Source organism: Schistocerca cancellata, chromosome 2 (assembly GCF_023864275.1).
Source record: "Schistocerca cancellata isolate TAMUIC-IGC-003103 chromosome 2, iqSchCanc2.1, whole genome shotgun sequence".
Lineage (NCBI taxonomy): Eukaryota > Metazoa > Arthropoda > Insecta > Orthoptera > Acrididae > Schistocerca > Schistocerca cancellata.
The window spans coordinates 1,074,973,457-1,075,082,775 of NC_064627.1; the positions used below are offsets into that span (position 1 = coordinate 1,074,973,457).

Here is a 109,319-nt window from a genome sequence, read left to right on the forward strand (position 1 = left end):
AAAGTGTGTTCAAAAATGGTTCCAAAGTGTCTCACAATTGAACAGAAGGAACGCCGAAGAATGATTTGTTCTGACATCCTGGAAAACATTGAAAGTGATCCCACCTTCTTACAAAATGTTATTACTTGCGATGAATCGTGGTTTTTTACTTACGATCCCGAAACTAAACGCCAATCGATGCATTGGAAAACTCCTGGTTCTCCATGACAAAAAAAAGCACGAATGTCAAAATCGAAATTCAAGGCAATGATGATGGTTTTTTTTGACATCAAAGGGATTGTGCACATTGATTGGGTACCAGAGGGACAAACAGTGAATCAGCATTACTACATTAGCGGCCTGGCTACCCTACGTGAGCGAGTGCGGAGAAAACGGAACGATTTGTGGAGAAAAAAGTCACGGATCCTTCACCAAGACAATGCCCCAGCTCACAGTGCGTTGTCAGTGAAGACGTTTTTGGCAAAACACAACATTCCCATCTTAGATCATCCACCCTACTCACCTGATTTGGCCCCCTGTGACTTTTTTCTTTTCCATAAAGTCAAGTCAGCTTTGAAAGGAACTATATTTGAGACTGTTGAAGCAGTAAAAGAAAAAGCGACGGAAGTAATGTATGGACTTACCGAAAATGATCTGCAGCATTGCTATGAACACTGGAAAATTCGTATGGAGCGGTGTAGAGACCGAGGAGGAGAGTGCATTGAAGGAGATAACATGAAACTGTAAATAATTGTAAATAAATGTTTTTTCCAGCATCAGTCCGGTTTTTTTCTAGCCGCACCTCGTACAGGAATTCCTTGAAAACAACCTGCTTTAAGGAACTGCTATAAGGAACTGCTCAACCACAACATCAGATAATGGACCCCAAACTACTGACCTTGTAACACAACTGAATGTAAGTTTTATTGGTATAAATGCTAAATTGTGGTACAGAGTAAATGTAAGACCTAAGTACATTACACAAATATGTAATCATTTTGTAGATTCATTGACATGTACCTCTTCTTATAAATGCCTAATATGTAGCAAATGACCTGTCCTGTATCATGATGTGCATTTCTGTACAATGTGTGATTCAATGGATCAAAATAAATAAATAAATAACACAATATGGAAGACAAATTGGCAGAACATTTGATATCCAGTACATAAAACATATCTGAGCATCGAAATATGGGATACTCCATTCAACTTTTGGAGAATATTTAAGAAAAAATTATCACAAACCTACTACAAAAGAGAAAGATATGAAAACAGAATAAATAATGAAAGTCGCCACCTAACCTTACAAAAAATTATCTCATACACAGAAAGTGTGGAAAGAACCTACCACTAAATGACCAAATAAGAACTAAGGACAATTAGTAATTTCATGACTATTTTAAATCATATAAAAATCAACATGGTTGTCTAAGCCTGGCAAGTGTGCAATTGGCAGTTTGTATTCTGCTCTAGGAGTAAATATAAGCCATTGTTGGGAGTTGCAATGATAAAACATGGCGCATTGCGATTCTGAATTTTACCAAAGAATTGTATTCTGCAAATTTAAGATGGAAACAACACATATTAAGAAATAACGTGAAGCCTAGAGTAGGTACCAGAGAGCGCTGAAACATGTCTTGTGATCGAAAAACATTATGTTTCACAGAGGGCAGATTTTTAAAATTCTGCTAAAGCTGTCAATATATTTGAAACAAAACATTTTACTTAACATTACTGACCAAATTTGCCTGCTTTGCCATCTTCAAGTGAACATTTACATACATTTGTACTTACATAGCTTTAAGAGATATTACATTACATCATAAAAGGAACAGGACTTCAGAGAATACTCCAAGGTCATCAGGATTTCGTAAACCATACAAAATGCATAACTGAACTTAAAGTGCATAGTCGCATATCCAGATTCACAGTGAAGTACCTGGTATTAAACTTTTCAGTGTGGTTTTCGATATGTCAGTTTCCTTGGAGTATTGGGACTGAGTTACCTCTTGTCTGGTTCTTTACTATGACATAATGCCATATATGCCAGAAAATGAAGATGTGCACTTGATACTGAGTGAACAATTCAAACTAGCCAATCATGTGGAATGAAACATGTCATTTCAAATAAAGTGACTGCTTCTATGGGAAACATTAATTAAAACCAAATTTCTTTAATAAACCGAGAAAGTAACATCATTCATGCAAGATGCTTGATTACTAATAATGTGAAAATAAAATCAAACCAGGAAACTGAAACTAGTAACCTATTTTAGTGCTCCGTGATTATGTGAATTTGATTTAATTCCCTTGATAGCTGCAGCCACAGTAATCCATTTAGTTTTCATTTGATGTGAGAGCTAGAAAGGAAGAAAAAACAGCAAAATGACGAAGTGTAAACATGTGTCATGTAGAGACTACGCTCACTACAGCCACAGCTTACTACAACTCAGACTGCTTTGTGCCTGTGCAAATATGGCACCTTGGGTGCGCCAGAAAAATTTTGCCTGATAGCATCTGGCTGCTTGCTACTATTGCTCATACAGCTGACAGCCAGAAGCTGGAGAAGGCGCTATTGATAAGCAATTTCAGCTCTGCACTTGAGCGTGAGCCCTCTGGCAACTACTCAAGGAAACACATACAGAAATGTATGACACTATAGACACAGGAAATGGCAGTCCAGTGCTATATTTCGCAATCAGAGTGACCACAAGTAAAACTATAAGTCTTTAACCAGTTTACCAAATGAGACAAACCTGTCTAACTTACAAATATTCAATTAGACGCTCATCTGTTGGTACCTTTCCATTTTATTATAAAAAACTTCAACTAATTGTTTTAAACCTATAACCTTAAGCCGCGTACACACTGAGCCTGAAACATGTTTTCAAAACATGTTTCCAGCTACTATTTGGATTCATGTTTGTAAACATGTTTCGAAACACAGAAACATCTATCTGTAGCAGTGTCGGTACAGATCAAAGGAAACATGTTTCAGGCTAGCTACCACTTGTCACCGCTGCACGGCGCTAGCGTGTGTGTAGGTGTCGAATAGAGGTGGGCCAAACGGTTATTCTGGATTAACCGTTATCACAGTTCCAGTTATTCTTTGATAACCGTTATCGTTAACCGTTATTAATAACTGCCAAGTTATTTTTCGCTAGCGAATACCGATAACTCCGACAGTTAAATAACGACACAGTTGGAATCCATCAGTTTAGTCATCAGTATAACTGCGAGTAGTGTGAAATAGCAGGAATGTCGTATGAATCGTGTCATAACCTTAGCTTATTAACTCTGGGTACATTTTGGTTGATGTTAGAACGATTATTAGTGTTTCATATTATATGTTTGTAGGTTATCGGTCGCTATTAGAAATATTATCTTCGCAACTGCGACAGAAAGTACGCGGAACTTCGCCAAAGCACTGTTTAAGTAAAATGTTAACAACGTGCATTTTTAAGTATGAAGTAATATGTAAACTGAGTACTGTAGGTTGAATTCGAAGCTTAATTTCTTGTGCTGCTCACATAATAGAATAAAGTGTACAGCCTTATAATACAACAAAAAATATACGTAATGTGACAGATTCGTTTACTCCTGTGCTGTAAAAGCTAGTCCTATTGGGGAAAGTGTGAGTACGCTAATCCAAGTTTTATGTCAGATTTGCAAACTGCTCTATTTCTCCAGCGACAGCATGTTTATAACATATGAAGACATGCAGATCGAAAAGGTTGACAGTGTTACATTTCTGGGACTACAACTCGATAATAAATTCAGTTGGGAAGGGCATACCACATTTTTTCATTCTGTTATTTCATATGGGAGCATATTCTGTGGGAACTTATCAAACGTAGCAAAAGTTTTTCGCATGTAAAAGCGTGTAATAAAAATCGTTTGTGGTATCAATTCAAGAACATCATGTAGGAACCTGTTCAGGGAACTTTGTATTCTAACCACTGCTTCCTAATATATTTATTCCTTTATGAAATTTGTTACAAGTATTTCCAACCAATAGCTTAATACATAATATCAGTACTAGAAATGGAAACAGCAATCTACATAAAGACCTAAAATTACTTACCTTGGTCCAAAAGGGGTCCAATATTCAGGAACATGCATTTTCAATAAACTGCCAGCAAGTCAGCAACCATTAAAAACTTGGTTTCAGATAAGGCACGGTTTACAGTGTGTTTGAAAGACTATTTGATACAGAAGTGTCTGATTCCACCCGTCATCAATATGCCGGAAATGGCTATTTTAAGTGTGTCTATGACGTCACTACATACACATGGCAACAAACACGAAGATACATATAAATAATACAATAACATTTCCCACCAAAAATACAATCAAACCAATGGGACAACTGCGGGAAGTTGGGGATTTTAGGGTGAGGACAAGCTAGTAAAAAAAAACACACCTTGATCCCAAAACACAAAATGAAGAACAAAAAGAAAAAAAATTACAGCATTCTGCTACATCAGCAAAAATCTGCAGGAATCAGACACTTCCCTTGAACAATATAGGTCAACTATAGGTGACCATACCAAAACACCAATACCCACAACTAAAAGTACGAAAATTGGAATCAGACATTTCCCTTGACCTATATAGGTCAACCTCAGATGACGATACTAAAACATCAACACACAACTATGAAAATGGGAATAGGTCATTTCCGGTGACCTATATAGGTCCACCACAGCTACTGCTGCCAAAAAACCAACACCTACAACTACGAAAAATAAAACCACAATCCCAAAAGTCCACAAATCAATCATCCCTACATAAATTAAATCACATTCAATACATCATAAATACACAAAACATCACAGCTAGAAAAAAGAAAAAAATTTAATTACCACCAGCAAATTCCGACACTGCAACCTAGATCGACAGCCCCCCCCCCCCACACACACACACAAACCAACTCATAAACACCGTGCTGTAATGACATTCACACACCACAACACCTTTACGTCGAAGCAGACGGGTGGAATCAGACGCTTCCATCGACCCCTCCTTCTACTCTGTAGATGAATATCGTAACAGAGACTGATAGACCAGCTTAGGTAAAAATTCTGCTATATTTCAGTTTTGACAGCACTTGGTTGCAACAGTCAAGATCGGGTATTCTGTGTACGATAAATTTATTAAAAGTACGTAACTGTGTTTTATTCTGTCAGTGTACCAATTCTGTAAATATTAGCAGTTACTGAGATATATTCACATATTTTGACAATCTCCTGACAAATGATGAGGATAATAATTATTATATTCCACTGTATTATGTTATACTTTCTGACATGTTATTTGTCATTCGCGATGGCCAGCGGCTATTTCCGTAGCAGTACGAAAATATTTGTTCGCTCCAGTTACTATCCTCTCTGGAAATATCACCTGGAACTACGACCTTTAACTGGAGTCACCGAGTCAGGAACGTCTAGACACACAGTTATTCCGTTACCAGCTTCCAGGTTATCTGTGCTGGTAGCCCGATAACTACCAGAGAACTAGAACTACGAGCCAATAACGATAACTGCCAGAGGAGAATACCGGTCTCTGTCAGTTATTTCCATGTTGTTGTTGTTGTTGTGGTCTTCAGTCCTGAGACTGGTTTGATGCAGGTCTCCATGCTACTCTATCCTGTGCAAGCTTCTTCATCTCCCAGTACCTACTGCAACCTACATCCTTCTGAATCTGCTTAGTGTATTGATCTCTTGGTCTCCCTCTACGATTTTTACCCTCCACGCTGCCCTCCAATGCTAAATTTGTGATCCCTCGATGCCTCAGAACATGTCCTACCAACCGATCCCTTCTTCTAGTCAAGTTGTGCCACAAACTTCTCTTCTCCCCAATCCTATTCAATACCTCCTCATTAGTTACGTGATCTACCCACCTTATCTTCAGCATTCTTCTGTAGCACCACATTTCGAAAGCTTCTATTCTCTTCTTGTCCAAACTAGTTATCGTCCATGTCTCACTTCCATACATGGCTACACTCCATACAAATACTTTCAGAAACGACTTCCTGACACCTAAATCTATATTCGATGTTAACAAATTTCTCTTCTTCAGAAACGCTTTCCTTGCCATTGCCAGTCTACATTTTATATCCTCTCTACTTCGACCATCATCAGTTATTTTGCTCCCCAAATAGCAAAACTCCTTTACTACTTTAAGTGTCTCATTTCCTAATCTAATTCCCTCAGCATCACCCGACTTAATTTGACTACATTCCATTATCCTCGTTTTGCTTTTGTTGATGTTCATCTTATATCCTCCTTTCAAGACACTGTCCATTCCGTTCAACTGCTCTTCCAAGTCCTTTGCTGTCTCTGACAGAATTACAATGTCATCGGCGAACCTCAAAGTTTTTACTTCTTCTCCATGAATTTTAATACCTACTCCGAATTTTTCTTTTGTTTCCTTTACTGCTTGCTCAATATACAGATTGAATAACATCGGGGAGAGGCTACAACCCTGTCTCACTCCTTTCCCAACCACTGCTTCCCTTTCATGCCCCTCGACTCTTATAACTGCCATCTGGTTTCTGTACAAATTGTAAATAGCCTTTCGCTCCCTGTATTTTACCCCTGCCACCTTCAGAATTTGAAAGAGAGTATTCCAGTCAACATTGTCAAAAGCTTTCTCTAAGTCTACAAATGCTAGAAACGTAGGTTTGCCTTTTCTTAATCTTTCTTCCAAGATAAGTCGTAAGGTCAGTATTGCCTCACGTGTTCCAACATTTCTACGGAATCCAAACTGATCTTCCCCGAGGTCGGCTTCTACCAGTTTTTCCATTCGTCTGTAAAGAATTCGCGTTAGTATTTTGCAGCTGTGACTTATTAAACTGATAGTTCGGTAACTTTCACATCTGTCAACACCTGCTTTCTTTGGGATTGGAATTATTATATTCTTCTTAAAGTCTGAGGGTATTTCGCCTGTCTCATACATCGTGCTCACCAGATGGTAGAGTTTTGTCATGACTGGCTCTCCTGAGGCCATCAGCAGTTCTAATGGAATGTTGTCTACTCCCGGGGCCTTGTTTTGACTCAGGTTTTTCAGTGCTCTGTCAAACTCTTCACGCAGTATCGTATCTCCCATTTCATCTTCATCTACATCCTCTTCCATTTCCATAATATTGTCCTCCAGTACATCGCCCTTGTATAAACCCTCTATATACTCCTTCCACCTTTCTGCTTTCCCTTCTTTGCTTAGAACTGGGTTGCCATCTGAGCTCTTGATATTCATACAAGTGGTTCTCTTCTCTCCAAAGGTCTCTTTAATTTTCCTGTAGGCAGTATCTATCTTACCCCTAGTGAGACAAGCCTCTACATCCTTACATTTGTCCTCTAGCCATCCCTGCTTAGCCATTTTGCACTTCCTGTCGATTTCATTTTTGAGACGTTTATATTCCTTTTTGCCTGCTTCATTTACTGCATTTTTATATTTTCTCCTTTCATCAATTAAATTCAATATTTCTTCTGTTACCCAAGGATTTCTATTAGCCCGCGTCTTTTTACCTACTTGATCGTCTGCTGCCTTCACCACTTCATCCCTCAGAGTTACCCATTCTTCTTCTACTGTATTTCTTTCCCCCATTCCTGTCAATTGTTCCCTAATGCTCTCCCTGAAACTCTCTACAACCTCTGGTTCTTTCAGTTTATCCAGGTCCCATCTCCTTAAATTCCCACCTTTTTGCAGTTTCTTCAGTTTCAATCTGCAGTTCAAAACCAATAGATTGTGGTCAGAATCTACATCTGCCCCAGGAAATGTCTTACAATTTAATACCTGGTTCCTAAATCTCTGTCTTACCATTATATAATCTATCTGAAACCTGTCAGTATCTCCAGGCTTCTTCCATGTATACAGCCTCCTTTCATGATTCTTGAACCAAGTGTTAGCTATGATTAAGTTATGCTCTGTGCAAAATTCTACAAGGCGGCTTCCTCTTTCATTCCTTCGCCCCAATCCATATTCACCTACTATGTTTCCTTCTCTCCCTTTTCCTACTGACGAATTCCAGTCACCCATCACTATTAAATTTTCGTCTCCCTTCACTACCTGAATAATTTCTTTTATCTCGTCATACATTTCATCTATTTCTTCATCATCTGCAGAGCTAGTTGGCATATAAACTTGTACTACTGTAGTAGGCATGGGCTTTGTGTCTATCTTGGCCACAATAATGCGTTCACTATGCTGTTTGTAGTAGCTAACCCGCACTCCTATTTTTTTATTCATTATTAAACCTACTCCTGCATTACCCCTATTTGATTTTGTATTTATAACCCTGTAATCACCTGACCAAAAGTCTTGTTCCTCCTGCCACCGAACTTCACTAATTCCCACTATATCTAACTTTAACCTATCCATCTCCCTTTTTAAATTTTCTAACCTACCTGCCCGATTAAGGGATCTGACATTCCACGCTCCGATCCGTAGAACGCCAGTTTTCTTTCTCCTGATAACGACGTCCTCTTGAGTAGTCCCCGCCCGGAGATCCGAATGGGGGACTATTTTACCTCCGGAATATTTTACCCAAGAGGACGCCATCATCATTTAATCATACAGTAGAGCTGCATGTCCTCGGGAAAAATTACGGCTGTAGTTTCCCCTTGCTTTCAGCTGTTCGCAGTACCAGCACAGCAAGGCCGTTTTGGTTAATGTTACAAGGCCAGATCAGTCAATCATCCAGACTGTTGCCCCTGCAACTACTGAAAAGGCTGCTGCCCCTCTTCAGGAACCACATGTTTGTCTGGCCTCTCAACAGATACCCCTCCGTTGTGGTTGCACCTACGGTACGGCCATCTGTATCGCTGAGGCACGCAAGCCTCCCCACCAACGGCAAGGTCCATGGTTCATGGGGGGGTTATTTCCATAGTCGCTCGAATTCCTAAGTAACTTTCCTTCTACTACACGTCCAAGCTAAATTAACACGTAAGGCGGTGGCTTAAGGGAACGACCGTACTTGTTAATGCCTGTACTGCAGCTCCTATCAGCCACGGCTCGGACATTAACTTTATTTAATTGTTTATGCTAAAAGTAACGAAGGCCCACGAAATAGTACACAGTTCTTATCAACAGATGGCGCGCAGTCTCACAATTATTCCCATGGTCTATAGAACGCCTTCCAAATGCGCAGTACGATCTTCGGTCAACAGATGGCGCGAGGCACTGTTGACACTAAACAGTTATTGAAATAACTGCCAGAATCAGAGGAACGGTTATCGCAGTAACCGTTACTTCTCAGTAACCGGTTCGAAAAAGAAGATGGCGGTGAAAAAAGGTACGCGAAATTCGAATTCCGTGAAAATCATGAAACAAAATGAGTTTCTATGCAACCAGTGCAGAAAAACTAGTTTAATCCAACCAGGGAAATGTTATTGCTGTAAGTTAAAAGTAAAAAACGTACATGAAATCATCACAAGATCGAAAGCAAGTGAAAAGACGGAAGCAAGTTCAGTGCACAACAAGTGTAAACATTGTGACGACTTTCGTATTGTGATATCCGCAAGAAATAGTGAAATAGAAGAACTAAAAAGGACTGTAATCCAACTAGAGAAACAGTTGGAAAATCGGGACTGTAATAATCAAGAAGAACATTATCAACACAAGCTCCAAACAACATCGGACACCAGTGACGTAAACGAAAAAAGTTCAGCAGCCACAAGCACAAAACTTGGACATATCAAAGTAACTGCTTCAAACAAAACTCCAAACGAGTCTGGAAACAGTGTAGCTGAAATACAAGTGACTCCAGAAACTATTAAAAAACAGCAGGAGCCACGTTCCGTGAAATCTACTAGTGTTTCAAAACATGACCAACGCAAAAAAGACAAAAAAGTACTAATTTTTGCCGATAGTCACGGTCGTCAACTGGCGGAAAAAGTGACAGACAAACAGTCAAACCTAAGCGTACAAGCCTTTATAAAGCCAGGGGCAGGAATGGAAGAAGTTACGAAGTCTCTTGCAAAATCATGTGAAAACCTTGACTTCAATGACTGTGTCGTGATTTGTGCAGGCGCATACGACGTTGGCAGAGATAAAGGTAAAATACTCATCACAGTTCTCGACAGTGTACTGCCCCAATTAAACAAAACAAACGTAACTGTGGTAAATCAACCCGATAGGTATGACTTACCGCCCTGGTCATGTGTAAACAAACTGATAGAAAGAGTGAACATTGAGATAAATGAACTGTGCAAAAAATATCCTTATGTGAATCTAATAGATGTCAGTACATTAAACAGAGACATGCGTACCAGTCACGGCCTACATTTGAATTACTATGGTAAACAGTTCTTGGCTGAAGAAATCTGCTGTCTTGTAAACAAGAGTGACAAGAAGCACAAAAAGATTGCAGGTCAGAGTACCTTGGAGAAATGGATCACTAGGGAAGCCTCATCTCGCCCAACTAGAAGAAACATCAGGCAGCCTCCTCACCTGAATGATTTTTTACTGCCAAAAGCAGTAGCTACAAATTGCACAAACAAGAAACATTTAAACTAAAGGTCGGTGGTACTGTAGATTTTCCCACAAATTCTGTAATAAAGATCTTTCACCAAAATGTTCAGTCCCTAAGCAATAAAGTAGAAGAACTAAATATTTTATTAATGCACGAACTAGAGGATATTTCCGTAATGTGTCTTTCAGAACACTGGCTTGACGAGAACTTAATTAAATCTGTCTGCCTACGCAATTTCACTCTGGCTGAGTACTATTGTAGACCTAGTGGTCACTATGGAGGTGTAGCCATATATGTAAAAGATAATATAGAGTTTACTAAAATAGATAATATCACCTCCCTAAGTTGTGAAAAAGACTTTGAGATGACAGTGATAAAAATTCCGAAATTAGGTTTGATAATAACTACAGTGTACCGCTCTCCAACAGAAAAGTTTGAGGTATTTTTAGAAAAAATGGAAATTTTCTTAAATAAGCTGCATAAAACAAGGTGTGATGTTGTAGTATGTGAAGACTTTAACATAGATTTTCTTAGTAAATGTAAACAGAAACCCGCCCTTGGCAATCTCATTAAAACACATAACCTTACAGCCACAGTTAAAGTTGCAATGAGAATTACACCAACCAGTCAGACAGGTTTAGATCAAATCCTGATTGATAAAGAGAAATTGGAGTGGTCAGTAAAAGTGTTTAACACAGGATACAGTGACCACAAAGCTCAAATACTTACCACCACAAAGGAAGGAAGACCAGTTAAGAATAACTTACTAAAGGTCAAGAGAAGGATCTACAGGCAGAAAAGCATTGACCACTTTAACTCACTATTGCATACTGAAGACTGGTCTGATGTCTATGAAAAGCAAAATCTGAATTCGAATTTCAATATTTTTCTAGAAAAAATGGTAAAGCATTTTGATACAGCCTTCCCTCAAAAAATGGTAAATATAAGACAGAAGACAAGAGGAAAGGATTGGATTACTAAGGGAATCAGAACTTCTTGCCAGAAAAAAAGGGAGCTCCACATAATGTGCAAAGAAAATAATGCCACTGAGGAAATGCATACTCACTACAAAACATACACTAAAATCTTACAAAAGGTCACTAAACAGGTAAAAAGAATGTACAATGATAACTACATAAATAATTCTACAAATAAAGTGAAAGCTATGTGGGACATCATTAAAAAAGAAACTGGCAAAAATAAGAGAACTGAGGAGAACATTGTCTTGATACACAAAAATAAAAAGATTTTACAGCCTACAGAAACAGCAAACATATTCAACAAATACTTCATTGGGATAGCTGAAAATTTAATAAAAACTAATTTTAGTTCAATCAGCATCAAGTGGTAAACAAGTACAACAGTAATAAATTTTCAATGTTTGTGGACAAAGTAAGCAGGGAGGAGACATTGAAGGCTGTCAGAGAACTAAAGACAACATACTCAGCAGGAATTGATGGTATACCGAACAGAATCCTAAAACTCTGTATACAAAATATAATTGACCCCCTTACTCACTTATGAAACTGTTCCCTAGAGTCAGGCATCTTTCCAGATCAACTAAAAACATCAAAAGTCATCCCTATTTTCAAAGCTGGTGACAAAGATGAAGTAATAAACTATCGTCCCATTACATTAACATCCTGTTTGTCAAAAGTAATAGAAAAAATTATGTGTAGTAAGTTGTTTAAATTTATAAACAAAAATAGTGTGCTATCTAATACTCAACATGGCTTTAGAAGCAAGTAATCAACGGAGACAGCAATCTATGAATGCATATCTACTGTATTAAAAACAATAGATGAAAAACAACAAACAACAGGTATATTTTTGGACCTAACCAAAGCCTTTGATATGGTAAACCACAAAACCCTATTGAAGAAGCTAGAGCACTATGGAATTAGGGGGTTGGCAAATGATTGGATGCATTCATTTCTCAGCAACCATAAACAAAAGTATTCATCAGACATATAGATGATAAAGCACGAATAATCACAGAATATGTATCATCAGAAAGCCCAATCACTTACGGGGTACCACAATGGTCGGTAATGGGACCCCTACTTTTCTTGTTATATATCAATGATTTGGATATACATATTGATTCCCACAAAGTAATACTGTTTGCTGATGACACAACAATACTGGTAAAAGCAGCAAAAAATGAAGATATACAAGAAGAAGTAAACACAGTTACAAAACATCTAAGTAACTGGACAGCAGAAAATCAGTTGATAATAAACTACAACAAAACAGTAGCCTTAAATTTCCATAACCACCAAAACACCACATTGATATATCCAGAAATAAAAATCAATCAACACCCTATTGCAAATGATGAAGCTACAAAATTTCTCGGCATCTGGATACAAAGAGACTTAAAATGGGACAAACACCTAGAACAAATTAATGCCAAGCTGAGCACGGGCCGTTATCTTCTTAGGGTTCTCAAACAATGCATAAATGAACAGGCAATATTGTGTGCTTATTATGCGTACTTCAATGCCCATATCAAGTATGGACTCATATTCTGGGGAAATTCCCCAGCAGCTCAAGGGACTTTCAGAATACAAAAAAGGGCCATTAGGATTATGACAGGGAGTGGTGCTCGACAGTCCTGCAAACCAATATTTAAAGCACTGAATATACTACCTCTACCGTGTATGTTTATTGTTGACACACTAATGTATGTAAAAAAGTATATGATTGGAAATGATGATAATACTTTAAAAAACAAAGATATACATGATTATAATACTCAAATAAAATATAACTTGCATGTACCCCCAGCCAATACCGGTTTGTATCAGAAAGGTACATGCTATCTGGGTATTAAACTCTGCAATAGACTATCAAATAGTATAAAATGCTTACAAAATATTAATGCTTTTGAAAGATCTGTCAGAGAATATCTACAGTACCACTGTTTCTACTCAGTAAAGGAATACTTGGACCAGAATAACTGTTAAGAACTAAAGCTACTGTAATTTTTAACATTGTATCATTGTAAGAACTACAACTACTGAAATTGGTAGCATGTTAAAAATGATTATTTAAATATGTATCATTTTGCACTTAGTAATAAGTCCAATATCATCCTGTACACTGTACTACATATGATCAAAGGACTCAATAAATAAATAAAGAAATAAATAAACTGATAAGTGGTGTTGTGTTTACTATAGTGTCGTTTTCGCTTTATTTTTCTAAAATAATGTCGTGGTCAAGGCAGCAAATTGTTGATTTAATTGCCATGTACCAGGGGAAGGACTGCTTATGGAATGTTCCGGAGCAAGGAATACAAAAACACTGTTAAAAAACACAGTGTACTTGCAAAAATTGCAGCAGCTTTCGGCACGGACAAGGGAAGTATAGAGAGAAAAAAAAAATACGATCGCTCGTGGTTGCTTACAGGCGTGAGAAAAGAAAAATTATTTGCAGCAGACCATCTTGTAGTGGTGCAGACACTGCATATGACTCCAACTGGTTCGGCTATCGGCTGCTGCAGTTCTACGATGTTCATGAGCCGAAGGAGAAAACAGATACTGTGGAAAACGAGGTACTAATATTATGCTTGTTTGTCTTTATTTGTATCTTATGGTATACAGTGACAATCACCCATAGTTATTTTGCCATGGTACACTTCCTCGTGCGCTTAAAAAATAGTTAGCAAACTTGTCTCGGATTTGTTTATCCGTGGAAGCAGCTTTCCTTGGTATATTCTGTGCTGCAGTGAAAACTGATTCTGATGCACTGTCATCTCGTCTCCAGATGCCTGGAATCATCTCACCTGTTTGTAAATCGTAGAAATCGAAGCTTCCATGTGGGGTGTACTGGTTCCTTGCCTCAGCATTTCGCCTTAAAAAATTGTGGAGACACACAGCTGTAAGTGTGACAGTTTTTGCCTTTTCCGGCTGTGGCAACATAGCTTTTTGTAAACATACGAAAAACTGAAGCCATACTTACTGCCGAATGTGTTCTCAACAACCATTCAGGCCCTAGAAAGTCTGTAATTAAAAACTCTCTCTTTTGAACCTTTAACATGTTTTCCCAGGTAGGGTTTCATGTTTTCCTGTAAGGGAAAAGCATCGTCTGCTACAAAAACATATGGTAGGTCCTTGTGCCACCTGATAATCATTCAGCTTGTGGCAAGTTAAGTTTCTTCTTGTTATTAACTCGCTTATGCTCGCGTTTTTGAACACACCACCATCTGATATTCTGCCTTGGCAACCGATATCTGCGTACAAAAAGTTGTAGCTGGCATCAACGACAGCAAGCAGCACAATGCTGAATGAACCTTTATAATTATAATATTCACTTCCACTAGCAACAGGGCACTGTCGCACGATATGTTTCCCATCAATTGCCGCGACACAGTGGGGGAAGTGAAGAATCTGTGAGAAAAAACATGCCAGTTTCATGCCAGTCGCAGGTATCTGAAAGAAAGAAATTTGATTTCAGGTTTTCGTACATTCGCCAGAGGGCATAAATGAAGATGAAGAGGTTGCGGCTGGACCTTCCAGTCCTCCACCACGAAAAATTGGAAGGATGGGAGAAAAAAAAATGCAACAACCCTACAAGATTGCATCTCAAGTATTAACTAAAGTGCTGCAAAAACAAGAAGAGAACAAGAACGATGAATGTAGTACATATGGGCGGTATGTGGCATCAGTGTCACGGAAATTACCAGGGTTAGAAAGAGCAAAAACAATGCCTTTGCTTAATGAAGTGTTAATGAAACAGCATGTAGCATATTTGGAAGGTTAGGAGTCGAAAGTGGTTATGAATGTTGCAGGGACATCATTACCAAGTAATAATTCCCCTGTTACATTTACGAGTTATGAGACAGTGATAACATAATTGAAGAAGTTGTGTTTGATGAGATATGTAATGTAATTGACAAATAATAACATTTCGAAAAGATGCTTATTTAACGATGTTTTTCATTTACTTACCTTGAAAAGCATCAAACTTTTCGTGTTTATAATTAAAGAAGATAATTGCTTTCAAAATCAGTCATTAGTTTATTGCAATATATGAAGTGTGATGGAGGTGAATTATTGTGCCATTAAGCGTCGGTAAAGGGCTATGATTCTTCTCTTTGCAAACTTGGTTCAATTTGTGCATGAAAGGAATTCTTCTGATGCGTTCCTAGCCGGGAAGCCCGGCGACCGGTGGACACAGGTAGTGCCTACGGGAGAGCGCCGGTCGCGCTCCTATGTCGGCACGCTGCACAGAGGGCAGGCCCCCAGAGGATTAGCGACAGGTGAAGACTCTGCATACATCAACATGCTGCAAAGTGAAGCCATGGACATTTGCACGTGTCCTCAAGGCATCGGAAACTATAAACTTAGAGCGAAAAACAGCTTTGCCACGATTCTAAGTAACGCGGACAGAGCGACGAGTTGAATAGCAACAGCACGACTTGGGTGTCCAAGAATCTCAAGTGGACGGGGAATTTTGGCCGTTTCCCGCGAGCAGAACACCTGGGAACGTAGCGGCAATACTCAAAGGGAGAAGTCTTGGTATATTTGTACAATCTGTCTCACACAGAGTATCACTCCCTTTTCCTCGCGGAATGCGACGGCAAGGAGGGAGGAAATTTTGTAAGGGACTTCTTCATTGGCAAGGATCTAATATTCGCTTTGAAAAATAGTACGAGCTACGTAATTTGCGGAAGGGCGGGACAAGACGCTAGGGGGGGGGGGGGGGGTGCGGCTCTCTCTCTCTCTCCAGGTGCGAGGAGCGCACTGGTATTGGGCATTCCGTATATTGCTTCTGAGGCAGGAGTTCACTCTTGACTGCTTCCGATAAGTCGCAAGGATCCTCTTATCGCTTGTCATGAGACGATGCACTTTGCATTCGTCGCAAACAGCGTAGAGAGCAAAGTTTGTTAGATCCAAGTAGGCGAGCTTCACTCACTGTGCGCGTTATCAAGAGGATCACATTTTGATTAACTACATGTCCGATGACGGTAGTACTGTTAGAACAGTTTTGAGCTTTGTTTAATGCAGTTTCGCGTAGGTTTGCACTTGCAGATGGACGCATACCGTCGTCCAGTAATGATAACTTCCAGTAGCAGGTTTCGGTCACTATTTTCAGCGTAGGACATGCTAGACGCTGTCAACTACGTCGCCGGAAGAGTCTTGATGCAGCCGCACGCAATCAGCCGACTCCACCGCAACGCCGACCACGCTATGAACATGGTAATACAGAAAACGCCCGATTTCCTAGCTGCGCATTCTTCTTTCGCTTTCTTCAATTCCTATGCAATGTGTTAGATGCTCATAAAGACGCAAGGCACAATACTCACCGTTTGCCGGTTAAGAAGTCATATATTCACCTTTTTTTGTTTTTTAATTCCTTCCTCATTTATTACACCAGGTCAACCCGTCTCGTGTAATTTATTTATATGTTAAATTAGAATGAAGTCATACAGTGCTTATGTTAAAAGGCAAATAAATACCAGGGCAGGCACCTTATATAATTCACTTGTTGTGAGCTCTTGGTGTCAATTCAATTCTGTCTGTCGTTTTTTTTATACTTTCTACAGTATCTGGCGAACCAAATTTTTTTATTTTTGTTTATCATTATTTGAATAATTTGTGAGTGAATGTTTAATGAATTTGATAAAATTTCAATAATTATTGCATATACAGTTTTATGCAGTTTCACTGAATAAACCACTTATATGTTGAACAACACTCCTTGCATTTCATTTATAGAATCTAAATAAAATTCACATCTCTTTCTCCCTCCTACGCGTGGTATCTTGCAACCTTTACATAATCCTTCAGTATTTCCACCAGAGCTCCACATACTTCAGATACTATTTGAAATATTGCTTGCTTCGAAAAGTGAAATAAATACGCAAGGCTCTGAAATGAATCTCCTGTTGCCAGAAATCAATTTTTGAAACATATGGTGATATCATATTTGCCATATATTCAAAATCGGTATATGACATTCGAGTGAAGTTACGGAAGCCAGAGCCTTCTTCCATACTCAGCTCACGTAGCAAGTTATTTCCGCCAGTTTCTCTATAGAATGTTTTTCTTCACCAACGACGAAGACGCCTTTATTTTGCTTGTGTAAACCTTCCGGCATTAATAATGCAACACCACATATCATTATTGTTTCTTCGACACCAGACATAACGAACACAACAATACAAGGAGCACTGCAGACGGCGTGAACACGGTGAACATGCAACGAGATATGTTTGCCGCCAGTGTGGACGAAAACGGAGACAAGAAACAAAGTCGGAAACATTCGCGAAACATCGCAGAAAACAATGTTTCCAACAGAAACATGTTCCCAGTGGCAGTGTGTACGCGGCTTTACATGCAAATAAAAAATCGTGTAATGTTTCAGAACACCCACTAAAGATGACTTGGCGAAGGGTGTCTGGTTGCACAAGTTAAATAAAAAAACGTAATGTGGAGCATACAAAAGGTGTTTTTCTCTTAAGCTACTGCAGTCTATATACAGCTGCTGCGAAAATTCCGCGACGAGAAAATTCTTAAGCCGAAATTTGCACAGTGGGGGTGGCATGAATATTGTCTGACAATAATAGTAGACTTTGAGTGACCAATGTGTCAATGGTAAGCATAAATTCTAAATTGTCGTAACAAACGCCGTAAGTGTGAATGCTGGGATAGTTCCCTTGATTAGGCCACAGACGACTTTCTACCCTATCTTATTTTGTTAACGTTTTTCTGTAATGTTTCTGACATGTCCGATACCAATGTACTGAGTTAGGACTGCCCAGCCTTTTCGATTGCTTGGGTCTATTGAAAGAAGACAAATGTTCTTGGGCCTCAACAATGTATTTCACGCTAAAAAAAAAAAAAAGAAAGGTATAGAGAGAGAGAGAGAGAGAGAGAGAAGAAATACGAGATGGACCAATGATGGAATAATATGTGGTGGGAGTTTCATATCGAAGGTATTCAATTTATCATAACTTCACATTAACGGATTTTCCTTTTTCTGTTCGTGTAATAGTACACCCCTGTACTAGTGGTCTATGACTGCATAAACAAATAAAATAAATATGTGTCAAACGGAAGTTCCAGCATTTTGAACCACAGATCAGGCTGTTATATACGACGGTATTACGACCTTGCTACGCGGCGCGGAATTCTGATTCAGTCTTTCGAGTTTTTGTGCCAGAAGTATCGTATCCTCATTTTTACCGTCCGTTAACTGTGCCAAGAGAGGTGTCATTGTGTTGAGTTTGTCAGAACACACTTCCATTATCCTGGATGCACGTCCGAATGGTATATACTACACAGTGGAAAAACAGACAAATTTCCATTTGAAGGTGACGCTACTTTCAGCTCTGTTCCGATGACATTAAGTGTGAATCACCGTCTGTCAATATTATGTCACATTTGAATTACATGTGTCGTTATTTTAATGTTTCGCAGTTTTTATACATGAATTATGAAAGAGACGTGGTCAAGCTCAGTCAGGGTTGTTGAGAATATTTGAATTTTGGCATACAATTGGTTAAAAACCGCCGAAGATCATTAATAAAAAAAAAAAAAAAAAAAAAAAAAGAAAAAAGAAGAAGACGCCAAACGTGTGTCACAGCTTTGATAGCGCTCAAGACAAAAACACAATAGGGCTATGGCATTGTGTTACAGGTAAATATTGACTAACGCTTATTTTTTTATATATCCAGGTTATGTAGTGTTCCATCTGATTTGATATATGTGTCACAGATTACTGGGAGGCAGGCAATTGTGTCGGAGCCTGGCACGCAATTTATACTCGCAGCCGTAAGTATTTCCGTTGTAATGTTGACGCAACAATACTCACTTATGAAAATACGCGACGGAGAGAGAGAGATATTTACATGTACTGTACTTTATAGTAAAAGGATTTGTTTACTGATTAAAAGTAGTGTTTGTCAGGAATAACAGAAGTTTATGTGTAAAGGGATTTTTATTTCACTGCTATGAATAACTGGTAAGAAATATATAGTCTCCACCCTCCGTCACACACACACACACACACATACCCTGGCTACGTTTGGAGACTCGCAAAGTTTTGAAAGCCTTGTTTCATAAGCTTTCATATGGGAGCTTTTCCGCGCCTGTCTTCAACAATGTATTTTCAAGCTTAGGATTGTGTCACATTCCTGTGGAACTGTAGAAGAGTGGGTATTAAGGAATACAGAGACATTGAAGTATCTACTGCTCATACCACAGACAGCAGAAAATAACAGTCTGATCTGTATATCCGATTAAGAACAGGAACACTGGGGCATGCAACAGGTTAACTAAAGAAATACAGGTCATAGAACCTTAATATATGTGCTTTATTAACCATATACTGCCAGGGTGCTATTCATATTCACGACAGATAAATTTACTCAAGTAAATGGAAAGAAAGCTGCTACTTGGGAAACACTGGTTTATTCTTTGTTCAAGATAGCTTCAGCAACAATACATATTGGTGGTGGGTATGTGTCTGTTCTAAGGCACCATAATTGGCCTCATTTAAACTCATCTGTTGGGAGAATAAATTTAGAGTTGGAATGGATGCTTGGATCAGGTATGGGGTCTCATATTGGTGTGGTTCCAGTTGGTTCTTATCAGTAGGTGGAATGATACCAGGCATGGCCTTCATCTCAACAGGAAAGAGCAGGAAAAACTGTTTTGTCTAATAGAAAATATCTTAAGGAAGCCACTATCATATGTGGTAAAGTACCACTGGTTACAAGTGACAGAATGGCAGTGTTTTTAGAGTGGGGGGGGGGGGGGGGTCTGAAACAAAATATGTTCTGAGACAGATTGAAAATAACTTTCACTTTGCTAAAACAAGTAGCCAGAAAGCAAATCTTAGTATACAGGTGCCAAGCAAACAGTCCCCAATTGAAATTGGAGGTGTTCTGAAATTTACAGAAAAATTGGGTCTATAAGGTTGTAATTCAGCCACTTCACAAAGTAGGCTATCCTTGTTGCATTAGAATTTCTGTGGACTTTGCTTATTTGTGCTGATGAATTAGCGTTGAGGAAACCAGTTGATATAATCTACCTCTCTGGACATCAAGTGACCACTGTTACAGGTATATCAAATGTTACAGTATTTAAATTAGGTATACACTCGCACACACATCCATCTGCACATATATGTGCGGATGGATGTGTGTGTGTGTGCGAGTGTATACCTGTCCTTTTTTCCCCGTAAGGTAAGTCTTTCCGCTCCCAGGATTGGGATAACTCCTTACCCTCTCCCTTAAAACCCACATCCTTTCATCTTTCCCTCTCCTTCACTCTTTCCTGATGTTTGATAAGTTAAAGCATCTTTGTTTGTTATATATACAATACTATATTATATTAGAGTAGATTATAGTATAGCTTATTGCATTAACTTTTAGAAGCTATCCTGGTGTAATTTGGTACACTGCCATGCTTAAAATGTATTCTATAATGTACTGACACTAGTTTATTTTATTATTGTAAAGTGATCTATAGTGAATAAAATTCTTGATTATTGGCTATAATATTGCTGTCATCAGCAAAGATAATTTTGTCATCATAAGTAACACTACTGGGAAAGTCATTGAGGTATAGAAATAGTATTGGTCCTAATATGCTACCTTGCAGAACCCTTATAGTAATGTATGTTGGTTCTGATAAGTGTTTTACTAAATGTTTAGATCTATTTGAAGTATGTGTTATCTCTACTCTTTGTACCCTATCTGCCATGTTTGATCGAAACCAGTCAATAGCTACCCATCTTATCGCTAATGATTCTAATTTATTTAATAGAATCTTGTGGTTGACTGTATCAAAGGCCGTAGAAAGATCCAAAAATATGCCCGTGACACACTCATCTTTATCAAGAGCATCAAGTACAACTTTGTGGATTCTACTATGGCTGACTCTGTATTTTTGCCGTTTCGGAAACCAAAATGTGATCCACTTAAAAGTGTATTTATTCAGGTAATTCATTAATCTGTCTTTCACAATTGCTTCTATTATTTTCGAGAATTGTGACAGCAGGAAATGGGCCAGTAATTGTCTATGTCTTCTGCATTACCTTTCTTAAACAAAGGTACAACTCTTGCCTGTTTTAACTGCTCTGGAAATGTCCCTGATGTGAACAGTTTTATTGACTTCATTCTCTGTGGTTGGAAGTAACATCATTGTATTTAGTGCAACATTACTTACAAGTGTTATATTTGTTTTGGGGAATTTTTGCTGTAGCTTCTCTGCAATGCTTGAAAAATGCTCTTTTACATAGTTTGCTAAGTGTTGTGGATCATTTATTACCTTATCCCCCTCCCTTAGCAATATGTTATTCTGCATTTGTTTGCCTCTCCCCATTTCCTTTGCTATAACATCCCACACGGTTTTTCCGTTATTCTCTGATTATATATTATTTTGTCGTTAAATGACTTTTTCGCAGCAATCAGCATTTTCCTATAGCTAGATCTCTTTGTATCTGTGACAGAAATTTAAGAATTCTTGATCGTTGCGCATCTTTTTCATGGGACTGAGGTGTTTAAGTGTTTGGGAGAACTTCTTAATACTTGCTGTTATCCATCAGTTTTTGTGAGATGTTGATACAGACATGCATACTTTTGGAATTGCCTTTTCAAAGTTCAGTTTAAATAATGTGGAGAATTTAGAGAATTTCATATTCACATTTGTTTCCTTATACTTCATCCCAGCTTTGTTTTGCTAGTGCTTTTGAAAAATCTTTTATTTTGATTTCTGATAGATGTCGTTTGTAGGCTAGTAGTTTAGGAAATGATTTGATGCCTGATTTTACTGTTGTTATTTGACAGAGATGGTCTGATAGCCCGAGATCTTTTAGAGCTACATCACATTTTTCCCTGTCCATATTTGTGGCCACATGGTCAATTACTGATGCAATCATTGTAATAACCCTTGTTGCACTACTTACAAATAGGGACATGCCAAAACTTTGAAGGATATTTATGAAGGTGCTGCTGGATTCATTTATGATATTGGTGTTGATGTTAATGTCCCCATACCGAATTACGTTGACCTTTGTACTTGAGACTTTATCTAGAACTTCTGTTAATTTATTGAAAAAAGTGTCCACACTGCCACTGGGAGATATCTACACATACACAAAACGATTAATTTCTTCATGATATCAAGTTAATTCAATAGCTGATATTTCAAAGTGTTTGTCTTCACTTACTGTACTGAGGTCATATCTTGATTTGAACTGTGTTCCTTTTCTGATATAAATGCATGATCCTCCACCCCTTGAATCAGTTCTGCAGTAAGTGTTTGCCCTTTCATACAATGATGATACTAGATGTTGGATTTCTGTGTCTCTACAACAGTGTTCAGCAACACAAACTTCTGTGCAGTTCAAAGATTGGAGCTCAACTTCTGATAGTTGTATTTTGTTTTTTATTGATTGCATATTTTGATGGAGGATTGTTAGTCTGTGAAATGCCCAATGTTACTCTTTCCAATGGTTTGTTTTTCTTTGTGACATCTGGTATGTGTGATATTTGAAGTGTTAAAATCTGTCTTGTGAGTAATTGTTTCAGTATTTTTTTAAACTGCTGGAGATACTCTTTAGGAAGGGGAACCTGTTGTCAGGATTTATCCTACCTATGACAACAGGTATTTGAATATGTGTGGCCTGAGATCCACCCTCTATACTTTCATGAATCAGCTGTACCAATCTTCCCTTCCCAGCCCTGTTTAGGTGTAGGCCATGCCCAGTGAAACCCCATCTGTTGATAGTCCGTACGGGCACCAGAGAAACATGAGCAAAGTTGGCTGTCCTAGGAGCCATCCCTAACCCCACATTGATTCGCATCACAGCTCCATCGAGGTGTTGTCAATCATGATGCCGATCATAGCTGATTGATTTAGGGGAGGGGACCAAACAGTGAGGTTGTTGGTCCCATCGGATTAAGGGAGGAAGTCGGCTGTGCCCTCTCAAAGGAACCATCCCGGAATTTGCCTGAAGTTATTTAAGAACATCACGGAAAACTTAATCAGGATGGCTGGATGCAGATTTGAACTGTTGTCCTCCCTAATACAGGCCCAATGTGCTAACCACTGCACCACCTTGCTCAGTTTGTGATGAAGCAAGCTGGGGTAATTTTACTTCCCCTCTTGTTTTGCCATCTGCCTTTCATATAAGAGAAAGGTTGGCCCTCAGTTTTAAAGAATTTAACACCAGATCTAATTTTATGCTTAGTTTTGTGTATGTAATTAATTTTCTAATTTATTTTGACTATTCCTAGTTAATACTTTCATTATAGGGTGAAATCAGTAATTGTTTCGTAACTTAAATTCGATTGTTGATGCATAAACAAATATAAATTCTGTACTAATTATAAACATTTGGAAGATGAAATACTAGTAATCTTAAAGTATCTATTTGGCACTATTCGAAAACATGTTGGCAAAACCAGCCCATCATTCATTCCAAAGTAATTAACACTTTTGTCAAAAGTATTGTTTGCATAATGATATTTGTTAATTTCAAGTTTTAAACAAATAATTTAGCATAACTCTTGCAGTAGAAGAAACTGTTAAAAAGACACAATTTTTCGATGTATTCAGTTAATTTAATTAGTTAAGTTTGAATTGTAATTTCTGTAAATTAAACAGTGAACAATGTGTAATTTCAGAGCCTATTGTTGTGATGATATATAAGGGCCCAATTTTTGGTCACAAGACAGTCAGTCCACGTCCGAGTTTCAGACAAGGAATCTGTGTTGATTAGAACGATAACAATGCATCAACTTAAATGTGGAATAAGTGTTACACAATTAGGTCGTGTGTAAAAAAAAATGACAGTGTCTGCTCCATACGTACCTGATTATTCTTCAAGAACTGTGAACTTTGTGGTTAGGTTTTACTGCTCATAGATGTTCAACAGTAAACTATTGTGGATGTTCGACTGCAACCTATTAATGAGGCTTATCGAAAGTTATACAATAGTGCACTGCCCATATAACTGTGCATTATTAGGGGGTTGTGAACAGTGAAATTAAAGTACTGTGAAATGCAACTGTGCACATGTTGGCTACATTAATTACAGTAGTCAGTGTTGGAATCCAAACCCATTTTTCAGGCAGTGTAGAAACGCAGTACATCAACACCAAGGATAACAAACGAAGAAAGAAACAAAGCAGGTGGAACCGCTACAAGTGTACTGAGGTGAGGTGGTGGTGTGGGATGATGTGGGGTGAGGGACGGAGAGAGTCAGGAAGGGGGTTGGGGGGTAAGCGGCTCGTGGAAGAGTAGGGAGCCCTCTGTGAGCTAGCTAAGGAGGGGACAGGTGGCAGATAGGTGGACACGTGATTTCGTAGACTATGGCATGAGGTAACAAACAGCATGCAACTAACTGATGTGGGAACAGAATTTGTATGCCGCCTGCCCCCTCTAACTGCAACCCCAGTAGGCCACAAATGGCTCTCCACTCTCCCAAGAGCCGCTAGAAGCTTCCTCCCCTCCAATCCTCTCCCTGCCTCCCGCCTTTCTCCATCCCTCACCCTACTCCACACCCCCAACCTACCCCAGTACGCTCACTGTGGGCCATGAAACAGCTGACAACTTTAGTATGTAAATGCTCTGAGACTGCTGTTGATAATACCTTTGTAGACAAATCTAGAGAAAAAAGTCATATCACAAAACAAATAGTAAATGGGCTATCTGATCATGATATGCACCATCTTATGTTAAATGTTGGAGCATGTCAGGATATAAAATATATTAAATCTGAGTACAGGAGGGTAATAAGTCAGTCAACAACCGAAAATTTTAGGAGACTGCTCAAAGACATGAACTCGATAGATGTTTACAATACTTCTGACTCAAATGGGAAATTCAGAGCATTCATTAGTAATTTTACTTTCTCATTTAAAATTCCCCCCCCCCCCCCCCCCAATCCCCAACCCCAACACACACAGGTAACTCGAGTCAAACAGAAGTCTAAAAATATACCATGAATTATACAAGGCATAAAGTATCATGTTGGACAGAAAGGAAGCTGTATCTACTATCTAAGAACAGCTCTGGTGTTAGCAGTGTAGTGCAATACAAAGAATAGTGCAGAATATTGAAGCAAGTAACCCAGAAATCTAAGCAGCTTCATTATGAGAAAAAGATAATAATGAATGAGACATTGGTGCCAAGTGCACATAGTGTTGCAAACCTCTTATATAAGTATTTTGTTTCTGCTTCTTAAACCAGTACTTTGTTTCTGTTACTGGCAGCTTTTGGTTATCAGGTCCAGTAAACAGTGTAGTGGAATGACACTTCTCCCAAAGAAGTAGAATTTATCATAAAATCCTTAAAATCAAAATATTCTTGTGATTATGGTAACATATCAATGAAGTTAATCAAAGAATGTTCAAGTGAGTTAAGTTCTATCTTCAGTTATTTGTGTAATCAATGTCTTATCAGTGGAGCATTTGCAGACTGGCTAAAATATGCTGAAGTTAAGCCTCTATACAAGAAGGGCGATAAAGAAACACCATCAAACTATCGATCAATTTCACTTTTGCAAGCTTTCTCAAAAATATTTTAAAACATTGTGTTCAAGCGTCTTCTTAAGCATCTGATTGTGAATAATATAGTGTCGAAGTCACAGTTTGGGTTCCTTAAGGGTTCCAATAGAAAGAAGGCCATTTACACGTACAATGGGACTGTACTTAATTCATTGGATAACAAATGAGAGAGTACTAGAATTTCCTGTGACCTGTCAAAAGCCTCTGATTGTATGAACCACAGCATTCTCTTAAGTGGGTCCTTCCAGATCAAAGGGACCAATATTAAAAAAGAGTCCCCACTCATCCATCTCAAAATAAAATGAAATTTAGAGTGAAGGTTCTATACGGTCTTTCATAGTTATATAGCAAATTTCAGTCCAGTATCTTCAGTGGTTCAATTTCTAGGGGCTTTTTAAAGAGAGGTTACTAACCTTCACATCGCATTCAAAGGTACAAATGTGCCAAGTTTGCTAGGCGTTTTTAAAAGTTCTAGCACACATTTGGTCATTTGCTTTACCATACATAGACAACTTTTTATGCTGATTTGCACCATGGCAAAAATTTGTGATTTAGCCACACCTATATATAGATACAAGCTTCTAAAGTGGTTAAAAAATTCATCTGCTATTCTGTGAGCCAAGGTTTGACCAACCACTGGTACTTTTCATATGAACACTTCACACCAAAACTTCAGAGAGTTATTCCTACCTGTAATGTCTATATATGGATCAGATTTAATGAACATTGGATGCCTAGAAGGAAAGATATGCATCTGCAAAGTGAGCCAAAATTTTCTATGTGCACAGATGGAAAGAGCATGCTTTACACTTTCAAAGCTATATTGTTTAATTTCTGGATCTTGCATATTGATGAGTAAGAATACCTATTCAAAAGTAGGGGAAATGGATTATTGATAAATACAAAAAATTAATACAATTTGAAATTGTAAATAAAAAATGTGTAATTGTAATGTCTTTAAATATAGAATTTGCCTGTGGTTTAGGGAATGTGACTATGCTAATAAGAAGTGTTTTCACGTTATTTTACAGTATAGAATATAACATAATAAAACCTCAGAAAATGCTCGTAAGATTGTAAAATCTAGAAGATCATAATGGAATGCTATGTTGCTTTGGAATGTTTTAGCCCTACAAAGCATGGTGGTGCATATATGCCCTGTCATTTAGTTTCTATCAGCATTATAAAGCATCAATAGTTTTTAAGGTTCTATCCTTGCAGCAGTGATACATTGCTGAATCACCAATTTCACTTGTTGCTTTCATTATTGGCAGTTTTCACTGTGTCAGTCTTCTGTGTGGTGTAATCTTTGGCATTGACATTGTACAATCTGAGTGTTGATTATTGAGTGCTTGTTGCTGAAGGTAAGCACTAAAACAATATGTTTTGATGGCCCAAATTCTATATTTTCGCCCAGTTTCTAAATTTCATATACAAACAAGACTGAGTCTTCTATGCTTCAAACATGAATATTCATGAGCTTTAGAAATTGCTTGTTATAGCTTAATAAACTATTGTATAAAATGAACCAAGAGACCCCTTCACCCAACTACTTTGGTGGATCAGATGGAACTGATTGTTGTATGTCATCAGCATTCTATTACAACGAAAGTCAACTGCAATAAGTTAAGGAAATGTTACCAATGGACAAGTAGCTTCTGTGACTTAGGTCTGGGCTTGATTTAACTGAAGATGTCCAAATGTGTTCATATCATAACGCCTTGTTGATGACAAAATTTTAGTGCCTGCAGAAGACTTGCCGCAACCCATTTGGTAAAGAAAAACATGTAGCCAAGAAGGCTTTAACAGCAGTAACCATTGTACTGTCTGATAGGTTGAAGTTACTGACTAATTAAGTTTTTGAACCTGGTCAGAAAATTTGTACCAAGTGTAGAAATGAAGTGGCCCAAAAAGAATCATCCACCAGGGTAAGCAAGAATCACCATCCACTGAAGACATGGATGTTGTTGATGCTTGCTTTATTGCTAATACTTCATTATCATCACTTGGAGTGTCACCATTAAAGCTCCATTGGATCAGCAAAAGGGATTCAATGGGATACATAAAGCACAAAGTTCTGAAAGCCCAAGGCAGCATTACTAAGGTAATTGCCACAGCTGCTGCTGTGAGCCAAGCACATATTGCTCAAATACAAATGGAAGACTGCCAAAAATAAAAAGATATGGATATATTAATTGAAGAACTTAAGTTTAAGCTTCAGGCTTCAAGAAATTGCAATAAGTTCAAATTTTTGCCCTGGCCCCAAATAGCTGAACTATTGAAAAAATGGCTAAAGAATTTTCTGTTTCGACTAAAATGGAAAATAAGTGTAGGAAACTTAAGTTGGAAGATGGGATTTTAGCAACCCCCTCAAACCGAAAAGAGAAAAAGCTCAGTGATGAACTAAACCAAAATGTCCTCACTTTTTTTTTAGAGATGATGAGTTTTGAAACTTCCTGGCAGATTAAAACTGTGTGCCCGACCGAGACTCGAATTCGGGACCTTTGCCTTTCACGGGCAAGTGCTCTACTATCTGAGCTACCGACAACTCACGCCCGGTACTCACAGCTTTACTTCTGCTAGTTTTCTTGTTTACGCCCAGACTAAAAGGATTATGTTGCAGCAAGAGTAAATGGGAAAAAGATTCACAAGCAGAAACAGCTGCTCCTTTGTAACCTGAAAGAAATGTACAATGCTTATTGTAAGCAGTATGGAAATCAACTGAGCTGCTCAAAATTTTGTGTGCTCAGGCCAAAATGTTGCACTTCATTGGTGCTTCTAGATCACATTTAGTATGTATATGTGCTATTCATCAAAATGTCAAATCGATGTTGGCTTGAGAAACATCCCTCAAAGATGATTACAGGGTTTTGAGGAAAAAAATTGATGCAATTTGGAATCAAAAGATTGTATGCTGCAATGTTGTGAGGAGTGTCCAGGAAAAATACAACTAGAGGCTTTTCTTGAAGACACTTTTAAAGACTATGACCCTGAAGAAACAATGTAATATTAGCAATGGGTCCACATTTATTTATTTATTCCATGTGATTTGATGGTACACAGTGTGTTGCAGATGTTGGAAAATATCATTTAACATTGTTAACATATATTAACGTAGGCCTATAGTATCCTAATGTATTATATTCCTCAATGTTTTCAATTTAACACAAACAGCAAGATTACTGTTCTAAGTATTCATTTACAGAGTAAAAACAGTGACACAACAAATATGATTTCACGACTTTGCTAAATTTTATGTTGTCTTCGATGGACTTAATACTAGTGGGAAGATTGTTGAACAGTTGGAGGTTCATGTTGAAAACTCCCTTTTTACACAGTTGAGTGTTTGTACGTATAACATGCAGGTTTGCGTTTTTCCTGGTGTTGTGTTCATGTATTTCATTATTTTTTATGACTCTGGGATCAGTTGGCACTATGTGTTTTCTGAAAAATTTTAGAGTCTCAAGAATGTAGAGGCAAGGCAGTGTAAGGATTTCCAACTTTCTGAAGATGGGTTTGCAGGAGTCTCTGGGTTTGCTCCCAGTAATAATCCTCATTACTCTCTTCTGGATTCTGAATGTGCTCAGAGCAGTTGGAGAATTTCCCCAGAATATTACACCATATTTTAGGTGGGCTTGTATGTAAGCGTAGTATGCACTGGTTAATGTTTTCAGGCTAGCACATGTTTTCAGTACACTCAATGCATAACAGCCAGTACAAATCCTGGCATTTACCTTTCCTGTATGTGTATTCCATTTCAGGTTATCTTGAACCCACAGACCTAGGGATTTGAAAACAGTGTTGGTATCTATTGACTGGCTATTTATAGTGACAAATGGCTGAGAGGAATTTGCATTTTGTGTTGTGTGGAAGTTCATGGAAGCTGTCTTTTTGGTGTTGATAGTTAATCTGTTGATTTTTGTCCAGTTGCTGAGTTGATCAGTAGCCAAGTTCACAGCTTTTTGCACAGCCTCTGTATTCTCCCCTTTGAGGAGTACAGTTGTGTCATCAGCAAATATTATTGTTTTGTGTGCATCAACATTCAGGCTCAAGTCATTAATATACAGGAGGAAAAGTAGGGGTCCCAATACTGAGCCCTGTGGAACACCTTGCTTAACAGTTTTATTGCTTGATAGTATTTTGGTTATTGAGTTGTTTTGTCTATTAGTATATTTCATGCTGACTCATTGGTTAGGAATCCGATTGGTTAGGAATGTAGCAGTCCAGTTGTTTGCAATTACTCTGATACCGTAGTGTTCTAATTTTTCCAGTAAAATTTTGTGGTCAACAGTGTCAAAAGCCTTTGACAGATCCAGAAATATGCCTGTTATGGGTTGTTTTCTATCTAACAGTTCTGAAAGCGTATTTATGCAATCATATACTACAGTTTCAGTAGATTTGTTGCTTCTGAACCCATATTGAGCTAAACTTAGTAAATCTTTTTTTTTCAATGAAGTCCATCATTTTTTTGGTCATTATTTTTTCAAAAACATTAGAAAAGCAGGATGAGATTGAGATAGGCCTGTAGTTATTCATATCTTTATTATCACCTTTTTTGAAGACAGGAATTACTTTAGAAAGTTTCAGAGCTTCAGGGAAGACACCTGCCTGGAAAGAACAGTCGCGGAGGTGAGTTAATGGTTCAGCAATTGTGTGCTCACAATTTTTGATTACAGCTGCTGGGATACCATCAATTCCAGCTGAATATGAATTTTTTAACTCTCTGAGGGTTTTTGCAACATCATTTTCAGTGACTTTGGTAATGAAAATTGACTCTGCACATGTGTGATATTTTTGGTTTGCTGGTTGGTAATTTGTGTTAGGATTATTTTGGACCAGTTTTTCAGCTATGCTTGTAAAGAAATTGTTGGAAGAGTTCACCACAACTTCAAGATTAGATATAGATTCATTGTTGAGTTTGATTTCTATGTTCGTGTGTGAAGCTTTCATTTCCCCTCTTTCCCTTTTTATGATATTCCACATTGCTTTTACTTTATTGCTGGATTTGTCAATTTACTCATCATTCTGCATCCTTTTTGCTTGTCTTATCACTCTTTTTAGGATACGTGTGTAGTTTTTATAGTATTCTGTTAGTTGGGGGAGTCATTACTTTGTTTACATAACATGTGGAGTATTCTTTTATGTTTGCAAGATATTTTTATAGCTGGTGTAATCCAACTCTTGTTTCTATTATTATTATTTATTCTTACTGGTTTTTGCAGAAAGGCCTCTTCAAAGAGGTGGATCATTTTGTCAAGAAATATGTTGAATTTCATGTTGACATCATTGGCTGTGTACATCTCTGTCCACTTTTCTTTACTAAGGAGGGCATGTAGCTTGTTCAAGTTCTCCTGGGTGAAAAACCTTCGTAAAGTTTTAGGTGGGACTGGGTTTGAGGTATATTTGCTAACATCGACCTTTAGAATGACAGCTTGGTGGTCGCTGAATCCTGCATTGTATACTTCTAGAGTTTGGTTAAGTTTATTTCTATTTGCAAAAATTTGATCTAGAGCTGTCTTGGATGTAGGTGTTATTCTAGTGGGCTCGTTTACAAGGCCATGCAGATCATAAGTTTTTGCAATGTTAATCAATGTTTCCCTGTTTCTGTTGTGGGTGAGAAAGTCTATATTAAATTCACCACATGTAATCTCATCCTGTTTCCACTGACTTATTTTGGATAGAAACAAGTCCATTTGTGACAGAAAATCATTAATACTACTGGAGGTGGGATGGTAAATTGTAGCTACAGTTAGACGTAGATCAGTAAGCTTTATGGCTGCACATTCAAAGATCTTATCTGTTCCTGTTTCCTTTAGGGTAGGAAGTGGGCTATATTCCATGTGTTGTTTGATGAAGATGGCAACCCCACCATGTCCATCATTTGATCTGGAGTAGTGTTCACACAATTTGAAGTTGGGTAGTGAGATTAGCTTAACCACATCAGTACAGAGCCAGTGCTCTGCTAGGCATACTACTGAGATATCACTGAGTTCACTGGTCAGCAAAATGCTTAAGTCATGAGTTTTGTTGCTCAAGGATTGGACATTGTGATAATAGATTTTCAGGTCTGAGTGGGATTTACTCAGGGGGCTCGAAGTCATATTTACTGTGTCACTGACCTTTAGTTTAAATTGTGCTGTATTCCAGGTGTGTTGCCTTCTGAGCAGTTGTGCTGGTTCTGTTGGTCATCCTTGGCAGCCATCTCATCTTCCAGGTGGGCCTGAAAAGTATCCACATGTACTTCACACTGTTGAGGCATCACATTGACGTTTTGGAGGGATGTCTCGATAATGTTCACCATCACATTGGAGACATGTCAGAGAACTACTGAAGATTTCATTCAGGCAGTGATTTTTGAAATTACCGGGTTAAGAAACCATCGCTTTGTGACAAAACACTAAAATTCACACCTTAAGCAGTTAAAAAGAAATCTTGCAGAAAATGAATTAATTATATTGATGGCTTTTGCTGACAATTACTCATTTGTTGTTCAAGATGCTGCACAAGAATTTCATTGGGAGAATAGTCAGGCCACATTACGTCCATTTGTTATCTATTTTGGTGAAAAAGGATGTCAAGAGTATTAGCATCTGTATGATGAGCAACTGTCTCCATCATGATACCATTGCTATCCATGCCTTTCAAATAAAGTAAATAGCATATTCAAAGACAAAGATTGAAAGCATTGTGAACATTTATTACTGTAGTGATGGCTCAGTTGCTCAATATAACAATTTCAAAAATTTCACCAATTTATGTCTGCACAAAATGGATATTGGCATCACTGCTGAAGGGAATTTTTTTGGGACAAGCCAAAGCAAATCACCTTGTTATGACATTGGGGGAACAGCAAAAAGACTAGCAGTCTGTGCTAGTTTGCAGAGGCCCTTAGACAACCAGATATTGAATCCACATGATTTATTCAAATTCTGTGATGATAGTATTCCAGGCATAAAGTTTTTTATGTACCAAAAGAAGATGTTGAAAAAATTCAGCCTGATTAAGAAATAAGGTTTGTCATGGGACATACAATATCTGGAACAAGAGAAAAACACCAGTTTAAGCCAATTAATTGTAATCAGTTCAGAGTACATGGAGTTTCCAATGATGCTACAGCATTCACAGTTAATGCCTCTGAAGCAGATGAAGAAATTGCAGCAACCTCAATTACGAGTTTAAAACCAGGACATTATGTTGCATGTATGTACGACAATTTTTGGTGGGTTGGAAAAGTGTGTGAATTTTCACATGAACAACAAGATGTCCTTACCAGCTTTATGCACCCACATGGTTTGGCTCATTCCTTCCACTAGCCAACTGATGAAGACACCAGCGGGATTCCTGAGCATTGTATTTTTATGACTTCAAAAGCACCCCCACCACCACCACCACCACCACCACCACCACCACCATCAGGAAGACAATAGTTTCCCTCAATCTGTCCTTGTCAAAATTGTAGAAGTATTTAACCAAAAATGGAACTGACTCTTTAGTGTTTTTGTTTTGCAAGTTTGCTGTGTTGCGTATTATGCTTGTTTTATGGTATGTGTTAAAATAATGTTTGAAACTGATTTACATACTGAAAAAATTAACTGTTGGTTGTAATGAGCAAAATATTGCACCTTTCAATCTTCTTGAAGTGCTAAAATAATAACTTTTGAAATGTATTCTTACCCATCAATATGCGAGATCCGTAAATTAAACAATATAGCTTTGAAAGCTTAAAGCATGCTCTTTCCAGCTGTGGCAAGGAAAAGAGAATTGAACAAGACACAGTTGAGATATTGCCCCCCCCCCCGCAAAAAAAAAAAAAAAAAAAAAAAAAAAAAAAAAAAAAAAAAAAAAAAAAAAAAGCCCAAAAATTTGCACATAGAAGATTTTGGCCGACTTTGAATACACATATCTCTTCTTCTAGGTGTTCAATGTTAATTAAATTTGATCGATATATAGACATTATAGGTAGGAATAACCCTCTGAAGTTTTGTTGCGATTGGTTCATACAAAAAGCAGCAGTGGTCGGTCAAGCCTCGGCTCACAGAATAGCACGACAAATTTTTTAACGAGTTTAGAGGCTTTTATCTATATATAGTTGTGGCTGAATCACAAATTTTGGCCATAGTGTGATTCAGTATAAAAAGTTGTCTATGTATGGTAAAGCAAATGACCAAATGTGTGCTAGAACTTTTAAAAAAACCTAGCAAACTTGGCACATTTGCACCTTCGTATGTGATGCAAAAATGAGTAGCCTCTCTTGAAAAGCCCCTATAAATTCAACCATTGAAGATACTGAATTTAAATTTGGTATATGACCATCTAAGATCATACAGAACCTTCACACCAAATTTCATTAGATTTTGAAATGGTCGAGTGGATGGAACAACCCAAGCATTAATAGTGTATTATTAGTATATTATGATGTCTCTTCACTGACAATGCTGCAAAATGGTTGGAGTCTTACCTAACTTACAGGAAACAAAGGGTGTCATTGCAAAATACCTGTGGAGTAAGCAGTCATCTTCTTCTGATTTGGTATTAATTATGCATGGTATTCCTCAAGATTTAATCTTGGGTCCGTTGCTTTTCTGGTGTTCATTAATGACCTCTGTCTAAGTTTGACTGCAGATGTTACAAACATTGAAATAAATAGCAAGTCATGTAAAGATTTAGAAATTCCTGCTAATCAAATTTTCATTGACATTAATAAATAGTGTAAAGCTAAGTTGCTGCCATAAGACTTTGAAGAGACCCACTATATGCAATTCAGAACCTGTAAGAGATTTCCTTCCAGAATGTGTGCAACACTTAAGACATGCAAGTGGAAGAGGTTGACAGTGCTAAATTTATGGGATTACAGCTTGATAAAAAATTCAGATGGGAAGGGCATACCACAGAAATGCAGAAACACCTAAACATGTCTGTGTTTGCAATGTGAATGATGTCACATGTAGGAGATATAAATATGAAAAAACTTGCATACTTTGCTTACTTTTATTCAATTATGTCATACTGGTCCCCCCCCCCCCCCCCCCCCCTCATGAACCATGGACCTTGCCGTTGGTGGGGAGGCTTGCGTGCCTCAGCGATACAGATAGCCGTACCATAGGTGCAACCACGACGGAGGGGTATCTGTTGAGAGGCCAGACAAACGTGTGGTTCCTGAAGAGGGGCAGCAGCCTTTTCAGTAGTGTCAGGGGCAACAGTGTGCATGATTAACTATTCTGGCCTTGTAACACTAACCAAAATGGCCTTGCTGTGCTGGTACTGCGAAAGGCTGAAAGCAAGGAGAAACTACAGCCGTAATTTTTCCCGAGGGCATGCAGCTTTACTGTATGGTTAAATGAAGATGGTGTCCTCTTGGGTAAAATATTCCTGGAGGTAAAACAGTCCCCCATTCGGATCTCCGGGCAGGGACTACTCCAGAGGATGTCGTTATCAGGAGAAAGAAAACTGGCGTTCTACGGATTGGAGCGTGGAATGTCAGATCCCTTAATCGGGCAGGTAGGTTAGAAAATTTAAAAAAGGAAGTGGATAGGTTACAGTTAGATATAGTGGGAATTAGTGAAGTTTGGTGGCAGGAGGAACAAGTCTTTTGGTCAGGCGAATACAGGGTTATAAATACAAAATCAAATAGTGGTAATGCAGGAGTAGGTTTAATAATGAATAAAGAAATAGGAATGCGGGTATGCTACTACAAACAGCATAGTGAACACATAATTGTGGCCAAGATAGACACGAAGCCCACGCCTACTACAGTAATACAAGTTTATATGCCAACTAGCTCTGCATATGACAAAGAAATTGAAGAAATGTATGATATAATAAAAGAAATTATTCAGATAGTGAAGGGAGATGAAAATTTAATAGTCATGGGTGACTGGAATTTGGCAGTAGGAAAAGGGAGAGAAGGAAACATAGTAGGTGAATATTGATTGGGGCTAAGAAATGAAAGAGGAAGCCACCTGGTAGAATTTTGCACAGAGCACAACTTAATCATAGCTAACACTTGGTTCAAGAATCATAAAAGAAGGTTGTATGCATGGAAGAAGGCTGGAGATACTGACAGGTTTCAGACAGATTATATAATGGTAAGATAGAGATTTAGGAACCAGGTTTTAAATTGTAAGACATTTCCAGGGGCAGATGTGGATTCTGACCACAATCTATTGGTTATGAACTGTAAATTAAAACTGAAGAAACTTCAAAGAGGTGGGAATTTAAGGAGATGGGACCTGGATAAACTGACTAAACCAGAGGTTGTACAGGGTTTCAGGGAGAGCATAAGGGGACTATTGACAGGAATGGGGGAAAGAAATACAGTAGAAGAAGAATGGGTAGCTTTGAGGGATGAAGTAGTGAAGGCAGCAGAGGATCAAGTAGGTAAAAAGATGAGGGCTAGTAGCAATCCTTGGGTAACAGAAGAAATATTGAATTTAATTGATGAAAGGAGAAAATATAAAAATTCCATAAATGAAGCTGGCATAGAGGAATACAAACATCTCAAAAATGAGATCGACAGGAAGTGCAAAATGGCTAAGCAGGGATGGCTAGAGGACAAATGTAAGGATGGAGAGGCTTATCTCACTAGGGGTAAGATAGATACTGCCTACAGGAAAATTAAAGAGACCCCCATGAACTATGGACCTTGCCGTTGGTGGGGAGGCTTGCGTGCCTCAGCGATACAGATGGCCGTACTGTAGGTGCAACCACAACGGAGGGGTATCTGTTGAGAGGCCAGACAAACATGTGGTTCCTGAAGAGGGGCAGCAGCCTTTTCAGTAGTTGCAGGGGCAACAGTCTGGCTGATTGACTGATCTTGCCTTGTAACACTAACCAAAATGGCCTTGGTGTGCTGGTACTGTGAACGGCTGAAAACGAGGGGAAACTACAGCCGTAATTTTTCCCGAGGGCATGTAGCTTTACTGTATGATTAAATGATGATGGCGTCCTCTTGGGTAAAATATTTCGGAGGTAAAATAGTCCCCCATTTGGATCTCCGGGCGGGGAGTACTCAGGAGGACGTCGTTATCGGGAGAAAGAAAACTGGCGTTCTACGGATTGGAGCGTGGAATGTCAGATCCCTTAATCGGGCAGGTAGATTAGAAATTTTAAAAAGGGAAATGGATAGGTTGAAGTTAGATATAGTGGGAATTAGTGAAGTTCGGTGGCAGGAGGAACAAGACTTTTGGTCAGGTGAATACAGGGTTATAACTACAAAATCAAATAGGGGTAATGCAGTAGTAGGTTTAACAATGAATAAAAAAATAAGAGTGCGGGTAAGCTACTACAAACAGCATAGTGAACGCATTATTGTGGCCAAGATAGACACGAAGCCCATGCCTACTACTGTAGTATAAGTTTATATGCCAACTAGCTCTGCAGATGATGAAGAAATTGGTGAAATGTATGATGAGATAAAAGAAATTATTCAAGTAGTGAGAGGAGACGAAAATTTAATAGTCATGGGTGACTGGAATTCGAGAGTAGGAAAAGGGAGAGAAGGAAACATAGTGGGTGAATATGGATTGGGGGAGAGAAATGAAAGAGGAAGCCGCCTCGTAGAATTTTGCACAGAGCATAACTTAATCATAGCTAACACTTGGTTCAAGAATCATAAAAGAAGGTTGTATACATGGAAGAATCCTGGAGATACTAGAAGGTATCAGATAGATTATATAATGGTAAGACAGAGATTTAGGAACCAGGTTTTAAATTGTAAGACATTTCCAGGGGCAGATGTGGACTCTGACCACAATCTATTGGTTATGAACTGTAGATTAAAACTGAAGAAACTGCAAAATGGTGGGAATTTAAGGAGATGGGACCTGGATAAACTGACTAAACCAGAGGTTGTACAGAGTTTCAGGGAGAGCATAAGGGAACAATTGACTGGAATGGGGAAAAGAAATACAGTAGAAGAAGAATGGGTAGCTCTGAGGGATGAAGTAGTGAAGGCAGCAGAGGATCAAGTAGGTAAAAAGACCAGGGCTAGTAGAAATCCTTTGGTAACAGAAGAAATACTGAATTTAATTGATGAAAGGAGGAAATATAAAAATGCAGTAACTGAAGCAGGCAAAAAGGAATACAAACATCTCAAAAATGAGATCGACAGGAAGTGCAAAATGGCTAAGCAGGGATGGCTAGAGGACAAATGTAAGGCGAGGGAGACCAAGAGATGAATACACTAAGCAGATTCAGAAGGATGTAGGTTGCAGTAAGTACTGGGAGATGAAGAAGCTTGCACAGGATAGAGTAGCATGGAGAGCTTCATCAAACCAGTCTCAGGACTGAAGACAGCAACAACAACTGATTGATGAAGATTTCTCGGGTCTCCAGCCGGGTGGTAGCGTTGATATCTCACGATGTTTCGGGAAGTGTCATACTACCCATCTTCTGGCGAAGTGTCGAGATTCAGGGAAAGCGGGCTATTTATATGCGCGGTCACCCCCCTCCACTAGACCTCGGGTGGCTGCGGTGGACCAGCAGCGTGCGCGCGGTGGTGGGGATGGCGGTCGCCCCCGGCGGCGCATTTGGTTCTCAGTGTAAGCATTCTGTTTGCGTCCGCGGCGGACGACATTGATGGGCGTGCTCCTGACGGATTGCCGCTATCGCCAGATCCATGCTGCGCTGAGTTGGTATCCCTCATCTCTGTTGACCAGATTCTCGTGAAACCTTTTTTCTATGGATTCTTTGATCACGCTTTCCCAAAAGCCAGATGCTCGGCACAGTACCTTCGTGTTTTCGAAGTTGAAGGTGTGTTCTTCATTGATGCTGTGTTCCGCTATGGCTGATTTTTCTGTGTGGCCTAGTCGCACACATCTGATATGGTCTTTGCAGCGTTTAGATATGCAGCGCTGTGTTTGCCCAATGTATTGCTTTCCGCATTCGCATGGTATACTGTATACTCCTGGTGTGTTAAGGTTCAGTGCGTCTTTGGCAGAACCTAGGAGCTCCCTCGTCTTCGGTGGTGGTCAGAGAATGGTTTTGATCTCGTATTTTCCCAGAAGTCGTGCAATTTTGGCCAAGAGCGGACCCACGTACGGAAGGAAAGCCAGTCGTTTATCTTCTTCTTCTCCTTCATTATTTTCTTCTGGGGTTCTCACTGCTTCTTTCTTTCTTTTAAGCGCCCTGTTAATCTGCGTTCTACTGTAGCCATTTTGTTGGAAGACTTCTCTCAGGTGTTGCAGCTCGGATGGTAGGCTGTCACAGCATCAATGAGGAACTCACCTTCAACTTCGGAAACACTGTGCCAACCATCTGGCTTTTGGAAAAGCGTGATGAAAGAATCCATAGAAATAAGGATTCACGAGAATCTGGTCAACAGAGACGAGGGATACCAACTCAGCGCAGCAAGGAACCCGGCGATAGCGGCAATCCGTCGGGAGCACGCCCATCAATGTCCTCCACCACGGACGCAAACAGAATGCTTACACCGAGAACCGAACGCGGCCACCGGAGGCGACCGCTATCCCCACCACCGCGCGCACGCCGCTGGTCCACCGCAGCCACCCGAGGTCTAGTGGAGGGGGGGTGACCGTGCATATAAATAGCCCGCTCTCCGCGAATCTCGACACTTCGCCAGAAGATGGGTAGTATGACACTTCCCGAAACGTCGCGAGATATCAACCCTACCACCCGGCTGGAGACCCGAGAAACCTTCATTAATAGTTTACGCCGGGAAAGCCTACAGTCACATAAACAACAACAAAATTGGAGAAAAGAGAACCACTTGTATGAATATCAAGAGCTTTGATGGAAACCCAGTTCTAAGCAAAGAAGAGAAAGCAGAAAGGTGGAAGGAGTATGTAGAGGGCCTATACAGGGGCAATGTACTTGAGGACAGTATTATGGAAATGGAAGAGATGTAGATGAAGATGAAATGGGAGATATGATACTGCGTGAAGAGTTTGGCAGAGCACTGAAAAACCTAAGTCGAAACAAGGCCACGGGAGTAGACAACATTCCATTAGAACTACTGACAGGCTAGGGAGAGCCAGTCCTGACAAAACTATACTATTTGGTGAGCAAGTTGTATGAGACAGGCGAAATACCCTCAGACTTCAAGAGAACATTTTGCCTTAGCAACAGACTTCTGTTCAAAGATCAATGGTGTTATGCCATTCACTGTACAGAACTGTATATAGGGCCTACTGTTTTTTCTTGAAATTTGGTGAGAGTCTATTTGTAGAGAACCATTTAATAATTTTCTGGAAGACATTATTTACAATTTCCTCAGTTGATTCCCATTTGTTGAGTGTGATTAATATACTTGTATTGTAAGCAAAAAGAACTAGCTTTGCATCTTCATGAATATAGAGTGGCAAGTCATTAATATATATTAAAAACAATAAGGGACCCAAGACTGAACCCTGTGGAACATCATTCTTGATACCTCACCATTTATAGGCTTCTGCTGATTTTTGCAGACTATCTGTACTGTTAATTTCAACCTTCTTCATGCTTCCAGTTAAATATGAATTAAACCATTTGTGCACTGTCCTATTCGTACCACAATACTTAAGCTTATCTAGATGACTTTTATGATTCACAGACACAAAAGCTTTGGAGTGATCACAAAATACCCTAATGGGTGTTGTTCGGTTATTCAAAGCATTTAATATTTGATCAAGCAAAGCATATATAACATTTCCTGTTGAAAAGCATTTCTGAATACCAAACTGACATTTTGTTAGTACTTCATTTTTACAAATATGTGATGCTACTCTTGAATACATTACTTTTTCAAGAATTTTGGATAAAGCTGTCAGAAGTGAGATTGGGCGGTAGTTGTTATCATTTTATGCAATGATTTAACAAGAGTGTATTTCAGTCTGTCTGGAAAAATGCCCTATTTCAGTGAGCTACTACATATGTAGCTGAGAATCCTCCATATCTGTTAGGATCAAGCTTTTAGTACTCTGTTGGACATGGCATCAGTTCCATGTGAGCTCTTACTTTTGAGTGAAGTTATTATTTTCCTAATTTCAATAGGAGAGGTGGTTGAATTTCAATTTGATTTAACTGCATAGGTATTGCCTCTTCCATATACTGTCTGGCATTTTCTAATGAAACCCGGATCCTATTTTCCCTACAACATTTAAAAATGATTATTAAAAATGTTTTCTGCTTCTGACTTCATTGAGTTTGATAGAAATACAGCCCTCCTGTGCCCTTGGTTGCCCTGTTTCCCTTTGAACAATGTTCCAAATTGTTTTAATTTTATGATCAGATGTGCTAATCTCAGACATAAAGCACGTACTTTTGGACTTTACTTAATACAGTGCAGTAGTTTTTATAATGTTTCATTGTTTCTGGATCATTACTCCTTCTAGCTGTAAGATACCTTTCCCTTTCTTGTTTACAAGATTTTTTATTCTTTTAGTAAGCCATGGCTGTTTAGACAGTTTCTTACAATTAAGTCCTCACCAGTTTACTGGCGGACTTGAGTGAAATAAAATAGCTCTCGTGGACCAAACACACCCTCTGCAGTTAACAACCGTAGTTGTAAATCGGGGCTTGCTCCAACTAAGGTTGTCAACCTTTGAAAATAAAAAATGGAAAGGTCTTTTAGGGAAAAAATTCCACCATCCTTCTCAAAAAGGCAAGAGAAGGCTACATCGGATTCGGTGGGTAGTCAACTAGAAGACAGCAACGAATCGGAGTGTTTGCAACCATCAAAATGCACACTAAAACACAAAAAGAAGATTAAACATGAGCAAATAAATTATATGGCAACACACAACATAAACTCACTACTTCAGACCGGAAAACTCAAGGAGCTCACAGATGAACTAAATAAACAAAAAATTTTAATAACAGGGATCCAAGAAATGAGAAACACCGCAGAGGACCCATTTGAATCACAAGGATACAGAATTTATAATGGGAAACCAGGACTGAGGGCAATGAAACAATGTCCCCAGTTTGGAACAGGGTTTTTAGTAAACATAAAAATAATACACTCCTGGAAATTGAAATAAGAACACCGTGAATTCATTGTCCCAGGAAGGGGAAACTTTATTGACACATTCCTGGGGTCAGATACATCACATGATCACACTGACAGAACCACAGGCACATAGACACAGGCAACAGAGCATGCACAATGTCGGCACTAGTACAGTGTATATCCACCTTTCGCAGCAATGCAGGCTGCTATTCTCCCATGGAGACGATCGTAGAGATGCTGGATGTAGTCCTGTGGAACAGCTTGCCATGCCATTTCCACCTGGCGCCTCAGTTGGACCAGCGTTCGTGCTGGACGTGCAGACCGCATGAGACGACGCTTCATCCAGTCCCAAACATGCTCAATGGGGGACAGATCCGGAGATCTTGCTGGCCAGGGTAGTTGACTTACACCTTCTAGAGCACGTTGGGTGGCACGGGATACATGCGGACGTGCATTGTCCTGTTGGAACAGCAAGTTCCCTTGCCGGTCTAGGAATGGTAGAACGATGGGTTCGATGACGGTTTGGATGTACCGTGCACTATTCAGTGTCCCCTCGACGATCACCAGTGGTGTACGGCCAGTGTAGGAGATCGCTCCCCACACCATGATGCCGGGTGTTGGCCCTGTGTGCCTCGGTCGTATGCAGTCCTGATTGTGGCGCTCACCTGCACGGCGCCAAACACGCATACGACCATCATTGGCACCAAAGCAGAAGCGACTCTCATCGCTGAAGACGACACGTCTCCATTCGTCCCTCCATACACGCCTGTCGCGACACCACTGGAGGCGGGCTGCACGATGTTGGGGCGTGAGCGGAAGACGGCCTAACGGTGTGCGGGACTGTAGCCCAGCTTCATGGAGACGGTTGCGAATGGTCCTCGCCGATACCCCAGGAGCAACAGTGTCCCTAATTTGCTGGGAAGTGGCGGTGCGGTCCCCTACGGCACTGCGTAGGATCCTACGGTCTTGGCGTGCATCCGTGCGTTGCTGTGGTCCGGTCCCAGGTCGACGGGCACGTGCACCTTCCGCCGACCACTGGCAACAACATCGATGTACTGTGCAGACCTCACGCCCCACGTGTTGAGCAATTCGGCGGTACGTCCACCCGCTATACGCCCTCGCTCAAAGTTCGTCAACTGCACATACGGTTCACGTCCACACTGTCGCGGCATGCTACCAGTGTTAAAGACTGCGATGGAGCTCCGTATGCCACGGCAAACTGGCTGACACTGACGGCAGCGGTGCACAAATGCTGCGCAGCTAGCGCCATTCGACGGCCAACACCGCGGTTCCTGGTGTGTCCGCTGTGCCGTGCGTGTGATCATTGCTTGTACAGCCCTCTCGCAGTGTCCGGAGCAAGTATGGTGGGTCTGACACACTGGTGTCAATGTGTTCTTTTTTCCATTTCCAGGAGTGTAGATTCAGTAATGGATTTCCAAGCAGTATCACCACGAATTGCGACTCTAAGCTTTAAAACAATGAATAAAACTTATACAATAATAAATGTTCATCCCCAACAAATGAAAGAAATTGTCTAACAAAAACAAAGGAAGAGGTAGATAAATTTTGGGACCTTCTAGAACAAACTGTGAACAGAGTAAATAAAAAGAATGTAAAAATCTTATTGGGAGATTTCAATGCTCAGTTGGGAAAAGAAAGGAAATATAAAGATATAATTGGAAAATGGAGTCCACATAAATTTACGAACAGAAACGCTCAAAGACTTGTAGAACTCTGCAGAGAACACAACCTTATATCTAAATCAACATACTTTAGGAGGAAGCCAAGTAAACTTAAAACATGGAAACATCCAGATTGGAGGAAGGGGAAATGGAGGTAGACCATGTCTGTATGGACAAAAATTTTCATAAGGAGATCCACAATGTTAAAGTACTGAGAGGAGTAGACACAGGCTCAGACCATTATATAGTTAAAATTAAAATCAAATTCACTCCGTTAAAGAAGAGGATCGGAAAAGCTAATAAAATGAAAAGGAGGTTTGACCCACATCAGCTAATTAAAAATAATAAATACCAACAAATAACACAAACCATCAAATTAACAGATGATATAGAACAAGTAGTGCCTAATCTTAAAAAAGAAGCAGAGAATCTAGCTCCCTTGAACCCATGAAGGAAACATGCATGGTGGACATCAGAATGTGACAAATTCCATGAAGATAGATGCCAAGCATGGTTAAAGTTTCAAACACATAAAACGGAAGAAAATGCCATCAACCTAAAAAATGAAAGAAAAAAATTCACACAAAATATTAGAAGAATCAAGAGAGGATTCCATAAATATATTATAAACTATATAGAAGGTAATTATCATAAAACCGACTCCAGGAACTACTGTAAAATCTTCGGGAAACATCTACAACAATATGAGGCCCCTACACTAATACTGAAAGATGAAGATGGAAGAGTGACACACAGTAACAAGGAAAATGCAGAAATCGTGGGAAAAGCATTTAACAAACTTCTGAATTGTGAGGAACCCAAAGAACCTGTGGTAGAGTGGGAGGTCGTCTCAAGGTGTGGCAGGGGGCGAAAGACATTCCGGAGGGCTGAGCGGAAGGCCTCTCCAGTTTGTCTGACGAACCGGTTTCAGGCTCTGTCTCAGGCTGATACTGATCTTCGGCCTGACATGGCTGCTTGTCCTGTTCCAGAGGTTGCCCCTAAGTCTGCAAGATCCGGGCGGTCGCAGAGGGTGGGCTTACTGGTAGTTGGGAGCTCCAACGTCAGGCGCATAATGGGGCCCCTTAGGGATATGGCAGCAAGGGAGGGGAAGAAAACCAAAGTGCACTCCGTGTGCATACCGGGGGGAGTCATTCCAGATGTGGAAAGGGTCCTTCTGGATGCCATGAAGGGTACAGGGTGCACCCATCTGCAGGTGGTCGCTCATGTCGGCACCAATGATGTGTGTCACTATGGATCGGAGGAAATCCTCTCTGGCTTCCAGCGGCTATCTGATTTGGTGAAGACTGCCAGTCTCACTAGCGGGATGAAAGCAGAGCTCACCATCTGCAGCATCGTCGACAGGACTGACTGCGGACCTTTGGTACAGAGCCGAGTGGAGGGTCTGAATCAGAGGCTGAGACGGTTCTGCGACCGTGTGGGCTGCAGATTCCTTGACTTGCGCCATAGGGTGGTGGGGTTGTGTGGCGTGGGCTGGGCGGTTTTTTAGGTTAGATGGCCTCGGGCAAGTACAGAAAGGGCAACAGCCTCAACGGGTGCGGGGCAAAGTCAGGACTTGCGGGGACCAAGCAGCAATCGGTATTGTAATTGTAAACTGTCGAAGCTGCGTTGGTAAAGTACCGGAACTTCAAGCGCTGATAGAAAGCACCGAAGCTGAAATCGTTATAGGTACAGAAAGCTGGCTGAAGCCAGAGATAAATTCTGCCGAAATTTTTACAAACGTACAGACGGTGTTTAGAAAGGATAGATTGCATGCAACCAGTGGTGGAGTGTTCGTTGCTGTTAGTAGTAGTTTATTCTGTAGTGAAGTAGAAGTGGATAGTTCCTGTGAATTATTATGGGTGGAGGTTACACTCAACAACCGAGCTAGGTTAATAATTGGCTCCTTTTACCGACCCCCCGACTCAGCAGCATTAGTGGCAGAACAGCTGAGAAAAAATTTGGAATACATTTCACATAAATTTTCTCAGCATGTTATAGTCTTAGGTGCAGATTTCAATTTACCAGATATAGACTGGGACACTCAAATGTTTAGGATGGGTGGTAGGGACAGAGCATCGAGTGACATTATACTGAGTGCACTATCCGAAAATTACCTCAAGCAATTAAACAGAGAACCGACTCGTGGAGATAACATCTTGGACCTACTGATAACAAACAGACCCGAACTTTTCGACTCTGTAAGTGCAGAACAGGGAATCAGTGATCATAAGGCCGTTACAGCATCCCTGAATATGGAAGTTAATAGGAATATAAAAAAGGGAGGAAGGTTTATCTGTTTAGCAAGAGTAATAGAAGGCAGATTTCAGGCTACCTAACAGATCAAAACGAAAATTTCTGTTCCGACACTGACAATGTTGAGTGGTTATGGAAAAAGTTCAAGGCAATCGTAAAATGCGTTTTAGACAGGTACGTGCCGAGTAAAACTGTGAGGGACGGGAAAAACCCACCGTGGTACAACAACAAAGTTAGGAAATTACTGCGAAAGCAAAGAGAGCTTCACTCCAAATTTAAACGCAGCCAAAACCTCTCAGACAAACAGAAGGTAAACGATGTCAAAGTTAGCGTAAGGAGGGCTATGCGTGAAGCGTTTAGTGAATTCGAAAGTAAAATACTAGGTACCGACTTGACAGAAAATCCTAGGAAGTTCTGGTCTTACGTTAAATCAGTAAGTGGCTCGAAACAGCATGTCCAGACACTCCGGGATGATGATGGCATTGAAACAGAGGATGACAAGCGTAAAGCTGAAATACTAAACACCTTTTTCCAAAGCTGTTTCACAGAGGAAGACCGCACTGCAGTTCCTTCTCTAAATCCTCGCACAAACGAAAAAATGGCTGACATCGAAATAAGTGTCCAAGGAATAGAAAAGCAACTGGAACCACTCAACAGAGGAAAGTCCACTGGACCTGACGGGATACCAATTCGATTCTACACAGAGTATGCGAAAGAACTTGCCCCCCTTCTAACAGCCGTGTACCGCAAGTCTCTAGAGGAACGGAAGGTTCCAAATGATTGGAAAAGAGCACAGGTAGTCCCAGTCTTCAAGAAGGGTCGTCGAGCAGATGCGCAAAACTATAGACCTGTATCTCTGACTTCGATCTGTTGTAGAATTTTAGAACATGTTTTTTGCTCGAGTATCATGTCGTTTTTGGAAACTCAGAATCTACTATGTAGGAATCAACATGGACTCCGGAAACAGCGATCGTGTGAGACCCAACTCGCTCTATTTGTTCATGAGACCCAGAAAATATTCGATACAGGCTCCCAGGTAGATGCTATTTTTCTTGACTTCCGGAAGGCGTTCGATACAGTTCCGCACTGTCGCCTGATAAACAAAGTAAGAGCCTACGGAATATCAGACCAGCTGTGTGGCTGGATTGAAGAGTTTTTAGCAAACAGAACACAGCATGTTGTTATCAAACGGAGAGACGTCTACAGACGTTAAAGTAACCTCTGTCGTGCCACAGGGGAGTGTTATGGGACCATTGCTTTTCACAATATATATAAATGACCTAGTAGATAGTGTCGGAAGTTCCATGCGGCTTTTCGCGGATGATGCTGTAGTATACAGAGAAGTTGCAGCATTAGAAAATTGTAGCGAAATGCAGGAAGATCTGCAGCGGATAGGCACTTGGTGCAGGGAGTGGAAACTGACCCTTAACATAGACAAATGTAATGTATTGAGAATACATAGAAAGAAGGATCCTTTATTTTATGATTATATGATAGCGGAACAAACACTGGTAGCAGTTACTTCTGTGAAATATCTGGGAGTATGCGTGCGGAATGATTTGAAGTGGAATGATCATATAAAATTAATTGTTGGTAAGGCAGGTACCAGGTTGAGATTCATTGGGAGAGTCCTTAGAAAATGTAGTCCATCGACAAAGGAGGTGGCTTACAAAACACTCGTTCGACCTATACTTGAGTATTGCTCATCAGTGTGGGATCCGCACCAGATCGGGGTGACGGAGGAGATAGAGAAGATCCAAAGAAGAGCGGCGCGTTTCGTCACAGGGTTATTTGGTAACCGTGATAGTGTTACGGAGATGTTTAACAAACTCAAGTGGCAGACTCTGCAAGAGAGGCGCTCTGCATCGCGGTGTAGCTTGCTCGCCAGGTTTCGAGAGGGTGCGTTTCTGGATGAGGTATCGAATATATTGCTTCCCCCTACTTATACCTCCCGAGGAGATCACGAATGTAAAATTAGAGAGATTAGAGCGCGCAAAGAGGCTTTCAGACAGTCGTTCTTCCCGCGAACCATACCCGACTGGAACAGGAAAGGGAGGTAATGACAGTGGCACGTAAAGTGCCCTCCGCCACACACCGTTGGGTGGCTTGCGGAGTATAAATGTAGATGTAGATGTAGATGAACCCTTACAAATCAACATAAATACCCCAATAAAAACCAAACCTAACAAACTAGACCCTGCAACTTTCCAAGAAGTAGAAAAAATTCTTAAAGAATAAAAAAATTATAAGGCATGTGGGGAAGAGGTTTTTGTTGAAATGCGGAAATATGCAAGTGACACAGTCAAGACCTACTTACACATGACTCTAACAAAAATTTGGGTAACAGAACGATTCCCCGAACATTGGACCACAGCTATCATCCACCCACTACACGAAAAGGGAGATAAGAGCAACCCAGACAACTACAGAGGAATCTCTCTCCTAGATTGTACATACAAAATTCTATCAAAGATCCTATATGAAAGAATCAAGGAGCAATTAGAATAGGAGTTAGTGGAATATCAGGGAGGTTTCAGGCCATGTAGATGCTGTGCAGAGCAGATAATCAGTTTAAAATTGATTATGGCATACTACAAGAAATGGTACAAACCTCTGGCAATAACATTTGTAGATTTTAAGAAGGCATATGACTGTCTCCACAGACCTTCAGTATTAGAAATTTTAAGAAATTTAGGACACCATCCAAAACTAATTAAAATAATACAACTCACTCTAACCAACACCAAATCAAACGGGAAGCTTAGAGGAGAAATTTCGGAACCATTCCTCATAAAAACAGGCTTAAGACAAGGTGACTGCCTATCACCATTACTGTTCAACTGTGCACTGGAATACATAATGAGAGAATGGTACAAGGACAATCCAAAGATGATAAGAATTGGAAGTGCAAAAGATGATATTAGCTTAAACTGCTTGGGATTTGCTGATGATCTTGCTCTCCTAGCCAAAACCGTTCAAGAAGCCAGGCAACAAGTGAAATAACTACAAGAAATAGCAGAGAAAGTAGGCCTTAGAATATCATTGGAAAAAAACTGAGATTGTTCTAACTGATCCACCACTTGCAAACAAAATTACAATAGCAGAACAGGAAATCAAAATTGGTGATAAATTTAAATATTTAGGTGAACTAATAACATACAATCTAAATGAGAAACCATCATGGCAGAATAGAATAAAAAAAACTGAACTACGCAAATTACATTACCAAAACTACATACAACAAAAAAAGCCTATCTATAGATGCAAAATTAAAACATTATAAAACAGTTACACAACCAGAAATAACGTATGCAGTTGAAACTATCTTCAAAACAACTAATTCAGTAGAAATTGACAGAATACTAAAAATAGAAAGAAGAATAATTAGGGCATGTATAAATAAACAGTATAAAATAAATGGACATTGGAGAATAGCATCAAATGAAACAGTATATAAGAAAATAGAACCAGTCATGAGCACGATCAGGAAGAAACGCATCTCATTCTTTCGACAACTGGTGAGAACTCCAGAAAACAGAATTAGTAAAAAAATAATACAAAAATTGTGTAATAGCAAGAGCGACATTAAATGGATCACAGAAATTAAGGAAACTCCAAATTACAGTAGATGACCTAAAAAACAAGACAGAGAAAAGCAGAATACTGCAAGACCTGCAAACCACACTACAAATGAAAATCAATAAAAGGAGTACAGGAAGAGTGGTCTCAGTTCCCTACAGTCGTTTAATGAACAAAGTAAGAGCATATGGACTATCAGACCAATTGTGTGATTGGATTGAAGAGTTCCTAGATAACAGAACGCAGCATGTCATTCTCAATGGAGAGAAGTCTTCTGAAGTAAGAGTGATTTCAGGTGTGCCGCAGGGGAGTGTCATAGGACCATTGCTATTCACAATATACGTAAATGACCTTGCGGATGACATTGGAAGTTCACTGAGGTTTTTTGCAGATGATGCTGTGGTGTATCGAGAGGTTGTAACAATGGAAAATTGTACTGAAATGCAGGAGGATCTGCAGCGAATTGACGCATGGTGCAGGGAATGGCAATTGAATCTCAATGTAGACAAGTGTAATGTGCTGCGAATACATAGAAAGATAGATCCCTTATCATTTAGCTACAAAATAGCAGGTCAGCAACTGGAAGCAGTTAATTCCATAAATTATCTGGGAGTAGGCATTTGGAGTGATTTAAAATGGAATGATCATATAAAGTTGATTGTTGGTAAAGCAGATGCCAGACTTAGATTCATTGGAAGAATCCTAAGGAAATGCAATCCGAAAACAAAGGAAGTAGGTTACAGTACGCATGTTCGCCCACTGCTTGAATACTGCTCAGCAGTGTGGGATCCGTACCAGATAAGGTTGATAGAAGAGATAGAGAAGATCCAATGGAGAGCAGCGCTCTTCGTTACAGGATCATTTAGTAATCGCGAAAGCGTTACGGAGATGATAGATAAACTCCAGTGAAAGACTCTGCAGGAGAGACGCTCAGTAGCTCGATACGGGCTTTTGTTGAAATTTCGAGAAAATACCTGCACCGAAGAGTCAAGCAGTATATTGCTCCCTCCTACGTATATCTCGCGAAGAGATAATGAGGATAAAATCAGAGAGATTAGAGCCCACACAGAAGCATACCGACAATGCTTCTTTCCACGAACAATACGAGACTGGAATAGAAGGGAAAACCGATAGAGGTACTCAGGGTACCCTCCGCCACACACTGTCAGGTGGCTTGCGGAGTATGGATGTAGATGTAGATGAAGATGAAGAAAGAAAGAAAATATCTGAAAGAATGAAGAAATATTGGGCAGACAGAAGAGCAAAACACCTTTCATATAAGAATAGACTCTAATAATTATATTACCTAAGTATCATATTAAGTTATTTTTGAGCCAAATTGTATCCCTGTGTAACAACTTGTTTACAACTTTGTATTTTTGACTAGAGTGGTCCAATGAAGGCCATAAAAAATGATAATAATAATAATCACTGTTTTCTGAGGGAAACTGTTTTCAAATATACTCACAAAGGTATCATGAAATAGATTAAATTTTAAATTAGCATCAGGTTCTCTGTAGGCCCCATCCCAGCCTAACTGTTGCAAGCTTTCCCTAAAATTTTCAGTTGTTAAATCGTTAATTGAATGCACTACTTTGGAGTACTGTTTTTGCATTACTGTATGGAGCTATGTCATATACTGTAACTAGCTGTGCATCATGATCAGACAGACCATTCTTAACAGGAAAAGTAGTTATTTGATTAAAGTTATCTTGGTTTTTAAAAATATTTTCTATCAGTGTGCTTCTTTCCTGTACCACTTGAGTAGGAAAATCAATAACTAACGTCAAATTGGAAGAATCAAGTAATACTGCAAGGTCAAGCTTTCTATTGGACTCTTTCAGAAAATCTACTTTGAAATCCCCACAAACAATAATTTGCTTCCGTTTGTCCAACATATAGCACAACAAATAATACAAGTTTTTAAAAAATAGCTGAAACTTTCCCAATGGGGACCTATTTATGTCTACAGTTATGAAAGTACCATTATTTAGTTTAAGCTCACACGCAGGTGTTTCTACATGTTGCTCTACACAAAATTTTTTAGTTTCTAAATTTTTCGCACTATGACAGATCTTAACATATATGTAACTCCTCCTCTCTCCATAGTATCTCTACTTACATGTGCTGAAAGCTTATATCCACCTACATTTGCCTTTTCCATATCTGTGACCCTATGATGTTCAGACAGGCATAGTGCATCCATTTCACCCTCAGTAGAAAAATCTTCTTAACAAACCAGGTGTTCATTTGCTTTATTTTTTAATCCCGATATTCTGATGCAGTTTACTAACATTATTTTTCACTGTGCTTTTATGAAAATCTTGTGATATACTAACATTGTACAGGGTGCAGCAGCATTCATAATGTAATTTGACTTGCATAGTACAATGATGTACTGCAGGAATGCGCACCTGCTCATGCCTTATTCGTGCACTAATGAGGTGCCATTTCAAGTGTGACAGTGATATGGAGCGGTGGAGTGCACAGCATCGTGCCTTTGCTGTTGAAAGTTATTTCAAGAATAAATACTCTGTTATTGCTACCCAACATCTGTTTCGGCAACATTTCAACTTGGGATGTCAAGGAAAATTCCAGATGGATGGACAAGTATGAGGTGGGTACGTGCATTTTGAACAGCAGGTACTGTTTGCAGTGGCAAACTGGGAAGAAGTGAAAGAACTGTGTGGACACCAGAAGCCGTAGAAAATGTTCGTGCTGCACTATTGCGTAGCCCAAAAGATCTGCTCATCGTCATGCGCAAACTCTGCATATGTCCGATCACTCATTCAGGAGAATATTGCATGAAAATTTCTATTTTCACCCATATAAGCTGCAGATTGTTCAGGAAATTAGGCCTCACAATTGGGTTTCACGTGATCTCCTTCGCCAAAATCCATAAAATGTTGCACATTATCTTGATGTCAGATGAAGCTCATTTCAAGTTATGTGGTTCAGTGAAAAAAACAGAATATGCATTATTTGAGTGATGTAAACCCGCATGAACTGCACATCAAGCCCTTGCACAGTTCTCATGTCACAGTGTGGTGTGGAGTTGCTTCCTTTGGGATTATTGGCCCTTACTTCTTTGAGGATGACAGTGGTGTGGCTGTAACTGTCACCAGTGAACGCTACCTAAAGATGCTGCAAGACTTCATTCTTCCCCAATTAGGTATGGTTGACGTGGATGTGGAACAATTATGGTTTCAACAAGATGGAGCGACTTTGCATATGGTCAGAATTTGCATGGATTTCTTGCGACAGACATTACCCAATAGAGTAATTTCCTGTTTTGGTGACATTTCCTGGCTGCCTCGTTCGCCTGACCTTTCATGTGCAGACTTTTTCCTTTGGGCTACCTGAAGCAAGAAGTGTTCCGAACACATTGTGCCACCATTCCTGAGTTGAAGGATCGCATCAGAAGTGCCATTTGCAATGTCTCAAGGAATATATTATGCTGAGTTATGGAAAGCTTCCAACGCCGCCTAGATAAATGTGTTGTGCAGAGGGGGCATCATTTGACAGGAGTCATATTCAAAAAGTAATCCACGCAATGGACAATGACTTACACATTAGTAAATGGCATACCTTTAACTATTAATTGACATAAGAGGTTATAAGTAAATTACAGTTGGTGGCTGATAGTGTTTTTTTAATATCCTACTATGAACACTGCCGCACCCTTTATTTCACTGTGCTTTTATAAGAATCTTGTGATATTTTAACATCTGTAGTACCTGCCTGTCTGAGTTTCTCATTAAGCTTAATTTCATTCTATGTTGAATCACTGGACACTGATCTTAGCCTTAAAAAAAGGTACTCCCATGTGTTTCAATGCCATCCCCCTTAAAGACAGGCCATTTCTTGTGAAGTCCCACCTACCAACACCCTCAATAGGAACCAAACCTATGCTTGACAAAGTAGCGGACCAAAGCAGCTGATCTAGCTCCATATTGACCCTGTAATGTATTCACATATCTCGACAATCTCCTGACAAATGACCAGGGAAGCAAGTATTACATTCAAATTTTCTATGTTGTTTTTGAGAGGGATTTTTTTTCTTTTTTTCTTTTTTTTTCTTTTTTTTGGGGGGAGGGGGGGAGGAGGGCTGTATGTTATACTGTCTGATATGTTCCACGTCCGCCAGATTCATCTCATTTATCTCATTTTTGGGTCTGTGGAATACAATCTGAATCTAAACTAATCTGACAAAGTAGCTGCTGATTGTCTCATATTGGTAGCTTAATATTAATCTGATTACTTTAGTAGTGTTTTCCAAGGAAAGTAGCCACTTACATCTTTAAATATTGAGCCCTATTTGCAGTACATTAGTGCTTGTCATACAGCTGTGAACACTGGTACTTGCCATAAAGCTAGAATCTAGGTGTTCATGTATTCAGATAATTTGTAGAAAGAGTAGCTAATGAGGTGTGTCAATTTCTTTATTCAACTGGTTGCGATTCTCAGGTACTTGCTGTATGTTAAGTGGGACCTAGCCGAATAACGTTCCACCAGAGTACATATCCCCATTGTGAACCCCACAAAAGACAGTTCAACTAAAACTGAATTTTATTGTCAACTATTAAAACCAGTAAGGGGTAAATATATTGAGAAGTGAGTACAAAAGATTGTTAACAACACTTCTACAAGATGTTATCTACTTTATATGACATTCTTGCTGCACACTCCTACTGTATAAAAACTGTGTTTACTTTAGGTGCAGTGCTCCAGGAGACAATTCCATAAGACAACAAGGAATAAAAATATGAAAAATAAGCAGTCACTATTTTCTTTGGGTGTTTCAAAAAGAATGTACAGGTTTTAAAGAATATGTAGCATTTATTACATTCAGCTTACAATTATAAACACATAATACAGGGTTATTACAAATGATTGAAGTGATTTCACAGCTCTATAATAACTTTATTATTTGAGATATTTTCACAATGCTTTGCACACACACATACAAAAACTCAAAAAGTTTTTTGAGGCATTCACAAATGTTCGATATGTGCCCCTTTAGTGATTCGGCAGACATCAAGCCGATAATCAAGTTCCTCCCACACTCGGCACAGCATGTCCCCCTCAATGAGTTCGAAAGCTTCGTTGATGCGAGCTCGCAGTTCTGGCACGTTTCTTGGTAGAGGAGGTTTAAACACTGAATCTTTCACATAACCCCACAGAAAGAAATCGCATGGGGTTAAATTGGGAGAGCATGGAGGCCATGGCATGAATTGCTGATCATTATCTCCACCACGACTGATCCATCGGTTTTCCAATCTCCTGTTTAAGAAATGCCGAACATCATGATGGAAGTGCGGTGGAGCACCATCCTGTTGAAAGATGAAGTCGGCGCTGTCGGTCTCCAGTTGTGGCATGAGCCAATTTTCCGCGGGCTACACGTGAAACTTGCCCGCACACGTTCAACCGTTTCTTCGCTCACTGCAGGCCGACCCGTTGATTTCCCCTTACAGAGGCATCCAGAAGCTTTAAACTGTGCATACCATCGCCGAATGGAGTTAGCAGTTGGTGGATCTTTGTTGAACTTTGTCCTGAAGTGTCGTTGCACTGTTATGACTGACTGATGTGAGTGGATTTCAAGCACGACATACGCTTTCTTGGCTCCTGTCGCCATTTTGTCTCACTGCGCTCTCGAGCACTCTGACAGCAGAAACTTGAAGTGCGGCTTCAGCCGAACAAAACTTTATGAGTTTTTCTACGTATCTGTAGTGTGTCGTGACCATATGTCAATGAATGGAGCTACAGTGAATTTATGAAATCGCTTCAATCATTTGTAATAGCCCTGTACATCCAATAATTATAAAAACATAATACAACCAATAAAAGAGCAACTCATAAACGGTTTTGTGTAATTTTGTTGTGTGCAAAGGGAAGAGTATGGAATGACCAAGAGTGGCTGAAGAAGTGTTGACAAGTGAGAGTATTTCACCTGTAGACTCAGGAAATCAGTTTGGAAGGCTAGTTGTGAATTAGCATTTCCAGTGACATCTATGTGGAGAATTTTTAAGGAGACACTTACAGCTTCATCCTTATCGTTTCCAGTTGTTACAAGCTCTAAATCCTACAGATGATGACTGAAATGCCAACTTTGCAGACAAAATGTTGCTGCATGATGATGATTTTCTAGATCGTGTTGCCTTTCAGTGCTCTTAATGTCCAGAAATGTAAAATTTTGCACTTCACAAAGGAAAAAGGCAGTATCCTATGACTGTTAATATCAATGAGTCACTGTTGGAGACACCAACCTGGGTGTACCGCTTTGTAGGAATATGAAATGGAATGATCGCATAGGTTCAGTCGTGGCTAAAGCAGGTGATATACTTCATTTTATTGGTAGTATACTCGGGAAGTGCACTCAGTCTATGAAAGAGATTGCTTACAAATGATTTGTGCGACCAGTTGTACACTATTGCTCAAGTGCGTGGGACCTGTACCAGATAGGACTAACAGGGGATACTGAACATATACAGAGAAGGGCAGCATGAATGTTCAAAGTTTTGTGTAATCCAAGGGAGAGTGTCACAGATATTGAAGGAACTGAACTAGAGGACTCTTGAAGACAGATGTCAATTATCTCGATAAAGTCTATTAACAAAGTTTTAAAAACTGGCTTTAAATAATTAGTCTAAGGATGTATTACAACCCCCTGCACATTGCTCATGTAGGAATCATGAGCATAAGATTAGAATAATTACTACACACACAGAGGCATTCAAACAATCATTCTTCCTGTGCTCCATGTATGAATGGAACAGGAAGAAATCCTGATATCTGATATAATAGGCCTTCCCTCTGCCATGCACCTCGCAGTCATTTGCAGAATATAGATATAGAAGTAGAGATAAATGTAATGTAGACATAGACATAGCTGTAAATGTAGAATTGACATTTCATCTAAGTGTGTATGTGAATAAACATAATGCTTACATCAGGGGGTCAGAAAATGGCAGCTGGTGTTTCTTATCTTGATGCACTACAACTATGGCTTATTCCTCAGCTGGAAGAAGCTGGACCACAGATTTTTATTTGGCAAGTTGGTGTGCTGCCTCAGTGGCATAACACAGTAGATGATTGGTTGAATGACGTTGAACCCAGCTGTTGGACTGGTTGCTAGGGCTGAATGAGAGAGCTTGTTTCTCATGATCTGTACACATCTACATCAATACTCCACAATCTATCTTTACAGCATGTGGCAGAGGATATCCCATACTACTACTAGTCATTTCCTTTCCTGTTCCACTCCCAAATAGAATGAGGGAAAAACAACTGCCTAAATGCCTCTGTAAGAGCCCTAATTTCTCATATCTTATCTTCGTGGTCCTTAGGTGCAATGTATGTTGAAGGCAACAGAATGGTTGTGCATTCAGATTCAAATGACGGTTCTCTTAAATTTTTTCAATAGTGTTCTGCAAAAAGAATGTGCCTTCCTGCAAGTGATTCTAATTTGAGTTTCTGAAGCATCTGCGTAACACTTGCATGTTATTTGAACCTAGCAGCCTGCCTCTGAATTGCTTTGATGCCTTCCTTTAACCTGGCCTGGTATGGATCCCAAACATTCGAGCAGTACTCAAGAATAGATCACACTAGTGTCGTATATATGGTCTCCTTTACTGATGAACCACACATTCTCCCAGTAAACCAAAGTCAACCATTTGCCTTTCCTACCACAATCCTCACATGCTCATTCCATTTCATATTGCTTTGCAACATTATGCTGTGTCAAGCAGGACACTACTAATGCTGTATCCAAACATTACAGGTTTGTTTTCCCTACTCATCCACATTAACTTAAAATTTTCTAGATTTAGAGCCAGCTGCCATTTGTCTCACAACTAGAAATTTTGTCTAAATCACCTTGTATTGTCCTACAGTCACTGAACTTTGAGATCTTACTGTACACCACAGCATCATCAGCAAACAATTGCAGATTGCTGTCCACTCTTACCGCCAAATCATTTATTCGTATAGAGAATAATAGTGGCCCTATCACAATAATCATTTTTTTATGTGGAGAATAATAGTGGCCCTGTCACATTATTCTGGAGCACTCCTGACAATACCCTTGTCTCTGGTGAACACTCACCATCGGGGACAACATGCTGCATTCTATAACTCCACTCACTGCAATGAGAAAATATGTCAAATGCTTTCCAGAAATCTAGAAATATGGTGTTGCCTATTGCCCCTCATCCATAGTTCATAGCATATCATGTGAGAAAAGGCAAGATGAGTTTTGTATGTGCAATGCTTTCTAAAACCACGCTGATTTGTGGACACAAGCTTCTCGGTCTCAAGAAAATTTGTTATATTTGAACTGAGAATTTTCTTCAAGGATTCTGTAGCAAACTGATGTAAGGGATATTAGTCTGTAATTTTGCTGGCCCTTTCTTTTGCCCTTGTTATACACAGCAGTCACCTGCACTTAGTTTCCACTCACTTGTGCTGGGTGAGAGATTTGTGATCAATGCAAGCTAAGTAAGGGGCTGGTGCCTTTGAGTACTCTTTGAAAAACTGAATTGGGATTCCATCTGGGACTGCTGACTTATTTGTTTTCAACTGGTTCACTTGTTTCTCTATGCCAGGGATGCTTATTACTTTATCATCCATACGGAAGTCTGTTCAGTGGTCAAATGGTGGTATGTTTATACAATTCTCCTTCATGAACGATTCCTTGAACGTGAAATTTAAGACTTAGGCTTTCGTTGTGCTATCTTCAACTGCGCCAGACTGCATGGATGGAAGCCATGATCTGATGCCATGTGATTTTTGCCTTTGGGGGAGCATAAAGGATCATATGTATGTGCCTCCACTACCAGATGATCCATCTGGCTTCAGAAACAGCATTGTTACAACAATTTCTCTAGACACACTGGTCAAGGTTTGGGAAGAACTCGCCTGTCGAATTGTGTGACGAATGGCACGCACGTTGAACACCTGTAAGAAAAACTGTTGGAGCTGCTCTTTCATTTGAGGTATTATTTATAACTGCAAGTTGAATGTAACAAATGCTATGAAGCCTTAAAACACATATATTCATTTTGAAAAATCGTATATATTCGATTCCAAATCTGAGCTACAAATTGCCAAACATGATGGCTCCAAGTTCTGTACTCAGACTGACACTATTTATTCCCTACACTAATTTTTTTGCAGATGATATAAATGGCAAACTTGCTATTTGTGCTGATAACACAACAATTATCAGTGCAGTTCAGTTGGAGGAGAAACTTGAAAAGGAAGCAGTTGTGAATATTGTCTACTACAAAATAATCTTTTTAGATATCATAGTGGAAAAATTTTGGCAGAATGTACAGTAAATACTTTAACAGTAAAGGAGACTACTCACTGGAAAGCGGACACTTTGAGTTGTCGACAGGCGTGCATAAAAGTAAAAGAAAATTTCCTAGCTTTTGGAGTAAATCCTTTTTTATCTGTACCTTTTGATGACTCAACTCTTCTGCTTTTTATAAATCAGTGGAAAATGATCTATGTAATGTTTCAAATCAGATGAAATGTATAACAAGATATTAAAATAAATAGAGAGGCACTTAAAGAAGTATGCATCACAAAATTTATAGATAAGCATTTGACACAGGGAGAGCACACAGATTCATTGTGTGGAAATATAAGCACTCAATGACTGCCTCACTTCACTAGCCACCTGCCCCCTATCCACCCTACCCCAGGACTCAAACTTAACTTGTTCTGCACTCACACCATCTTCCCCACAGTCAACCTTCCCCCTATTCTATATCCTCCTCCCAATCCTCTCCTCCATATCATTGTGATTGTGCAATGCCAAACTCACCAGTTACCGTGTCCATACTGCATTGCTATACTTTCAGTTGGAAATTATCAGCTAGATTCCATGGGCAAAGAATAAATAAATAACTAAATGGAAAAACTTTTTATTCTTGTTTCACAGAGCTTTATTATTTTTGTACAATGTTGGTTTTGGATTGCAAGTGTATTTTACGTGATACAATTGAGTCCAAAGATGACAACCAGGCAGAAGTAAACAATTGTAATTTCTTACTTTATCACTTCTCTACTTAGACTATAATAGTTATCTCCTGTTGACTATTTCGACAGAGTTACAGATGTATTGTACAGTCTTATGAAACCCATTAGTATAACATTTATTGTATGACTAAACATACACTGGAATAAAGCTCTGTGCACGGGAATGGGTCTTTGTATGATTACTATTTATAAATGAATGCATTAAGTTCCACTGCTATGTAGAAGCTGGCTGAAAGGGGTGAATAACTGAATTGAGTCTGCTTGCTCAGTAGTAAATATGGGGATATGCCCATCTGTTTTTTAATTTGTAATATTTCTAATTCAATGAGCTTTACATCCTTACTCTCTATTTGATTTCGTTAGTTATTATAAAATAGAATGTTTCACCAAGACCTCAATAGTTGAATCAATTAAAATACATAAATTTTAACTTGTTGTCCCACTGAAACCCAAGGAATTTTATGTAGGATGTTTCATTTAGTGTATGACCATTTATGTCTACTTCCGGTGGTAGCAGATTACTTTTGCTTGTTTGAAATTGTGTATTATGAGTCTGTGAGTAAGAGCTTCAAGTACCTCATTTGTGAAATCTGTTATGCCCCAGAATGGGATTTTCACTCTGCAGTGGAATGTGCACTGATATGAAACTTCCTGGCAGATTAACACTGTGTGCCGATCGAAACTCGAACTTGGGAACTTTGCCTTTTGCGGGCAAGTGCTCCACCAACTGAGCTACCCAAACACAACTCACAACATGTCCTCAGAGCTTCAATTCTGCCAGTACCTCGTCTCCTACCTTCCAAACTTCACAGAAGCTCTTCTGTGAACCTTGCAGAACTAGCACTCCTGGCTGTGGCTAAGCCATGTCTCCACAATATCCTTTTTTCCAGGAGTGCTAGCTCTGCAAGGTTTGGGGAAGAGCTTCTGTGAAGTTTGGAAGGTAGGACACGAGATACTGACAGAACTGAAACTGTGAGGATGGGTCGTGAGTCATTTGGGTAGCTCAGTTGGTAGAGCATGTACCCCGGAAAGGCAAAGGTCCTGAGTTCGAATCTCGGTCCAGCACACAGTTTAAATCTGCCAGGAAGTTTCTGTTATGTCCGTTATTCTGTTTTTCTCACTTCAGAAACCAAACTGCACTTTGTTAAAATGGTTGTAGTTATTCATGTAAATATTAGCGTATCTGTCATGATTGATTCAATTCATTTTTGAGAATTTAGATGTAGTTTTCAATACTCCTCATGTTATTTACATCTTTTTAGTAAAGGTGTAACTTGGGCTTGACTTAGCTACTGTGGAAAAATATCTGAGGTTAAAGGTTCATTATGTCTGTTTAATGGGTCTCTATCTACATGTTCAGAACAGAGGATGGCACCTCACCTATACCTGCTGATTTATTGTTTTTTTAATTTTTGCATTATTCTCCTTAACTTGAAGCTCTTTTGTAGGAAAGAACATCATTGTTCTTGCTTTGTAGCTCATTGTTGGTGCTACGTGTGTTTTTTAAGTAAGATTTTGCTGCAACTTCTCTGCAATAACAGAGAAATAGTCATTCACAAAATTGCCAGTTCCTAAGGATTTTGTATTATACTACCCCCAGCTTTGATTTGTGTGCTATTGTATTTGTGTCTGTTTTTTCCAGTTTCTGGTTTTGTGTCATACAACACTACTATACTTCACCTTACTTTCAGCATTACATATGTTTTTTTTTTTTTTTTTTTTTTTTTTTTTTTTTTTTTTTTTTTCTGCAAGCAGTACCCTCATGTATATTTTTTATACCTGTGTTAGTAATCTAGGAACTGTGGATTAGAATAGTGCTTTGATAAAGAACTGAGAAATTTAAGTGTCTGGAAGGACTTTCTAATGCCTGCAGTTATCTATTTTCCTTAAATGATACTTTTGGAAATGTCTCCTCGGAAAGTAATTGAAACGATGTGCAGAACTTAGAGAATTTAGCACCTACATTGTTTTCCATATTCACTTCATCCTAGGTTTGATTTACCACTGCCTTAGAAAAAACATGTATTATGTTCTGAGAACATCCTTTTGTAGTCCTGCAGTTTTGCCAAGCCTGTCTTTAGCTTTATTATCTGACAGTAATGAGCAGAAAGGCCAATATCTCCGATAACTGCTTCACAGTTTTACCAGTTGATATCTGTAAGTACAGGATCTAAGTCTGATGCTGAACTTTTGGTACCCAGATAGCAGTGTTCACTATCTGAGCCATGCGAAAGGTACTCAACTTGTAGTCTTCAGGTTTACAATTGCGCATTTCTGCTCAAAAGTAAATTTTTTTGCTACAAACATTTAGGATGACAGGGTTGGATAATATACTTATGAGAAAATGGGTTTATTGAGCCTTTGTAAATTTAAATTGTTTGCTGGAGCAGCAATTGAAACTTGACATTTGTGTTTCATGGGGCAGCTTGTATTTGTTGACGATGTATACTTAAACAATTCAACAGGAAGGTGATAGATCCACATTTAAATCTCTTCTGGTGGACAGTTTTAATCTGCCATGAAAGTTCATGCCAGTGAACATTTCTTGTCAAAATGTTTTTGAAAGTTTCACATTGAATTCTTTGTAGATGAATCAGTACCGTCTTGAGATACCAAAGTTGGCAGACTCTAAGAGCAAATTTAGATAGCGTTTCCTACCATTATGTGGTCTCAAACATATCCTCTCATCCTGGCACCCACCTGGAGTTTAACCTCTGTTAACAAAGCTCACCCCTTTTTGTATGTTGTAGAATTTCACTATTTACTAGGTTATTTACTCTTTTAGGCTGCGGTCATAGTGGCAGTGACATATATTCAGCTGATGAGTGACATCGGTAGAAAACAGCTGATTTTTTCAAAAGAGTTTGCCACTATGTGCACAGTCTCAGTGCAGTGGAATCTCAATGCCTGACTACACAGACTTCAGATGACGGGCAGTGGAATTCAGATCAGTTTGTTTTCTTTGGTTGAATTGGGCACTGTTCCGAAACACAAAACACGGATTTTGAGAAACTTATCAGTTTAAAACAAGAAAGAAGGTGTTCATGGCATCCTGAGGTTGAGAAATATGACAAGCAATGGAAAATCCAGGATGGAATGTAACAATATTCTGAGAAGGAAAGTTGCCACTCATTATATAGCGGAGAGGCTGAGTTGCAGATAGGCACAAAAAAAGATTTCGGACTTAAAGCTTTCAGCCAATGGCCTTTGTCAACAACACACACACACAAACACACACACACACACACACACACACACACACACACACATGCGCGACTGCAGTCTCAGGCAACTGAAGCCACACTGCGAGCAGCAGCACCAGTGCATGATAGGAGTGGCGACTGGTTAGGGGAAAGGAGGAGGCTGGGGCGGGCAGGGGGAGGGATAGTATGGTGGGGATGGCAAACAGTGAAGTGCTACAGGTTGAGCGGCGGGCAGGAGAGAGGGGGAGGGGGGAGTAGTGGAAAAGGAGAGAAAAAGAGAGAAATAAATTTTAAAAATATAAAATAAAAAATAGTCTGGGTGTGGTGGTGGAATGACGGCTGTGTAGTGCTGGAATGGGAGCAGGGAAGGGGCCAGATGGGTGAGGACAGTGCCTAACGAAGGTTGAGGCCAGGAGGGTTACGGGAATGTAGGATGTATTGCAGGGAAAGTTCCCACCTGTGCAATTCAAAAAAACGCTGGTGTTAGTGGGAAGGATCCATATGGTACAGGCTGGAATTAATACAAAAATGATTCAAATATGCACTCGTAAATTAGCACCACAGTGAAAGTTAATGGATGTTAAGGGTGGTTTATGAAATGTTATGGACTTAAAATGTGACCAAAAACCAAGGTGTCTCAGAAAATGCCACAAGAGTATGAAGAGGAAATATTATCTTTCCATTGCTTCGTTATTCAGCATCGAAAGAAAACCAGTGTGGAAATAAGCCAAATAGCAAATATGCACAAAACTCCTCTGACATTTGATGTGGCGAGTAACAGAGCTGTTCCCATGAAATGTGCTGAAACTGAAACTATAAAAACAAGTGGACATGAAAAAATGCACTTCACTGTTGTCCTTTCAAGCTGTGCTGATGGTACTAAACTTAATCCAGTGATCATTTTCAAGAACAAAACAATGCCAAAATCTTCTGAAATACCGCCAGGTGTTGTTTACATACATGACAAGGGTTGAATGGATCAGGCTGTTATGAAATTACGGATTGACAGGGTGCAGGAGAGAAGGAAAGGTGCTTTATTGAAGAAGAGTTGCCTTCATGTGCTAGGTCAGTTTAGAAGTCATTTGAAAAATTCTGTGAAAGAGAAATTGAGTCAGGGAAATATAGAGCTTGCTGTTTTTCTGGGAGGACTTACTTCACAATGGCAACCTCTTGATGTCTCAATAAATAACCCATTTAAAGTGTATATGAGAGAGGAAAGGAACAAATGGATGATGGATGAAACTCAAAATGAATGCACACCGAAGGGAGCTATAATATGCCTACAATGAAACAAGTGTGTCGATGGATGAAAATTTGTGGTCTAGAGTCAGAGAAGAAGTGCAGTATAAGTAACACTTTCAGTGGCACTGAAGGACAATGATGAAGATGAAGAAAGCTCAGATGACAATTTTTAGGAATTTTAAAGGTCAGTTTGGTTTTATAAACTAAGTTTTTTGCAGTCTAATAACAAAAATCGTAAAAATGTTATTTTTTTAAAAAATTGCTTAAAAATAATTGAGCATCTTATATTCCATAAAATACGATTAATGTAGTGATGATGAAAGCGAATGAGTGACTGACTCAATAGGGAACTTACATTTCAATAGCTAACCATTAACTTACCTAAAGCAACTGTACATTTTAATAGCTAAACAAGAACTGACTCAATCATTGTCTTACACAATTACTAATAGATGAACATAATATAAAAAATCAATTTGGTATTTCATTTTAAATATAAGTTAGTAAAATTAGGGAGCACAAAATAATTTCAGCAAAAAACCAAATATATTTAAATATGAGCTGTATAATCCAGAATAAATGCCAAATTATAGGTACTTATTTTTCTTCTCTCAAAACATTTCTGCTTATGTAGGTTGTTCCCAAAACCTCTTCCAATCTTCTCTTTCCCACAGAGTATTGTTCAGCATTTCTCCTCACCCTTCTGATTTACATCATCTTTCACGTGGTCTCTTTGTCTTCTTGTGGTCTTCCAATTGGTTTTCTCCCAGATTCAGTCCATTTCAGCCTACTTCACTCCTTAGTTTCTTTTAGGGAATTGATGTGAAGTGTATTTTGTATTGTTTCATATCTTATCCTAGCCCTTCTCGTCTTACTCAGGACACCTCATAGTAAGTGCATCTCTGTCACTTACAAGTGACAAGTGTCACTTACAAGTGCCCTGCACAAGTTCTGTCCAGGTCCAACATTCTGATCCATAGGTAAAAATTGGTAGATAATACAGTTTGTACATCATGATCTTTGCTTTCACAGGTATTTTCCAATTTCTGGGCCTGCTTTATGGGGTAGAGAATTGTGAGACTTCCATCAGTAGGTCAGAGATGCTCTATATGTAGTAAGGAGCTACTTGGGTAGCAGAGTAAAAATTTTAACAGTTAGTTGCCGAAGTATTTGTAACAAAGTTCCCAAATTCATTGCTGTCCACTAAAGGTACAGTGCTCATGTTATTCCTGTAATCAAGTACTGTATGAAATCTGATGTAGAAAACTCTGTAATACTTAATGAGGCATGAAACCTTTATTGAAAATACAGATTAGACATTATAAGAAGATGAGTGTTCTTTGCAGTCAACAAAAATATTGTGCCTATCTAGATTGAAATTGAGTCTGGCTTTAAAGTTATCTGGACACGGGTAACCGTTGGATGTTTTTAGCGGCCACCTGATTCAACTGTAACAGTCGTAGAATCATTAAAAGAAAGTCTGTGCTCAGTAATGCATAAGTACCTTCATCATATTGTTTGGAGACGACTTTACTCTACTGAGTATAAACAGGGACATCTTGTGAAGTAGATCTGAACATCTTTTCGAAAACTGTCTCAGACAGCTAGTTCGACAACTTACAGACATTGCAGTTACAAACAGCATGACCTTATTGAAGGTATCGGTATAGAGACAGGGATTAGTGATCGTAATGTCATCCTAGCAACTATGGATACAAAATTTCATAAATCAGTCAAGAAGGTTATAATAGTGTTTCTGCTAGAAAGAGCAGATAAGCAGTTGATAGCACTCCACTTAGACAATGAATTGACTTCATTAGTTATAGTTAGTATAGTGTACATAGAGGAATTATGGTCCAAGTTTTAATATACTGCAAGTTGTGTTCTGGAGAGGTAGGTGCCAAGTAAGTGGATTAAGTTGGAAGAGACCCTTTGTGATCTAATAATAAAATTTGCAAAATACTGAGGAAGCAGAGACTATTGGACACTTGGTTCATAAAATAGTGCACAAATGTCAGCAGGGAAAGATTAGAAATTTGTGTGTGTGTAAGAAGATTGATGCATGAAACATACAACTGCCATTGTCATACCTTAGTGAAAGATCTTGCGAGAATCTGAGAAAATTTTGGTCCTATATAAAATTACTGAGTGAGTCAAAGGCTTGAATCCAGTCACTTGTTGACGAGTCTGGTGTGGCAATAGTAGACAGCAAAAGGAAAGCTGAAGTTTTAAATTTTGCATTTAAGAAATCATTCATGGAGGAGGATCATAAACACGTACCATTGTTTGACAGCTGCACAGACTCCCGTATCTAGGACATAATAATAGGCTTTTCTGGTGTAGAGAACCAACTGTAACAGTTTAAAACAAATAAGTTGCCAGGTCTGGATGAGATACCAGCTCAGTTTTACAGAGACTCTGCTGTGGCATTGGCCCCTTTCTGAATCTCTCACCCAGAGCAAAGTCCCAAGCAACTGGGAAAATGTGCAGGTGCTTCTATATGTATCCTTAGATTGATTGCAATACTAGTGTCATCTGCAGAAAGAACTAATTCTGCTTCTTTTATATTAGACAGAAGATCATTTACTTATATGAGGACTAATAGTGGACCTAGATTGAGCCTTAGGAACCTAGTACATGATTTTCCTCCACTCAGAATTATCTCTGCGAACTATATTGGTTGAATTAATAAATTCAGCTTTCTTCATCAATCTCATAAAACTTCATTTTATGGAGAAGAATACTGTGTTTTACCAACAGTGTAGGAAAATATGGATTGCTGCTTACCTTAAAAAAGACATGTTAAGTTGTACATAGGCACAATTAAATAACACTTACATAAAGCTTTCAGCCCCAGCCTTCATCAGAAAAAGAGAAATGCACACCATTCATACACACAACCAAGCACACCTCACACACACATGACCGCCAACTTCAGCAGCTCTGGCCAGAATGTAACTATCATGTGAGGCGGAAGCAGCAGGCTGGAGGGGATGGGGAAAGAGAAGGGATAGCAGTGTATAGGTAGGGGGGGGGGGGGGGTGAGAGGAGCGCTCTCTGGCAGAGTGAGCCGGGACTTTAATGGGTGAGGGTGTTGGCAGAGGATGGCAAACAAAGAAGGTGGGAGATGAGAATGGGGAGGAAGTGGTGGAACAGAGATGGTGGAAGCTCTTGGGTGGAGGGTGTGGGGACAGTATGTTATTGTACATTGAGGGCGAATTGTTACGGGAGCAGAGAATTTGTTGTAAGGATAACTCCCATCTGTACAGTTCAGAAAAGTTGGTGGTGGAGGGGAGAATCCAGATGGCACATGTAGTGAAGCATCCATTGAAATCGAGCGTATTTTTTGTAGTTGCATGTTGTGCCACAGGGTGGTCTACTTTACCCTCAGCTACAGTACGACAGTAGCCATTCATCCAGATGTACAGCTGGTTGGTAGTCATACCAGTATAAAAAGCTGTGCAATGATTGCACCATAGCTGTAAATGACGTAGCTGCTTTTACAGGTGGCCCAGCTCTTGATAAATCACATTTCTGAAGGTGAATCCCTTGCTCTCCAGCACCTGGAGGGGCATTCTAGACACAACCCCAATAAGTTATCCAACCTGCTGATATCCTTCTGCTGCCTCGGGGCACCAGTATCCAATTCCCCATGGATCCTACCCACAGTGTTCCTCCTCATCCACCCCTCATAGTACCTAATGCTACCTAGCACCTACGCTCTCTCTCAGATACCGATCAGATCCCTGCTCACCAGTCCGCAACACTTGCCGAGAAAAATTGGAAAGAACCTAGGCAGAACTCCATGTCGGCACCTGGAACTTGCCACAGCCCCAAAAACTCCCTAACACCACTCCACCAAATCAGAACTGAAACTTCCCCATAACATTATTTTTAACCTTTCCACCAAAACCCTCAGCTCCACAGAACTTTCAGTTCTATCCAAAGTCCTATAGTCCTAAACCCAAATTTAACCATGCTAGATTTCTCAAAGATGTTCCCTCCTTCTCCCAATTCTTGCAAGGGAAACACTTCTTTGCTGCCACAACACCTATCTTTACTGATATTTTACTCCTGGCAAGAGAGTGAATAGAGCAATTATTTGGCGGAGCGGACACAAGAAAGAATAATGATAATATTGGGGACCGGAATCTATACTTTCGTAAACTAGTTCTCTGAGCTCCGATTATTTAACAGCATGCGACTCACTGCCTTGTTAATATAGGATCGCGTGAGGCATTCTTAGAATCTGTTGCAAAATTGGTGTCTATGTGAAGCATTCATAGAGACAAAAATGTAGACTTAATCTCAGGGATAATATTTCGGCTTATCACGTTAAAACATTGCTGCAGGATATCTTTACCGTAGCTAAATTAATTAAAAGAAACCTGTGAATTAATGAAAGTATTTCCTTTTTAAACGAAATAATCTTTGTTTTGCTGAGAAGTGATCGATGTATGTACTGAACTAAAAGTTTTTAGTTTTCACTTTAATATGAAATAAATTAATTTATGCACCTTCTTTTCTTTACTAATTATGATTGCGAGTCTTTTAAAGTGACAAAATTATGAAATTATTCCTATGCAAGATATCTGCCAAGAATGGTTGACTGTTCGGCCATTCTTGTCGTTTATCCAGCATACTGAAAACCTTGAAAAATAAACCTTATTTTTACTTCTGCATGAAGGTCACTGTATACATGAAAGAAAAATGCACAATTAGCATAAATTACAATATATCATTTAAAATTCACACCTTACAATCCCAAATGGCCACCATAGTGTGCGTTTTCTTCAAGGCTAGAACAGAGAGTGTGCCTAATAACGCTGGTCTTTTTGGTTTGTTGCACCAGCGAGTAAAAGGCCAATTACATTGCTACATAGATTCTATACCATTATCTTATAGAGTCTTTTGCTTTATTATTATTTCATTTCATTACAAATTACCATTCTGACACGTAATTACACACGCATTTTTAGAGTCCCTGCCTAATGATTTCAATAATTTAAAGTTTTACAATTTCCATTTTACTTCGTTTTGTGTCCAACTTGTCATCACAGGATTTAATATTTTGTACTGCGTATCGGTACACAACCTAATTCCAACACTGAGCCCTGCCTCTCCCAGATCATGCCACCATCCAACCATGAAACTCCCCCCTCCTAACAACACGCTGGTTGCCTACCAGGATTTCCTTACCTCCAACTTAGTCTAACCATCCTTCACCAGGTCCCTTCCTCAGAACATAAACCTTTCAGCAGAAGAAAGAATAGCCATGCACAGCATCAAAACAAATCCTAAACTAACCATTCTACTTGCATACAAGGATTCCAACGATGATGATGATGATGATGATTAGTGTTTTAGGGTGCACAACAGCGAGGTTATCAGCGCCCGTTCCCAAAAGTTCAATTCAGAGCCAAATTGTGAGAGAATTGGTATCGTTCAAATGGCAAGATTGGACACAGCGCATCAAAACAGGGAGATAAAACTAAAAAGAAAATAGCTGTACAAACAGGTAAAAATAATTAACGGTGGCTGAGTAACCACTTACAAATAATGGTTGACCAAACCACTGGACAGCACATTAAGACTTCAATCCCAATATTTTGGGAAGAAGGCCAGACATCACACAAAAACGTAAAACTCTAGCGACACTCGCCTCATTATTAGTTAAAAGAGAGGGTAGGTCTGGTGGGAAACTGAAATCTTCCCTCAAACCCGCATATAAAACACACTCAGTTAAAATATGTCGTATCGACAGCTGTCCCCCACATGTCTGACACGTTGGTGGCTCCTCACGACGTAACAGAAAACCATGTGTCAAAGGACAATGTCCTATTCTAAGCCGTGTAAGGGCTACTTCCTCAGCGCGTCGTTGTCGGAAGGAGGTGAGCCACGGTCGGACAGAATCCTTCACCGCTCGCAACTTATTATCCCTCACGTCCAGCCACTGAGCCTCCCACCAATGCATGACCTTCCGAGTCATGAAAGACGTAACGGCCTGCAGGGGGACGGAACAGTGAGCAGGAGGTGGGATGGAGCAAGCCTCCTTGGCAGCCGCATCTGCAAGTTCATTTCCGGGAATCCCTATGTGCCCTGGAACCCAGCAGAAAATTACATCCTTACCCTGCTGTTGCAAGAGCAGGAGTGCGTCCTACACCTCTTGCACCATCCGATCTGCCGGGTACATCTGTTCAAGAGCGTGTAGAGCACTTTGGGAATCGGAGCAGATGATGAATTTCGTGCCACGATGTCGGCGCATATGCTCTAATGCTTGCAGAATGGCAAACAGTTCTGCATAGTAAACTGAGAACTGCTCTGGGAGCCCTATCCGATGGACAGTATCGGGAAACACAGCAGAGCAGCCCATAGGATTCCACCACTGTTGTTATGAATCAGAAGGCCTCTGCCAATTATCTGACTCCTCCCCCTATAAATTCTGCCAAAGTGATCCCGTCTCAGAAGCCCAAAACAACCTCCAATCCCTGCTGAAAACCGGAGGCCCTTCCCAGAACCTCTACCCTGAATCCATTCCCCTCCTCACCTCTATGACGCCCTTAACACCCACTTTCTACATGTTCCCCCAAAATTCACTAACTCAATAATCCCGGTTGCCCCATTGTGACTGGTTATTGTGCGCCCACTGAAAGAATTTCGGCTTCCATTGACCAACCCCTCCAACCAATTGCTTGTAATCTAACCTCAAACATCAAAGATACCAACCACTTCTTTCACTGACTCACCACCATCCCCCACCCCCACACCCGTTTACTTCCTGGATCCCTGACTGTCACTATTGATGCCACCTCTCTATACACCAGTATCCCTCATGGCCATGGTTGAACTGTTATTGAACATAATCTTTCCCAGTGCCCTTCAGACTACAAACACTCCCTTATTCCTCATACAGTGTACTGACTTTATCCTAACTGAAAACTACTTCTCCTTTCAAGGGAAGGTATACCAACAAACCTGTGGCAAAGCCAAGGGCACCCGTATGGTATCCTCTTGTGCTAACCTGTTTATTAGCCATCTAGAGGAGACGTTCCTAGCCTCTCAAAATGCCAAACCCTTAGCCTGGTTCAGCTTCATTGATGATATCTTCATGATCTGGACTCAGGGCCAAGACATCCTATGTTCATTCTTACACAACTTCAACACTTTCTCTCCCATCCGCTTCACCTGATCATCAAAACAGCATACCATCTTCCTAGGTGTTGAGCTCCTCCTCTCTGATGGCTACATCCGCACATCTGTCCATGTTAAAACCACCAACAGTACGTGCATTTCAATAGCTGTCATCCCTTTCACATCAAAAAATTGCTTCCATACAGCCTGGCCATCCGGGGGATAGTGCATCTACAGTGGTAATAAATCCCTTGCCCACATTGCTGAGGGTCTCACCAAGACCTTCACAGATAAGCTCTATCCCACAGACATAGTTCGCAAACAGGTCTCCTGTGGCATTTCCCCTCACACTCTGAATCCTCCCACCACTCCTAAGAACCAGCCACAAAGGAGTGCCCCATTCATCACCCAATACTGCCCAGACTGGAACAACTGAACCACATCCTTCGCCAGGGCTTTGGTTACCCATCATCATGCCCTGAAATTAGGTGAGTCCTACCTGAGGTTCTTGCCATCCCTCCTAAAGTGGTGATCCATTGCACACCCATCTCCCTACACCCTACTCCATCCCTATGCTGCTCCCAATCCCTACTCCTAGCCACAATGATCATATCCCTGTGGAAGGCCCAGGTGCAAGATCTGTCCAATCCATTCACCCAGCACTTCCTATTCAAGCCCTGTCACATGTTTGTCCAACCCCACCAGGGGCTGGGCTGCTGTGAAAGCAGATGCCATTTAGCAGCTCTGCTGCAATCATTTCACGGCTTTTTATATTGGTATTGTTACCAACAAGGACAAACGGCCACTGCCAAACTGGCCAATAGCAGAGTAGACTACCCTGTAGCACAACACAACAGCTGAATGTAACATTCTTGATTTCAATGGCTGCTTCACTACCTAAACCATCTGGATCCTCCCCGGCACCACCAGCTTTTCTAGACTGCACAGATGGGAGTTATCCTTACAACACACTCTCCACTCTCGTAATTATCCTGTCCTCAGCCTATGGCAACATACTGTCCCCACATGCTCCACCCAACAGTTTCTACCCTCTCTGTCCTATCACCAGCTCCCCATTCTCATCTCTCACCCTGTTTGTTTGCCACCCTCTAGTAACAAAGCCATCCATATTTCCCAGCTACTCTTCATTTTTGCTTTGGTTTTCCCCCCTTCCCTGCCCCACAACCTCCTGACGCTGCGCCTCTTGGCATTCTAGTCCCAGCACATTCTGCCAGAGAGTGCTCTTCTCTCCCTCAAGCCATACACTGCTATCCATTCCCCTTCCCCACTCCCTCCAGGTTGCTGCTTCCATCCCACACTGTAATTGCATTCTGGCCCGATCTGCTGGAGTTGGCAGTCGTGTGCGCCTGATTGTGTGTCTACATCAAAATCTATTCTCTGAAAACTGCTGTGAGGTGTGTGACAGAGAGAATGTCTCATTGTACCAGCTATTAGGGTTTCTTCCTGTTCCATTCACTTACAGAGTGCAGGAAGGATGATTGTTTGAGTGCCTCTGTGCATTCAGTAATTATTCTAAGCTTATCCTCACGATCCCTATGCAAGCAATACATAGGGGCCTGTAGTATATCCATAGAGTTATCATTTGAAGCCAGTTCTTGAAACTTCATTAATAGGCTTTCTTGGAATAGTTTACGTCCATCTTCAAGAGTCTACCAGTTCAGTTCCTTCGGTATCATTGTGACACTCTCCCATAGATTAAACAAACCTATGACCATTCGTGCTGCCCTTCTCTGTATATGTTCAATATACCCTGTTAGTCCTACTTGGTACGGGACCTACACACCTGAGCAATACTCTAGGATTGGTCGCACGAGTGATTTATAAGCAATCTCTTTTGTAGACTGATTGCACCTCCGCAGTATTCTACCAATAAACTGCCTGTTTTACCCATTACTGAACCTATGTGATCATTCCATTTCATATCCCCATGAAGTGTTACACCCAGGTATTTGTAGGAGTTGGTTGAATCCAACAATAATTCATTGCTATTATAGTCATAGGATGCTACATTTTTCATTTTGTGAAGAGCAAAATTTTACATTTCTGAACATTTAGAGCAAGTTGCCAATCTCTGCGAAAGTTGCCAATCTCTGCCACATTGAAATCTTATCAAGATCTGTCTGAGTATTTATGCAGCTTCTCTCAGATAGTACTTCATTATAGATAACTGCATCATCTGCAAAAAGCCTGATTTTACTATTAAAATTGTCAGCAAGGTCACTGATATACAACATGAACAGCAAGGGTCCCAACACACATCCCTGAGGCACACCTGAAGTTACTTCTACATCTGACAATGACTCTCTACCCAAGATAACTTGCTGTGTCCTCCCTACCAAAAAGTCCTCAGTCCAGTCACAAATTTCACTTGATACCCCATATGATCATACTTTTGACGATAAGCGAAGGTGTGGTACTGAGTCCGATTGTGACAGTGTTCGCCCTCTTTGTTTCTTCATTTGTTGTTTTCGGTGTCGACATACTGGCTTAAAAAATAGGGGGTGGAAATGCAGTACTGTCTATTGTAAATGATATAGCCTACAGGTGCACATTTTCATTCCACAGTCGTTTACTTTCACTTTTCACAACTCCCCATAATCACATTTAATATGGCCAGTGCACTGTTGTTTAACTTTCGATAAGCCTCATTAATAGTTTTTAGGCAAACATCCTCATACTGCTACAATAGTTTACTGTTGAATATCTACGAGCAGTAAAAACCAAACCACAAAGTTCACGGTTCTTGAAGAATAGAAAGGTACATATGGAGCAAACGCTGTCATTATTTTTACACTCGGCCTAATTGTGTAACACTTATTCTACATATAAGTTGAAGCATTGTTGTTGTTCTAACAAACACAGGTTTCTCGTCTGAAACTCAGCTGTGGACTAACTGTCTCAGGACCAAAAATCGGACCCTTATATATCCTCATAATAATAGGTGCTGAAACTACACATTGTTTGAAGATTAATTTACAGAAATTACAATTAAAACTAAACTCATTAAATTAACTTAATACATCGAAAAATTGGTTCTTTTTAACAGTTTCTTCTACTACAAGAGTTAGGCCAAATTATTTGTTTAAATTGTGAAATTAACGAATATCATTATATAAACAATACTTTTGACAAAACTGTTAATTACTTTGGAATTAATTAATGGCTGGCTTTGCTAACATGTTTTCGAATAGAACCAAATAGAAAGATTACCAGCATTTCGTCTTCCAAATGTTCACAGTTATTACAGAATTTTTATTTGTTTATAAGTCAACAACAGACTTTTAAGTTACAAAACAATTACTGATTTCACCCTGTAACAAAAGATACTAACTAGAAATAGTTGAAATAAATTAGAAAATCAATTACATACATAAAACTAAGCACAAAATTAGATCTGGTGTTATATTCTTTAAAACTGAGGGCCAACCTTTCTCTTTCCTGAAAATGCAGATTACACTCACGTATGTTAATAGTAATTAGTTAAAAGTGAAAAAACTAATTGAAGGAAGCAGATGGCATAACAAGAGGGGAAGAAAAATACCCCAGCTTGCTTCATCACACGATGCTTTTGGTAACAGTTGATGTGGTGAATGATGGGACATAATGTAACAAATCATGAGTTGGATGTGGTGCCACTCAACTTATGTTAATTTGTAAAGTCCTATGATTCATAAATGAATTTAACTGGTATTTTGTTTCACTTGCAGCAATTTCTGCTGACTTATTACGTCCGAACCTAACCACAACCTCGAAAATTAACATTTTGAAAAACAGCCAAGTATTTGTGACAACAAAGATTAGAAATATTATAGCTGCTTGTTTCACTCTCAGCAATTTAAGCTGTGCTGTTAGGCCACACCCTAACCAGAACCTCAAAAATTATGATGCAGATGGAAAAATCAGTCATATATTTCTGACGTCTAGGATTATAAATTCCATTGATGCTTGTTTCACTTGCTGCAACTTAAGCTGTACTATTAAATTCCAACCTAATCAAAAATTTGAAAATCAGGACCTTTTTTTTGGAGGGGGGGGGGGGGACAAGCTAACTGGTGTGCCAAAAAAGATTATAAATTTCATTCCTGCAAGTGAATATTAGGTCCAAATCTAACCATAACCTCAGTAATCATGACATATTCAGAAAAAACGGTGACATTTTTGTGACAGTGAAGGTTATAAAATTGAGTGATTTTCATCGTTACCATATTCCATCACTCAATTCGCTGTGAACAATGATAACAAATTGCCAACAGCAGCATGTGGAAGGAGAGCTGCAGTACAGCATAAGTGCACTTTATCTGTCTTTCTGAATTTTGCCTGCCATTATGTATCTGAGAGATTCCACAACACTTGTTTAGTATGCTTGTAACTAAAAAGTGTATGCTCTTGTTTAACATACATGTGCCTTGAATTTATTATAGCAATAATAATAATGATGATAATAAAATTGCCAACTCTCAATCAGTTTTTTTTAGCCATTAGTTAGTAACATTCTGTTCCCATATCCATTGAATTAATAAATATTATTTGTGCATAGCATCAGACCTGCACTCCTCAAAAGGTCTCAGACTATGTAGCCATGGAGAATAGTACATTGGTTTAAATAGATGGTACGAAGATGCATAAAAACATTCCTGCATTGTATACTGGAACTGACTGCCTGCAACCGTAAGCAAAAGAATAACTAGGGTGTTTGATCAAGTGATAACAGAGATATTTCCTTTTGTTCTTTGTACACAATGTCCATCTGCACATCCTCTACCTGTTAAACCCTACCAGTCCTTAACCTGTTCTGCAGTCATTCTTAAACTGAGCTCTCACTGGCGTGGCCTAGTAAATCTTTGCATGAACAACACAATTCAGGAAGAAATAAATATCATGCTACTCTGGTGAAAAACACATTATATTGTGAATGTGCTATTTTCTCCAATTAGTTTGGCATGTATTAGTAACACGGGAAAATGCAAAGTTCCAGTTGCCAAACACAAGAATTCATGGAGCCTCAACTGTAAATGCTAATTCTGAAGGACGAGAAACACGTTTAAATCAAACTCACTAGTGACTCCCATTTAATGTTACAGTACTACTACTACTGCTGCTGCTGCTGCTATGCTGGACTTGGGAAATGAAATGCAAGTATCATTCTGAATCTTCTTAGCAAAAACATTTATGATGGTTTCAAATACACTCCTGGAAATTGAAATAAGAACACCGTGAATTCATTGTCCCAGGAAGGGGAAACTTTATTGACACATTCCTGAGGTCAGATACATCACATGTTCACACTGACAGAACCACAGGCACATAGACACAGGCAACAGAGCATGCACAATGTCGGCACTAGTACAGTGTATATCCACCTTTCGCAGCAATGCAGGCTGCTATTCTCCCATGGAGACGATCGTAGAGATGCTGGATGTAGTCCTGTAGAACGGCTTGCCATGCCATTTCCACCTGGCGCCTCAGTTGGACCAGCGTTCGTGCTGGACGTGCAGACCGCATGAGACGACGCCTCATCCAGTCCCAAACATGCTCAATGGGGGACAGATCCGGAGATCTTGCTGGCCAGGGTAGTTGACTTACACCTTCTAGAGCATGTTGGGTGGCACGGGATACATGCGGACGTGCATTGTCCTGTTGGAACAGCAAGTTCCCTTGCCGGTCTAGGAATGGTAGAACGATGGGTTCGATGACGGTTTGGATGTACCGTGCACTATTCAGTGTCCCCTCGACGATCACCAGTGGTGTACGGCCGGTGTAGGAGATCGCTCCCCACACCATGATGCCGGGTGTTGGCCCTGTGTGCCTGGGTCGTATGCAGTCCTGATTGTGGCGCTCACCTGCACGGCGCCAAACACACATACGACCATCATTGGCACCAAGGCAGAAGCGACTCTCATCGCTGAAGACGACACGTCTCCATTCATCCCTCCATTCACGCCTGTCGCGACACCACTGGAGGCGGGCTGCACGATGTTGGGGCGTGAGCGGAAGACGGCCTAACGGTGTGCGGGACCGTAGCCCAGCTTCATGGAGACGGTTGCGAATGGTCCTCGCCGATACCCCAGGAGCAACAGTGTCCCTAATTTGCTGGGAAGTGGCGGTGCGGTCCCCTACAGCACTGCGTAGGATCCTACGGTCTTGGCGTGCATCCGTGCGTCGCTGCGGTCCGGTCCCAGGTCGACGGGCACGTGCACCTTCCGCCGACCACTGGCGACAACATCGATGTACTGTGGAGACCTCACGCCCCACGTGTTGAGCAATTCGGCGGTACGTCCACCCGGCCTCCCGCATGCCCACTATACGCCCTCACTCAAAGTCCATCAACTGCACATACGGTTCACGTCCACGCTGTCGCGGCATGCTACCAGTGTTAAAGACTGCGATGGAGCTCCGTATGCCACGGCAAACTGGCTGACACTGACGGCGGCGGTGCACAAATGCTGTGCAGCTAGCGCCATTCGACGGCCAACACCGCGGTTCCTGGTGTGTCCGCTGTGCCGTGCGTGTGATCATTGCTTGTACAGCCCTCTCACAGTGTCCGGAGCAAGTATGGTGGGTCTGACACACCGGTGTCAATGTGTTCTTTTTCCATTTCCAGGAGTGTATGTTAGCATCAACTCACAGTCAAATGGTTCAAATGGCTCTTAGAGCACTATGGGACTTAACATCTGAGGTCATCAGTCCCATAGACTTAGAACTACTTAAACCTGACTAACCTAAGTACATCACACACATCCATGCCCGAGGCAGGATTTGTAGCTGCGACCATAGCAGCAGCGCAGTTCCGGACTGGAGCACCTAGAACTGCTCGGCCACAGTGGCCAGCAACTCACAGTCAAGACCAGATCATGAACAATGATTTAATACATCACTGAGGAAGTTCACAACAAGATACTAAGCATTATCCAAATTGTCGACAGCAAGGTGAAAGTTGATGTAACAATGTGACATAAGCTTTGTTCATTTATGCTACCAACATCGAAGTCTGCAGGTATTGTCACAATCAAAATTATAACTTCACAACACCAATTTAAGTCAATGCCCATGCAACTGTTCATATCCAGACGTGGTCAACGTAAAATGAACAGTTACAAAGTGTATTTTTGCCACTGAGGTGGAACTGCCATCAGAACAGGTCCTGCTTCAGCCATACAGGATGCTTTTTGCTTCCACACTGGTCTGTGACCCCTACTTATAAATACTTCACAGACTATGAAATCAGGTAGGTCACTAAACCTGCCAAAGATGTAAACAACCATGCATGAGCAGTGCCTATTAGATGGATGGGATCCGACAGCCGATCAGTTCCAGTCATTCCACCAGGAAGGAGGTACACGGCTTTTGTTGTCTGTTGTTCAACCATGACTAGACAGTCAATACCGCAGTTCGATCACATCTGCATTGTTACTTTGTGCCAGGTAGGACTCTCAACAAGAGGAGTGAACTGAAGCGATGTTGTTCAGACATGGAAGAGATACAGAGAGACAGGAACTGTCGATGACATGTCTCGCTCAGGCCGCCAAAGGGCCACTACTGCAGTGGATGACCGCTACCTACAGATTATGGCTCGAGGAACCCTGACAGTAACGCCACCATGTTGAATATTGCTTTTCGTGCAGCCACAGGATGTCCTGTTACAACTCAAACTGTGCGCAACAGGGTGCATGATGCACAACTTCACTCCCAATGTTTATGGCAAGGTCCATCTTTGCAACCACGACGCCATGCAGCGTGGTACAGATGGGCCCAACAATGTGCTGAATGGACTGCTCAGGATTGTCATCGCATTCTCTTCATCGATGAGTGCCGAATATGCTTTCAACCAAACAATCGTCAAAGATGTGTTTGGAGGCACCTCAGTCAGGCTGAACACCTTCGACACACTGTGCAACAAGTGCAATAAGGAGGAGATACCCTGCTGTTTTGGGGTGGCATGATGGGGGAGTATCAAATGCCACTGGTGGTCATGGAAGGTGCTGTAATGGCAGTACGATACGTGAATGCCATCCTCTGACTGATAGTGCAAACATATAGGCAGCATATTGGTGAGGCATTCGTCTTCATGGATGACAATTTGTGCCCCCATTGTGCACATCTTGTGAATGACTTCCTTCAGGATAACGACATTGCTTGACTAGAGGGCCAGCATGTTCTCCAGTCATTAACCCTATCGAACATGCCTGGGATAGATTGAAAAGGGCCGTTTATGGACGATGTGACCCACCAATCGCTCTGAGGGATCTATACCAAATTGCCGTTAAGGAGTGGGACAATCTGAACAAACAGTGCCTTGATGAACTTGTGGATAGTATGCCGTGACGAATACAGTCAAGCATCAATGCAAGACAGCGTGCTACTGGGTATTAGAGGTACAGCAATCTGGACCACCACCTCTTAAGGTCTTGCTTTATGGTGGTACAATATGCAATGTGTGATTTTAATGAGCAATATAAAGGGCGGAAATGATGTTTATGTTGATCTCTATTCCAATTTGCTGTACCTTTTTTGATGTGTGTAGATAAGATTGTAATGGTATCCATACAGGACATTGAATGATCATGATTTTGTCTTTTGCGATTTAGCTTCTATTGTATATATATAAGAAATCAGCACATATGCCATTTGTCCATTTGTGTATGTCTTTTTTGCAGGTGTCGATGCATTACACTAAAAGTAACAAAGATTGAATCTCCTGTCAATGAAACCCATGATGAGAGAAATGCTAGGCTGGGTCGGCCACAGTCACCTCACCTTTCCATTTACAAAATGCAACTAACGTCAATGCTTTCAATCACTCACCGAATGACAGGGCTAGCTTTGAGTTTCTACATGACAACTTTGGGTCTAGGTAAATATTTGATGATAGTCAAGTTGACCATTTGTATTCTGGTTTACAGAAAGGTCCACACCAATTTACATATAAATTATATTATATTATTATGATATATTATAAATTATATTATATTGCTTGGATTACGTCTGTATGTATATTTGAACAATACAATATAAAAATAATGTAACAGCTACAATCCTTAACAAAATAGGTAGTTGATAATAAGGTCCACAAAACAGCAACAGAGATCCAACAGTTTCAAAATATTGCAGAATTGATGTGCAGATCTCTCCTGCCAGTTTTAACACATGTTCTTGAGCTTCCATGACAGGCTAAAATCCACCACCATCATTATCACCATCATCATCAATTAAACTTTTCTACTTGGCCAGGTACAGTATAAGAATACTTACCACCCTTTTCTATCCAGGTACACTTTTTCCCTTTCAACATAGTGATGTTCCACTTCACATCCATCTAGATCCTGTTTCACTTTAGTGATCTACCATTTCCTGGGTCAGTCACTAGTCCCTTGCCTTCCTCGAGCCATTTTCTCACTTGTTTATTTCATTGTTTTCACATGTCCAGACAATTTCAGCCTTAATTGATCCTGTGGTATCAAGTGGTGCTTCACTTGTTTCTTGATGGATCTTTTCATTCTGGATCTCTGATTTACTACTTTATGTGAACAATGATGCCAAGAACTTCACTTCCACAGTCTATAACCTACTGCTGTCTCTAGATTTGATGGTACAGGTTTTGAGGGTAAGTATATTGGTAAAAAGTAGACTTGGTAAAGGGTTAGCATTGCTAATTAGTGAAATTGATTGTCTCATAGGATAGTTGTAATTTTTAGCAGTATTGAGTTCCTTTTTAAATTCTATTAATGATTCCTGTGGAAGACGAGTTAAGATACCACCAAAATCCTGACAATTGCCAAAATTTCTGTTTCACTCTATCCAGTTTGGATTGGTTGGGATTCCCAATTTTTTGCTCTATGTTAGACATCAGCTTATTGAATATCTTACCAACAGAGTACATAACTCAGTATGAACTGTGGACAAGGAGGCAAAGACTGCTTGAAAATTGTTTTTATTTCTTGGTTATGACTGAGTATAATAGCCCAGCTGAAACTGATTTTTATCAACAGCAACACAAACTACTAAGTGGTAAATGTACTGAGAAATGAGTGTAAGTATTTCAAAGATCCTTAAAAAGTTTTCTTTAAGATGTGCAGTTGTCTGCTGTACATAGTATTCTTATTGCTCACTTCTGCTGAATAATCACTTTATTTTCGTTAGGTACACTGCTCCAGAAGATGATTCCATATGACAACACTCTTGTCTTTAGGTTAGCATGGTGAGAAATGTTTTTGCTGTAATTACCAATTCTGTGTGTGTGGCACTTCATAGTTTGTGTGTGAAGTGTGTGCTTGACTAGGAAGCCACCCGCCTGCTAATGCGACAGCAGTTGAATGTGCAGCATGCTGGCTGTGCCCCCTGTTGGAACTAATGAATATATAGGCCAGAACGCAAGGCTCCGCTGGCCACTTGCAAATTGCTGATTGTATTGTGCCTTATCTTAAATGCGTGTATACTGTTTGAGCAATAAATTACAATGTCCTTCAGTTAGAACACTTCTTTGGTGACTAGTATGATATTCAACCCCATGTGTTCCGCTTCAGTCATTAGTCCTTCGAGTTTAATTTGCATGGTGGCAGTGCTTAAATCTCTTCTCGAGCAAGAGCAGATGCTGGCAGCTGACTACATTGGCACAACCCGTGGCCCCACCACAACATATCCACTGCCATTCCCTGTGTAAGATAATGCGGCAAAGGCTAGGACACTTACAAAAAACTCCTGCGGCAACATTTCCAGGCATTTGGGGTAACAGATGTAATCTTGTGCAATGCTGTTTTTTTTTTGTTGTAGATATCACCTTGCAGGGATCATTATTTGTGTCAGCTTGCCCCCTTACAAGAACCTTCAAGTCTTTCTTTTGATCAGATGTGTGAGTTACTTTCTACCTGTCAGTAGAAAAGTACTCACGTTATTGCTGCTTGTGTGGAGTTTCACCACTGCCAAAAGCTGCCAGAACAGTCATACAGAGCATGGATCAGCAGAACTACATGAACTTAGCTGTTGTATTTGCAGGTCAGTTAGCCTCTAGTGGCTGAATCAAGCACAAACCTTATGTGCAAACTACGAAGTGACGCACACACAAAATTGTTTGTTACAACAGTTTATAAGGCCATAACAAGCTGAACTGAGCTTCTTAATTAGTTAATCCATTTTTTTACTCCATTTTAAGTTGTTATCCAGCTGGACCCCAAAGAATTTTAGATGTAATGGTTCATTCAGTGTATGAACATTAATTCCTACTTCTGGTGCTAAAAGTTCATTATTGCTTGTTTGAAACTGTGGAAGTCTTCATGAGATTAAGACTCAAACTGTGAACCACTTGAAGGTCTGTTCACTTATCATCTGAACTGTGTCAGCTAAGTTTGTGTTTGGACCCTGGATTAGTATGTTTGTATTTTGAGCAAACATTACATTGTTTGAGCACCCTTTAAAGTAATTGAATGGAAGATCATTTATATAGATTAGAAACAAGAGTGGGTGTAGTACTGATCCCTGTGGTATTCTACAATTTATGTTCCCCCCGTTATGAAGTTTCTTTCAGACCAGAGATGCAGTCTGTTAAAGAGACCCTCTACTTTCTGTTGTGGAGGTAAAATTCCATCAAGTCGAGAGGGATGCCATTAATGCAATAACACTTCAGTTTGATGAGTAGAATTTTTGTGATCCACAAGTCACAGAATATACCAACAGGATATTTTCTCTTGTTTAGCTCTGTTAACACTTCATTTTTAAGATCTTGTAATGCTTTTCGTGTGGAGAATCCTGTATGACAGCCAAACGGACAGGTAGTTAACAAGTTCTACTCAGTTAAGTGGGTCAGTATTCTATCATAGGCCTCTTTCTCAAATACTTTTGCAAAGACTGGAAGGAATGATATAGGTCTGTAATTAGAGGTGGTTTGCTTGTCTCCAGTTCCATGGATGTATGTTATTGTAGCATACTTAAGTGTTTCAGGAAATATACTGTGACTCATTATCTGATTATAAAGATAGCTTATGGGTAATCCTATCAAGTCAACTTGAGATTTTTAATATTCTGCCAGAAACACTATCGTAATCAGCTGAATTATTACCTTTTAGTGGCCTGATGTATTATGTAACCTCCTTAGCAGTTGTATTTTTGAAACCAACTTCTCCTGGTTGTGCATGCAGTACCTTCACAAGTAAATCTAACACATCTGTATTTGGTGCAGTATTATTTGCTACTGTGAGGAAGTAATGAAATTAATGGCAAATGATTTTTCATTTGGATGACAAGTTTTGTTTGTTTGTTGTTTAATAATGTTCCAAATAGTTTTTGCTTTATTCTTGGAGTGTTTTATTTTTTGAGCTTAGCAAATGACTTTGCTTATTTAATCTTAGAGTGGAAGAGTCTCAACTACTGCTGTAAATTATGTAGAGCTCTCTGTTCCTGGTGTAAAATACTTCAATCTCATAATATTTGCTTATGTTCAACTTTGACCTTATTCAAGTGGAAAACAAGACTCACAGTGCTGCAGGAATATATTAACAAAATTGTATTTTCCATCAACATTGCCTGATTTATAAAATTCTCCCCATTGTTCTTCCCGTAACTTCTCTCTAAACATTGTGATACATGCCTGCTTTATAAATTTCTCCCCACCATTCTTACTGTAGTTTCTCTCTAAAGGTTGTGATCAGTTCATTTTACCTGATTCTGTGATACAATACTTTTCTGCTATGACTTGTACCTAAAGTGTCAGTAAATTTCATTGTTAAAATTTGACAATCATGGTCAGATAAACCATTGACAATTTGTTTTAGCCGGCCGGTGTGGCCGAGCGGTTCTAGGCGCTTCAGTCTGGAACCGCGTGACCGCTATGGTCGCAAGTTCGAATCCTGCCTCGGGCATGGATGTGTGTGATGTCCTTTGGTTAGTTAGGTTTAAATAGTTCTAAGTTCTAGGCGACTGATAACCTCAGATGTTAAGTCCCATAGTGCTCAGAGCCATTTGACCAATTTGTTTTACACCTAAATCACTGCAAGTTGTTGGGCTTAAGAATGAATTGTCAATGACTGTTGCACTTCTCGTATGGAAATTTCACATGGGAAATAATCCTAAGCTGGACATCCAACAACTCCAGTTGCCCTCAGTCAGTACTGCATGACCAGAAAATCAACATTAAAGTCTCCAAAAACAATGATCTTCCAATTAAGTCTGCGTAACCACATTAAAACTGTTTCTAGCTCTTTTGTGAAGCTTAAGATACTTTCTGCCAGTGGTCTGTAAGCTGTTAGTACTACAGGCTTGTGTTTCCTGATCCACTCCTGTAACACAGGATAAAGTAAGCTGTTCATCATAATTTTCATTAACCTGAAGGTCTGGGACTAAACTCCACTTTTTGCACTTCCCCTTTCTTCTTATTTGGTGTATTGTAATGTGGTATTAGGTTTTATCCTTAAAGATGAATCTGTTCAATTTCTGTGATATCTACCTGATGTAATACTCACAAAAAGTCTGCTGATGTTACAATCACATTTTCCTTTTCCTGAATGGATATGAGAACTTTAACTTTTTTATTTAACGGATTTATGATGTTTGATGGGAGACACTAAATGCATTTTCTGTGGTATACTTGGCTTTGTCCAAGCTGCAGTATTTTGTTGTACTAGTAGCTGTATCAACTATAACAATATCTATGCCAATATGGTGAAAAGGTAGGTTGCTGCTCACCATGTAGAGGAGATGTAGAGTTGGGGGTTAGGCACAACAAAATAGTGCTGTACATTCGTGCTTTCAGCCTAAAGGTCTTCTTCTAAAGCAGAAAACACACACAAGTGTGAGCATGACCACTGTCTGGCCTCTGAGGCTCAACTGAGTACAAAAAATGTGCCTGATGGAAAAAGCAATCTGTGAGCAGTAGGGGGAAGGATGAGGCCAGGGCAGGGAGGGAGAGGGATAGCAGGGTAGGGGCGGGGAACGTGTTGTGCTGCTTGTGAGTGTGTGCGGGGACACAGTAGGGACAGGGTAGGGCTGCTAGGTGCCAACATGAGGTTTTTTTGCTGTGTGAGTGTGGGGAGGGGGGGGGCAGAAAAGGAGAGAAGTAGAGGAGGGGGAAAAAGATTATTGAGTGCGTTGGTGGAATAGTGCTGGAGTGAGAGCAGGGAAGAGGATAGATACGTGAAGGACAAGGACTAGTGGAGGTTGAGGCTATTGAGATTATGGGAATGTAGGATATATTGCAGGGAGAGTTCCCACCTGTGCAATTCAGAAAAGCCGGTGTTGGTGGGAAGGACCCAGATGGTTCAGGCTGTGAAGCAGTCATTGAAGTGAAGCATGCTGTGTTAGGCTGTATGTTCAGCAATTGGGTGGTCCAGCTGTCTCTTGGCCATAGTTTGTTGCTGGCCATTCGTGTGGACAGACAGCTTGTTGGTTGTCACGCCCATGTAGAAAGTGGAAAATTGGTTGCAACTTAGTTTGTAGATCACATGACTGCTTTCACAGGTTGCTCTGCCTTTGATGGGATAGGAGATGACTGTGACTGGACTAGAGCAGATGATGGCAGGAGGACATGTGGGACCAGTCTTGTATCAAGGTTTATTGCTGGGATATGAGTCATGAGGCAGGAAGTTGGGGGCAGGTGTGTAATAGGTATAGACAAGGATATTGTACAGGTTCATTGGACAGGGGAATACCACTGTGGGAGAGGTAGGAAGGATATGGGTAGTATATTCCTTATTTCAGGACACAATGAGAGGTAGTCAAAACCCTGACAGAGAATGTGACTCAATTGCTTCAGGCCGTAGTGGATCTGAGTTGGGAGGGGAGTTCGCCTTTGTGGCTGGATGCATGTGGAAGGTGGTAGGTGACAGGAGTGACAAGGCCTGGGAGATCTGTTTCTATACAAGGTTAGGAGCATAATTTCGGTCTCTGAAGCCCTCAGTGAGACCCTATGTATATTTGGAGAGTGACTGTGCATGATCGCAGATGCAACTGCCTGCTAGTCTATATGGTGAGTAGCAATCAATAATTTTCATAATAATGTCATTATTCCAGCCTAGACTTTTCCATCGTTTGTAACTATATTTATTCTGCAGCTCTGTCTTTTTTATGAGTTTACCCTGAAAAGGTCTAGCGATTGCAATGGAAATCACTGGGATAGTGTGGATATTGCTTTGGTCGGACTGGATGCTTCTGGCACTCAGCCGTGCAAGTAGCCTCTTACTAGAAGGATTTGTTGCTAACCATGCCATGTACAATGAGACCGAGTTGAGGATGATGCATCAGTTATGCTCATGTGTGATCTTATCTCTCCCTGAGTGATTGGTTTTTGTTCAGGTTTTGCATTAACACGCTCCACAGAATGCTTCATGCAGAGCTCATCACATCGCTCAAAGTGTGACACAGTTTTCTCGCTACTATGAGGAGCATAGTCTTTAACATGTCTGATATAATGCTCAATTGTCTAATTGAGGTTATGGTCCAAACTGCTACCTGAACCCCCTTCTATTACTATTTGATCCTTCCCCAAAGAGCACAGATCACAGTTGACATTATTGAGCCCTGCACTTGCCTTAAAACTGGTAATCACTTTCCAAAGAGTTGTGAATCAGTTCTGATATTCCCCTCTAAAAGTACTAGTTACCTAGTAATCACTTCCCAAAGAGTCGTGAACTGGTTCTGACATTCCCCTTGTATGTCTGCTGCCTAATAAGAAAACCTTTTTGGTCATCTTAAAACTTTTCTTCCAGCACCTCACCTGCAACTTTTTATCAGTACTTTCAGACTGCTTCAGAGCTTCTTGGGATGTCTGAATGCTTTTGTTCTCTGTCTCCAAAGCACTGAAACTACTGGAGGCAGGTTGACTGAAGCAATCAGACCAGCAATGTCTCCTGGATATTTTCACTGATTTGGAAAGCTTGACTGTAATAAACCTTACAGTCTAGGCCTAACATTACTACTGCAAAACTGCTAAATGTTCTTGCGCCACTGCCAAATCAGCTCAGAGTTTCAAGATAGCCCGTTGTAAAAAGGAAGGAAGAAAGGAAGATTGGATTTAATATAGGAAGAAGGAAGGGAGATTAGGTTTAACGTCCTGTCGACATTGAGGTCATTAGAGATGGAGCACAGGCTCGGATTGTGTCAAGGATGAGGAAGGAAATCGGCCGTGCCCTTTCAAAGGAACCACCCTGGTATATGCCTGGAGCAACTTAGGGAAACCTTGGTAAACCTAAATCTGGATGGCTAGATGCGGGTTTGAACCGTCATCCTCCCAAATGCAAGTCCATTGTGCTAGCCACTGTGCCACCTCCCTTGGTATAAGGTGTTCTCTTTCTGATATAGTGTAGCATTAGCGAAAATCAGTTTATCTCCAGAAGTGACCAGCATCATTCTTCATGCATATTGTATTACATCATCCCACCTGAAAATACACTGACATTCCTCACACTGACATGTCTGATGATTCTGCAGCAGTTCGCACACTTGTCTGTTGTGACAGTCATGCTTTATTCAAAGAAAGGTAACATCTAAGGTATTTCGGAAATGAATTATCTGATAACAGTGAGAACTATTTAGTGACAATTATGTTGGAAAAGTAAATGTACTACATGTATTAAGCTTAAATATTTGGTGTAATGAAATTTACTCGTGAAAGAAAATGAAATTGATTTGTGAAAGATAACTTTATGAGAAAGAGCTACAATAATTTATAAAATGTTATATTCACTTGATTAATAAAAGCAAATTAACTGTTCTTAATTGTCATATGATGAAGATTTTAGAATAGATGCAAATCTTTACTGCTACAAAAAATGTAGGATAGCTTAGTTCACAGCTACACATCATTTCATTTCATTTCATTCCACAATAACTGTCACTTAGTTTCTATTGAACTAATAGTGTTGTGAAAGCATAGAAAGGAAACGTTTGTATATCAATATTTTCAAATCTTTCTTAAATGTCCCTTGTATTGAAGGGGCTACCTGGATCTACAGGAAAATCTATCAAAAAGTTCTGGGTCGTGGGTCTAATTCCAGCCACTACTTGGACTTTGAATAAAAAAGATCATCAGCAGAGGCAGCTGAATACTTCAGGTATAAGAATTTACCCTCATCCTTCCTATAGCCTTGTCAAAGAGGACAGATGTTCAGGTACCCTCTCACCCTTGGAATAAGAAACTGCCACTAAAGGCTGAAGAATAAGAAAACACCAGCAGCGTGAGGATGCAGAAGGCAATGGGACACAGAATGTCTGTCCACAGGAAATGTGGCCTGCAATTGAAAAAGTGTCTATATGATCTCTCCAGTGGTAAAATATTGTGGGAGAGAACTGACAGAATGATGTTGCCTTGAGAAGAGATTGAAAAAAAACTAATGAGGGGGTAACTTTCTACAAGTTGGGGTGTGGAATGTCAGTAGTCTAAATGTGGTAGGGAATCTAGAAATTCTGAAAGTGGAAATTTAAATACAGTAACAGTTATTGAAGTGAAATGGAGAGCTAAATGTAGGGTAATCCCAGTACCACCAGAAAACAGTCAGAAAAATATTGAGTAATATCAATAGCATTAGAAAATGGTATAACAGGTGTAGGATTCATTATAAACCTTGAGGTAACACAGAGAATGAGTTCCTGCAAACAAACAGCTCAGTGATAGGATTATTCTCAAAGCAATCAAAAGCAAACGAATTCCCACAAAAATAGTCCAGGTATACATGCTAATGTCACAAGCAGAACATTAAGAGATGAAGTATACAAAGGCATTGTCTGGGTAAGTCAGTGTGTAAAGGGAGATGAAAATCTAATAATCAGCTAGGAGGGATTGGAACAGGAGAAAGACTGATCAATTCTGCAATTAATTTCAACTAGTAATAGCAAATATGCTGTTCAAGAATCGCAAGAGGAGGAGGTGTAGTTGAAAAAGGCCTGGAGAGAAGGAAGTCGGTAACATAGCAGTTACATACTGTGACCTGATACATTATTTGAGAAGCACTCCCAATCACCTTGCACTACATTTCTCATTCACTCCTTACATGAACTCTTGATATGCAATGGGGCCTTAAAACACGATACACATCCGTATCTGTCCACCTTGAAAACTGATGACTGACTGCCTTAACAGTGGTGCTACCTCAGAGTGGGGGAGGCAGTGACACATACGAGACATGCAGCCTTATATATTTAAATACCCCTACTGACTTTTGAAAACGGGTAAGCTGCTATCCTCATGGCCAGTCTGCTTGTAGGTTGCTGGTTCCAGACTGGCAGCTGCTCTCTTCAGACTGCTGCTAGCAGTCTCTGATGGGATATGAACTCCACTGACTCACTGGGGTGTGGGGCATGGATTAGTTCTGGAATCCACACGATTGGCTGTGGATACTGAGTGATAACATGTATCCCGACCATTGGCTTTTCAGGCAGAGTGATGTCACCCCTTTGCATATTTGATGCAGTTGATAGTGTGGCAAAATAGTATGGCTGCAGATGGTAGCATTTGTGGAAGACCACCATGTGGTTGTTGGCTTCACTTTGATGTAAGTCAAGTCTGCATGCCATCGTGATGAAAGGTCAGACTATCTGGTAGGGGTGATGGTGTGGGGCACAGCATCCATCCCCCTCAAGAGACAGAAGTGAAGCATCTTCTCCTTTGGCTGCGACACAGCCTGGGCTTGTGTCCATATCGGTTCTGGTGGTGCTAGGTGTCAGCACTGGTAGGCTGCTGCTCTTCTGTGGCTCCCCCTGCCCTTTCTGTGGCAGAAACATTGATGTCATCTGGAACTGAAACAGAGCAATGATTCCAAGAAGGAAGAAATTTATCCATTCGTGGTAAGAGCTGATCTAAATATTTGTGTTGGATATCACCATCTGATGTTAGTATGACATACATTGTGTTGCCCAGATGACAGACCTCTGCCCGAGGATACTACTCTTTCTTGCGATACCATACTTCAGAATGGGAGACTGTGACACCGATTTCCAAGTGCTGTTTTTTATTTATTTTTGCTGCTAGATTCACTAGTGATAATGTATGATGTTTACCCATTGACAAGGTGCCATGAGGGACAGAAGGATCCTCATCTTCCTATGGTGTAGCATCTCCACTCAGGATGCCTGAAAGAAGCTTTCAACAACCCTTTTCGAATCTATGAAATGGTGAACTGTATAGGTGCTGTATCCTATGGGCCATGCAGAAAGATTCAAATTCATAATTATTCAACTGGGCACTGTAATCTGTAACAATAGCCGTGAGGAGATCCTCAACAGCGAAAATCTGTTTCAGAGTGTGGCGCATTCGGAGTGCCCCCTTATTGTTTATAGTGATGTCATAAGGATAGCTTGTATGGCTGTCCACAAGAATTAGCCATTTAGCCTCCATAAAAGGTCCAGCAGCATCTGGGTAGAGCCAGCACCAGGGCTCCATTGCATACATCTAGAAAAATAAGAAGTGGGTAATGCACATTCCACATTTCATCTGTGTTCTGGATGTGTTTGGCCGAATCCTGAATTGTAAATCTAAGCTGCTGAAAAAGATCCACTCCCATTATGTTGGCAGTTGTTTGCAAGTGTTTCATCAGCTTTGGTGATTGTACATGTTTGTTTTTATGCCTGGCAGTCTGAATGCAATGATCTTTGATTTGGACTGACTGATCACTATAACTCATTAGCATGGCTTGAAATTTGGACGACTTGGGAGAACCAAATAAAAGTGTACATAGCACTGTTAATTATAGTTTTTGAGGAATCTGTATCAAGTTGAAATGTATGTTTTGTCTGTTGATCCCAAGATCAGTTAAAACAGCTTTATCACCTTAAGAAATAATACTGTTACCTTTATTTTCAAAGTCGTTTTCTGTGTACTGTAGATGACTGACTGCCTATAAATATTGACTTGTGTTTTTTTTGGTGGCATGTAAAGCCGCCAGTATCTTGGCAGGTTTTACTGACATGTTTACTCTTGTGACAGAAAGATTTGTCACAATTATGAAAATCTGTCTTAAAAACCTCAGTTCCTCCAATATTGCAGCTCATCTTATTGGTTCAGAAACTTGAAGCACCAATACATTTCTTCCAACGTAGGATTATTTAAGCAAATATCATTTCACAGTGCTGCATCTGTTGTATGAATGATAATTGTCTCCCTGACTGACATATTGGCATAAGAAAGATTACAGTCCTGTTTTCACATTTGAATTTACGGTACTGAGTGAGATCTTGCAGAATGACTGCTCATTTGTTAAAAGATTGTCCACATTTCTTATACGCCCTATAAAACTTATGGATGCCGTCACCACTAGAATTGTACCTTTAAAACATTTAGTTAACGTGTCTTTCACTTCCATATAACCTAACACACATTGGTCCTTATCCAGATATAATTGCTGCACCAGCTGGTAGATATGAGCACCTACATTGGGTAATAAGAATGCACTTTTGGTAACATCACCTATTGTCCTGTGGGTTGTGGACTGTTACTCCAGCTGCGCTATGTACTTGGACCAAGATTCCTTTGCCGGGTCTAATGGGTGGTGTGCATCTGACATTCTCTTGCCATTGTTCCAGTTCATCTAACATATGTAACAGCTTTTCTCAGGTAGTAGTAAGAGACTGCAAGAGGTTAAAGATTTGAATTGTGATATTAAGTTGCTGTGCCATCTAGAATGAACTAAAGACAGGTTATTGTTCCCTTGATAACATAATGGGATACAGCACAAAAGAAAGTTCTAACAAGAAAAATAGTACAAGAAGTTACAGAGTTTGTGAATATGAAGATCTTGAGGCCCATTACGATCACTGACTATCTTGAAGTCAATATTCTCAGTCAGCAAAACATAGAATAAGACTCTGTATTGCAACTCTCATAAATTTGAAACATCTCTTTGGTACAATCTGTGTCAATTGGCACTGAAGTATGTTGTCTTCAATTGCTGTTATGTCTACTTGCTGCCCGGACTGATTAGAGTTCAGGCAGCTAGTACACATGAAAGGAAAACTCTCACACCTGAAGATGACAGCTGGGTTGATCTTTGAAATATTACACATGTAATGGAAACAACACAGCAGAACACTTTGGAAGCATACCAGTAATCAAACATGCCAAGAAAATGTGAGAGATAATATCCATTTTCTTTAAACGCAGGCTGTTGGTGTTCTAGCTCCTCTGCAATGGTGTCTCTTATCAGATATGACATGGGCCCAGTATTCCAGTGTACAAAGGACACCCACAGTTTGTGAAAGGTGGTGACAGCTAGATGCCTGCTAATATAGGTCTGTATGTATGGGCTTGTGGTAAACAGAAAGCCCCAGTGATCCATTCAATTTCCAGCTGACTAAAACATCTAGAAATGGAAGACAGCCATCTGACTCCATTTCCATCATAAACTGTATATTCTCATGGATAGAATTTAGATGCTGTAAAAATCACGGCAGCTCTGCCTTACCAGGGGCCCGCACTACAAAAGTATCATTTACATATTTCCAGAAAACTTTGGGTTTTAGTTCCACTGACTCAAGTGTCCTCTCCTCAGTCTTCCATAGGAAAGGTTTTCCACCAGGGGGATAGAGGACTACCCAAGGCAACACTTGTCAGTGTGTTCAAAATGTTGACTATTGAATAAAAAGTAAGTTCAGGGAAGGGAATGATGGAACAGATTTTTATATCGAATGTGAACTTAAGTGCCGAGGAGTGACAACAAACGTATTAAGCGATCCTTAGAATTAAACAACATCAAAACTTATTAATAAGTTTGATTTGTTGAGTTTTAGGAACTTAATTCTATTAAAAAAGTCAGCAGAATTGCAAAAATGATATGAAAGTTTCTCACGGAAGGTCTTAACAGTAAAGTTAGATGTTTAGGTAAGTCATAAGTCTGTGCTCTGATATTACTTACAGTTGGTTGTTGCTTGTGGATTTTTGGGAGACTGTAAAACTTGAGTGGAACAGAGTTGGTCTTAAATCTTTCTGCAACTTCTTGAGGAAGAGGTGAAGAATTTGACAATGACAATGTGACATTTTCTTTTCTATCTCACCTGTAAGGTCTTTGTCAACCTACAGTATGTAACATGCTGTAAATCTTTTGGTTACAGCGATTGACTGTACTCAGTTTCCATAGTCACGTCACTATATCCACAGCCTGTGATTCATTTCCATATACTTTTTTTACTTCAAACATACATTAGCAGAAATTTCTTCTTTATCTCATAAATTACTTGCTTAAACTAAGGCTCATGTTGTATAATAGTAGAGTTCTTTTAGTGAGGAATGCCCTCTTTGCATGTTCCAGTCTGCTGTTTTGTCCTTGTTGCTTCATCCATAATGTCTACATCTACATCTACATTTATACTCCACAAGCCACCCAACGGTGTGTGGCGGAGGGCACTTTACGTGCCACTGTCATTATCTCCCTTTCCTATTCCAGTCGCGTATGGTTCGCGGGAAGAACGACTGTCTGAAAGCCTCTGTGCGCGCTCTAATCTCTCTAATTTTACATTCGTGATCTCCTCGGGAGGTATAAGTAGGGGGAAGCAATATATTCGATACCTCATCCAGAAACGCACCCTCTCGAAACCTGGCAAGCAAGCTACACCGCGATGCAGAGCGCCTCTCTTGCAGAGTCTGCCACTTGAGTTTGTTAAACATCTCAGTAACGCTATCACGGTTACCAAATAACCCTGTGATGAAACGCGCCGCTCTTCTTTGGATCTTCTCTATCTCCTCCGTCAACCCGATCTGGTACGGATCCCACACTGATGAGCAATACTCAAGTATAGGTCGAACGAGTGTTTTGTAAGCCACCTCCTTTGTTGATGGACTACATTTTCTAAGGACTCTCCCAATGAATCTCAACCTGGTACCCGCCTTACCAACAATTAATTTTATATGATCATTCCACTTCAAATCGCTCCGCACGCATACTCCCAGATATTTTACAGAAGTAACTGCTACCAGTGTTTGTTCCGCTATCATATAATCATACAATAAAGGATCCTTCTTTCTATGTATTCGCAATACATTACATTTGTCTATGTTAAGGGTCAGTTGCCACTCCCTGCACCAAGTGCCTATCCGCTGCAGATCTTCCTGCATTTCGCTACAATTTTCTAATGCTGCAACTTCTCTGTATACTACAGCATCATCCGCGAAAAGCCGCATGGAACTTCCGACACTATCTACTAGGTCATTTATATATATTGTGAAAAGCAATGGTCCCATAACACTCCCCTGTGGCACGCCAGAGGTTACTTTAACGTCTGTAGATGTCTCTCCAATGCTTCATTTTGCCTCAGAATTACCAGGATTTTCCAACTTTGTATACTATGTGGTCCCCAGTTTTGGTGCTCAGTTTATCACTGATCTCATTTCCACTCATCATCATTGCTTTTGACTTTCTTTGGTTTTCTGTCAGTCCCTGTTTTGTGCTCATTAGTCTGTTGATTCTATTCAGCATGTCCTGTAATTTTTGCTCACTCTGACTTAAGGATAGCAAAGTGATCATCATATCTTACCAATGATATCCTTTTGTCGAGAAATTTACACACCCGAATCTTTCTTTTATTTCCGTCATTGTGTCTTTGAGTTACAGGTTGAACAGTAGAAGAGAAAGATTTACATCATTTTAATCTAAGGACTTATCTCTTTAATGTTCCAGTCTTTCGTTCCCTCTTGGTTCTTGTAAGTACTGTATATCTCAAAACTGCCTGTCTGCTGCCTTTAGCTTCCCCAAAGCCAAACTGCTCATCGTCTAACAGAGCCTCAACTTTCTTTTCCTCTGACCTGTTTATTATTCTGGTGAGCAAAGCATAAGTTGTTAAGTTGATTGAGTACTGGTTCTCATATTTATCTGCCTATGCTATCTGTGGGATAGTATCGATAGTATTCTGAGAGTTCAGTGGTGTGTCTGCACTCTCATAGATTCTTCATGTTGAACTAGAAAATCATTTTATCCCTACTCCCCCACACCTCAATGAAGCTTGAAATTTCAAAGGAGTGTTTGTCTGTCACTGCTACATTGTTTGATCACAAGCCTTCCAAAGCTCCAACTACCACTTGATCCCCTATGTCATCCAAATCAACATTCATTTCTTCTTCTGTCACATCAGCAGACAATTTCTCCACCTTGTAGACACCCTTGTTGTACTCTTTTTCATGTATACACTCTCTCCTTAGTGTTAAACTGTGGATTGTCTTTTACATTTTAATGTAGTCAGCTTTGCTTGTAACTAACAACATTAGTTCAACTTTTCTGTGTGCCAAACATTTTCTTTCGAAGACCATTTACTTTTTGATTTCTTCATGTTTTTCCAGCAGCCGTTTTGCTTTTGCTCCCCTGCACTTGCTACTGACATCATAGCTAAGAGACTTGTATGACTGTATTCCTTCCATTTGCAGAACATTTTTGTATTCTCTTGTTTCATCAATCAGTGAAGTATTTCTGCTGTCACCACAGGTTTCTTTGCAGTTTTTTTCCTAGGACCCATGTTTGTCAACTCACCTTATATGATTGCCCTTTTTAGGGACTCCCTTTCAACTGAAATACCTACTGTGGTATATATTATCGCAAATTTCAGGTTTTCTAGCTTCCCTGCCACATTTAGACTTCCTACATTCCATGCTCCTATGTGCAGAATATTACCTTTTCATTGGTTTTTTCAATCTTGTTCTCAAGACCACTCCACCCTTGGCAGTACACTCCTAGAGACCTGAATCTGGGAGGGATAATCATGACATTTTTTCAGTTACAAGCAACATTTCCTGTGGATACACATTATGTGTGTCCAATGCAGCAGTTTCCATTGCGTTCTGCATCCTCAAGCAGTCGATAATTTCTATTCCTTCTGCTTGAAGGGTAGTTCTCCACCCCAAGAGCATAAGGGTACTCTGGAGCTGTATAAATCTGTCTTCTTTGATGAGGCCATTGGCAGAGAGAAGTCTTTGGCCGTCACTGCTGATGATTTTTTAAATTGAAAAAGTAAGCAATGGTTGGGACTGAACCTGGGATCTTTCCATTAGCAGATGAAGATGCTATCTCTAGACTTATGTTGTAATCTATGTAGTTAATATTTATAATGTAGGCAATGTCTGTTTTATCTGCAATGAATCTGATATTCACTTTCATATTTTGTATTTTGTCTGTTGTTTGTGTGTATTTTATGTTGTCCCTTTGTGTTACTTAGATTCCTGGCTGTTTTATTTTATATGTGACTAATTGTACCCAGCCACGCATTGCTGTGGCCTAGTGCAGTTAAATGGAAAAGAAAAGAAAGAGAAAGCATACATTCCGGATATGTTTAATTTCACAGTATTTTTTGTTGTTTTGTTGTCTATGCAGAAAAGAGATTATCTTCTTTCCTGACTCTAGAATATGCAATTGTTTGAGCGAGAAGTAATCTGTGTCTATATCTAAACCACACAATTCGAAAAATTGGTCATGAGTTTTGTTGATGGTGACTGCAAATGCCATTCAATTTTGGAATTTCAGTCTGCTAAATTGAAGTGGCATATCCATTGGAATCATGGGAATGTGAGAAATGAGGACATCTTCACCTTTGAATAGTCTTGTTAGGAGTATTACTTCTATGATGTTTCTCATAAAATTTTTTACTACAGCCATGTGCCGTTGCAAAACTTTGGCTGGTTGATATTTTGCAATGTGGCAGTTTTGAGTAACAGTACGTGCAGTAGCATCCCTGGCCGGTCAAGTGAATTCAAAAATTCTATTGGATAATTAATTGCTTCCAAAAAACTGTCGACAGGCTTTTATGAGACTGTTTCAAGTTGAATGTTATACTGAACAATAGTGTTAAGTTTGTAGACATCTATGTTCTTGGTGCCAAGAAAAGTGTGTTCACACAGCCAGTCAGGATTCTTATGATTGGTTTGAATATTGAGAAATTACAGCTCAATTCCAATCAAAATGAAAATAAATCTAAGTCTATGAAAACTCAGTTTAACTATGCATCTGTCCAGAAGCATGCTGTCCGACACAAGCAATGTTTAGTGTTGTGTGTGTTGTAATTACGTTCATCTGTTGAACGTAAAAACTATAGGTTATATATATATTTTTTAAAAATCGAATACATTGATGTGTCAAAACGTCAAAGCAATTGATGAAGAACTTGCAGAGATATAAGATTTTAAACAGATGAATATTTACATTTTCATTAATAGACCTATAGATTTTGATACCTCATTTGTTATTGGGCTTTTGCTTGTCTTTTCAATTGTCTGTGCTACTTACATTGTACTTTGAAGGTTTTCAGTGCTTTTAGATTGATTGTTACCTTAATGTATCACTTTGTTCTCATATTTCCTTTTTGAACCACTGCTTATTTTGGAAAATTTTGCATTTTCTCTTAGTTTTTGGAACTGCTATATTGAAATAATATCGTAAATAAGTATTGTACTTTTCATTTGTTTCTTTGGTGTAACACATACAACACCTCTCGGTGTTAATAAACCAAAATAGCTCCCAAATTAGCTCCCATGCCCTCAAAATATGAATTCAGAAAATGTCCCAAGCCCCTCCACAAGTAGTAATTTACAAAATAGAAATAAGAGACCAATAGAGAGAAATCTATAGTTAAAAAAAATAATAGAAAAAGAAAAGAATTTTAATAATAAATTTTGGAAGCATGGGAGGGGGGAAAAACGATAGAAATGGTTAAATTATTAGTTATTCTTATATATGAGAAAATCAATATTATAGTCACAGAACGTAGGTCTTGAATATCAAAGATAGCATTTACTAAAGTATAAATAGACATACAATGCAATTATGATACTCCAGTCTCTATCCTCTAGTCTGTTCGAAGTCAATTAGGACGTACAGCTTTAGGAAGCAACAATAGGAGCTTTATTAAACCAGGGCACAAGAATAAATCGCGACGAGGTTGTTTTTTGGGAAGCATTAATTTCAGATCAGAATTAGAACTTTTGTCATATTAGAGGAACGGCAAGGTCACCAATAATCTCTCTGACTTTAATGTCACTTCGTGTGAAGATTTAAATATTTTACGGAATTAACGATTTTTGGACAGATTCGGACTTTGTATTGTGATAGTGGAAAAGCTTTACTTCACGCGACTAGTAATCATAGTTCGTGACAGTTTATGGATATTAAACGGGAACAATCTTTTTATTGAAAGGGACAGAACATTGTTTAGTATCTCTGATACTGACGGGTTTCTAGATTAGATACTTATTCAAAGAACCCCTTTGAATGCGATCGTGTGAATGAACTGATTTATTAATAATTATTGTTAAAAAAATAAGGTGTTAATTTGAAACTGACTATTCTTCTTGAACTTTACTTCAATTTAGGTTCATAAATAATTAGGTTACGTGATTTTCACCAAGAATAAATTGTAGAGTGCAGACGAGTAACTGAAACAAGTGAACGAGAATCTATTGAAAACACTAGTATTAATTTACTTATGGTTTTTTCCTTCAAAACTGGGAAGACAATATGTGTAGTGACTCACTGGGGTTAATTTAAGAACTAGCCAGGATAAAACAAAACCCCTCAATACCAGTCAATGTATAGATAAATTAACGTTCCTACTTTAATGCAAGTTACGGAAGTCGGGATAGAAAAAAGGGTCGCTACATTGGTTTGAAATATATCTGCCCACTGTTCTTTTCTGTTTAAATACATTGATTATTTGTTGGTGGATATAGATGAAATGGTTATAAATATTTTTAGGTACTCTTGTATCACCTTACCAGTTCACTGATTTCATCACTTGGATGCAAGAATTGCATTTGAATCCAGTAGTAATCACAGCCATGAAAGCAATGATGGCATTTCCTCTTGCGTATCACATATCTAATGGTGTCCGTCACTTGGTAAGTAACTATATGTATTTATATCATAAAGTAATAAAACTTTACTGTTGGTTTTGACATTATTGGTAGCATACATAAATCTGCATCTATTCATGAACAAGACAATTTATTTTGGATAAATGAGCCAGTTATGCAACAAAAGGTACAACTAAAGCAGTATAATAGTTGTTTGAGAGAAAATAAGCATCTGAGGAATAAGAATCAAATAATAACAGAAAGAAAACTAGATGTACACACCCTCTCTGAAATCATTTGAGTACACAAATATAAAATTAAATCGAGAGAACTGTATGGTGAGGTCAGATGGTGGTTACTGTAAAAACAAGTCCTTATATCAGATATAGGGAACATCATTCAGTGTGTATAATTTTTTGATTCTGTTCCATCTGATTGTTTTATTCAGAATGAAATTTTATACAGTATGTGCGTGTGTTGACCTTGCAAATTGTTCCTGCTAGAACACACAGTAAGATTCTCTTCATTAGTTTTCCAGGAGCTCAGCACACTGTTTGTAGTGCAAGTTTTTGTACTTTACGTGGTTAAAAACCACAAATAAGACAATTGTTAACTTGTGGGATACATGTAGTGGAGTAAAAAAAATTTTTTTCCCATGTGTTGTGGAACTACAACTCATGTTCTGTCACACAAGATACAGGGTGAGTCAGGAGGAAAGGTACATGCTTTGAGGGGTGATAGTATTAGTGATTCTGAACGAAATACTTCATATGGATGTATACCATATTCCGAATGGTTTTCCAGATAGAGCATATTTAATATCACTTTTGTACGCTTTTATTGAATAACTCGAAAACCGCATCTTCCAGAGACAATGTGACACAGTACAAAATTAATCTATATTAAATTTCCTACAAAAAAGGTCCTATTCATTTTTTTCTCTAGAGCTAATGGTTTGTGCAAAGAGAGCACGAGAATGTTGGAAAACTTGCTCCACGTGCTTGCTCTGTAGCTTATGTAGTTTGTAGGCCAATTTGAGGTAGTTTCCTGACTTGATAGACCACAAGTGTACCCTGTCAAACTGTTTGTCTCAACTTGCTACCTCAATATGCTACCTCAAATTGGTCTACAAAAACTATGTAAGCTACAGGGCATGTGCGTCGAGCGAGTTTTTCAACATTCTTGTGCTCTCTTCGCACATGCAGCTCTCCATGATACTCTATCCTGTGCAAGCTGTTTCATCTCCCAGTATGTACTGCAGCCTACATCCTTCTGAATCTCTTTGCACAAACCATTAGTAAAAAAAAATGAATAGTGCCTTTTTTGTAGGAAATTTAATATAGTTTAATTTTTTTACTGCAACACATTTTCGCTGCAGGGTGCAGTTTTTGAGTTATTCAAGAAAAACGTACAAAAGTGATATTAAATGTGTCCTATCTAGAAACCATTCGGAATGGGGCAAACGTCCATATGAAGTTTTTTGTTAAGAATCATTAATACTATTACCCCCTCAAAGCATGTACCTTTCCTCCTAACTCTCCCTGTATAATCAACTTTTCCCTTCACATATGATTAAATCATCTACATTTTGTTTTTTCTTTTTAGGTTTGGGATTTAGGAAAGGCACTGACAATAAAGGGAGTGTATTACACAGGGTATGCTATGTTAACTGCATCAACAATTGTGACAGCATGGCTACTGTCACTGTAATATAAAAAGTCTTTCCTCATAACAATCACAATGGAAGTAGTGCTTGGTGTAGTGTGCTTAAAGAGTATGCAACAGTACTTATTTATGAAGAAAGTGTGTGTAAATCTGCAACACTTTTGTGTACATAACTGCTTTGCAGGTTCTAACTCCAACATTATTTTAAAATATTTGTGAATTCAAGAAACTGTAGTATATGATTATGTAATGGCAGGTATTGCTTAGGATAATAAATAATCCACTAATAAAATTGACAAGTCTTTCTCTGTTACCATGGCTAGGCCGAAAATTTGTTATTTCCAGTCAGTAAAAGTAAAATTGAACTTCATGCGGACAGTCAAGGGCGAAGCACAGCCACTGAATTTCAAAGTAAAAGCAGTCATAATTTAATTTCATTATACCTATGAGGCACGCCAAGACTGACAGTAAAATGCCAAGAACAAACACAGCACTGGAAGCCGGCTGTTTAAGTGCCAGGTAGATAGGCAGCTGCGTGTGATAACGAGCCACAGAGCTATAAGATATCAACACACAAAAGGGAGCCTTGTGTATTCTGATGATGGAGCCGTTGACATGGACCACAATTGAAAATATTAGGAAAACAGCACATCTGGTTAAAGAGAGAGCATGGGACGAATGGGAGAAACAGAGATAGCCTTCTTGTGGGGGCAGCACTGCATCATCTAAAGCCAATGAAGGGCTTAGGTCACAATGTGTGACCATATAGAGAGGAGCAGTCTACTCCTGCACTCAGCCTGTCAGCCTGTGAAGAACTGCTGGACAATAGTGCAAAAATACAGCCAATAAGTTGGTGAGTGTGTGTGGGAGGGGGGGGGGGGGTCGAAGGGAAATGTAACGAAGCTTGGGAGCAGGGTGTTCAAGGGTAACAAACAAGACCTTAGAGAGTTTATTGAGACTGTAGACACAGCATTTTAATTAGTTAAGCCATAGGAACACGAAGCATTATTGAAATTTGTTAAAGCTGAAATAGATTACTATGCGTGCAAAATATTCTAAGCAAAGCAAGGAAAAGGTGAGTGATCTTGTTGTGGGCAAGCAGAATTGACAAGATGCAAAGAGATTTCTGGGAAGCCGTAATTCGAGTTACAAGTCGGGAGAACATGACAGGTGCTGTAGTGTCGGTAGACTCGTTGAGATGAGCTTGTTTTATTCAGGGCCTAAGTAATGCTAGAATTCAGACAATAGTGTGAAGCCAAGGAGATGAAATTGGTTTGACAGCTACAGTGGAGTTAGCACAGCAAGAGGAAAATACGATATTATCAATGAAAGAGTGGGGACTGGTCCCGAGGGTAAAGTTTAACCGTGGAATAGAAACGGTAATGGGGCCAAAACAAATTAAGGATTTAAAATGTGTTACATGTGATTTGAGAGAGCATGTTGCAAGAAAATGTAGGAAGAATAAGATGGGGGAGAGTAAGGGTGATGACAGGTAGAGTTTACTAACTTTGTTACGGATGTGACAAGCAGGGTGACACCAAAGCAGAGGAAGTGCAGCAGAGCTCCGATGCCAACAAAACCGGCAAAAGCACAGGGAAGCTAAAAGATGACAAAACTGCACAGTCGGGCATTGTCGCAGTAAGCAATCCCACAGTTACCCTCATAGACTGTGCCACAGAGAATGATTTTCTGTTATTATAGTTTATAGAGTTAAGAAAGTACTTAAAGCTATTGATAGACACAGGAACACACTCGTGTTTGTTAAAGAGAATGAGTATTCCAGTTAAGCATAGAGTTAGAGTAAATGAAGTAGAAAGGTTTAGGTTGAAAGGTGTAACGAGTTAAGCAGTTAAGTACAGTAGGGGTTTAGTGTAGATACGTTGAAGTGTGGAAGGTGCTGTCGGAAAACTCAGGCAGTAGTTTCATGTATGGCTCAGGACTAGACATTCCATATGATGGGTTGATACATAGAGACTTCCTAACAGAGCATAAGGTTAAGTTCGACTACGCGGAGAAAGTTGTAAGACGATTAGGGTGAGCTATACCCCTGATAGTAGAAGAGGAACTGAGAGGTTATGAGCCCGAGGTGAGCCAAGAATCTGATGGGGAAATAGGTCCCCAAGAAGAAAAAATAATGTCGTTGAGAGTGGAAGGCAAGGTGCCAGGAGAGAGTGAAAGGGAAATGATGAAATTACAGAAGCAACAAAGAGTAGAGCATTTAAATGCCGAGAAAAGGAGTGCATTATTGGAAGGGTGTACTGAGTATGGAGACATTTTACATCCAGACTGTTTATATTTTAGAATCAAATAAATATGTCTTAAAGATAGGTATGGAAAGATTAGAGAATTTATTTTTATTTGTACAGAGTACTTACACTACAGAGAGAGATTGCTGATAGGAAAGGAGAGTATGAGATATGAAAGGAGAGTAAGAGGTTTGTTAAAAAATTCTGGAACATTTGTAATTTTGTACCAGTGGTGTGCTGGAGTGAAATGCGGTTGGCATCATTGCACACGCCTGTGTTTAATGTGTAAATGCTGGAAGTTTCATTGTTTTATGTCCGTTAGTTATTGTTCAGTACTGTATTGAGTAGAATGTTGTATCACACAGTTTGCAAATTTCGAGATGGCAGAGTTAGAGGAGCAAAGCATCTCCATTAAATTTTGCGTGCTTTCCAAGAAAACCTTTACAGATACACACCAAATGATGCAGGAAGCCTACGATGATGAGTGCTTAAGCTTTACTCGGTGTTATGAATGGTTCACATGGTTAAAAAATGGCCGGACTTAAGTTAAAACTGATCCTCATTCAGGATGCCTTTCGATGTCTACCAACAATGTTCACGTCAGGAATGTCAACAAAATTGTGTGTGTCATGTGAAGACTGACTGATCCAGAGATTGCAGGAAAATGTAACATTTCAGTTGGATCAGCAGAAAAATGTAACATTTCAGTTGGATCAGCAGAAAAATGTAACATTTCAGTTGGATCACTTCATGAAATTCTGACACATCATCACAGAATGCATTTTGTTACTGCCAAGTTTGTCCCAGGGCTCATGAGTCAAGACCAGAAAGACCTTTGCCTCGTAATCTGTGAAGAGCTTTTGGATCGCGTGAATGAGAATGAGATGTTCCTTAAGAGAATCATAACTGATGATGAGATTGAATCTACCATTATGAGACCAAGGTAACGTCTTCTTAATGGAATGGGAAAGGTTCTCCGAGACTAAAACAAGCTTGTCTGGTCAGGCCAAATGTCAGAGCCATGCTGACAGTTTTCTTTGAGTTTAAAGGATTACTTCATCATGAATTTGTGCCACAGGGACAAACTGTTAATCAATGGTATTATCGGGACATGTTGCGACACCTGCGAGATAATGTGAAAAGGAAATGACGTAAAATGTGGCGAGACAATTCATGGCTTTTGTACCAAGATATCAGACCTGCACATTCATCCCTGTTGGTGCATAACTGTTGCACAAAAAAAGAAATCACTGTGTTGCCTCATCCTTCGTACTCTCCAGACCTGGCCCGTGCAGACTCTTTTTCATTTCCATACTTGGAAACCCCATTGGAAAAATGAAGATATGCAACGATAGACGAGAAATGAAAATTCACAGATGGTGCTTCTCCAGCAAGAGGTGTACCAAGACTGCTTCTGGAAGTGGAAATGGCATATAATTTGTGGAGGAGAGTATTTCAGACGAGACCATGCACAATAAGTAAAAGACAAGCATAGAAAAATTTTGTGGACAAAGTCCCAAAATTTTTTGAACAATCGTCGTATGTTTACATACAGCCAGAAAAAGAATTCTTGCTGATAGATGAGTCCAAAAAGCAATATGCAAAACTTTCAATGGAGTAGTTGAACTGCAAAGAATTAAGTAAGAAGTGGCAGCTGTGCAGAAAGTTCTTTGCATTATTATCAACTGTTGATCATGAGGAATACAAAGCACAACTGTTGCAACCGTTGAGAGAAATTCCAGAACACTGCATGTGTAGAGTAGTTGCACTGAACCAAAGCATTTGGACAAATTTAACCAGTATTGAATGGTTATACATAGAACCAAAAGCAGGATTAACAGTTTTATGTGAGAAAGAAACTCCTAAGGATCTACTAATGAAGGTTGTAGGTAAAATAAGATTTAATAGTAAATGTAAGGGTACAGAACAAGAATATTTGGAGAAACAGATAGTGATCGACAGTAGCATAACCAATAAAGATATAATACTATAAATAAAATTAGAATTGGATTGTTGTATTGTAAATGAGGAAAAGAAAACCATTTCAGAGTTAAACTTAGATTTACTGTTAGAACATGTAGTAACTCAATCACTACAAATGTTAAGTGAGACATTTATCACACTATTTATAGTAATATGTGGTTGTAGACAGTGTAAATGTTGTAAAGAATGTTTTAAGATTATGTGGAAATATTTCTGATTGTTGTGGAAAGATATGTATACAAAAAGCTATTGTGAATCAGTGTGCTTAAACCAGTTTGGTCCAGAGAGTGCTCAGTAGAGAGACTGAAGAAGTAGATATTTACGAAAAGTGTGCAAAGGACCAAGGTGAGTCAATCTTTAAGAAACAGACATTAATATGAAAAGAAATTGTAAAATATGTGAGTAAAATGTACGTGTTTCAAAGAAAAAATGTAAGTAACAGTAAAAGTCAATGAAACAAATGAAATGAATGTACTTGTAAAATAAATAAACGTAGCTCATGAAACGAAACGTCAATGTTTTAATCTCAATATATTAGGATCAATGTGTTAATGTCAAATGTCATTGTTTCAGTATCAGTGTTTTCATGAGTTGATGTAAAAGTATTACTGCCAGTTTACTAAGACACTGGATAAAGTGCAGTTCAATCAACATATGTAAAGAAAGCAAAACAAACGAAAAATCTGTAATGTAACTGTGTCAGATGTAGGCAAAAGAATCAGAACTGATGCTACTCTGAAGAGCAATGCCAATTTCCTTAGCAGGGAAGGTGTTACAGCCATGAGCCAAGCCAAGTCTGCCAGTGAGATTTTAGGAACAAACTGGGGAAAATATTAATAATGCGGGCAGCAGTGAAGGCGTAAAGGTTACAGTGCTAGAAGCCAGCCAGTCTTGTGCCAGGTAGATGGGTGTGTGATAATGAGCAAAGAGCTATAAGGTATCAACACACAAGAGGGGGGCCCCGTGTATTCTGACGATGGAGCCATTGATACAGACCGCAATTAAAAATAATAGGTTAGAGAGACAGAGAGAGAGAGAGAGAGAGAGAGAGAGAGAGAGAGAGAGTGCACCTTCTGGTGGAGATAGCACTGCATCATCTAAAGCCAATGGAGAGCTTAGGCTGCAGTGTGTGACGGTATTGGGAGAAGAATCTCTACTCTTCCACTCAGCCTATGAAGAACTGCTGAACAACTGTGCAGAAATACAGCCAATAAGGTGGGGAGTGACCTTAACACTACATCACACCAGGTGTGGGCAGGGTCAAAGGAGAAAATGTAACAAAACTCAGGAACAGGGCACTCTGTGGGTGGATGTGTGAGAGGACAGGAGCTGCAGTAGCCATGGGACTCTTGAGTTTAGTTGTGTGGGTTGCATTTGTTAGAACAGCTGGAACGTTCTTTGTCAGTCACCGTCTCTGTATCAGACTTGGCCACAGTGGGAGCATCTCGGCTGGAGCAGTTAGGATTTAGTTGCTTTATTTCTGAATAAATCTCACATTTTTCAACAGTTTTGGAGATTTACTTAAGTTACCTCCCATCCTTTTACCTTTTACACCAGAGAATGTAACATCTTAGCCAGGTCAAAGTCTCCCTCTCATTACGGCCAACCAGCTAAGCCTTCTGTTACAAACTGTGTCGCTCAATCTCAGGAAAAACCCAAGTCTGTGCCTGACAACTTGCGTAGTAATGCCAGGTGTGAAATTCAGTGCAGCTACATCAGTAAATCTGTTAGATTTCCTAATTAAGTAGTTAAAAGTTATCCAAACAATGTTGCGAAGAATGAGGAAAAAATTATCTGACTTAAAAGAAGACTGTATGAGCTGAGAAGATGTGTCATTGTTTATTCAGTGCCACATTGACCTAACTTGTGAGAATGGTCCTTTGTATACATGTCAGAATGGTCCTGTGGATACAAAGAAGTAGAACGTGGGATTACAGAAAGATGAAATACATGTAGGCAGTTTAAAAATGCAATATTTGTGGACATAGGCAAAATTGAGAAAAGATTCCACATTACACATGGTTTTCACCTCAGTAGACTAGGGAAATGACAGCTGAGTGGAATCAGCTCCTTATCTATACCAGGAAATTCTAATCTCCCACCAGGCAACTGTAACCCAAGGAATACCATGGACGGTGATACAACCAGCTTTAACTGTCATGAACATACCAGTATAGAGCAGGGAAACATGTAAAGCCTGTGTGACAGCCTGATGAAAGTTAAGTTTACTGATATGACCCAGCAATTTAAAGATAATCCTCCAAAATTTTAAAAGCTAAAAAATAAAATCCATGATCTGGACACCATAGCATGTATTAATAAACAAGATGTTTAGTTATTATTGAGCAGTGGTATTCTAAAGAAAAAATGTTCACTATGCACATGTTGACAGCCAATCTTTGCTCAGCTTTCAGTAGGTAGGTTGTGTGCATGTATGGAAAGTGGTTCAAGGGTGGTGAAAACACTAAGTAGGTGAGAACATGTTGGATGTTCATGATTCATCACAGAGCTTAGAGGTTGGAGAGCTGGCAGCTTTGTAAAGCATGGTAGGTAGTGATCTGTGGCAAATGCAGTGACACAATAAAATGCTGGTACAGGCACAAGTGTTATGGAGCACATCCAAAGTGACCCCTACACATTCCCATGTTGATCCAATAACATTGTCATGAATATGTGTGGATGGATATGTGTGTGTGTGCAAGTGTATACCTGTCCTTTTTTCCCCCTAAGGTAAGTCTTTCCGCTCCCGGGATTGGAATGACTCCTTACCCTCTCCCTTAAAACCCATATCCTTTTGTCTTTCCTTCTCCTTCCCTCTTTCCTGACGAGGCAACCGTTGGTTGCGAAAGCTAGAATTTTGTGTGTATGTTTGTGTTTGTTTGGGTGTCTATCGACCTGCCAGCGCTTTTGTTTGGTAAGTCTCATCATCTTTCTTTTTAAATATACAATAACATTGTCAGTTACAATTGCAGTGCGCAAAATATTATCGATCTTGGATCAAAGGAAGCATGTCACTTGGTTTGACGAATTGCATTTCCAGGTCGATGGCTGTGTTTGGGTATGCTGACATCCAGCCAGAGGGTTACATGAAACATGCACTGCATCACGGATGTGCTATTATGCTATTGGTGGCATTCACCGGACTTCCATGGGACCTGAGGTAGTAATCAAAGGCACCATGACAGATGTGAATGTTATTGTTAGGGACCCGAAAATGTAGCATCTATTTATGGCAAAATTCACATCTATTTGTGGCAAAATTCGTATGTATTTTTTGAATGATTAGATACACTAATGTAAAAGGCTATCACGCTACATTAGTGAAGATGCACAAAGCCTCAGTTCTTTGAAGTTTACTGTTGAAAAAAGTGCTGATTGGGAACTTTTTGACTGGATTGTTTGCTTCTGCAAAAAGTTCAGCACCTTTTTGTTCTTAAATGGGCTTTGTTTTCTGGGTTGGCAGTATTCAGGCTTTCATGAATGACTGTTCTGTTGAAGAGCAGCAGCATTTTCCCGCCTGTGAACTGAATGCATCGCCAAATTAAGGAGTTTTTGGAAATTACTTGTCTTTTCCTGCCCAGTTCGATATTACAACATCTGTGGACTATTAATTTTTACCTTTCGTGGGCTGTGACCCATGTTTGACAGTGCTACAAATTGAACTGACAAGGTATTTGGCATATAAGTAGGATCGAACGTCGGTAATTCTCTTTTTATGTTAGGGGAAGGATTTCACCGCAGTTGAAAAAAGTTATAGATTTCATTTTCCAGTCACTATAGTGCAGCGTGCGAGCATTATTTGCTATAGTGTAAAGTGTAAATGAACTAGAATTTTGACTGTGTAACGAAACAGGCTGTATTGGGTCATGTGGAATATCCGATACGGCAGGTTTCGTAGTATGCAATACATGCTAAAACAGATGTGTGTAGTGTATGAGGACACTTAGTCAATTAGGCCATTTAATGTGACAGTGAAATAGTTTTGACGAAAATGTTAAACTGTACCACAGACCAATTAATGTATGTTCATAATCAGGTAAAATAATGTACAGTTACGATAAGGCATGAATTTCGGGATATTTGGAAGAGAAAGAACAAGTTCTGGAATCAGTGTATAAAGGTTAGTAACCTTTTTCATTCAGTTTTGTAATTATAATTCAATTACTAAAATTCATTGTTTACCATAATGCAAATTACCTGAGTAAACCATTAATTTTAGGAAAGCTTAACATTTATGTACCTTTGCAAGTCAGGACAACATATTCTTATGGAAATCACCAACTAAAAGTCTGTAATTAAAGTTGTAATTAATGTTTCTGGAACATGCTATAGAGAAATTCAGTGCAATGTCCACATACAGTATAACCCTGCTTTTACGTTCATGGAATTAACGTTTTCCCGCTGTTTATGACATTTTTTATCACTCGCTTCAAATTTCCTATGTTCACAATGTTAATTCGCACCCGTTTTTATGTTAACATATCCATAATTTTCCCATGATTTATGTTTTGTGAAACAATGTTCATGGAGGAAAAAAACTGGCGTGTTTGAAGGAAAAAAACTGGCGTGTTTGACATAAAACAATGCAGGCACAGCATTTGCCTTC

General features: G+C 39.6%; 1 protein-coding gene across 1 annotated transcript; it reads left to right on the top strand.

Annotated features, from left to right (window-relative positions):
* Window positions 1–19,015: 19,015 nt before the first annotated feature.
* LOC126163080 (succinate dehydrogenase cytochrome b560 subunit, mitochondrial-like) lies at window positions 19,016–100,747 on the top strand. The gene is made up of 5 exons (XM_049919989.1): window positions 19,016–19,104; window positions 19,183–19,239; window positions 79,741–79,937; window positions 98,722–98,864; window positions 100,425–100,747. Exons 1-5 carry the CDS (start codon window positions 19,088–19,090, stop codon window positions 100,527–100,529), a joined length of 519 nt encoding a protein of 172 aa, XP_049775946.1. The 5' UTR covers window positions 19,016–19,087; the 3' UTR covers window positions 100,530–100,747.
* The last annotated feature ends 8,572 nt before the right edge of the window (window positions 100,748–109,319 follow it).

Coding starts and splice junctions, on each gene's coding strand:
- LOC126163080 (XM_049919989.1), top strand. Junction 79,938..98,721: donor CATGACAACTTTGGGTCTAG/GTAAATATTTGA, acceptor AAATATTTTTAG/GTACTCTTGTATCACCTTAC. Junction 98,865..100,424: donor CTAATGGTGTCCGTCACTTG/GTAAGTAACTAT, acceptor TTTTCTTTTTAG/GTTTGGGATTTAGGAAAGGC.